The 144,179-nt window shown below is 45.1% G+C and overlaps 1 protein-coding gene across 1 annotated transcript; it reads left to right on the forward strand.

Moving 5' to 3' along the window:
- The first annotated feature begins 8,230 nt into the window (after positions 1–8,230).
- Positions 8,231–69,988, forward strand: PRXL2B (peroxiredoxin like 2B). Its single transcript, XM_086921552.1, has 7 exons — positions 8,231–8,448; positions 16,383–16,587; positions 19,671–19,722; positions 23,794–23,857; positions 43,913–43,988; positions 68,401–68,522; positions 69,609–69,988. The coding sequence occupies exons 1-7, from the start codon at positions 8,386–8,388 to the stop codon at positions 69,633–69,635; spliced, it is 609 nt and encodes a 202-aa protein (XP_086777678.1). The 5' UTR covers positions 8,231–8,385; the 3' UTR covers positions 69,636–69,988.
- Positions 69,989–144,179: the final 74,191 nt, after the last annotated feature.

Here is a 144,179-nt window from a genome sequence, read left to right on the forward strand (position 1 = left end):
GACAATGCCATCTATTTATGATTTAAAGAAAAAAAAGAAATGTCATGAGCAATGCCAATAGCTCCACCTTTAATGATGCCGAGACCATTGCATTGTAAATGCTTGTTTTTCTTATGGCGGGTGGATGTGAGCAACAGGGACAACAGGAGGGTGGGAGGCAACAAGGTGGTATAAAAAGTGCTATGACGCGACCAGTGCTGACTGCATCAAATCAACTTTTTTTCTTATGTCGGGGGAAGTTTGGAGGGAAGAAGCAACTGCATTGTGGTGGTGGGAGGGAAGAATTAACACGGACGAGCAGTGGATGGACAGTGGAAGGAATGAGCCTAATCAAAGTAAATAAATCATTATTTGGTACATGCACCAATCAAAAGAACAGGAAGTGACATCGGCAAACACTGGCCAATTAGAAGGCAGCAAATAGGAGTGACAATGAAGCCAACGAACGGTAAGCAATGGGCGGGCTCCAATCCCCTTACAGTGAACACTACCTCTAGCAGCAAGTGCATAATCTCTCGACAGATGAAACCTAAAGGTATCCTTTTCATGCAGCCTGTATCACTTGAAAGGAATTTTGGAAGAGTGAAATAAAATTTTATGTCAAGAACGGAGGCTCCTATTATGCCTTCTTTTCTTGCTTTATTCTCAAAAGCAGCAAGATAAGTAAACAACTACAATACCCAGAAGGCACAGCAGAAAAACTACTGGCCAATGGGATTGGGAAAAACAAACAATAGACCAATCACAACAAGGATAGTATATATGACCAGTTCTGACCGCGAGTAGTCCTCTTTTCTTGCTGCTACGCAGTCAGATAAGTCATATTTACTAATTTCTCTTACTGTTACGATTTACTTGTGCATCTTATTGTATATTTTATGCTATATTTTCTGTGTCAGGCTCTTTTGGTGATACTCGAGCGCTTATCGCGCTATTTCCCTTTCGTTGCGGTTCCCGCTTTCGGGTCCGTTTTACCCCCTCGCGCGCTGCAGCATTTGGTCTCTACCGCTGCGCTCGCTTCCCGCTTCATTCCTCCTCACCGGGCTTCACTCGGGGGGGGGTTCTGTGAGGCTCCTGCTTCTCGGCTGGTCTCCTCTCCTCGACGGACACGGTACCCACCCCCAGGGGAGTGTCTTCCTCTCATTCCTGCCTGGTATACGCCCCCTTTTCCCAGTTCTTCTCATTAACCCTTTCCTCACTGCCTATTCACGTTATAATGGATGTTCCAAGCTCCCAGGAGTTGGATAATGATGAAAGCGAGGCTTTCAAGACTGACCTCAGTCAGTTCATCAATAATTCTGTGGAGACAGCTGTTGAGGCTTCCATGAATCGTGTTTCTAAACACATGGAAAATTCCCTCATGAGCCTCATGACCAAAGCTTTGGCCCATTCTGCAGGGGAAAGCAGAAAGCGTAAACTGGTTCCTTCCATTTCACTTTCTAAAAATGTGTCACCCTTGAGTCGCGAGTCCTCCTCGCATATGACTGCGGACGTGTTTCCTCCCAGGGCTCCTACCAAGGAGGGGTTTAAGGTTACTATGGCAAAAAGTCAAACGAAGGTTAAAAATGTGGAGGTTCCTAAGAAGCTGGTCATTGACACTATTCCTGACACAGATGATGATGATGATATGGGTGAGACTGATGATTTGCCAGACCTTTTTCAGCTTGATCCTCCTTCCCCCAAGAAAGCTAGATTCGATGCTTTTGCGTCACAGCCCGTGCTTGACACGGAGGGCAACCCTATGTTTGACCCCTCGTCCATCAGACATCCTAATTCTACGGAATGGTTCCCCACCCCTCATGTGGGAGAAAATATATCTTCAAAGCTCCGTCTTCCCTTGGACAAATCTGTCAGAGCAAAACTCAAGTCCAAATGTCCCAAACCTTCCTTACCTTGTCATATTACTGTTACTCCTTCCATAGATCAGCCTCTCCTTACTTTCTTTTCGAAATTCGTCAAAGACCCTCGCAAGGGCGTTGACAAAGCTTGGTCCACCTGTCAGGACAAGCTATTAGACGTTGTTGGTCCCTTGGCCCGGGTTCTGGAAATGACGGAGACGGCTAGCCTGGAGGGTTCTGACCTCAACCCTGAGGAAATTTCCCTGTGGCTCCAACGATCCTTTTGCCTATTAGGCAATGCCAATGCCGCAATCATTCATGAACGCCGCAAGGGCCTGTTGATCAAATTAGATCCGAAGTTGGCGAACCTGGCTTCCCAGGATCCTGGTCCGAAGGCTGAAGGACTTCTCTTTGGTGATTCCCTTGTCAAGGATCTCAGCCGCTATGTTTCTACTTTTGCTTCCCTGGACAAAGCCCAATTCTCCATCAAAAAAGTGTTTGCCCCCGGGTTTTTGGCAGGGCCGGCAGAGGCAGGAACCGCTCTTCCGGCCGCGGTTACCAAAACCAAGGTTCCAGAGGCGCAGCCAATTCTGGCTATCAGAAGTACAAGCCACAGTTTTACCCCCAACGAGGTTGTGGTTTCCGTGGCCGAGGACAGAAAGGCTTCCGTAACAGCAACAGCAACGCCAACAATCAAGGTAAGCCCCTCACCTCCGATTGGAGGTCGACTAGCTCTCTTTCTTCACAGGTGGCGCACTCTCACAGCAGACCCTTGGGTCCTCAATTCTGTCCAAGGCTATCTCATAGAATTCTACGCTCAACCTTCCCAGACTATTTTTCCTCCTCCATTGTTTTTTTCCGCAGACGTAGCTCTGCTCGTTTCACTAGAAATTCAGAATCTCCTTCTCAAACAAGCTATTCAAATTGCTCCCTTCGACCCCTCGGGCTTCCTAAGCTCTCTCTTTTTGGTTCGGAAAAAGAACAAAAAGGTCCGTCCTGTCATCAATCTCAAGTGGTTCAATAAGTTTGTGGTTTATCGTCACTTCAAGATGGAGACCATCATCCATCTCAGAGACACCTTACGTTTATCCGATTGGATGGGCCGACTAGACCTTCAAGATGCCGATCTCTCGATTCCCATTCACGAATCTCACACAAAATATCTACAGTTTCAGTGGCTCGGTGTCACCTACCGGTTTTGTTTGCTTCCTTTTGGACTTTCTTCCGCTCCTTCGTGCTTCACCAAGGTGATGAAACCTGTGGTGTCTTACCTTCGCTCCCTAGGTATTCGTCTCATCATTTATCGGGACAGTATCTTGATCATGCACACCGACAAACAGACTCTTCTTTCCAATCTCAATGTCACTCAGTCTCTTCTCCTCGAGCTGGGCTTTCTTATCAATTCCGAAAAATCCATGTTAGTCCCTTCTCAAAGTGTAGAGTTCCTAGGCTTCCGAGTGGACTCTTCCACCGCATCTCTTTATCTTCCGAAAACCAAAGTTTCAGCCATTCGGTCAGAGGTATGTCAAGTTCTCCGTCTCTCCGAGGTGTCTCTTCGTTCTCTTGCAAGAATCGCGGGCCTGATGTCGGCCTCTATCCAAGCCATCTTCCCCGGGCCTCTTCATTGTCGAGCCCTGAAACGTTTGAAGATAAGACATCTCTGCCAAGGTCTGGCGTATTCTGATCTCATCCAGTTAGACCAAGAGTCCCATCTCGAACTACAATGGTGGATCAACCATTTAGATGCGTGGAACGGAAGAACGATCTTCGCTACGGCCCCAGATCTTGTCTTAGAATCAGATGCCAGTCTGTCGGGTTGGGCGCCCGATGTGGTTCAATCTCGACTGGAGGTACATGGACTCCAGAGGAGTCGTCATTGAACATCAATTGTTTAGAGATGCTGGCAGGCTCCTTTGCAATTCGCAGTCTGGCAAAGAACAAGGCAAGCTGTTCCATTCTTCTTCAGATGGACAATGTTTCTGCGGTCCGCTACATAAACCATCTCGGTGGCACAAAGTCCAAACCTCTCGCAGAACTAGCAAAGAGCCTTTGGGAATTCTGTCTCCAACACAAACTGTCCCTTCGAGCCGAGTACCTGCCAGGCAGTCTCAACGCCATTGCAGATTGGCACTCTCGTTATCTCCGAAATTCAAGCAACTGGAAGCTGCTTCCCTCCTTCTTTCTTTCTCTCTCCCAGAAATGGGGCCCCTTCTCTATTGATCTCTTTGCTTCCCATCTCAATTCCCAACTTCCCGCTTTCTTCAGCTGGTGACCGCATCCTCTCGCACTGGCGACGGATGCCTTCCTTCAGGACTGGTCCCTTCATCTCAACTATGCTTTCCCTCCGTTCCTGATGATCAACAGAGTACTTGCCCAGGTTCGACACCAGTCGACCTCCTTGGTTCTTCTAGCTCATTTCTGGCAATCTCAAATCTGGTTCACTTCGCTCCTGGAGCTAGCTGTGGATTTTCCGGTGCTTCTTCCCTTCAGCGAAGATCTCCTCCTAGACCCTCAGGGTCTTCCCCATGTCATGATCCTAGACCGATCTCTAGTTCTTTCAGCATGGAAAATTTCCGGTCTTCCACTTCTGACGTCATCATTTCACAGGAGGCTTCACTCTTTATCAGCCAAGCTTGGGCCCCTGGCACTTCCAGAGCCTACAAGTCAGCTTGGACTTTATGGTCAAGCTGGTGTCTGGAACGGTCTGTTGATCCCTTTTCAGTCCCTCTAAGTTTTGCGGTTAACTTCCTAGCTTCATAGGCCAGTGCTGGTAAATCTTATCGCACTGTCAACCTTTACAGATCAGCTATTTCTCTGAACCATTGTCCCATTGACAACAAGCCGGTAGGTTCTCACCCTCCGGTGTGTCGCCTTCTTCGAGGAGTTCGATTCTCAAAACCTCCGTTTTAAGTATTCCTTTTTATGGGATGTTAATTTGGTTTTCAAATTGTTTGTTTCATGGCCTGACAATGATGCTCTCTCCCTCAAAATGCTTTCAGCTAAACTTACCATGTTATTATGCTTAATATCAATCAAACGTGTTTCTGATGTCAAAGCTTTAGATTTGTCTTCCAGACAATTTTCGCCTTCTGGTGTTTTGTTTCAGGTTCACAGGCGTACCAAAACTAATTTGCAATCTGTGTTTTATCCCTATTTCCCTTCCCAGCCTCAGCTCTGTGTTGGTCAATGCCTAAAAAGTTACGAACAGAAAACTGCTGATCTCAGGACTTCCTCTCATTCGCAATTGCTCATTTCTTTTCGCAAACCCCATCATCCTGTGTCCTCAGCCACGCTGGCCCGTTGGGTGCATTGGATCATGTCCCTCGCGGACATTGACATTACCGCCTTTGGTGCTCACTCCGCTAGGGGTGCCATGGCCTCTAAAGCCTTTTGGGCAGGCTCTCGTTTGGAGGATATCCTGAAATCAGCAGATTGGTCTAATGATACTGTTTTCAAGACATTTTATTGTAAACCTGTTGTTACTGCTTCTTCGTTAGTAATCAATATGCTTTGAACAAGCATAATAGGAGCCTCCGTTCTTGACATAAAATGTAAATTTTCCTAGTATTTATGACGGAAAGTCTTAATTTTATTAAAGACACGGAGGCGAGTATTATCCCACCTCTGCATTACTAATTAATGTCTGTCTTCCCACCCTTAGGAACTCCGGCTTTACCACCAGCCTCCACTTAAGACTGCGACTGCTCCTGTGGATTGCCTTTCATCTTCTGGATCCTCATCACATTTCCGCTGGACTTTCCTCCATCACTATCCTGCAGTTCTGGGTTTCCTTCAGGATTTATTTGCTTGGATTATGATTTTTGCATTTTGTTGGCTATATTTCCACTGTTTATGCATTCTCACTGACTTTCTCACTCAAGAAAAGAGGGCTACTCGCGGTCAGAACAGGCCATATATACTATCCTTGTTGTGATTGGTCTATTGTTTGTTTTTCCGAATCCCATTGGCCAGTAGTTTTTCTGCTGTGCCTTCTGGGTATTGTAGTTGTTTACTTATCTTGCTGCTATTGATAATAAAGCAAGAAGAAAAGAAGGCATAATACTCGCCTCTGTGTCTTTAATAAAATTAAGACTTTCCGTCATAAATACTAGGAAAATCTACATTAATTGGTATTTTTTGGGGGATATGTGACCAAGATCTCAGCCGAGATCGAACCGCGTCTTCAGTTGCTTGCCAAATAAACCCGCAATATTTATTTGCAAATTAACTTGGTGTGGCTCGTCTTTTCCTGTAAGATTGGCAGGAATCCCCGCTGGATATATATATATCCAGCACCACCAGTGAGAGCGCCACGTTTCCCCGCCATGGACTGACAAGGAATACTCGGTCAAACGAAACTTTGGGGATAGTGGCCGCCGCCAGGCACCGGAGCCTGGTATGGGTCCATATGCAGGGAATTGTACTGTCCAACTGCAAGGAGCTACGCGACTGAGAACCAAATCTCTCAGCAAGACAGTGATTGATGTGGCAAAAAAATTATCATCAGGCCGTTGGGAGCACTGAAAACGTGGACTACGAGGACCATCATGCCGCACCAAATTCACAACTTGGTTGTCCACTAGAGGGCCGGACAGACTTGTTAAAAAACAGACCGCCAGTGGCCCACGAACAGTGCTCACTCATCGGGGACTACAAATCTGAAGAAGTTTGCAGAGACAAACGAAACGCGTCAGGTGCGCCCCACACTTCTTGAAATAAATGCCTGAAAGCTTTAAAGCTTTGTATAGCGTGTGCGACTTCACCTCCTTTCAAAAGAAGAAAGCCCTTATATATATATATATATATATATATATATATATATAAGGTTCGGGCGAAAGGAGGGTGCTGTTTCAGTCATTAAGAGGGGAAATAGCTCAGCTACTCTTAACAGCACACGTTGAGGTTTGTCTCAAAAAAATTCTGATAGTCTCCTAAGTGTATTTTACCTAAAATACGACTGAGTTCTTTTCTAGGCTAGAAGAGAGGCACTGGGAGCGACATGGAGCTGCATGACGATTGACGCCAAATGCATGGCCTTGCGAAAAGTGCCGCCTGCTTACAGATTCCACGCAAATTGTTGTGATTCACAAGCAGTGCTTTAAATGGACCAGATCTCACCCGTACTGAGTACCGGCACTTCCGAATTTTCTGGCCGTCAGTACCGGCACTTTTCTTAGTTGAGAGAAGAGTACCGGTCCACTCATTGAGAGCACAGCAGGCTCAGGTTCAGTGACTCCTCCAGCTCAGGGCAGACGCCGCTTTGCTTACAAGGAGCTTGCAAGTCACAGAGCGCATGAAAGGCCGTTTGCAGTCGCTGCTGGAGATTCCAGCAGTGCTGACTTGAATGGACCAAGACTGCAGGGGTCTGAGAAGGCTTGCCCTGTGTCATGCTGTGATCAACAGGACAGTGTCTAAACAGACCCTGCACTGTTGATCAGGTGCGCAACGGCTATCAGCTTAAAGTGTTCCTCCATCAGGCATGTGAAATGGGCTAGGGCTGCCAGTCATTAACCGCATCCGCGCTCAGAGAATTCTGCTCGCATGCTCAGATTTTCAAAATCCCATGCTTCATGACGAGCTGGGCTCGGCATCAGCGTGCGAGGAGGCTACGCCATGACGAGCCCAGCTCGTCATGAGCGTGGAAGGGGTTAATCCTGTCCGATTTAGGGAAGTGCACGAGCAGCAGCGCCACACAATCTTCTACCTTCCCAAAGATGTTTTTTTCACCTTTTAGTTCAGCACAAAGGCTGCTTTCCTTTGTGTGCCCCTCTGTTGAAGCAGGAAACGAAGATGTAAAGTGGATAAATTATGTTTATTCAAGTAGTATCATCATAAGGGCCCAAACGCAGCTGGAAATAGTAACGTGTGAAGAACAGCTCTCAAACAATCAAATCCTCAGAACATTCTATAACGTTATTTATATAAGATAAATGAACGTCCCAACAGATGCCATAATCAACACTAGTCTACCAATGAAATAAAGATGTGTTTTTTTCAACATAAACGCATTCCTTATACGTTTTGATATGTGCTGTAACTGGTATAGAGGTCATTATATATCATCATATCTTGCCCTTGGCCCTGCCCCTAGCCCCGCCCCTTTCCCACACCTCTAACTAATTTTAATGAGTACCTGCACTTATTTTTTCCCATTTAAAGCACTGTTCACAAGGGTAATCAGACAAATCACGAATATGTCAGCGACGTCTACAGTGTCTTTGGGGCCTGTTTTGTATTAAAGATTGAAGAGGGCGTTCTGGTGCGTTGCTCCAAAGCGACCCCCACCCCTTTCAAGGCACTCTGCCTCTTCCTGGATATTTATGCAACAGCAGCGTGTTTCACTTACACAACAGGTCAACGCCCATTATGGAACCATTCGTGACAAAAGTCCCGAGTATACCAGTACTGCAGCCCAATTGGTCAAAGAAACATACATAGTTATGAGAAAGGTGGAGCTTGCACTATTATCTTCCGCATCCTTGGCGTTGCTGTGAACAGTACGGTTTAAAGAAAAAGACCTAACCGGACACGCAGCAGAGAACAGAAAATGAGCGCAGTGGATCTGGCACGAGTGGGGGCAAACCTAGTGAAAAACGCGGTCACTGCAGAGGTGAGGCTATCCGGGTAATTGTGAGAATGCACGGTGGCTATCGAAACAACATCACAGGAACCCGGTGTTTCTGTTTTGGGAGCTAGTACGCGCACGGCACGAATACATCGAAGGTGCGGCTTGTTGGCTAATGGCTTATCATTGTAGGGAATCCGCCAATTAGAGACGGAGTAAGATGCTGTTATTAGACTTCTATTGGACGGCGACGGATTTAGCTACACCCAAGATGGCCACCGCCACTTGGAGTTGTATAATGCTGCCTCCAGAAAAAAAACTTTACTCCCAGGTCAAAGGCGAATAACCACAGTTCATATGCGGAGTAGGACGGGTTCCCCCATCTTCTCAGATATATGTTTAGTTTTGAGCAAGGCATACGGTCTGTGCAAGAGTATTAACTTCTGTGAAAGCAGCAATTTGCAGTAATTGTTTTGACAGGTCACATGCCTTAAACGTGCGGAGAGTTTTAGCAAAGAAATTGTGTATGTACAAAGGTGGCGGTCAGAATGAACCAAGGTCAAACAATCAGCAAAGCAATGCTTGTTGCGCAGCTGATAGCGGTTCACTGTACTGCGCCAAACGTTTACAATGTGTGTAAGCTGAAAACATGATTTTTTTTTTCTTACTGTGTCTTTTTATATAACGTTTCATTTATATAACTTTCCATATATTAAGTTAAACGTTAAACTTTCTACCGTTATATTTGCCCTCATGTTCCTCTGTTATGGTGTGCACCATACTATACAATCCCACTCGAAACACTTCCACAGACTTCATGGTATCCATCAGGGCTTTAAGTGGGCCGGGTCTCGCTGGTGCTGAGCATCGGTAGTTTTTTACAGGGTCCTCTAAACGGGTCTCTGTTGTGTGCCCTGGCACTAGCGGGACTGCACTGACAGCAGGCACATCGATGTGCACTGCTCACTTCTCACTAGTCGAGAAGTTACGCAATGACGTCATGTCAGATGAGTTGTATGGGAATTGAAATCCTTAAAAGAGAGTAATTTTCTTTCTGGATTTCCTTTCTCTTTTTGAAACGCAGGAGCAGCAACGTCGTCGTGGTGTCATAGGGCTATAAGTGGAATCTTTTTCAATATTATTTACAACAAGCAATAGTTACTGCTTATTTATATTATACAATCACCAACCATTGACAAAGCCAATAGTCCTGACTTGTTGTAGGTATATTACTTGTTGTATTATATAGCTAGAAGCAATGACAGAAACCGCAAAATACAAGTCGGACGGCACACTATTGTAAGCACAGATATTTACCATACGTGTTTTTAAGCCATGCCCTTAATTATATTGACCACGCCCCTTTTAGAGACCCTTTGCACCCCCCCCCCCAATTTTATCATTCCACTTAAAGTCCTGTTATGCACCACTAAGTAGTGAGACATAAACAGAGCTCTCCCTGTGTACCGCCATCTTAACTTCAGTATGCACTTGTGTCAATATTGAGATCCATTTTCCTCTCAAATCCCCCCCCCCCCCCCCCCCCCCGCGACCTCTTGCGTGCCTCAGTCTCAGAGGCGTTTTAAGGCATGGGCAAAGTGGGCTCTGGCCCAGGGCCCCAGACTTTCTGAGGGGCCCTGATATAACCAGCTGTGTTCTGCAGAGAGTCTTGCCCTGGTGATACTGAATAAATATAACACAGATTATTTTAAAAAACGATTTACTTTTAATTATTATAATGTGGGTTATATACGAGAGTCTATTACAGACATTTTGTAGAGAAAGGCTGTGTTTTGTGTCCTGCAACATCCATGAAAAGTTTCCTTTAGATCAAAACAGGACCTCAGATATGAGAAATGGGAGTGTGTCACAGAGATTATTTTCAGTAATATCAGTGAGCTGCTGCTGGGTTACAATATTGAAAGCATACTGTCATTATCCCTGAATATTAGATGGAAACACATTTCATATTTGGACTAGTGTGTCTGTGCACTGTCAATGACCTGGCCAAAGGGTGCACGAAAGAGCTAAAATTGGATCATAAATTCAAAGCAGTTCCAAGCAGGGGCCCCCAAAATGTGTTTAGCCCAGGGCCCACAAAACCCTTAAGATGTCCCTGCTCAGTCTAACTGTTGATACACCCACTGTATATTATCTGTATCTGCTCTGACTTGTGCACTTAAGTCCGTTCTAAGTTGTCATACATAGCTCCTATAATCAGGGGTGGCTCCTTCAATAGGGTAGAGGAGCGTCACCCACTGCTTTCTCGCAGTGCTAGAAGTAGAAACATAAAATGGTAATAACGTTCCATTATTGCCATTTAAGTTTGGTTGTGGGTGAGCGGGGCTGCTCTGCAGCAGGGCAGGGGAGGAGTGGTGTGCCTGCCCACACGAGAGCGCGCAAAGACTGTTTGGTCGGCCCACTGGGGCAGCCCAAATCAGTCATGTACACTCTGCCCTTCTCCATGCAGCCTACATGACCTCCCCATAAGCCATTGGCTGGGCGGCGGCCCGACCAATCACAACGCTGACTGCCTTCACTCCACCTCTCCCTCGCTCAAAGTACTAAAACAGCCACCAAACCCTTGCAATGCATCGCTATCCAGAGCTGTAGTGTCCAATTGTTTTTCAGATAGGTCATCAAAAGCTTTCTCATAATGCATCACTTTCTTGCCTGGTCATCTACCCCTACTTCACTACTGAAACACCTACAGACAGTGCTTAATATGTATAAGAATAAGTGCCGGTGTCCAAAGCTTTGCTCAGAAGCTTGCAGCGGGTACAATTAAATGTCAGCGCACCCAATATCAAGGCTGTGTAGTTCTAGATCCAACTCATTCTGCTTTAATCCATTATTAGACACTCTCTGCCCATCTCACTCTTGCAGGTTCCTGCTTTCTCCCTTTATGAAAGGGTTTCCTTCTTTCTGCTATCTCTATTTTTTCCCTTTCTTGCTCTTTGTAAATTTCTGATGCTGAAATATAAGTGCTGGTCCAGAAAAATTAGTGCTGGTAGCCCCCACCGGCTCAAATTAAGAACTACCTACTGAACTTTAACAGTCATAATGGTCTGACTTGTACCACTGTATCAGTCCAAAGTTGTTTACCCTGTCTATGTGCCCCTCTCTCTTCACTTGCATTATGCAAAAGATCAAATTAAACTCTACCAATGAATCCAGACCTAGATTATTAAATGATGTATCTGCATTAAGGCACTCCTAAAACTATTCAAATGCACCTTTGTCTAAATAAGGGATCTCCAACTTTTTCTGTAATGAGAGCTACTTCTGATCAGTGAAAATCGTTGTGAGCTACTGATGCCTAAACAAGTTGTGCATTGTTACCAGACACCCCCACACCCAGATTCATTTACTTTAAGCCTAATGTCCTTAGAGCCAGATACTATGGTTTGAACAAAATACTTTGACTAGGTTCACTATGTCAGGGCTGCCATTTGTGTCAGTGAGAGTGTGGTCTTTGGAGGTCTATAAACATGTGTAAGTCTGAATGGGATATACTTGCACGGTTGACTGAGAGCCTGCATTGTATGTATTTGCAACACAGGACATACCTTTCACCATATGTGGTACAGTTATATGTATGGTACAAACATGCAATCATTATATTTAAATGGGAAAAATACAAAGTGCAAAAAAATGTTATGCAAAAATGTACGTAATATGGAACATTTTTCTGCATTTTTGTCACAAACGACTTGCTAACTAGATTAAAAAAAATTAAAATAAGTTCTATTTTACCCTGCGATTAGAGATGGATTTGGGTATAGGGACGATGGTGAATTTTTCCTTGGGTTGCTACTTTGTGAGCATAAATGGCAACAACAGGAACAATGCTTCCGCGTGTTGTGGGAACACCCTGTAGTAAAATGTAGCATTTGATCCAATTTTTGTCTAATGTAGGAGGAATTCTACATGTCCAACCTCCAAACCGAGTGTCAACCTTGAGTGCTTAACCCGTTCCGTGCTCCCGTCGGCCATTCCCTCCCTGGTGCTGCCAACGGCCAACGGCCGTCGCAGCCCCACCCACTCTTTAGAACGCCCGCACCTCGGCGGAATTGCCGCCGCGGTTAAGGCGTTAATGTAGTGGATGGGTATTATAGAATTTTCCAGGACTGCTTTTGTTTTCCTCGCTGGTTGTACTAGTATTGGAAATCTTAACAATCATTTGCAATGCAATAGCTCTCGTATTGCGAGAGTTTGAGCTATTGGCATTGTAAATGATGATGCCTTTTATTTATATGTTTACGAAACCGGCATGCGGTGCTAAAACACCGCTTGCAGGTCTTGTAAACACATAAATAAAAGGCATTGTTGACATTTACAATGCCAATAGCTCAAATGCGAGACCGCAATAGCTTCAGAAGTAAAAAAAAAAAGAGTAAAACCTGCACTTCTTCTTTTTTTTTTTTTTTTTTTTTTTATTTGTTTACTTTTAAAGCAATCGCGGCACCCACGCTTTACTATGAGATGTTCAAAGCTAAACAACAGTTTGGCAAACAAAAGAGAAAAGCACAGGCGACATAATTCTTGCTAAGGCATGCCGCGCTGGATAAATGAAAAAAAAAAATCATATTAAGAAAATAGTGCTCGCAGGCTGTAATTAAAGCCTACAAAGTAACCACACATTTAACAGGGGGTGTCCTCATGAGAGGTTGCAAAAAGAGAAAAGGTGGTTCTAAGGAGGGACTACTAAACTTACTCACCAATGAAAAGCCACCATTTGCAAAGGACAGGGACAGGAGCCAATTAAAAAGGTGGGTGGGGCTTTATGCCCTTATGTAGAATACAGTGTTTCAAAGAGACTGCGCAAGCACGGCCTAGGCGAGACCGGCACATTCTTAATGTATTCATTAATAGGGCCTACCATGGAAGCCTACAGCATGGATGTCTTAACTGGCCATTGCGACGTCTGTTGATGGCAAAACTCTCAACGGACCGTTTATAGTGAATTAAATTCATGGCCGCCATTCCCTCGATTCAGTTCCTGTGATCCTAAAAAGAATCCCATGGCCGTGATAGTCAGCTAAACCACGCCCTAGCATCACCCTCAATTTTCCTTATGTCTCTTCTTTGGCATATTCTCACCTTAGCTGTCATGCCAGTCTATGGTTTAGAAAACATCCTTATAAAAATACGAACATAGATAGATACATACATAAATGGATTTTTGGCCAGGCCTCTTAAGCCATTTACCTGTTTTAGTGTCATTCACATTTTGCCTCTGCCCACTGCAGCATCAAGCCTGTGGCAGTGGGTCAGCCCACTTCATCCATTGGTTTCTTGCACTGTGAGCAATATAACATTTTCTTAATCACATGTACACAGCTGCCTGAAATGGAGTGCACTATTGCCTTATTTTTCTTAGCTGACCTACACCTGCCATCATTGTATGGCTATATTATTATTTTATACTTATTTCTTTTGCATATGCATGCGATAAAAAAATTAGAAATCATGAAATACTCCTCCAGACCAGAGCTATTGGCTTTGCTGATGTTTGTTTCCACAATCACCAGGAGATGGGTAATATTTATTTAAAAAAATAATGCCCATATCAATTTGTAGGGATGCACACACCATCATGCATGCCTAAAATATACCAACATATATGTACATTTATTTATTTATTTATTTATTTATTTATTTATTTTACTTTTCTTGCTTAGCTGCTTTGCCAAAAAGCCCTAATGGCACAACCTAGTGGCTTTGCCAAATCTTGTTTCCTTTCCTGCTTGTATCCCAGTGCCCAAAGCATTACTGAAGCTGCTCCTACATAAAATACTTACCCTACTAGATTAGGGAGGGCTGCTTTTATCTGTAAATCCCACCTTGCTCTGGTGGGCTGTTTAACAGGATACACAAACTACCCATACTGTATGTTATATTGTAAAAAGTGCAATAAATGCAGTGGCAAAAACGAATACCTCTGCCACAATAGAGTTTCACGTTTGTACTACTGTGCAATATTTGAGCCAGGGCAAAAACTGGATGACACCGAGAAGTTAGCCTCATTAGGAAGAGTGTGTTTTAAGGGCATGAACTTGTCTTGCACAATCTGTCTGTGCCTTTGTGCACCACATGCCAGACTGACCTCTGCAAATCACTACTTATCAGCTTGTCCAAAAACCTCCACCAATCAGCGGCATGCTCAGAGCTTCAGTTAGCAAAAGGTCAGACTCGACATACTCATGGCAAGAATTAGTGTGCCAAGTGTGACTGTGCAAACTCAACTTTGGCTTCCAGTAGAATCTGGTATTATAGGGCTGTAGCAGATTATATTGTAATTGTGTGTGTGTGTATGTATGTTTGTGTGTATGTGTATATATATATATGTGTGTGTGTGTATGTGTGTATATATATGTATATTAATTGAGTACTTTACATTATATATATCAAACTTTTGCAAATTTACTTTTACTTCAGTACTTTACTGAATACAATGAGGTGAATAGACTCAAGGTGTAAAAAATGGCGACCACAATATGCCGTGATTTCTCACTCAGAATTGGTAGTCTAGTTGTTTTTAAAGGATATTTAAACTAACAAGGGTACCTAACACAGAGCACAACATAAATTGTCTAGACACAAGGGACTCTATGGTCCAGTTGAAGACTAAGTATAGTCGAAACGCGTAGGCCATCCTGTTGCTGAATGCACGTGGTGTTTGTGAAATAAAAAAACTTGAAACTTAACTCAGCTGCTGTGGTGCCGTGACTTCTGTGGTGACTACGTGAGCCCAGGGGATCCGAGGTGATATATATAAAACCACATTCCTCCACTACAAAGAAATCAGAGGCCAGAGGGGAATCCTTGGAAGACAACATGTTTAATTCAGCACAGCAAACAGTGGCAATGTGCCTTCCTCAGCGCCCTGCACTGAATGGAGTCCTTCATCCTGATGCACAAGTCCTGCTACTCTTTTGATCATTTCCTGCAAGCTCCTCCCCCTAGCTGATTCGGCTCACCTGTTGGTTGTTGCGGTCAATGAGCAAACTCCAACTCCCAGAATGCAATATGTTGATGCATCTGGGTCGGTGGTGTAGGGGGACGTGTATCAAATGGTACGAGCCTGTCAGTCTTATTCAGGTAATGGTGAAGGAATCCCCAATGTAGTGCCAAAGTCCACAAAAGCTTCCTTGGGTACCTTCGGACTGCTGCTGCCCATCAAACCAGGAAAGCAAATAAGCACGGTCAGCCATACAGCAACATAACACCCTGTTGGAGGTAAAATACCTCGCTCCGCTTGTGCCATCCTGGAAATAGTGGCGGACACCGGACTTCTCGATACCACGAGCCTCCAAGTCGCTGCAGAATAGCGCAGTGCCAGTTGTGATCCGGGTCACTTGATGCAGCAGGGCCATCTGTACTGTGCTCCTGGCCTGGCAGAAAATATAAAACCACATCCCTCCACTATGAAGAAATCAGAGGCCAGAGGGGAATCCTTGGAAGACAACTTGTTTAATCATAAATATATATATATCGGCAAGTAGCACGCTACTTCAGAACCCAAAAAAGTATTAGTGGTGAATTAGTATAGGGACATATGAAATTAATTTGAGAGGTGGACATGTGAGTCTGTTAGTTGGATTGAAAAGAATAGTGGAGGGATAGAAGAGGTAAGGGTACATTTTTCCAAATTTCCACCCATGATAAAACATTTGATTTATCAGTCTAGTCTTTTGCCCTGTAATGTATCTTTGAGATAAGGGGATATTTTTATGGGAGAGTTGTCAAACTGCTGTGAGGTGCATGATATTAATTGCACCTATGGTCCCATAAGGGGTATGAAATGTGCTGTATGAGTACCAGTATAATGTAATTAATCAAGTGGGGGCTGACTGCTGTTGCATGTATTCTAATAGCGCTGCCATGGGAGGTGAGGTATGTAGTGCTCTGTAATATACAAGACGTTGCTATGCCACCTCTTCGCCGATGGTATAATTTCTCTATTCATGTTCCAGGTGGTGGAGTTGAAGAGTCTGTGGCAGGACCAACCGAGTGTGCTGTTTTTTCTGCGGCGGTTTGGCTGTCAGATTTGCCGCTGGACGGCGAGTGAGATCAGTAAACTGAAGGAAAGCTTTGACAGTCACAATGTCCGCCTGATCGGTATTGGGCCAGAAGAGGTTGGGCTGAAAGAGTTCCAGGATGGAAATTATTTCAAAGGAGGTAAAGCTCCTGGAATATATTTGTACAATCACAGACGATGCCACCTGCTTTTGTTGTAGTTGACATCCCACATGGTGTACCTCTTCACTTTATCAACCTCCTTCTCTCCCCAGCCATTTTCTTTGATTCATACCTCTGAAGCTGCTACGATGTTCCTTTGAAACCAGATCGTCCTTTCACCTCTTACAGATAGATTCATCATCGGCATGTTTTGCGAGCCTGTAATAGCGATTATTAAGGAATCGCTATTACAGACTCGCAAAACGGGATTCATGTAGAAATCGCAATATTTAATGCGATTTCTACAGCTTCCTTATTTGCGATTAGCTAATTGCTAATCGCAAATAAGGAATAACTCCACATTCATTCCTATGGGCCTAAAGGCCCATAGGAATGAATGGGAAGACATATCAATGTGCGAATCGCTATTAGCGATTCGCATGTTGAGTTTGCGATTTCAAGGGTGCAGGGGTGTCCCAAGGACACCCTGTTGCACCCCTGAAATGATATTAAATGCTGGTGTTACGCACACACATGTCCCAAGGACGTGTGTGTGTGTGTAACACACAACTTAGAAAAATGCACTTAAGTGCATTTTTCTAAGTTTCCGCTATTTACCACGAGGTTTGACTTTGCGGTAAATAGCGGCCCAAAATTGCGAATTCGCCATTTTTAAATGTTTCATGAATTGCATTTAAGGAATCTCAAATAGAGATTCCTTAAATGCAATTCCTCGCAAATTTGCGAATTCTATAATAGCGAATTTTGCTTTTGGGATGATGAATCCCAAATGCAAAAATTGCGCTCGCAAAGGGTCAGATTCTCAGAATCTGGCCCTTTGCGAGCCGAATTTCCGTTGATGAATCTGGCCGATAGTATTTTATTACGCGCACATAACCATTTCAGCATGTTAACAAAATTTCGATGAATAGCGCCCCTCACCCTCTGCAGGACCCAACATCTTTCCAATGGACTGGTCCCAGAGGCCGTCCATTGAATGATGTCACAGAGCATCTCAAAGCTTAAGTAGAAGTCATCAAACAAAGCAATATTCTAGAACTCCAATTTTTGATTTTTAACGATGCAGGATTGGTTAAAGAGAACTACTTTTTCCCTCTGCACTGGGTGGCATATTTAAATTGCTTCTCTGTTTTGATTATTCCATTAATCATAGTTTTTAGGTTAATCAAAGCAAATAAATGGGTCTTTCTTGTTGAAGCCATTCATATCTTTTGACTTAGCGTCTTTCTAGAGTGAAAGCATTGATAAAGGGCAGGAAGGGATTTTGGGGTTTGTACGTAAACGGAAGCAAAGCTCTTGCTGTTTGTAGACAGATGAAAAATCATAATAACAGACTGTTGACCATTTTTTATATTATATTGTAATGTATTTAACTTCAAAGTTCCTATTCTGTACATTTTGATACTGTTATGACGTGCTGATCTTTTTAGCTGTCTTTAAGCACACACAGTGCTTAATTTGAGCTGGTGGGTTCCGGTGCTTGGCACCAGCAATTAATTGGTTTCCTGTGCTCGGCACCAGCACTTAATTGTCTTTACCACACTTATGACATTCTGCCACCACATAGTGGCGCTGCTCATCTAATTTAGAGATGAGCAGAACAACAGTTGTTTATGAATACAATATACATTGAAAAAATACTAATACCTGCCTCCCCAGCCATTACTTTACATTTGGGGACCTGGAATTATCGGAACTGTCACACTTGCAGGCAAGAGAGAGGGTTAGTAGTTGTTTTGGGATTGTCATTGGCAGCGATGACGAGGCAATGGGTGGTACAGCTGCAGTGGCCTTCTGGTCAGGGCCCAGTCACTTATTATTTTACAAATTAAGTACTGAGCACACACGCATTATTCAGATTTTTTTTTTTCATTCTACTAACAGTTAAACAAATAATATTGGTGCTTTGCAAGCTGATGGGGCTTTCATTGGACCTCAATTGTCCCTTGCCTGACCACCTGCCCTTCTCATGTTCAAGAAATTTGAGCAACTGCATCACCCACCAGGTTGTTTGAATTTGATTTGTGAAGTTTGAGAAGCATTGCAGCTACTTTCCTTGTTGGGATAATTGGAGCCGCAGCGTGTGATCTGTGACTAATACTGCTCCCTACACCGTCTTATGCATGTTTTTGCTGTGCATCCTGGGTTTTATAAGCCCTGGACATGACTTCAGTCTTGGCTACTGGTGTGATCATCTTGCAAAACGGGCATCTTCCAAGTTTAATCAGTAAAGATGTACTTGATCACCACTTGGTGATGGTGGTTGTCTATTCTCTGCACCAGGACCTGCCATGCTCACAGTTCTCTGGAGTGCTCTGCCCAAGCTATCCGCTTCCCCGTGCAACTGCATAATGTCGTTTGCTGCTGGTCTTAACATTCAAAGGAGAGAAAGATTCAACTTTACACATTATCTTCTCACAGCCCTTCTGCAGTCTGACAATTACACATGTACTAAGAAAGTACAGTGATGCACAGAGAAATTTTTTATTAAAAAAACAACCTTTTGGCTTTAAATCCCACGATGCAATGACTTAATTTAAGTGTAACACAGCCTTAACATCTTGGCTGCGGCGCGGATTCCGATGCGGTGCTGGACATTCCACTTGCGGTGTGGCTCGGACGGCCCCCAGCCGTCGTACGCACTTGCCCACTGTGACTCATGACGGTCGGGGGCTGGCATGAGCACAGAAGGGGTTAAACAGTGCTATACAATGCTTGAAGGGGCTAATGAGCAATTTAATTCTTTATACTTTTAACAAAGCATAGAAAATTACATTTTCGAAAAAAAATAGTTGTGTATTTGGGGGGGAAAACATCTTCAGGAAAATGTTGCAGTGTTTCATATTGTGGTTGAGGTGGTGGACACAGACCCGCTGTAGGACTGATCATGTTCATGTAATGGATGATCCAAACCCCGTTGTGAAGCGTGGCTCCCAGGCATGCACCCACGCTGAATTACCTATGATTATAAAAGTATCCAAAGTCTGACAACCGCATGTAACAGATGTGCAGCTCTTGGAATGACTTTGGCATTGACCACGCCCTGTTCTGGTTTATTTCAGATATCTACATTGATGAGAAAAAGCAGTGCTACAAAGACCTGGGCTTCAAAAGGTCAGTCATTTACAGAGTGTGACAACCAGTTCCTTTGAAAAGCTGCAGCATTGACCGGTTTTAGGGCAGCAATACATGTTTAGAGTGTCCCATAAAAGCCATTGAAGCGCAATATGTAACCAGCAAGGTTGCAAAATGTTGCACCAATAAATCGACTGTGCTAATCACAGGCGCCAACGTTTCTGGGTGGAGGAGGGTCAAAGTGCTACTGCTTATGCAATTCTTACACAGAAGGCAACAACAAACCATGTTATGCAGCTGCAGAGAGCATGGAGCATGCAGTCATGTGTGTGGAGCTTGTGACTCACTCTCACAGGATGTCAGCAGATCTCAGAACTCTGACAATTCTAATTATGAAAAGTATTTGATTTGCTTCCGTTCCAGAGCCTCGGGTTGGCCAACTGTCGTTTTGAAATAACATTTATCTTACGCTCGATTTTATCTCTCTCCCTCTCCGTGTTCACACTTGGAATCTGTTGTCCTTGTTGCAAGTTCTGGGGCTTGTTGGCTAAACCTGGCATAGGTTCTTCTGAAACAGGGATTGCAAAGTTGCCGAATCTTCCATTTTGTTTAGAGTAAATTTCGGATTTTTTTTTGGGGGGGGGGGGGGGTGTTCGGGGGGAGGGGTGGAGTTCGTGAGGAATGCTAGCTGCGCCTCAAAGGCAACAAAGGTTGAACACTTCCAAACAGATTTTTGTTGTGTGGATTTTAAAGTGCGTGGGAAGTTTCTCATGAGTAAATATCATTTATTTCCCACTTAGAAAAAACACCTACTTCCATTTCTCACAAGATGATGTGCGTGTTTCTGGGGTGAGAAACGACTTTAAAAATGTTAGTAAATATTCCCTGACTTACATATTTGTGGCCGTTTTAGAAAAATCCCCTACCCTGCAACACTCCAGTAGCGGCCCCCATCTCTGTATTTACGATGGTGGAACAGTCACCATACTTTGTGTTTTCTATCAGTTTTAGTTCAGTTTTCGATTAAGTAATTCTTTCACAATCCTGATTCTCTGAATACATTTTCCATGTGCACCTCGAATTTACTTGGATAAGGAAATAGCAAACTAGGCCCAAAGCTAGCGCTATCTATCGTTGGGGCTAAAAAAGGCCCTCGTATGTTTTGAGTTCTGATCTATAAGATGCTGTAGTTGTGCTGTTTGACTTGTGTGATTGTAAAGTAGGTAAACTGTGGGATTCAGCTTCAGTTGTAGTGTAACCTGACAGCAAAAGGTTTGCTATTGGCAGGGCAGATAATGAATGTACAGGGTCAACATATTCTTTAAAGCATCAAGAACTGGGTATATTATACAAACTAAATGTTTTTATTACATGCAACAATTTAGCCTCCAAAATATAGTTTTTTTTTAAGTGGTGTATAAATCTCTGTGAGTGTATACAAGTCTTTATATATGCAATGAAAAATTGATGAACAGGATCTAAGAAGAGTATACATGGGCATAACATCCATTCGATGCATTATTTGGTAGCTGTGATCATTCGTACCGTTTTATGGGGCTGGTATCCCTTAAAGTGGTCATAAGCTGTTGTGGATGGCACGCACCGGTTAATTTCTGGGGACCGGCAGTTTTTTACTCATCAGACTTTGAACCAAAGCAAGAGGGAGGAAGTGCAGAAAGTGGAAAGAAGGAGGAAGTGAAATATGGTAAAATAGTGACAATGAAATTATGGAATGAAAACAGGAAAAAGTGAAATAAAGGGGCAGGGAGTGTCTGGTGGTGGATCAAAGAGAAATAAGGTGGAATCAACATTACGCAGCCTTGGTATTCAGCATACTGACATTTGACAGTACTGGCCATGGGCTTCTGGGCAACCTGTGGGTCCTGGCACTTAATCTTTACAAACTAAGCACTGGTTATAACCCCTGCATGTTGGGTTGAATGACCCTTGGGCTATGATGGGAGTCCTGCACGCATGCACTATAGGAGGCATTTTTCTTCTGTTATTCATTACAGACACACCTCCACATTTCAACGTACCTGGCAGACTTATTGATGAGCTCTTTCTTATGATTAATCTGAATACCTCTCGAATCATTAACCGCAATTGGCAGCTGTATAGTGCTCACTGCAACAGTACATTTTTAGACCTCCACCTGGCAGACTAATTGTGAAGATTTATCAAAAACGCACCCTAGTCAGAGAAACTCTGGCGGTAAACCAAAGATCTGTTGAAAATACATTTAACCAGCCCTTCAGTAAGTGGACCGAGGGTCAAGGGTTAGTTTTAAGAGCTTTTTTTGAGGGGAGGGTACAAGAAGGATCGGCCAGAGCGGCTGACTCCGGAGTGCGGGGCTCACGGTTCGATCCCGACAGCAGCTCAACTCAGCAGCCTGTGACTCTGGGCAATAGCTCACTTAAATCTCCCGACGGGCCAAAGCCCCTTGAGACCCCTAGGGGTGATAGGTTTGCGCTTTACATATACCGGATACATGCATGCCTTTGGGGGTGTAAGCGTGCCACTACTAAAACAGTACAGTTAAAAGAATGTAATATTAAAACTCGTTTACAAGCATATTTAGTAACATAGGCACAAAGGATTCGGAGAAACCAAAAAAGTGAAAGTGAATAATCTAGCCCATGGAGTAAGACGATATCACACCTGCTAGGTTAAGACAAATATGTCCAACATAAAACCAGAGTCTCTAGCATAAAAAACACTATCAATTTACTTAGTAGTTTCGAATAACCAGAATACAATCACTCAGAACTAAAAGTAGTTTTTTATTAAAAGCGTCCATTAGAAGGCAGCAGCACACCAAGACTATTCTTAATGATCTCGCCATGCCCTGAAGATACACACGGGCCGGCGCACCTGGGATGAAGTCAGTTGCATTATTATATGTACTGTGACTCGTTGGTGTGACAATGGAGGCTATTCACAACAGGGCACCAGGATAAAGGCATAATAGCCATGAAACCGAAGCCTCCAGGGTTCAACTGCAGGTTCACAGTCCTGGTCAATCTCACAGCTACCAAATCACCTAATGACCTACAAGCATGCCAGTCACCCACTGCTGGCAAGCGGGGCGAATCGGAAAGGCGGACCCGTCTTCCTAGGGTTAATGTAGGAAGCAGACTGATGCAACTCTGGTGGAATATGTTCATCTACACCCCTGCACAAAAGCTATTGGTTTCTTAAGGTCTCAGGACTGCTGCTAAACTCCGTGCCACCCAACAAGTGACTACATAGAAATGTATCCCCAATATGCACCCGAGCATGAAACACACACATCCAACACTGTCCCAAAAGAAATGTACCCTGACCAATAAACGCTGCTTTCTTACCGCTCAAATCTCATGTCTATATCCTTTAAACCATGGAGGAGGAAGGCCACCTTTTATGCTTCGTTGTGTACATTGCAGGAATTCTCTGGAGTGCGGTGGGCCAAAAAATGGGGAAACTTCTGGCGTTGGAGTCAGCAAGGCTTGCTTTCTCCCAGCACAGACATACGTGATTAACCATTTAATGGCTAAAACCAAAGACATAAACTCCAAATTGTATGTCAAGAGAATTCATTTGCATATGTTAAAATCGTTTGACCATAGCAAGTATTGTCTAAGCAGCTCAACTAACTGCTTGTATGTTTTATGGAATAAATACATTTTCTAACTTCTTAACATGATTTAGAAATACAATATACAATTTTTGTAGTTTCGGTGCAAATTACATATGCCTAGCAATATTTATAAAAATCACTGTCACTGATTCGAAGTTATAAATGTAATTCAAAGAGGTTACATTACATATTCAGTCCTATAAGCAGTGTGACCTGCAGGTGCGGTAGAACTCTCTGAGGTTGGTTCATGGACCCCATGTGTAACCTTAAAGTTTCCACAAGGGCCATGATAAGGTAAATTGACTGTCAATAGAACATTAATCCATGCCAGAATTCATCTCATGCTTTTACTAATTTTCATATGAAGCAATTACACGTTTGGAAATGATTAGGACGGTAAATGGCTTGTCATCAGAGAACAACGTTGAATCTTATATGATGTCTACTCGATTGTCAGAAGATTCCCTAAGTATATGTTTCTTGTTTTTTAGATACAATGCCCTGAATGTTGTTCCTGCCGCGCTGGGGAAGAAAGTTCGGGAAGTAGTTACCAAGGTATGTGACGGACACAACACTAAACCTTTGGAACGTGATTGGTCACGTTTCATTAGAAAATATTGTGTGTATTTGACTCCAGTGTTTTCCTAAGGAGAGCGCGGCCGCAGTGCAAGATGGTGAACTTTTGAAGAGCTGGGGTATAACACCCCTAGTCAGCTTTGTGAGTCCAACTTCCTCTAGAGGCGTTCGGGGAAGTTCTTCCAGATCAATTTTAAAAAGCATGACAAATGATAAGGAATGATTTTAATCGAATGCGTCTAAAAGCCATAAGTCTGAAGCACTTTCAGAAACCCTTCCGTGCTTTCCTGGAGTGCTAGGCAAGCCTGACACTTCTAACGGCGTTTGGTGTATGTGCTCCCCAAGAAACCTTTGGAGAAATGTGCACATCCGTGTATTTTGCATTCTGAAATCTGAGCCTGTACTTTCAGAAGGCCGATAATTTTCTCCAAATTTTCATAGCATCTATTTTCCCTTTGCATTGATTTCCTTGTCATTTTTTATCTTTAACCTTCAAGTAGATTCTTAGTCCCATGTTATGAATGATCAACTATTTGGACCGAACATGGGGTTAAAATTTGACCACACACGTCTTCCATTCTCAGGCCACAGAGAGCTTCCCCAACAACACATATGTACAGCTCTTCTGCTGCTTCTTCTCTTCATTATCCTTCCTCTTTCTTTCTTCTTCTTCCAGTGCCTCCTGTGTGCCATGCGCTAACATTTCTATAGTTTTGTCCCAGGGTTCATGTGGAGTCTGCAATCTTCAGATGTTGTTGGAACTCAAGTCATTGAAAAGGTTCTTCCCAAGCAAGAGGTTCATTTTGGGCAAGTCTGACAGATGTGAGGACTACTGCTCCAAATCTGTCACTGGTTCAACCTTAGGTACGAAACTTTAAAACTTAGTAGGCCTCCACTGTTGAGTTTCCATGTTCACAATAAAATGAAATGTGTGCCAGAAAAGAAAATCCATTGGCCAAATACCTGCCACTCAAACATTGGGGCTCTCATCCCAATGAAGTTAGTTATTTCTTCAAAGAGCTGGTGATGAATTCATCAGTGACTGGGGTCTGATCACCAGTATTCAATCAACACATGGAGCCCTTCAGTCATTTGGGAAACCAACTGTTTTGTTTATCTTTTCAATGGAAAGCGGTAGTAGTGGGCCTGTTTCCATTATGGTATCTAAATTGATTTCCTAGTGGCATCTACAGGTACCCAGCTTGGGCTCTACCTATCGCACAAGCTTTTGCTTTGACAGGGACACCAACAGGCCCAGGGTTAGCTACTGTCGTGAATTACTGTAACAGTTCCTATTGGGAATAAGGCCTTAGGCTAACACTTCACCCCTAATATCAGGGGATACACATGGGCTTGAAAGATGTTTAAATGATTCTGGACAAGGATGGCTGTCTATCGACAGTGTGGAGAAGTGTGGCTCAAGTGGTTGGAGCGGCAGACCCCGATGCAGAGGTCTGGCCCGGACCAGGGTTCAATTCCCCGCCTCGGCGGGTCTTGGGCTCAAATTTCCCCGGACCTGACAATTCTCGCCTCGGTGCCTATTCCAATCATGGATGCCCACTCTGCAACTCTGGGCAATAGCTTGCTTAATCTCCACGACGGCCCCTCGGAGCGGGATGCTTGGCTTTCACCTTGGGGATGCCCAGTAATGGGTTATCTAACAGGGGAATACCAGGACGGGTTCCCTAAGCAAGCGCCTAGAAACCGGTCGGTGATACAGCGCTATATAAATGAACTACATTTACATTTACATTTAACTGATGTGAAGGCGGTCTGCATTCTGGCCCTTCTGGTAATAAAAAGCGAAATACAGGGACTCTACAGTGGGGTTGGGACTTGTTTTACTCTATGTGCAGACTTTGAAGCCAAGAGTCACAGGTCAGACCAGTGTGGACGGGCCCTAGGACATTTGTGGATTGTACTCAAATTCTATCTGCACCTCTTCCAGTTGTCTAGGGAATCGGCAAACACACGTAATGCAGGTCATGGGCAGGTTTCAGTCAGGCATGGGAAAGCCTGCACTGGAGATAGAAGCTGAGACCCCCCCCACTACCGATCACCCCCAAGCATCAAACAAAAGAGGTTTTGGGGACGGAGCACCTGGAAAGGACTACATGGAAGCTGATATGATGTACATGGACTTAGCCAGCCTTCACACATCAAAGCTACCATCTTGTACGGTATGTACACTGGGACCATACAGATCTCCTAATTTACCAAGTCCTTCGTAGATCACATACACACACTTCATGCATCTCCCACATATAACGAAGGTAAAGGATTCTTGATATCTGAATAGCACAAACACTTTTAACCACAACTTAATAGGCGACCTCCACACAGGGAGGGATGTAAAAATCCTATGTGGGACCTTGGAATACGGAATTGCTGACCCCATTGCAAGTCAGGTCATAGCTTAGGTTGAGGGGAAAGCCGTCACCCTTGTTTAGAAAAGGGAATCATTTTACTTGCTCCAAAAACAGAAAGGTAAAAAGCACCAGGAGCAGACTTCACAATTGTGGAATTCACAGGTGGAAAATCCCAAGGTTATGTGGCAAAAAGGTTTGGGGCAAGATCACTCGACTTCTCTTAGCCATGCAGATAATTTTGCCACAACACTGACTGACCGTTTGAACAGCAACATATAACCAGTCATCACTGGGCAGAGCAGATTAGTGGTCTGCTGTATTGCAGGGCGCTTGCTGTCTGTTACATAGTGGTTTAAGCAGTGGCCTTGCTCGCTTTGGTGTTGTGAAAGTCCACTACAGTGTTCCAGAGCTGAGGGTTGTGGTTAATTGCCTGCCTCAGTTACTGTGTTTGCCCACCTTTTAATCTTGTTACTCTTCTAATCCATTTCTCAATTTTTGGGATCCCTCCACATCTTTTATTTCCTATCACTCTCCCTGTCCATCTTCAATTCTTCCTTTCATTCACATGTCTTTCTTTCTGCCTGTGACCCTACTCTTTTCCTTTATTTTTTGCTGTTTTATTACCTGAAATCCCGTCACGATCACTGTCCCTCTTGATTTAATCGTACTATATCATTTGAAGTTATTTGTCTAGCAAAAGTTTTTTGTGCACTTTCACAGCTCATTTTCCTTTCACCAGAAGTAAATTTGGTTATAAATGTCATTGTTTCCAACCTGAAAACCAGAGATCCTGAAATTTGTTTCTGGGACCGGTTGACACGTAATTTACCATGGTAAATTACACTCCTTGTCCACTTAGCAAGCAATTACCAATAATGGGCCCTATTCACAAAAGTAATATTTTTAAACATATGTTTACAACTAAGTGTACCATACTTAAGCCCATATGCATGTGTGGAGATCTCTGCTATGAGTTCAGAGCGCTCCACAACCTTAAATCCCACTCAAGAGATGGGACGTGGAACTTCAAAAGCTTGGTGAACGTGTGATGATGTGACTAGGTTCTATGAGGAATGTTCCAGCATAGAACCAAGTCAGGGAAATGTTCCTTGGGGGAATCTTGTGAATGTTCTAAGCGAGGCAGTTATTCCTGTTAGATGCTGGACGAGGTTGTTTAATAAAGACCTCTTGCTTCAACTTGATTATTACTCGTTTCATCTTGATTACACTGGCGACGATCGGTGGTGTGGTGAACCGAAGTTTGAAAAGGTCTACAACCTCAACAACAAGGATATTTCGGAGTATAAGGAAGATTTAAGAATGGTACCTCACAGAGAAAATCAGCTTGGAGTGTAGCTGACACGCCGAAGAGCGGGAAGCGGAGATTGACGCTTAAGGTCTGAGGGCCAGATCGCTGAGGAAGAGGTACGGCGCTTCGAGGAGGTGCAGCGTTTCGTGCAGATCGATCAGCGAATGTGTCTCAAGGTGGAATGCATAAAAGCCGGTCTGCATTCCACCAGATCTCCTCATCGCTCCTTCTAAACACCCCGGACCCAAACCTAGCCGCCGCCAACTTCACCCTATGGCTATCCAACACCGCCGACACCTTAGCACCACTGAAAAAACGTCAAAGCAAACCTGGCAACAAGAAGGCCTCATGGTTCAACGATGATCTTAAGAAGTCCAAGAAACTCTGCCGCACCCTTGAAAAAGCTTGGAAAAAAGACCCAACCACCAGCACCAAGGACGCCTTCAAAAACGCCACCCGCACTCACCACCAACTAATCCGAAAGGCCAAGAAAACAGCATTTAAGGATCGACTTGACAACAACGCCCACAACAGCAAGGAACTTTTCAACATCGTCAAGGAGTTTTCCAATCCCTCGGCCAACTCCAACGACATCACCCCCTCTCAAGCCCTCTGTGACTCCCTAGCCTCATTCTTCCACAACAAGATTGCAGACATCCACAACAGCTTAAACAACCAACCCGGAGCCCAACCCACCCAACCACATGCTGAACACTCTTCCCCCGCGAACACCCTTAACGACTGGAACCCAATCTCCACCGAGGACACCATCCGCCTGATGAACTCCATCCACTCAGGATCCCCCACAGACCCATGTCCTCACCACATCTTCAACAAAGCAGACTCTGTCATAGCACCGCACCTCCGAGACGTTATCAACTGCTCCTTCAACTCCGCCACCTTTCCGGAAAACTGGAAACACGCTGAACTCACCGCCCTTCTGAAAAAACCCACAGCGGACCCCACCAAACTCAAAAATTACCGCCCCATCTCGCTCCTTCCATTCCCGGCCAAAGTCATCGAGAAAGCTGTCAACAACCAGCTCGCCGCCTTCCTCGAAGCCAACAAATCCCTCGACTCCTCACAGTCTGGCTTCCGAGCTAAACACAGCACTGAGACCGCCCTCATCGCAGCAACAGACGATATTCGAACTCTACTGGACAATGGAGACACAGTCGCCCTCCTCCTCCTCGACCTCTCTGCAGCCTTCGACACAGTTTGCCACAGTACCCTTTTACAACGCCTCAATAACATCGGAATACAAGGAAAAGCACTTGAATGGATCACCTCGTTCCTCACCGGAAGAACCCAGAGAGTCTGCCTTCCACCATTTAAGTCCGAGGCCACCGAAGTCATCTGTGGCGTACCACAAGGATCCTCTCTCAGCCCCACCCTCTTCAACGTATACATGAGCCCCCTCGCGACCATCGCCCGCCAACACAACCTCAACATCATCTCTTACGCAGATGACACTCAACTGATCCTCTCTCTCACCAAGGACCCCAGCACCGCCAAAACTAACCTACACGAAGGAATGAAAGAAGTTGCTGAATGGATGAAACACAGCCGTCTGAAACTGAACTCAGATAAAACAGAAGTCCTCATCCTAGGCACATCCCCCTCCGCATGGGACGACTCTTGGTGGCCGGAAGCCCTTGGAAAAGCACCCATCCCGACAGACCATGCACGGAACCTAGGCGTTATCCTGGATTCTTCACTTTCAATGAACAGACAAGTCAGCACCGTATCCTCATCCTGCTTCAACATTCTTCGCATGCTCAAAAAAACATTTCGCTGGATCCCCACCGAAACCAGGAAAACAGTCACCCATGCTCTGGCCACGAGCCGACTGGACTACGGAAACACCCTCTACGCAGGCACTACCGCCAAACTCCAAAAGAAACTCCAACGAATCCAAAACTCCTCAGCCAGAATCATATTAGACATCCCACGCAACGAACACATCTCTGGTCACCTGAAAGACCTCCACTGGCTACCCGTCAATAAGAGAATCACTTTCCGACTGCTAACCCACGCACACAAATCACTCTACGACATCGGTCCAGAATGCCTCAACTCAAGACTGTCCTTCTACACCCCCTCCCGCCAACTACGCTCTTCCAGCCAAGCCCTCGCCACTGTACCTCGCATCAACAAGACCACCATGGGAGGCAGATCCTTCTCTTACCTGGCTGCTAAAACATGGAACTCACTCCCCACTCACCTTCGCCTTACCCAGAACCACCTAGCTTTCAGAAAGCAACTTAAAACGTGGATATTTGACAAGTAATCCTCCTCCCCCTCCTTAGCGCCTTGAGACCCTCTGGGTATGTAGTGCGCTATATACATTCTCTGACTTGACTTGACTTGACTGTCGTGAGTTTAAGAAAACAAGCTGAACTCACCATAGATAATTATCTTTATGCTGGAAAGTGTGCCCAATTGCCAAAAGAAAAGAACCAAATGTGTGTGTGACGCAACGTGGCGGCCATCTTAAGTATGAAAAACGGAACGACGGAAAATTGAATATTATCGTAAAGGAAGGTTGGATTTAAACATAACGTCACATGAGGGCAATTTATAATACCAGCACGCATATTAAGACTGGTAAAGTGAAGGAAAGAAGAAAGACTAATTAGTGGAAAGCGTCGATAGTATAATTAAGACACTGCTGTTTGGAGTCAAAAGAAAAAAGGTGAAGCTGTTTAAAGAAGAAAAGAACGCTGTACAACATGGACATGGAAAGAAGAGGATATTTTTAGTGAAGTATTTTGTAATTACAAACAGGTGAAAATTTGTGGAAATTGAAAAGGAATTTGTGCTTAGGGTGACAAGTACACAAAATTTGACTTTGTTGAGTGTAATAAGTTAAACACAACACACTAATGTAAAGTGATGTCACTGTGATTCATGAAATGTGTTGTTATTAGCGACACTCTGTGTGATGTAGTAAAGTTTGGTGAACAATATTAGTTAAGATAGAATAGTACTAATATAACATCAAACTGTAGTGAAGATAAGTAGAAAGGGTCTGTGAATATGCAGAATGTTACATTGCCACCGTTTTTTCTTTCTGATCTAGGTGATCCACCGATTAGGTGGAAGAAAATGTTTGAAAATTACGCAAGAGTTTGTGGCAGGAATCTAAGTGCGGAAAGGAAGCATGCTCTCTTGATGCATTGCATAGGAGGGGAAGGGCAGGAAGTGTTAGAAAATGTACCTACATTAAGTCAGGCTGATCAAAGGGGACTTAATGAGTATGGAATTTGTATAAAACAGTTACTTACATTTTTTGCCAAAAGTAAGCACTATAATGGAGAGATAATATTTTGGACTGAGAGAGCAAGGAAAGGAAGAAACGGTTGAACAGTGTGTAACTGTCTTAAGAAAATTAGCTTCTAGCTGTAAGTTTGGTGAGTTAACAGAAGAGAGGATACGAGATCAATTTGTGTTGAGATGTACCAATGACAAAATAAGATAAGAACTTTGGATGACGGATGATTATTGCTAAGCGGGTAGAACACATGGTTAAGTGTGTGGGAGAGTTGAGCAAAGCTGGGAAAAATATGAGCAGTAACGAAAAGATAGAAGTACAAGTTCAAGAAGTGAAGAATCTTGCGGAGAAAAAGAATAAAGATTCTGTAGATACGAAAGGTAGCGTTAGTGATAGTCAAGCAGGGAAAACAGTGTTAGAAAAGAAAAGTGGGAGTACTTTTCAGGGCAATTGCTACAGATGTGGAAGATTGGGACATGTGGCTAATGATAAAAATTGTCCAATTTTGAAAGTTGTCTGCAATGTGTGTGGGAAGTAAGGTCATTTGGGCAAGAATTGTCGACTAAGATTTAGAAGAGACAATAGAGTTGAAACTAAAGAAGTTACATTTGAAATTAATGATGGCATCATAGAAAATCCATCTGACTGGGTTAGTGTAGGTGGAGTTAAGATTAAGATGAAGTTTGATTCTTGCTCACACTTAACATTTGTTTCAAAAGAGGATTATTTAAAATATTTTAAAGGAAAATTTGAATTAAAGAAATCAGATGTGAAACCAACAGGGTATGGAAAAAACCCAATAAAAATGTTAGGTTACTTCACAGTTAATATTGAATACAATGAGAGATATGTTGTAGGGAAAATTTATGTTGCAGAAAAAGGTGATAGCTTAATAAGCTGGTCACATCAAGCTAATTTGGGTGTGGTGCTCAATCTGAATGCAAATCCATCAATTCAAGTGCAAGCTGTGGAAGATGATAATGAAGAAGTGGTGAGAAACTTTAAAGAATTGTTCAGTGAAAATCTTGGATGTTTGAGAGGTTACAAACACAAAATCAAGTTGAAAACTGGTGCGATCCCTGTTGCTGCAAAGGTTAGGCATGTGCCTATTTGCATGCAAGATGCTGTAAAGAATGAAATTGATAGATTACTAAAAACTGGGGTGATTGAAGCAGTAGAAGCGACTGAATGGTTGGCCCCCATTGTTGTTGCGAGAAAACCCAATAATGAGATTCGTCTCTGTGTGGACCTTCGAGCTTTGAATAAGGAGGTAATTGTAGATACATTTCCTCTTCCAAACATTGAAGAGTTAGTTGCAACATTAGACGGTGCGTGTTACTTTACGACGTTAGATATGGCTTCGGCATATCATCAGGTTCAATTGTCATTAGAATCACAAGAGTTGACCGCTTTCATAACTCCTTTCGGTTCATACAAATTTAAACGAATGCCGTTTGGCCTAATTTCTGCAGCCTCGGTGTTTCAGCGTATTATGAATGACTTGTTTAAGGATGTAAATGGAGTGAAATGTTATCAGGATGATGTGCTAATTTGTGGGAATACAACGGAAGAACATGATTGTAGATTGAAGTGTGTACTAAGGAAAATGTTAAAGGCAGGACTATCTCCTAGACGGGACAAATGTAAGTTTGGAGTGACAGAACTGGGTTATTTGGGTCATCATATTTCTGGTTTTGGTGTGAGGCCCAAAGAAGATTTGGTAAAAACTATTGAAGAACTAAAGGAACCTTGTTCAAAGGAGAAATGGGCATGGCAGAATTTTACAATAAATTCATTAAGAACTTTGCAGACAAAACTGAGAAATTAAGAAGCATGATGTGTAGGAAATGTGAGTTTCTCTGGACTGATGAGTGCAATAAAGAATTCGTGCAAATTAAAAAAGAACTCGAACTTGCACCGAATCTGCAAACATTTAGACCTGGTGAACCAACTTTCACAGTAACAGATGCGAGTTGTAAAGGGCTTGGAGCTTTGTTGTTTCAAGTTAGAGATGGTGGTGAAAATCTCATTGCTTGTGCATCTAGGTGTTTGAAAGGTGCTGAACTAAATTACTCCGTAATAGAGAAAGAAGCTCTTGCCATTTTCTGGGCTATTAATAAGTTTAGAAAATTTGTTTGGGGTTGTCCATTTGTAGTGATGTCGGACCACAAACCTTTAAGAGAGATATTGGAAAAGAAAGGTCTTGACGCTGTTTCTGCTAGAATTAGGAGATGGGTAGTCATAAATAATGTTTCTAAGAATACTAATGGGAAATTAGCAAAACCTTGGTCGATAATTTCTCATGAACTGGCAGTGTTGAATGGGATTTTAGTAAGAGGAACTAGATTAATTCCTCCAGTGAGTTTGAGAAACAATATTCTCAAAATGGCTCATGTTGGTCATATGGGCATTTCAAAAACAACGGAGCAAATTGGGCAAGATTTTTGGTGGCCTGGTCTAGATTTGATGGTGGAGAGAGCTGTTCGTGACTGTGTGGCGTGCCAAATAAGTGACAAAGTACTCAAACCGAGGTGTTCACCAATGGATTGCAGAAAATTACCGTTGTGTCCTTGGGATGAAGTTGCAATAGATATTGTTGGTCCATTACATGGTGAGCGGAATACTCCTTATCTGTTGGTGTTGATGGACCTATATTCTCGGTGGGTAGAAGTTAGTGCTGTGAGAGAGGTTACCTCTCGTTGTGTGATATCATTTCTTGATTCATTATTTAAAAGAGAAAGTTTTCCAAAGTCATTACTTTCGGACAATGGGCCTCAATTTTGTTCGGTTGAGTTTGAAAATTATTTGTCAACTTGTGGCATTGTTCAAAAAAAGATATTGTTGTATCATCCTGAATCTAATGGTTCCTTGGAAAGGTTAAACAAAACATTAAAAGAGGGAATTCAGTTAGCTAGAGCTAATTCTTTAGATTGGAGGGTGGAATTGCAGAATAGAATGTCTGCTTATCGCTTCACACCTCATTTCACAACTGGGAGAACACCTTTTGAATTGTTTAGGGGAAGATCTTCCAACACCAATTTGTGTCCAGGTTGGATGTTTCAAGGTAAAGGTTTTAAAGATAACAGTATTGGACAATGGAGAAATAAAGAATTGCATTTGCAGAGAAAAAGGAAAATTTACTATGATGAGAAGAAAAATGTTTTGGTTCCTAATTTTAAAATTGGTGACATGGTAAAAGTTAGGGTTCCAGTTGGTTGTAAGAGGTGATGTAAGTTTACAGATGTGAAGAAAATTGTAAAAATGTTCAAAAATGCTGTGAAAACAGATGATGGACGTATTTGGAATCTAAATCGCGTTGCACATTTGCCTGTTCAAATTTCAGGTGATGTTTTGTTGCCATCTGTTTCTTCTGGGAAAAGTAGTTCAAATTCTGATACAAGAGTTAATGTCTCCTGCAGGTCTTGCAGGTTTACTAAAGCTCCTGCTTATCTAAATGATTATGTGTAACAACATTTACTATGGAAGACCTGTTTCAATGTTTAATTCTAATTGAAAGGGAGATGTGGGATGTTAGTTAAGAAAAGCATCCTACAACTTGGCGTCTTGTTTCCACTTTGTTATTGTCATTTCATCTTGTAATTTTTACAGTGTGATCTTGTGAAATGTAAAGGGGAAGGAGTGTGATGATGTGACTAGGTTCTATGAGGAATGTTCCAGCATAGAACCAAGTCAGGGGAATGTTCCTTGGGGGAATCTCGTGAATGTTCTAAGCGAGGCAGTTATTCCTGTTAGATGCTGGATGAGGTTGTTTAATAAAGACCTCTTGCTTCAACTTGATTATTACTCGTTTCATCTTTATTACAGAACGCCCACAAACATGGCTGTTTTTTTCAGCATTCACAAACTCCTCCTCGCCTTCCCCTTTCCACTCCAGAAAGTGTCAGAGATTTACTCCAAGCCAGGGCGGTTGTAATCCCCTTTCCAGACTTGGGGCCTGATTACGATGTCAGTCAGAAAGCCTCCGAGCTGTATTCGGTCCATCTGAATCAGATTCGGAAGCCTTGTTTCCAACTGATTCAGAAACCGTTCCGACCGATTACGATGCTCAGAAAGCATTCGGACTTTCCGACTCTGTTCCAAATCTGAACCGGAAGGCATTCGGAAAGACTGAGTTGTTTGGAGCCCAATTGTATGTGTCTACGAGCAACATTTCGAGTTTTCGACGTATTACGATGTCTGAACCTTTCCGAATCTTATGTTCTGACACAGATTGGCTGTCGGAATCCGACTTTGAGACCCCTTAGCAGGTCCCCTTCACCCAGAGCCTTCCGAATGGGGCCCGTACGGTTATCCAAGGGACCACTCCTTTCCTACCATGCACAGCGTGGCAGGCATCAAGGGGTGCCCACCACAGGGTGCACAGTTTTCCCAGACAACCTTTTCTTGAATGGGAGCCTATGTATTCGGCCAGAACACAGGCTCCCATTGAAGTCAATGGGAGCCAACTGAATGCTATCCCGAACCATCTTAATCGGTCAGTCGAACTCCCCGAATCCGATTCGGTCGTAAACCATTCCAAGACCGATTCGGTCCAAATGCTTTCCGACCAACATCGTAATCAGGCCCTTAGAAGGGGAATGGACCCGCCTAGATTTAGTGGTATATGGGAAAGTGATCTCTCAAACCGTGAACATATTTTCTCCATGGAGGAAAAGAAACCCCCACAAAAAGTATGTTTACAACTGGGGTTCTTTTCTCCCTGTAAGGAGATCTGTGTTTCGGAGAACTCAGCACCCTGGTGATAGGATACTGCTGGGAAGGTCACATGACCTTCCCAGAAATTTGCATGAAAACCTGCGCCTGGCACACAGTTCAATTCATATACCTGAGATCAATTGCAAATTCCAGATATTCGTAAATCTGCACTTGCACACAGGTGTAAACCTGTGGTTACACAATTATGTCTTTCTTGGTAAAATGGTTCCGAATTGTTCATACGATTCTAGTGAGTCACCCCTAAAAGCTACCATCGGATGGGAGTCTTTCTACAAATATGCTTTTTTGTATTATTTGTTAAACTTCGAAGGCACAGTGACAGCAGAGGATCGAGAAGTGACAAGGAGGCTCCAGTGGGGATTCTGAAGTGCAGCAGAGGGTCGTGGAACTAACCCTAACGGCGCAGCGGGACTGCGAGTCCCAGGTACCTTAGCGGCTGCTGAGACGCCGCACCTGAGACTCTTCCCGGCTGGCCGTGCCTCTCCCCGCCCTTGAAAACCGCGCCTCACGGCCCCCGCTCCGCGGGTGACGCTCGAAGGCACAGTGACAGCAGAGGATCGAGAAGTGACAAGGAGGCTCCAGTGGGGATTCTGAAGTGCAGCAGAGGGTCGTGGAACTAACCCTAACGGCGCAGCGGGACTGCGAGTCCCAGGTACCTCAGCGGCTGCTGAGACGCCGCACCTGAGACTCTTCCCGGCTGGCCACGCCTCCCAGCCCCGTACAACCACATCTCCACCCACTCACACGCGCATCGCGGGACGCGCGCGGGCGTCCGCCGGGCAAAGACCGGGCAAAGAGCGGGCCGTTCTAGGCCGTTAGAGGCCGGTAGAGACCGGACCGGGCCCCTCCTCTAACGTCGTCCCCGCCCCAAGGCTACTATACTTACTTCATCAGCCTGTGGTTATTAACTGTTTTATTCCTCATGGCAACCCGAGTATCAAGGAGCAAGGCTGCCCAACAGTGCTCTGGCACACTGGAAAAATTCTTCCCTAAGGCTAGCGCGGCGGCCAACAAAGGTCGCACAGTTCCAGATACTCTCCTTGAGGTGAACGCAGAAAACGTGTCAGTGCTAGCGGACCCCTCTGACTCTTCCTCCATTGATGGTAGTACTCAAATAACCCTTGATGCCACCCATCTTTCCATTATGGATAGCATTGACCAGACAATTGAGTCCGTCCTTCAACAACTTAGGACCCCGTCTAATCTACCCAGGGAGAGTGAACCACTGCGTCCCTCGGGCGTGGTGGAGACCACTCCGTATATGAATTGTGCGGAGTTGTCTAAGGCGCATGATGAAGGGCAAGTTGTAGTGTCAACTGGCCATGTAAGCAGCAGAGCGGACCATCCCCTGAAAAGGAAAAGGTCAAGGAAGCTTAGAGGGGTAAAAAGGGCCAAAGTGGATAAAACCAATCCAACATTAGATGTTAGTTCAGACATTTCGGCATCTCCTGTGATCACCTCCCCGGGAATTGGGTCCGATCAATCAGACTCGCCAATAGACACAGTGGTAACTGGTTGTCCTGGGCCGTTCATATTTGGTGGAAATCCTCCTAATGTGCCAGAGGCTCTGATTGTCTCATTTAGGGACATTCTTAAAAGCCTCCTGGAGCCCCTCTCTGCAAAACTGGACTCCATAGCGGCTAGACTTACGGCCATAGAAATCGCATATAACAGTAATAGTCCTAGTAGGGGGTTGGGCCCAAGTGCACAGATGGCTCCCCGGGAATCTACAGGGAATAGACCACCTACTGCTGGAACAAGCACACAGGTACCGGCTGGGGCACAACACACTGCCCCTGGCAGTCGTCCTCCTTCATTGCCCCCCTCACAATCGTCTAGGCCCCCTGTCCCTGTACCCAGAAGATCTAAGCAACTGACACTACCCCAGCCAACGATTGAGGGGCGAGCTAACAATGACCATATTGGTCGCCCTACTAGCCCTAACACCAGGCGCAGGGCGGTCAATCTCCCTCCTGAGGCTGTGCCCTACACAGTGATTATGGTGGGAGTTCCTGAGCTCACTGGAGACACCAGAGAGCCACAGGACTCACTCCGTAACAAAGTAATTAGTTGGCTCAATATCAACAGGCCCCTCCCCCCTAACATCAAAGGTGATGTGTTGATGGTTAGAAGGATTCCCTGGATCGGAGTCACCCCTAAAAACAGGGTAGGGGACTGCATTATAATCAGTTTTAAAAGCCCACTGGTTGCCCCTTATATCTGTAACTGGCTGACAAGGCCTAATAAGTCCAACATAGAACTAGTTTCCCTCTCATATTTCTATCCAAATGCTTCCAATCTAGCTTTGGGGAGGGAACAAAGTTGGACCAGAGTGGGCTTCGCTTTAGATGGCTCACGGTACAGACCCAAGTACAATACACTCCCTGCTCATGACAACTTTGTCCATCAGAATAGATTTTCTTGCCTGGACCAGGTTGATTGACCAAAAAGGGGAGAGTCTGCACAAATGCTAGTAAACGTAGCCCATGGGTCTATTCTCAGGGGGGAAGGCACACCCACTCCCGTAATTGAAAAAAGGTCCCCGGCCCCTGTAAATGAGGGGGGGACCGCCCTGGGAAGCACCCTACATCTAGATGAGGACCCATCAAGCACACCAACTGCTCTTACAATGCAATTGGTGGAGCTTGCTGAATTGCCAACCTCGCCACCCAATACTACTGGTTTGGGCGACCTGGGTAATTCTGCACATGTCATCCAGCCTACATCTAGTGAAGCAGGCCCACAATCCCAAGATCCAGGTTTATCTATTCTTTCTTGGAATGTAGCTGGCATCTCAAGTAAGGTGGGCACCCCGGAGTGGGAAACCCTGGTTAGCAAAGGTGATATCCTCCTCTTCCAGGAAACATGGGCAAGGGTACCACAGCTTAGGAGGGGATATGATATCTTTGAAATCCTTGCAAAGACGAATGGGAGGGGGAGACCCTCGGGCGGTCTAGCTATCTGGGTGGCGACCCACATTGGGTGCCAAGTGGAAAGGATGGACACACTCTCACAGGATATTCAGTGTGTCCTCCTCAGATGGCCTGGTAAAAGCACATGGGCTATTGTCAACGTCTACTCACGTCCAGTTGCAATGGGCAAGGAATCCCCAACCCTAGTTGAACTTTCATCCTTTCTAGGTCAATTGCCAGGTGACCTGAAAATAGTGATGGGAGGGGATTTCAACTGCCATTTTGAACCCCTGGAAGGCCTGATGGAGGGCGCTTTTACTGCCGAGGATGACCATTGGGGAGTTCCACCCTCATCCTCACCTCATCCCAAAGCTTGGTCCCCGCTGGTAGTACAACTGACTTCCCTCACCCTGAACTTTGCACTGAGGGCGTGTAACGGACGCACCCCTTCTGACACTCCTTCGGTGTGTACTTTTAACAGAAAGGGCCAGGAGTCAAGGTTGGACTATATATTTATAGATATTTCCCTGTGGCCCAAAGTTCAAGACTTTCGAGTGATCCAGAGGACAGACAGTGACCACAATTCCCTTCTGCTGGAGATTCATCACCCTGCCCCAGCTGTAGAGCGGCCATTCATCGACTCTGGAGCCGATCAGGGAGACTTATTACTCACTACAAGCAGGCGCAGGGTGAAATGGGGGAAGCTAGTCGACAAAGAAGAAGCTATTAATAACCTCTATGGCATAGCACTTCCCAGGTTCGAGGAGGTGGACGCTCTCATTAACTAACCAAGACCTTCTGATTACAATGAGAGATTATATGGCATTCACCAGGCTTTAGTGAAGGACCTCGCAGACGTCTTCAATCCGGCGCTGCCAAACAGAAGGAAAAAGACTCGCGCCCGACATGGTACACCTCTACCTGCAGGAAAACCAAGTCTGAGCTACTTGCCGCAATTAAAGAGGGCAGCGATAAGGGGAAGGTTGCAGCCCTCAGGAAGGGATACAAGCTAGCATTGGCCAACGCAAGGGCAGAGTGGGACTGGAACCACTGGCACGAACTGACTGAAGCCCTAGAAGCCAAAGACTCCAGAAAATTTTGGGCACTGGTGAACAACGGGACAGGGGTACTGTTATCTGCAGTGGAACCCAACATTGCCCCTTCTGTTCGGGAGACCCATTTTGGGACATTATATGAAGAATCTACCCTTTGGCCTGAAGGGAAGGTGCTGGAGTTTCCCTGCCCCCCGGATGTGTCCCTGGAATTTTCCTTGGGGGAGGTGAAGTTAGCTTTGGAACGCTTAGCGCTTGGGAAGGCACCAGGGCTGGATAAGCTGCCTGGCGATTTGTTCAGACACCATCCTGACATCTGGGGCCCGTACCTTCTTGTTCTTTTTAATGCTATTTTGGGAGGTATGGCGGTCCCCTCCTCTTGGCTAGGGGCTGAAATAGTGCCGATTTACAAGAAGGGGTCCCCTCTGAGCCCGGCAAACTATAGGCCTATTAGCCTGATTGATGTCCCCCAAAAAGTTTTTGCGCGCCTCATTCTGAACCATCTGTTGGACTGGGTGGAGGAAAAAGACATCATGAGTCCCCTGCAGGCTGGCTTCAGGAAGAACACGTCGACCATGGACCAGATCTTCCGCCTCGTTCTCCTTTACTGGAAGACGGTAAGGATCGAGGGGGGGGAGATTGTACATGGTCTTCGTGGATCTGAGGTCAGCTTTTGACCTAGTCCCGCGCAGGAAACTGTGGGAGGTGTTGGAAAAGCTAGGAATCCCCCCCAGTTACTTAACATCCTAGCCAGGCTGCATGAAAACAACTATGCACAAGTCAGGTGTGGGAGGGATGGCAAACTTTCATCCAGGTTTCCAGTCCGCCGAGGTGTGAGGCAGGGCTGTGTCCTGGCTCCGACCCTGTTTTGTTTATTCATCAATAACGTCATCTCACACCTGGAAAGCGTTAAGGATAACGATGCCCCCTCTTTGGCAGGTAGGAGGGTACCGGCAATTATGTTTGCCGACGATACCCTCCTCCTTTCAAAATCCCCTATGGGGATTCAGAGGATCCTGGATGGATTTGGTCTTTTCTGTCACCAGCATGGGCTGGAAGTGAACACAGAGAAGACCAAGTTTATGATCTTCAACCCCCCATCCAAAACCAGGCCCAATCCTACCTTGGGGACCGCCACCCTTGAGAGGGTGTCTACCTTCGTTTATCTGGGGGTAACATTGCAGGAAAATCTGTCATGGGACCGCCAGATAGTACGATCTAGGGCCAAATTGTCCCAACTGTCGGGTGCAATCCTGAAAGTGGCTAATTCCTCTTCCTTCAAGCCTATAAGCCCGGCCCTCGAAACTTACAAGACCCAGGCCAAGGCTGCTGCCATGTATGGCAGCGAACTATGGGGGCATAAAGCGGTGAAGGACTTATCAATGGTTGAAAACAGTTTTCTACGGCGCCTTCTAGCCCTTCCAAGCTCCACGCCACTCCAGCCTCTGAGAATGGACATGGGTCTCCCCCCGATTGCTGAGGAGCTTGTGTCAAAACCAGTGAAGTTCTGGCACAGGCTCTGGTCTACGGACGAACTCCATCATTATAGGGAGGATCTTACCCACGTCATGAGTCTTAACTGCAGTGGCAAAATCCCCTGGCTCAACTTTGTGGAAAATGAACTGTCTGCCATCAATCTCCGTGACCTGTGGGAGGATCCTGTGCGTGGTTGCCCATCAATCTCGCGCAAAGCCCTGGCACAAATCTATAAAGCCAGGTCCCTTGCTCACCTGATGGAAGCTCAAAATAGCGGCACCTTAACTTTGCGTTTTTTAGAATCCAAAAATTCATATGTTTTCGAACCTTTTATGGATTTTATCTTTCCCATCCTGGCAAGGAAACTGTACGTTCAATGGAGGCTTGGCACGCTCCCTATTAATTCATACACGTGTAAGTGGACAAATGGGGGCAATAAATTATGTCCCTGCTGTAACAACCATGTGGAAGATGACCCCCACATCTTGTTTGTGTGCCCTGCATACCAAAGGCCCAGAAAATACTGGATAGCGCCGCTATGTAAGAACTTGGGGTTTAGAGAGTATGCACAGGCATACAGGATTTTGAAAACCAGCACCCTGGGTCACATTGTGTTCGCTGTTTCAAAATTTCTTATGGCCATATGGTTGATCAGAAAGAAAAGATTCACTGAAGCCCCCTGAACTTTGTTTTATGAAATTCTGAATTACCCCTCGCTGGGAGAGAGGATTTTATTTAAATGTTTTTATTAATAATGTATTTTAATGTCTGTATGTTGCACTGCATCTTTTATGGTCTATATGACCGAAATAAAGAATTTTTGGAATTGGAAGTTAAACTTCTTGGATATTCATGTTCACACAGCTCCCAATTCATAAACTGCAGTTTAGAGGCCCCACCACCCTGAATGAGGGCCTCTCCAGGCCACAGGACTTCATGGCCTTTTGTGAATCGAGCCCTTATATATACCATTTGAAAGAGCAAAGTTGGTTAAACGTTTATTTTTTCCTTAATGAACATTTCCACTGTGTTTTGCAATGTGAATGACATCTACAGTGTCAGAGGGCTCCACGATAATCTGTTTTTCGCCTGGCCTGTCAAATGTGCAGAATGAGGAGGGCACCAAAAAGTCAGAGACGACAATGTTCCCAGAGTCTGTTCCTGCTTGTTCCTGTTTTTGACATTCTATCATCATCGCCCACCTTTCTCCATACATCACTCTAACCAGTCCTACTTGTAGTTAACGAGTACCTCTATCAAAAGATGCTCGCTAGACAGACTTCCATTTTACATTCTGGAAGAGCCTCAAAACAAAAAACTTCCCACAGCAACACCGTAACCATTACATCGAACACACAAAGTCTCTCCCTGTGTTTAGAGACGATTTGGTGTCTGGAGTGCTCATTACAAATGCTCGATCAACACTTAAGGCCATGAAAAAAAAGTATTAGGTGGCACATCAATCTATGGTGTAATTGCAGAATTTCACCTTAGTTTTTATGACCTTCCCACTGTATATGTCTTTCTATTTATATATATTTTTAATCTAGCTACAGGTTTGCTGTTTGCCAGAACTCATCCCAGCAACACTGCAACATATGCAGAAGAGCTACTTTGGGTTGCTCCTTCAGCAGTATCCGTGTTTGGTTAGCATCCATAACCCTGTCACATTAAGGATGATTTACACAATGATTGTGATTTTGAACCTAAATATGGTTTTGCTTGTAAATGTGATACCGGTATGCTGTTACCTAGCACCAGGTATGAGTTTGCTTCTAAGTGACTTTACGCCTTCGTTTGATTTGTGCTTCCAGTGGTTTTCTGTACTCCTGCTGATGTTGCACAAAGGTTGGTTTTCCACCTAAGTTTGGTGTTCGCCAAATAGGATGTCATAGTGATCCACACCTGTTACCTTACACAACTGTTTTGCAACATTTTCTCACTTTATTGATTAATTTTGAATCTAAATGTACCACACTCCTCACTGTGACTTTGCACCTGTGTTTGTGCACCTAGACGTGTACCTGTACTCCAGATGTTCCACCTAATGTGGTTATGTTTGTTGTTGAAACTATACTCAATGTTGTAACTAAATGTGATTTCGTTCACTTTAATATGTTTTTGTTCCTAAACGTAATTTGTGCTCAAAAGATTTGTACACTCTCCTGCTGATGCTGTTCCAAATTAGATTTTGTCCCCTCGGTGTGATTTTGCATGTAAATTGGATTTATTCTCCTAAACGTAATTTACCCTCATGCTGATGCTGCACCATGGGTGACTTTGCAGAGTGATCTGCTCCCAATCAAGAGTGATGATATACTTGTGCACAACCTGTGCACCGAATATGAAAATACTGTTGTTTTTTCCCCCCTAAACTTGAGCTGGTAAATGTAAAATAGGTCACAGATATAGGCGGCCTAGAAAGGGACAGATTGAACAGAGACACAGCACAAATAGTCTACACACATTTATTTATGCATGCTTATGTTTGAACGAATTAGCATGTTAAAGTCCGACCTATTGGCTTTGCCAATGCCTGTTGAGGTTTTGATGTCTGTACAAGTGGGAACCCAGCTCCCAATAGATTTCTAGCAAATGCTGAACAATGGCAAATGTTGAGGGCAGATTGAATTGGGAAAATATGGTTTTTATTTACAATTCTATAAAATGTACTTAGTATCTCGTTCAGTATTTGTCATTGTTTTGAATTCTTCCTGAGTTTGTGTAAAAATGTACTTGAAAAGATTATGGTAAAAACAAACTTCTACGCTAACAACACTATGAATGTGTTCCTTAGAACTAGGTTCTGATACTGTGCTCTTCACTTGCATAGCCTGTAACTATGTACCATAATTTGGCAGTATTCTAGATTTGATTAATTATATAATTGTTTTGGTGCATACAGGCAAACGCAGATGGCATCCAAGGAAATTTTCTGGGGGACCTCCTGCAGAGTGGTGGGATGCTAATAGTCAGTAAAGGTAATTATTTTTATTTGAAACACAATGCATTAATCTGAAAGTAACTGATGAAACCAGGAGAATTGGATTACGGAATCCTCTATTTTTAAAAATCGGGGACAACGTACACAGAATTGGTTCCCATTGTTAATACTTATTATTATTCCTAACTCAAAGTACAACACCTATTTAGGCATGTGTATTTTGGCTCTTTCCTAAGGCTCAATAGGCATCTAAAACTACAACACCTGTTATTTGCGATATTTACTAAGACTAGAAAACCTATTCTTTTCATAGCTGTAAGCTCCAAAAGCAGTCGTGCCTCCAGATCTCTTTGATCCTCTGAGAGGGATTGCTTCTCCAGCTTAAAAAATTCCTGTCATTTTATGGCTGAATCGACTTCTGGTATAAGAGACGTTTTCTCTTTCAGGCATCAAAGTTGTTGTTTCAAGAATGCCCTATTTTATTGTTATGTACTAGCTTGGGTAAGATGCGGTCATTGGTTCAGAGAAGTGACACGGTGGACAAAGATGAGACAGAGACCCTCGAACACTTTGAGACTCTCTCAGAGGAGGATTTCAACAAATTAGTATTGAGTGTGTCGTCGGGATCCCCGCGGGATCCTTTATCTCACCAAGTATGGAAAGAACTGCAGGGAGAGCTCTTCCCATGAACTCCGTAGGATTTGTTGCCAATCCCTGAATAGTGGGGTAGAACCGTCTCTTTGGAAACAGGCCATAGTTATGCCACTTCTGAAGAAACCTACCTTAGACCCCGGGTCCCCCCGTGACTACAGGCCTACATCTCTTCTACCTTACACAGTTAAAATTATCAAATGATTTGTCAGCAAAACACTCTCTCTCTCTTTCTAGAAACTAACCTCAAATTGGAAGATGAGCAATGTGGCTTTTAACCAGGGCATGGAACCAAAACCGCCCTACTAACAGTCCTGGACGAACTTAGAATGCAAGCTGACAAAGGTCAATCAGTTATGCTGATCCTATTGGACATGTCTGCCGCATTCGATAGGTCAACCACAGCCCTCTTATGAACAGGCTGGCCGCAAATGGAGTGGGAGGTACGGTAGCAAAGTGGCTCCAGTCCTATTTAACTTTAGCCTTACCCCCCCTTCCAATCTGAATTTAGAAACATTAAACACAGTGTCCCTCAGGGCTCAGCAATCAGTCCCATACTTTTTAATATCTATATGAGCCCGCTGATTTCAGTCATTAAGTCATACAAAGTCAACGTAGTAAATTATGAGGAAGATACACAACTTATTCTATCGCTAGAAAGGGATCAATCATTGTCACTCAATAGCATTCACAAGTGTATGCAAAAAACTGCAGGATGGCTAAAAAAAACTCCCTGCAGTTTAACGGTGACAAAACCGAGATCCTATGATGCATGGCAACGAAAATCCACACTCTTTCCTGGTGGATTTTTGGGACTATCCAATCAGACAAGCCCCTAATACCAACAGAGACAGTCTGCAATCTGGGTGTAGTCTTTGATAGCAAACTACGCCTTGAAGCCCAAGTGAACAAAACTAAGCCAACCTGCTATTCTCTCATTTGAGCATTACAAAAGGTTCTTCATATGCTCTCTGTATCAGCTAGAGCCCTAGTGGTAAGAAGTGTTCATTCTAAGCTGATTAGACTACTGTAATGCTCTACTATTAGGGGATCCCAACTTCTTAATTGAGACATCAAAGAGTCCAAACAATTGCTGCCAAGCTGGCCTTCAATAGACCGCACAGGTTATCCGCTTCCAGGTCATTTAGGGAGCTTCATTAGCTCCCTTTGATGCGGAGGATACTATTCAAATCATTCTGTTTCGTGTTTAAAGCACTACATGGGGCCAGGCCTGTCCCGCTACAAAACAAATTTGAATGGCACGCACCGACGAGAAACCTACGATCTTCATTGGCCAACTTGGTAAGCAGATCTAGGACTAAAACAATGAGATTTGGAAGATTGGCTTTTAGTATTAAAGCGGCCCGGCGCTGGTATGAGCATCTGTTAACTCTGAGACAGAATGAAGATCCATTACAGTTCAGAAAGAGACTTAAGACTTGGCTTTTTTCTTAAGGAGTAAAACAGGTCACCTGTACTAACTCAGCAAGTGCTACTTGCTTAGGATTATGTGTTGTAGCAGTAACCAGGTAATACAGCACCAGGATACTCGTGGGGTGACCGTGCGCTATATGAGTAGTGTTAACATAACATAATATTATGTTGTAATTATGTAACAAACTAGATGAAGGGCAGTAGAAAGCTATACATGGATTAGAGTGGTAGCTGGTTTCCTTGCTTTATCATTTTTGTTCTTCTTCGTCTCCAGTCTGATGGGGTTGCGGCTGCTGGTTTGCCAATAGCTTCCAGAGATGGTGAGCATGCTTTAGGCACTGGATGTCTGTGGTAGAGGAGAACTTCAAATGTAGTTATGTGCCATTGGCTTCTTGGTTGATGTTGAAGTTGTCTGTGTGTAGAATCCTCAGAGCCTCCATCTACCACTTGAAGATAATAGACAAAACTGAACCCTTGAACTCTGCAAGTGCTCAGGATCTTTCAGGACCTGGAGGTCTCCATGTAAAGAAACTGCTGTTTGTTAGATAAGTAGGTGGAAAACCAACACATTACATTTCCCATGAATCCCATTTGAGACTTCATGGCGTGGATGAGGGCTTGGTGGTTGACACTTGTTGGACCCGGCCCTTTAGGCAGGTTCACCCCGAGACTTTTTGCTTTTTCCTAGCCTGTTTCCGGAACCTGGTGGTGGTGATTTTAGGCCTCTGCGCACTTTTTCACTGTGGTACAGTGTAAAGTGCTTGAGCTCTCTGTGTATGTGTGGTGAGTGACCTGCCCTCCCATAGGAATGAATGGGAAATATGTATGCCCATGGTAGTTCCTGATGTGTGGGGAGTGCAGGGGCGAGTTTGGTATGAGAGAACTCGTGAGACTGAATGCTGGGAAATGGTATATGCGGCAAGATTGTGTCTAGTCTAGAAGTGCCACTTTTAGAAGTTGGTATATTTGTGTAATTTGTGTCTGGCGTGTGATTGGCTGGTGAGCCTGGTCCAGGAGTGTCTGGGCCTGCTTGTGGATTAACTGTCTGGTTTGAGGATGACAGGGGCTGGGGAGCCCCAGGAGGTTATCTGAGTCAGCCCGTGGATGAAAGGCTGCATCTGCTGCCAGGGAAGTGGGAGGAAATGGCACCTGGGAGAGACTAGGGCTGTGCCTGCCTGACCACAATGCTGGCTCCACCTCCCGCTGGGCGACTGTCACCTCTGTCCCTGACACTGAAGAGAGTTCCCTATAACCAGTTCTAGCTGGTTCTCACACTGCCTGCACAAAGACTTCAAAGACTTTTTTCTGTATAAGAAGGGGCTGTGTTCCCTTCCAATTTGTTCTTGTTTCTGGACTTGAATCTGCCAGGGGCATGCTGCTGCTTGGGCTCAGGGGAATCCTTGAGCCCTGCCCAGCCCCTAGACACATGATGGACTTTCCTGGACTCCTGGGGGACCCCTCTGCCTTGCTTGGGCGGATGGGGGGGACTTGGCTTTGCCCCCTGGGAATTTCTGGGACCTTTGCAGCATGGAAAAGCTGCATTTTCCTACAGAGAGCGCTTGATTGGTATTTCTAGCGCCTGGAAGCGCTGTGCTTCCCCCTGAGCGCCTGGGAGCGCTCTGCCGGTTTTCTAGCGCTTTGGAGCGCTTTACTTTGCCCAAGCGCTTAGTTGCGCTTTTATTTTCATATTTAATTGAAGCCGGTGCCCACCCGGCATTGCCCCGTGTTGAAATTCACCCCCGCTGCCTGGGACGCAGCATCGAAGGGGCCACGCTGGAATTGGGCCGCTGATGGGGGCTCGTCCCAGTGAGCCGCGCTGCCATTGGCTGGCCGGCCCTGGATGCCTTGATGACGTCTCCCCGGGCCGCGCCGTGATTGGCTGCCGGGCCGAGGAGAAAAGAGAAGATGAGCGAGGCGGCCATTGCGGGGCTCCCGGGAGCCGAGGAGAGCCCTGCTGGTGGCATGGAGGATGTTGCCGGTCTCCCGTGATTGAGAGGGAGACCGGGGAAGAAGGAAGCCGCCTGCTGTGTCCGCCCCGGGGCTCCTGAGTGAAGGGAGAGCCCCGGGGAGGGAGAGAAGTCCGGCTGCCCGAGCCGCGAGGCGTCCGTACTGCGAAGATAGCCCCGCAGCAGGACCGCAAGCAGCGGGTGAGTCTGGGCTGGGCCGGGCAAAGTGGGGCATGTCTGTTCTGCTCCACGAGGAAGCTAGGGGACTATCGTGGTGCCGGTTGCGAGGCACAGAGACAGGGCGGCCCCGGTTGGCAGCGGGTCGCCCCAACGGTAATTAGAGCCCCGAGGCTCCCGGTCCACGTGGTTGTTGACTAGCCCAGCGAGGCTCAAGGGCCATTTTTTGTGTTTAGAGCCACGGAGGCTCTAGGGGGCATACATGATTTACGAGCCCAGCGAGGCTCGAGGGCCATATTAGTTAGAGGGGGCGTCGGGGCACATTGCCGGTGCCCGCCCCCTCCTGCCTGCGAGTGTTAGGTTTAGAGTCCAGTGAGGCTCTAGGGGGCACCATCGTTTTCAGAGCCTGAGGGCTCCATGGGCCTATAATTGTTTAAGAGCTGTGTGGCTCCAAGTGCGCAGTTCAGAGCCTGTGTGGCTCCAGCAGTGGACAGTGTACAAAATATGGCATAATATCAACAAAGTAGGGGGAGAAATTGTACGAAGGAAACACAAATAATTGTAAAAAACTATGTTTTCATTTAATAGGTATATAAATGTTCATATTAAAAACAGTTAATAAAAAGCATGAATTTAAATCAATTATACAACAAGCATTGGAAATGCAATAGGTCTCGCACCATTAGAGTTAGTGCTTTTAGAATTGTTTATGGGTTTTTTTGTAAATGTTTAGCATTTTTGTTTCCTGTAGCCAATGCTAAAGTATTACAAATAAAAAAAGCCATAAACATTTCTAAAAGCTCTAACTGAAATGGTCTGAGAACTATTGCACTGTGTGAGGGTGAGGGTGAGTGAGGGGTTGAGGGTGAGTGAGAGTGAGGGTGAGTGAGGGTGAGTGAGGGTGAGTGAGGGTGAGTGAGGGGTTGAGGGTGAGGGTGAGTGAGGGTGAGTGAGGTGTTGAGGGTGAGTGAGGGTGAGGGGTTTTGGGTGAGTGAGGCTGAGGGGGAGTAGTTGAGGCTGAGTGAGGGTGAGTGAGAGTGAGGGTGAGTGAGGGGTTGAGGGTGAGGGGTTGAGGGTGAGTGAGTGAGGGTGAGGGTGAGTGAGGGTGAGGGTGGGTGAGGGGTTGAGGGTGAGTGAGGATGAGTGAGAGTGAGGGTGAGTGAGGGGTTGAGGGTGAGGGGTTGAGGGTGAGTGAGGGTTTGAGGGTGAGGGGTTGAGGGTGAGTGAGGGTGAGTGAGGGTGAGTGAGGGTGAGTGAGGGGTTGAGGGTGAGTGAGGGTGAGGGTGAGTGAGGGGTTGAGGGTAAGTGATGGTCAGGGTGAGTGAGGGTGAGGGTGGGTGAGGGGTTGAGGGTGAGTGAGGGTGAGGGGTTGAGGGTGAGGGGTTGAGGGTGAGGGGTGGAGGGTGAGTGAGGTTGAGGGTGAGTGAGGGTGAGGGGTTGAGGGTGGGTGCTCTTGCGCAAACACCGAATTACACAGCAGCAGCGCCACAGATCTGAATGTATGTAAAACAACACCCTTCTATTATTTATTGTTATGTATGTAACTGGGCTGCACAAAGAGAACACATCCGTCTGACTGTGATTGGTAACGGTGGCTAAAAATGAGCCTGGGCTAGCGAGAACAAATTCGAAAACATACCCAGCTGTAAGCCATTAGAGTCTACAACAATTGCTTTCTCTCAGACAACGATCATCATTTCTCATTAGCGTACCGCACCTAAAGCAACAAAGAGACATGATTTGGGAACATGCTAGAAGAAACGCGTCATGGTTAGGTCCAAGCTACGTTACACAATGAAAACGAACGTTAAATTAAGAGACTGGAATACCATAATATCCTGTCATATTTTCCCGTCAATTCAATCACAAATGTGCAACTGTATCTTGGTATTAATGTTAATGACAACAGCAGATGGTAATTGGTCCCAGCCCCGGGCATTGCCGCATTTGGACAACAAACCTTAAGAACCGAGTGGTGAGGCGAGGGGGGTAGGCGCTCTCACGGTGAACTCAACCGTGCGCGACATGCTGCGTGCCTGACAGAGGCTCCCGCGCGCTGTCTCTTTTCTGAGCCTCCAGGCAAGGAGGCGGGTCAAAGTTCAGGACAAAGAGAAAACACAACGGAAATAAATAAGGCACTGGAAAGCATTCGCCAGGACATCGCTTTTTTCAACAGCACGGTGCATGCTTTTACACTAGTCTACAGATTGGGCTGCATTCGATGGCTTTAGTAACACTGCAACCAAGTAAGGCAAAATAACGAGTCATGTTTGAAGTAGCCCATAGGAAGAGCGAGTCCAAGGGCTTTAGCAGGGGATGTGAACACATCAGAGCGTTTAATTGTAAGAATGCTCAGACTCGTTAATGGTTTACATTTTATAGGTAAAATAAAACAAATGCAGATTATGGTGCGACCACGATGCATGATTGGTTTGGGGTTAGGCTCCTTTAACTGGAGGAGGGAGGAGAAATGCGTCTCGGCCGGAGCAGGGGGCGGAGCAGGGAGAGCGGGCTTCACACGGCCGACCGGTCGTGAAACTGAAAGCATGGCCGGCCGACCGTGAAAGCCTTTGATGCCGCAGGGGGTGGAGCGGCACCAGCTGGGAGAGTAGGCAAGGCAGGCGGCTGGGGGCATGTGCACGCGCATTTAAGCTCAATGCGCATGCGCATTGAGCTTAAATTTCTCGTGCACTGCAAGGAATCGCCACGATTCCTTGCAAGTTGGGGATAAAGAGTGGATAAGCCACCATAGACTCGCAAGCTCGATGCGCATGCGCATCGACAGGCGAGACCTAAAAAACAAGATGTACAGTTTTCATACACTACATAAAAAATACATGTAAAAAGGTTATATGACAGTGGCAATCATTATTGTTCGACGCGCGTTTCGGCGTTATGGGGAACGCCTTCATCAGGAGCCACATTGTAATATCCTATTCCTGACTTACGAACAATATTGATTGCCACTGTCATATAACCTTTTTACATGTATTTTTTATGTAGTGTATGAAAACTGTACATCTTGTTTTTTGTATAATTGATTTAAATTCATGCTTTTTATTAACTGTTTTTAATATGAACATTTATATACCTATTAAATGAAAACATAGTTTTTTACAATTATTTGTTTGTGTTTCCTTCGTACAATTTCTCCCTCCTACTTTGTTAATATTATGCCATATTTTGTACACTGTATATTTCCCTGTATTACGAATTGATTTTCCTATCAGGGGGTCCTTGTTATTTACATTATATGGCTCCAGCAGTGGTGCAGTTTGCGCCTAAGGGTCAGTGAGGGCCCGGGCGCAGTTTTGATGGTCCCCAGCTGCGCAGCAATTAGTGGGCAGCTGCACCGTTTAGGTCTTGGGATGTTCACAGGGGCCCAGCAAGTAGTGGGCTACTGCTAGGTTTAGGCTTGTGCTTGAACTGGCGCTGCATGGCAGCGCGCCCTGACATTTGGACACAGGGGGTCTTAGCCCCAACAAGGCCAGTTGGCCTAGGGACTGCCACAGGTGGTGGCTTATGTAAGTTCTGCGCAATCGTATGTTTATTACACCTCTGAATGTTTTTATGCATCATGTGTCTTTCTTTCCCTGCGCTGCACCTCTGAATGTTTTAGGCGTCATGTGTCTCCTAGCGCTGCACCTCTGAATGTGTTTGTGATGCATCATGTGCCTTGTCTTACACCTCTGAATGTTTTTAGGCATCATGTGTTTTCCTTTATTACTCCTCTGAATGTGTTTCATGCATCATGGGTAATGTGTTCTTGTTTATACCCCTAAAAGTATTTTATTCTTAGGTGGTTGTTCTTTTAGTAAAGGTGGTCCTAGTGAGGCCCTGGTACCTGTTCACAGTAGTTACTGGATGTGATCTATAATTGTTATTTTGTGCTATACTTATTCTAATTTCTACTAAGTGCTGATTCTGACAGTGGCCCATGTGGCCCTGTCCTGTACATAATCCCTTGTGAATATTGCCCTTGCCAGTTGGCACAATGTACATGTGTGACTTCTATCTGAGGTGTTTTTACAATACAAAAGTTATTTTATAATAACCTTGTGTGGAGTTCCTTTTGTGGTGTGCCTGGGATGTTGTTGCTGTTGTGTGCTGGCGCAAATGCTTTACACATTGCCTCCGAGTTTAGCCTTACGGCTCGTGCCAAGCTACCAGGGGGTGATCAGGGGTTATCTTGGCGTGTGACTCCCTTGCCCTGACTAGAATGGTGGTTTCTGCCTGGCTTTGGCGTCAGCCTTAGCCTACCAGAAATAGCCAGTTCTAACAACACTGTTGAGGTAAGCTGAGATGTCCAGTTAAATCAGAAGGCAGGGGGCATCTTTTTATATGTGGTCACAAGAGCATTGTTTAGATTTGTAAGATGGCTGTCTCATTGCTGTAGCTTGATTTTATATAGCAACATTCCTTGTCATTTGGTGGCCAATTCAGTTGCTATGGAGAACACTTACATCCTTGGATCTATTTCCTGACTGACTGCTCCCTCCAACAACAATTGCTGCTATCAGATTTATGCAATTGTTGACAGAATGATGAAAACCAAGAATTTATTCATTTATCAGATCTGAATTATTTAGTTGTTTCCACATTTGCCACTACATATCGTTCCTTTCAGTCACATTTGTGGATCTCTGTGGGTCTCCCTGTACTACTTCCATATGTGTTGTTCTTGTATGGATCATAGGTATCTAATTTAGGCACATTGACATAATCTATGGTTATTCTGAATATTTGTTGTGCTTCCGACCCTCCTGGACTTAAGGTGAATACCTTTGCTCTATAAATATGCACATTGATCACACGTAGAGTGGAAGCTAGATTTGATACCATTTTCCAACACCTCTGAACCTCAGGCTTCCTTGATTTTATTTTTACAACAATTCTTTCAATAAAAGAAACCTGAATGGCAGCAATACCATATAAAAGTATGTATTGGAAGGTGAAGCTTATACATTTTTCTGCGCTTCTTTTATATTGGCATTTTCTTCCCAAAATCTTTAGCAGCACAAATGCAAATGATTGCTTCCCTTAATCGGAATTTACAAACAGAATAAGATTTTCCGTATTTTTGATTCCATGCCCTATTCCACATAGACAAAGGCTTGTTGTAAGGATGGTGTATTCAACTGTGTTACTAGCACTCGTATTCTCTTCTGCATCTGCACTCTGCTCTCACTAGAGTGTTTAACTTCAAGTTTGCAATTGTAAGGTATACTATTTGGAGCAACCATTGTCCCAAATTGAAGTCCAGTGAATGCTGTCATTCAGAAACAATCACAAAATATAATTTTAGGATTTATTTGAAATTAAAGCGGGGGCTGCTTCAGAATTGTGGAAACAAAATAGTAAATAAATTGTAAATTGATACTTGTATACCGCACTACTCACCCGCAAGGGTCTCAAGGCGCTTGTACGAATACCGCTGTGGAACCCATCGTGGCTTTCCCTGTGAAGCGTCCACTCCTGGGCACCCCCAAAGTGGAGGCCAGGCATCCTTAGCGTTGTGGGGGCCATTGTGGAGATTAAGCAAGCTATTGCCCAGAGTTGCAGAGTGGGACTCCATGATTGGAATAGGCACCGAGGCGAGAATTATCAGGTCCGTGGAATTTTTGAGCCCAAGACACACCGAGGCGGAGAATTGAACCCTGGTCCCAGGCTAGACCTCTGCATCAGGGTCTGCCGCTCTAATCATTGAGCCACACTTCTCCACAAAAGAGCCATCTATGAACGAGAAAACAAGTAAACAAAAGAGGAAAAGGTAGTCCTTCTAGGAATGTCTATTTGTTTTTTCTTACAGGTACCCAAACATACGTCCCACCTATGGTACAAGATGTAGTGCCATGGAATGCCTCTGGAAGGGTTATGGCAAAACCTAATGCACGAAAGCCAGTCCCAAGAAAGATTTGGCAGGCTGATTGTCCAATGTTTTAGTTTTCCCTCTAGTGCCGGATAATGTTTTATACTTAGGTCCTTGAATGCATTCAGAACCTTGCTCCAAAAAGACATATGTACTGTTGAATAGGAAGTGAAAGAATAGGGGTCTCTGCTGGCTTCAGCCATAGGTTCTATATTACAGATGTTTGCATTTCCTCTCTAGATTTCCAAATGCAGAAGCAGATCTTACACATCGCTGATCTTCAGTGTGCATTCAGTAATGCTCATTTGTCTGCCAATTCATAACTTCTGTGCCAGACCATAACCTGGGTGTCCACATTAGTCCATGAGGGTTAGGACAAAGGCAGACTTTCAGGCTATTCATCAGTGGTTGTCTTGAAAGTTTTAGATCTAGTCCTCATATAGCCGTGCTTGACAGCCCTTCCCTAAAACCACCTTGCCATGTGCCTCAGCGCAAACGTGATCTCACTTTTTTAGCAGTATGAGGGGAAAACTTGATGTGTCAAAGGGTTTGCCCCTATCTGTGCCTATAGAGTAATGCTTTGATGTAGAAGATCATGGCTCTCTTCGTTGTAGGTCAAGCCTACTAGACCTCGCCCATGCTGTCTGTTAGGCATATTGCGGCTTACCAAGAACATAGAGGGATTTGGAGCCGCCCTTTGCTTACCCCTGGTTGGCTTTCCTTATCATTCTTTTTTGCCTTCTTCTTATTCGTGTCCCAGTTAGTCAATCTTGTTTTTGTTTCGACAAAAGAAACATTGCCTCGTTATTATTGCTTTGATTAGCAGGCAACTCTGCTTTCTTTCTTTGATTTTCAAGCACTACTTGTTTCTTTTGAGTTGAGCACGCTTGAGAGTCCATGTGTTTTTGAGCCGTCTCCCTCATCTACTTCTCTTTGCATTGCTCTGTCACCCCCCCACCCCTCACTATTCTGCTCACCAGCGTTCTTCTCCTAATTGCTTCCCCGACTCTCTCACCCCTTGTGTTGTTTAACTTGTCCCTTCTGCCCTCTCTGCTTTGTGTCCATTCAGCCACCCTCCTCTCTGTTGCTTTACAGTTTGTCCCCAACCTTTCCCATGTTGCTTCCGCATTTCCCCATGTTTCTTCAAGTACCCCATTTCTTCCGTTTGCCCCGCCCCTAACTCCCTGTCCTTCAATTTCTCCCCTAGCTCTTGGCTAACTTTAAATCAGTTTGGAAACAAAAAATCTCAGTTGAACATTCTAGTTCCTGCTAGCCTCGATCCATTGCTAAATTGAAAACATTTATTTTTATTTTTATTGAATTTGCATTGACCTATTTATGGAATGCAGCCTGCATTACAAACGTTTCCCATTTGGGAATGCAAGCACATGGATAGTGGTCTCCTGTTCCTTGTAGGTCTCCCCAATTAGGAGCCAATCATAAGGAGTCCTAAATAACAACCAGACAATTAGTATTCATTTGGCAGGTCGTTCTGTAATCCCGTGTGACAGTACACGAGAGACATTGCAAATTCAAACATAAATCTCAAAAAGATGTGCACAATTTATGACCACTTTTTGTGACTTGTCTTCTAATACATCTCTCCCAGAATTCCTTCATTTTTAGGGCTCGCCTGCTGATGCGCTTCTGCGCATCGCTGGCGAAGCTCTATTACGGCTTATCCAGTGTTGATCCACCACTGGCGATTCCAGTGGCGATTTCTTCAAGTGCATGTGCTTTTTAGGTCATTGCGCAAGCGCAAGCCCTAAAAAGCGCGTGCACAATGCCACCAGCCGCCTGCCTGCCTGCCTCGCATTACCAGATCAAAGGCAGCCCAGCCCCCTCCCACAAGCTTCTCAGCGTGTGCTCTGCCTCAGGCCGGCATTTCTCCTCCCCTCGGGCAAACAGATAGCCACAATAACACCCTCCCTGCTCCGCTTTTTTTCTCAATTTCTCCCCGTCTACACTTCCCATTAGGAGCCCTTCCTCCCCCCAGATAAGCTATCTCCATAAGAGATAAGCAGCTCTTCCACCATCTCAAACCCGTATTAGTGCTCCTCACTATGCATGTTTTTACTTAAAAAATCAGCACAATGCAGCAGTGTGACATCAAGCCAGGTTCATCGACATCACTGCAAAAGTAAAGTTTTTATTCCCCATTTCCTCTTCAAGAAAGTGACTGCGCATCAGCCTCTACGGATCAGAAAGCGGAGCCCCCCCACTGACTGGGCTGCGAGTCAAATTGCCATGTTTCACAAATTATGGTTTTCGTGGTCTTATTCTGGAGTAGCCCTGTTGGCAAGAGAGGAAAGAGCAAGGCTCTGACAGTCAGTCCTCCTCTGCTTCATAGTATGCCGCGCCACTATAGTAAGTTGAACAAGGGATATTATTTGACAGAAAGAGGCAACCTGCATCTATTCACGGAAATACATTGAGCAGTCTACATTTTTATTTTTTAAAGCTACATACAATGCACCATAACTATTCTAGGTCTACAAATGGAAATACATAACAAGCAATATTTTTATTTATTTTTTAAGAGGTGCATACTTAAAAAAATGATTACAAAAATTAAACATCAACTAGTAATTAAAAAACCTAGCAATTAAGATATGCCACGTCAAATAATAACTTTTGTCGCCAATTAATTATCAGTGTCTGGAATGGATATGGTCACACCCTCACTCACCCTCAACCCCTCACCCTCACTCACCCTCAACCCCTCACCCACACCCTCACTCACCCTCAACACCTCACCCTCAACCCCTCCCTCACGCTCACCCACCTTCACCCTCACTCACCCTCAACCCCTCACCCTCACTCACCCTCAACCCCTCACCCTCAACCCCTCACCCTCACTCACCCTCAACCCCTCACCCTCACTCACCCTCAACACCTCACTCACCCTCACGCTCACCCTCACGCTCACCCACCCTCACCCTCAACACCTCACCCTCAATCACCCTCAACCCCTCACCCTCACTCACCCTCACCCTCAACCCCTCACCCTCAACCCCTCACTCACCCTCACTCTCACTCATCCTCTATCACCCTCAACCCCTCACTCACCCTCAACCTCTCACCCTCACTCACCCTCAACCCCTCACCCTCACTCACCCTCAACCCCTCACCCTCACTCACCCTCAGCCCCTCACCCTCAACCCCTCACCCTCACCCTCACCCTCACTCACCCTCAACCCCTCACCCTCACTCACCCTCACCCACCCTCACTCACCCTCAACACCTCACCCTCACCCTCACTCACCCTCACTCACCCTCAGTCACCCTCAACCACTCACCCTCACATTCACTCACCCTCACTCACCCTCACTCACCCTCAACCCCTCACCCTCAACCCCTCACCCTCACTCACCCTCACTCACCCTCACTCACCCTCACTCACCCTCACTCACCCTCAACCCCTCACCCTCACTCACCCTCAACCCCTCACCCTCAACACCTCACCCTCACTCACCCTCAAACTCAACATACATACATACATACCCTCACTCACCCTCACTCACCCTCAACCACTCACCCTCACTCACCCTCACTCACCCTCAACCCCTCACCCTCACTCACCCTCACTCACCCTCAACACCTCACCCTCACTCACCCTCACCCTCACTCACCCGCACTCACCCTCACCCTCACTCACCCTCACTCACCCTCACCCTCACTCACCCTCACTCACCCTCACTCACCCTCAACCACTCACCCTCACTCACCCTCACCCTCACTCACCCTCACCCTCAACCCCTCACCCTCACTCACCCTCAACCCCTCACCCTCACCCTCACTCACCCTCAACCCCTCACTCACCCTCACTCTCACTCATCCTCACTCAACCTCAACCCCTCACCCTCACTCACCCTCACCCACCCTCAACCCCTCACCCTAACTCACCCTCACCCTCACTCACCCTCAACCCCTCACCCTCACTCACCCTCACTCACCCTCACTCACCCTCAACCCCTCACCCTCACTCACCCTCACCCACCCTCACTCACCCTCACTCACCCTCACCCTCACTCACCCTCACCCTCACTCACCCTCACTCACCCTCAACCTCACTCACCCTCACCCACCCTCAACCCCTCATCCTCACTCACCCTCACCCTCACTCACCCTCAACCCCTCACCCTCACCCTCACTCACCCTCACCCAACCTCAACCCCTCACCCTCAATACCTCACCCTCACTCACCCTCACCCTCACCCAACCCCTCACCCTCAATACCTCACCCTCACTCACCCTCACTCACCCTCAACCCCTCACCCTCACTCACCCTCAACCCCTCACCCACACCATCACTCACCCTCACTCGCCCTCACACGCCCTCACTCACCCTCACTCACCCTCACTCACCCTCACTCACCCTCACTCACCCTCACTCACCCTCACTCACCCTCACTCACCCTCAACCTCAACCTCACTCACCCTCACCCAGCCTCAACCCCTCATCCTCACTCACCCTCACTCACCCTCAACCCCTCACCCTCACTCACCCTCAACCCCTCACCCTCACCCTCACTCACCCTCACCCTCACTCACCCTCAACCCCTCACCCTCAATCCCTCACCCTCAATCCCTCACCCTCAGTCACCCTCACCCTCACCCTCACTCACCCTCAACCCCTCACCCTCACTCACCCTCAACCCCCTCACCCTCAACCCCTCACCCACACCCTCACTCACCCTCACTCACCCTCACTCACCCTCACTCGCCCTCACTCGCCCTCACTCGCCCTCACTCACCCTCACTCACCCTCACTCACCCTCACCCTCACTCACCCTCAACACCTCACCCTCACTCACCCTCAATGCCTCACCCTCACTCACCCTCAACACCTCACCCTCACTCACCCTCAACCCCTAACTCACCCTCACTCTAACTCACCCTCACTCACCCTCAACACCTCCCTCACCCTCACTCACCCTCACCCACCCTCAACCCCTCACCCTAACTCACCCTCACCCTCACTCACCCTCAACCCCTCACCCTCACTCACCCTCAACCCCTCACCCTCACTCACCCTCAACCCCTCATCCTCACCCTCACTCACTCTCACTCACCCTCAACCCCTCATCCTCACCCTCACAAGGCGAGAGTATTGGCACTTATCCGCTCTTTATCCACACTGCAAGGAATCGTGGCGATTCCTTGCAGTGCACGAGAAATTTAAGCTCAATGCGCATGCGCATTGAGCTTAAATGCGCGTGCACATGCCCCCAGCCGCCTACTCTCTCTCACAGCCTCCCCCAGCTCCGCCCCCTCACTACTTGATTGCACGGCCGCTAGGCCGTGCCTCCCCTACTCTCCTCCCCCCTCCTCCTCTCCTCCCCTGCCTGCCTGCCGCATTTCTCCTCCCCCCTCCCCTCTCTTCCCTCCGTCTCGTTTGTTTAATTTAACCCGCTCCGCCCCCTCCCCTTCCCGCCGCCTCTCCCTACCCGTCTTTTTGTTTCTTTTCTTGTTGTTGTTGTTGTTGTAAATCTAACCCAGTAATAACAGTGGGATGGAAATTGATTTTGGCTGTTCTTGGACGACTCCTAAACCTCCCTAGGTCATCACGGGCAGCTTGAGTGCATTATGATTTGCACGATTTCAAGGCAGGGCTGCCATTTGAAACGTAAGTGCCCTGTATTTTAAATTGATTTCGCTGAGGTTTAAACCCTCTTTTCGGACTACTCAGTCTTGTTTTTCACTTGAATATAAGGCGTGTGTGTGTGGAAACTTTGTCCTCCTGCTTCGATGTATATCTCCAAAAATACGTGGTTACTTGCATCGTTTGGTTCATTCTAGGTATGTTCTTAACTGGGATCTCTTGTGACAGTCCACGCGTTTTAAGTGGCAACCCCCATGCCAGATAGCCCCCTCCCTCTCCGTGACTGTGTTTTTATATTTTGTCATTTGGAAACTACTGCTACTCTTCCTTGATTAGATACGTATTTTCTGTCCAAGCCTTTTGGATAAAATGCTTGTATAGCCGCATTTCCAGCTTCTAACCTAATCGTTCATCAATTCCCTCAAACGTTTTGCGTTGTATATTTTCACACCTTTACCTACACGAATGTATGCTCTTAACATTCGTTGAGGATTATCGTTTTACTACATTTTGATTGAGTTCCCAAGCCCATTGCATTTTAGATTATATTTGGGATAGTTGCTAAACGTGTTTTTTGGATGCTTTGGTATGTCCACTTTTTAGAAATGGAATGAGAATGTAATTAGCAAGAAAGTGGACTGGGTGAATGGGTTACATGGGACTAAGTCACTTGAGTTTTACACCCCATCGGATCAAGATGTCACCTAAAGATTTGCATTTGCAAGGTTTGATTGGGCCAAACAATATTGCTGTATTCCTGCTGGAGTATATAGCATTATTTTGTTTCAGCCCTGTTGCAGAATATTGCACTTCTCTATTTTATTAATACCCCCTGTGTTTTGTGGCACAAACATTGAAATTGTGCTGCACACATTTGCATTTTTTTGCAGCAATATTTTGGAATTTTATTTTACTGATGTCCCTTAGTTTACCACAGTTTAAAGCCCCCGAAAAGTTATTCTCCTGTCATTAACTTACCCTGCCATAACCCTCCTATATCACCACCATCCCACTTGTCACCATCCTCAGCAAGCACCTCCTGTGATAGTGTCTTCCTCTGCCACCACAGTCATGTCATCACCTTTCCTTGCCATTCCCGTTATGTCACCACTCCTCCTCCCATGACCTGTCACTTAGCTTGCTCTGCCATCACCCTCCATGCTTCTCTGCCTTTACATCTCGCTAGTAATCATCTCGCTCTGTCCTAACCTCCCTCTATATCGCCTTCACCGTCCCGTTATCACACTTTTATGCCATTGCCAAGCTTTTCAGCCATAGTAATACAACATTGATTGGAACGCACAGTAAACACTTAATATTTTAGCTAATTTTGTGGTAACTCATCTTATACTGCATTCACCTGCCTTTTGTACAGCGTGCGATAACATTTTCTATTTTTATTGTGGCAGCCTATTTTATACAGTCTGTAATACACTGTTTAAACTCCTGGTATGTGTTCATAGTACTTTGTCAGACGGGGCCCTCATATAACCATAGATACACAATGCTATTCCCAGGTGCACCAACCAGGATTCAGATCTGCGACCCTCCGGCTACACTGACAGAAACCTGAACTGATTGCAATAACCAGCTGGGTTTTCCTAGCAGATCAATGCATTTCTCAAAGATGAGTCTAACTTGCATTTGTCATTTTAAAGTGTGTGCATCACGTGCTATATACAATTACCTCTAGGTGGAAGGCCAACAAAATAGTTCCCAAATATTTTGTTTGTGTCTGACCCGCCCCCTTTGTGTTCAGTATCAGTATCATAGTCCCATACATTTTTTAAAACTCTTTAACCACTGCTTATAAGTTAATAATCAAATTATACACTTTTGTTTTGTGTGTGCACCATATCACAGTAAGTTAAAATAAATATGCTGCACAGATAAGAGGCGGGTGCAGTGCTTGTGCTCTGCCCAATGATCATTTTAGGAGGGAAGAGGTGTGGAGGAAGTCCACGTCTTGCTTGTCCGACCTGCACGCATACCTGCAGTGAGAACTGAGCCTGTCCTATGCAGGTAAACAGTCTGTAAAATATGAAAAGGCGTGGACATAGCGGCAGCTATGACACTTAGACGCGCTGACCTGCTCCTGCAGAGAACAAAATTGTACTGATTTATTAATTTCGCTACTTTCAAAACAAAACCCATAAATCAAAAAAATGTCCCTTACAATACCAATAACTCAAAATTTCCTAATGCCAGACCTATTGCATTGCTGTGCGTCTCTCCTCTGCTGCACTCTCCTGCTCTCTAGAGATGTGGCCTAACCACCAGAACTGCAATCTAAGTAACGTAAATACAAAACATGTTGCATTCCAAATGCTATACGTGTCACATTCGCAAAAGTTAAAACTATTGACGTTGTAAATAACAAAGCTATCAATTTAACTATTTTAAAAACCAACAAATAAATAAAAGATTTGTCATTTACAAAACCAATAGCTCCAACTTTTCTAATGCTCACCCTCACTCACCCTCACTCACCCTCAACACCTCACCCTCAACCTCACTCACCCTCAACCCCTCACCCTCAACAACTCACTCACCCTCACTCACGCTCACCCACCCTCACCCTCACTCACCCTCAACACCTCACCCTCACTCACTCTCAACCCTTCACCCTCACTCACCCTCAACACCTCACCCTCAACCTCAACCCCTCACCCACCCTCACCCTCACTCACCCTCACTCTCACTCACCCTCAACACCTCCCTCACCCTCACTCACCCTCAACACCTCACCCTCAACCTCAACCCCTCACCCACCCTCACCCTCACTCACCCTCACTCTCACTCACCCTCAACCCCTCACCCTCACTCACCCTCAACCCCTCACCCTCACTCACCCTCACCCACCCTCACCCTCACTCACCCTCAACCCCTCACCCTCACACAGTGCAATAGGTCTCAGACCATTTCAGTTAGAGCTTTAAGAAATGTTTATGGCTTTTTTTATTTGTAATTCTTTAGCATTGGCTACAGGAAACAAAAATGCTAAACATTTACAAAAAAACCCATAAACAATTCTAAAAGCACTAACTCTAATGGTGCGAGACCTATTGCATTTCCAATTTCCACTCACCCTCACCCTCACTCACCCTCAACCTCACTCACCCTCACCCACCCTCAACCCCTCATCCTCACTCACCCTCACCCTCACTCACCCTCAACCCCTCACCCTCACTCACCCTCACCCAACCTCAACCCCTCACCCTCAATACCTCACCCTCACTCACCCTCACCCTCACCCAACCCCTCACCCTCAATACCTCACCCTCACTCACCCTCACTCACCCTCAACCCCTCACCCTCACTCACCCTCAACCCCTCACCCACACCATCACTCACCCTCACTCGCCCTCACACGCCCTCACTCACCCTCACTCACCCTCACTCACCCTCAACCTCACTCACCCTCACCCAGCCTCAACCCCTCATCCTCACTCACCCTCACTCACCCTCAACCCCTCACCCTCACTCACCCTCAACCCCTCACCCTCACCCTCACTCACCCTCACCCTCACTCACCCTCAACCCCTCACCCTCAATCCCTCACCCTCAATCCCTCACCCTCAGTCACCCTCACCCTCACCCTCACTCACCCTCAACCCCTCACCCTCACTCACCCTCAACCCCCTCACCCTCAACCCCTCACCCACACCGTCACTCACCCTCACTCACCCTCACTCACCCTCACTCACCCTCACTCACCCTCACTCACCCTCACTCACCCTCACTCGCCCTCACTCGCCCTCACTCGCCCTCACTCGCCCTCACTCGCCCTCACTCACCCTCACTCACCCTCACCCTCACTCACCCTCAACACCTCACCCTCACTCACCCTCAATGCCTCACCCTCACTCACCCTCAACACCTCACCCTCAACCCCTAACTCACCCTCACTCTAACTCACCCTCACTCACCCTCAACACCTCCCTCACCCTCACTCACCCTCACCCACCCTCAACCCCTCACCCTAACTCACCCTCACCCTCACTCACCCTCAACCCCTCACCCTAACTCACCCTCAACCCCTCACCCTCACTCACCCTCAACCCCTCATCCTCACCCTCACTCACCCTCACTCACCCTCAACCCCTCATCCTCACCCTCACTCACCCTCACTCACCCTCACTCACCCTCACTCACCCTCACCCTCACCCTCACCCTCACTCACCCTCACCCTCACTCACCCTCACCCTCACTCACCCTCAACCTCACTCACCCTCACCCACCCTCAACCCCTCATCCTCACTCACTCTCACTCACCCTCACTCACCCTCAACCCCTCACCCTCACTCACCCTCAACCCCTCACCCTCACTCACCCTCAACCCCTCATCCTCACCCTCACTCACCCTCACTCACCCTCACTCACATTCACCCTCACCCTCACTCACCCTCACTCACCCTCACTCACCCTCACTCACCCTCACCCTCACTCACCCTCACCCTCACTCACCCTCACCCTCACTCACCCTCACTCACATTCACCCTCACTCACCCTCACTCACCCTCACTCACCCTCACTCACCCTCACTCTCACTCACCCTCACCCTCACCCTCCCTCACCCTCACCCACCCTCACTCACCCTCACCCACCCTCAACCCCTCATCCTCACTCACCCTCATCCTCACTCACCCTCACCCTCAACCCCTCACCCTCACTCACCCTCAACACCTCACCCTCACTCACCCTCACCCTCACTCACCCTCAACCCCTCACCCTCAATCCCTCACCCTCACTCATCCTCACTCACAACCCCTCACCCTCACTCACCCTCAACCCCTCACCCTCACCATCACTCACCCTCACTCACCCTCACTCACCCTCACTCACCCTCACTCACCCTCTCTCACCCTCAACACCTCACCCTCACTCACCCTCAACCCCTCACCCTCACTCACCCTCACCCTCTCTCACCCTCAACACCTCACCCTCACTCACCCTCACTCACTCTCAACCCCTCACCCACCCTCACCCTCACTCACCCTCAACACCTCACCCTCACTCACCCTCAACCTCTCACCCTCCCTCACCCTCAACCCCTCACCCTCCCTCACCCTCAACCCCTCACTCACCCTCACTCTCACTCACCCTCACTCACCCTCAACCCCTCAGCCTCACCCTCACCCTCACCCTCACTCACCCTCAACACCTCACCCTCACTCACCCTCACTCACTCTCAACCCCTCACCCACCCTCACCCTCACTCACCCTCAACACCTCACCCTCACCCTCACTCACCCTCAACCCCTCACCCTCCCTCACCCTCAACCCCTCACCCTCCCTCACCCTCAACCCCTCACCCTCAACCCCTCCCCCTCGACCCCTCCCCCTCAACCCCTCACCCTCACTCAGCCTCACTCACCCTCAACACCTCACCCTCACTCACCCTCAACACCTCACCCTCACTCACCCTCAACACCTCACCCTCAACCCCTCACCCTCACCCACCCTCACAACACATATTGTGTTACAATAGGTGTCACATTTGCAAAAGATAAAACTATTGGCATTGTAAATAACAAAGCTATTAATTCGCTATTTTCAAAACAAGCACATAAATAAAAAATGTGTCCTTTACAATACCAATAGCTCAAACTTTCCTAATGCAAGACCTATTGCATTGCTGTGCTTCTCTCCCCTGCTGCACTCTCCTGCTCTCTAGAGATGTGGCCTAACGACAAGAGCTGCCATCTAAGTCACGTAAATACAAAATATGTTGCATTCCAAATGCTATAGGTGTCACATTCGCAAAAGTTATAACTATTGGCATTGTAAATGACAAAGCCATCAATTTAGCAATTTTAAAAACCAACAAATAAATAACATATGTCATTTACAATACCAATAACTCCAACTTTTCTAATGCGAGACCTATTGCATTTCCAATGCTTGTTTTCTAAAGTGGTATTTCAGATTCACACACACAGGATGCTTTTAAATATATTAAAGTAACATCCACGCCAATGGCTAATTCATTTAATTAAATTCCTCTGATAAATAAAATAAAAATGCCACTTCATCTGTCTCTGAAGAATTTATTTTAAAATGTAATTTCTAAAATTATTCTTAGAAAAGTTTCTCCTTCCCTTATTAACACTCTTCATCAGTATGCTATTGCGAGAGATGATTTTCAAGGTAATGCCTTGTGTTGTGGTTATAAAATGGTGTTTCTGTGTAAGGTGTTGCTACCAGTACCTATTTTCCTGGGAAACTCCTTTCAGCAGTCCCAGTTTTTGAGTGGTTCATTAACCTCTGATAGGCCACTTCCTGCCTTTGTAGAATAACTTTTGCTTTTCAGGGATGCAATGTAGCTGGCTTTGCTTTCTTCTCCCTTCACATATTAAAACCTGTTGAGTGTTTATTGGTGCGTGGTTGTGGAGATCTGTTAATTTGTGCTTCTGGAAAGAGTAAACTATACTTTGCTAACGTTTTTAGAACATAAACCTAAATTGTAACCTTGAATAAGTTTGCAGTCAGCCTTTTGTTTCCTACTGTAAAGTTTTCTGATGCAATGGGGGCTGTCTTTTTTCCAAAACACATGAATGTGTTTCAAATCTGCATGGGGTTGGACCTTTAGCTGAGATCAAAACACAAGTACAGAAAGGAAACTAATTTGGTGTTCAGAAGGGGGATGTGTGTGCTGCTTCCACATTACCCCATGTTTTATCAGACACTCCATTTCTTTCGTCCTCTCCTCCCTCTTCCATTGCCCCCAGCTCCCTTGAATCACTAAAAAAAATCTTTCCTTTTTAGTTACCTATCCAACTTGAATCGGTACCAAAAGCAGCGGCGTAATTTCATAGGTGTATATGTGTGGTGCGCCCACATAAAAGTCGCACAGTCAAAGGCTTATTTTAAAAAACTTTAGACACCTTGCACTGCATCATGGATGGTGTGTAGCATAGCTAAAAAATAATGACAAAGCCAATTGATCACCATGTTGTGACCTATTGACTTTAGCTGTGCTTGCTAGCTTCTACCTATGTCTCGTGTTGACTACTTTCTTTGGTGCCAAAATCTGAGCATCACATCTCATGTAATTTTGGTTGAAAAGAAATGGAGGCATGATGTGATCCAGCTGAGCTTCCACAAAACCTTAAAGCTCTCTGTGGCACTTCTTGTGGTTGCTTGAGCTGCTTATTGTTGAAATCCACGAACACAAGGTAATACATCCAATGGGTAAAGGTTTCAGAGACAAGACAGATTGATGTGACTATAGCAAAAACTCTCTATCTTTCAAATCTGCATGAGGCTGGACCTTTAGTGAAGGTCAAAAGTACTGAAAGAACAACAATTTGGTGTTCAGAAGGAGATGTGTGTATCTCTTGCAGTGGACAGCGGAGTTCGAGCATTTTGTCTAACGCCCGGTGGAGCTGCTCTGTTCAGTTAATTGAGGAGATCGACCTTGGTTCATCCCCTGACCGTCACCTGCTAAGCCGGACACTGGACACAGTTTTCTCCCCTTCTCCCTGTCTCGCCCTCCCCCCTCTGCTTATTGCTGCTGTTCTGCCTTTTCCCTGTCTCCTTTCTTTCCATCTTTCATTCCCATGCCTGTTGAAGCTTCCTAGATAGGCTATAGGGGAGAGTTGCTTTGGATTTCCTCCCTGGCCGTCACCTACCCTTCCGGTCTTTGGGCCGACTTTCCCTTTTATCTCTTATTCCATCTTCCCCCTCGTCCTCTCCCTTCTCACTCCCCCTTCTCACTCCCCCTCTCCTCCTTCCCTCTCTACTTGTCTCGCCCGGAGTACACATGATATCTACCCTGACAGCGGAGTCCGAGCTTATTGACCGATGCCCGGTGGAGCTGCTATGTTCAGCTAATGAGGAGATCGGCCTTGGTTCATACCCTGACCGTCACCTGCCCAGCTGGGCCTTGGGCACAGTTTCTCCCCTTCTCCCTATCTCGCCCAACTGCCCCCCCCCCATCGTATTTCTGGCACTCTGCTTTCTCCTCGTCGCTTTTCTTTCCAGCTGTCGGACCGATGCCCGTTAGAACTTCCTAGTGCGCTATAGAGGAGCAGTCTTTGGGCTAACTTTCCCTTTATCTCTTTTCCATCTTCCCCCTCGTCCTCTCCCTTCTCACTTCACCTCTCCCCTTTCCCTCTCTATTTGTCTTTCCGGACATTGGATACAGTTCTTCCTCGTCTCTCTGCTATGGCTCCTTCCTCCCCTCCTTTCCTATATATTGTCTCAACCTCATTGTTTGTTTAATGTACCTTACTACTTTGTAATGCAACATTCCTCTGTTATAGTGCTCTGATACCGATGAGTCTAGCCAGCGCATTTTAATCCTTTTGATGTACCTTCTAATTCAACGTTCCCCTGGTTATGCGCTCTGATAACTCTGGGTCTACATAGCGCTATATAACCTTCAAAAATAAAATAAAAAATATGTTTTCCTGAACACTGAGACCTGTGCAACATGGCTGATGACCGGTGGAGCTGCTTGACAACTAATGAGGAGATTGGCCCTGGTTTCCCCCTTGACCGTCACCTACCCAGCTGGACATTGGGCATTGTTCCGCCTCGTCTCCCCGCTATTACTCCTTCCTAACCGCCCTCCTACGAAATATTGAATCATTGTTCATGTGTATTGTACCTTACTATGCTCTTGTATCTGATGTAACTTGTAATGCAACAATCCTAAATGTAAAGCGCTCTGATACCCTCTTGGGTCAAGTTCGCGCTATATAAAACTTTATAAATAAATAAATACCTAAAACCTGTACCTTATTGTATTCTCGTTCTGTAGGTGGAGAAAAAGTGCTTCTGCATTTCATACAGGATTCTCCTGGAGACCACATTCCACTGGAAACCATCATCCAAACACTTGGGATCAAAGCAGACGGTGTGCAGGAAAGTCAAAGACCCCAGGTATGGGCTTGAATGCCCTTTCTGTGTTTACCAAAGTAGATCAGTAGTTATGGCTTTCAGATCAGCACCATGACCATTGCAGGGTTTGCACCAGATATTCGATGATTGGTGGCCTCAAGAGCTGGATTTTGATTGGCTGATGTTAAATGTCATAGCGATTGGTTATGACTGATATATGTCAGCCTGAAGATATAGACCTATATTGATTTTAGTTTTTCTTGTGCTCCAGGCAATAGATTTAGGAAACTAATCGAAGTACTGGTGATTAGTCTAGTCTAGGTTTTTTCTTTATAGATCCACAGGTGGGTGCTGAACCGCTTCATGTAGGGGAGCGGAGCCCATTGCAGGTTCATGGCTGATCTAAAGACACAAGGAGATGATGGACGGAGCGCTGAAACTTTTCAATCACTCACCCCCAGTCACTGATCTGCGTTGAATCCATCATCATTCTTTAGCTCAATCCGCCACCTCATTTCAGACCCATCTATCTGCAAATCAGTCTTGAGCCTGAGCCTCATGGAACAGTCCAGCCTGAACTGCCAAGCCAGGCATCCTGGGATCGGTTTCTGGGTAACACCCTTCATCAGTCAGACTCGCTTGAATCCAGTGGCAAAGTGAGCAAGGGGCCCATGTCTGGGCATACCCTGCCAATTTAGGGCGAACAAAGGAAACACAAGGAGATGATGGACGTAGTGCTGAAACTAAATCTAAAGAATGCCTTCGCATTACCGACGGCATGGTGGCAGACAAATTGATTAACCATGTTAGGAGGAACATACTGCTGCAATTTTATTGACCTTATTCAAGTCCTCCAAGACTCACACCATCAGCTATAACATTAGCAAGTGTAACCCTTGCAACAAGTGCCCTTCCCCATAATCTGGACTAGTGTATGAAAATATGAATCCAGATAGTAAGAGTTACTTGGATGCAAACTCGGCGCTGGGTTGATATCTTACCAAACTGGATGCCTGCTATGTTTGGCTGTGAAGTTTTCTCCTTGTATCTTTGCATAATTTAATCAGAAGCCTGAATGTTGAATAGCAAAACACATTTAAAATGATTACCTTTTTCTGTTTTTCACAGTGCACCAATGATGTTTGCACGAGATAGCCAGAAAAACTCATGAAGGAAACGGAAAGAGTGCCTATGTGCAGTTTGAAGGAAACCTAGTCATGCGAGGAGCACTGTAGCTGTGTTTGCTCTGTGTCCTGGTAGCATCATTACTTGGACAGCTGTGCAGACGAAATCACAGGTGTCATGAAGTTGGGTGAATTATCTGCATATATGCAATAGCAAGACTGTTTGTGAAGAAACCAGATGTGTGGTATACCAGAATTATTGAACATTGACATTTACTGTGTTCATAGCCTGGCACGTACTCCTTTTACAGTCTTCGGAACAGCAGTCAAATCATTTAATGTCTTGCATTTATTTAAATAAATTCCTACTTATTGCAAATGCCATGCAGTTTCGACTGATTTGTTTATGCCAACAGAATGAAATGTTGCACAAAACTACAAGCCGCAATTGAAAGCCATGACTTTAGACACACAATCTAGGGTACTGTCGTTGTGCATGTAAACTCCCTGCACACATTCAACACAAGTGGGATGGCTTATGAATTCTGCAGTACATCATTGAAGTGTAACTTACAGCTTTCAGTGATTTTTGGATTGAAAATGTGGCAAAAGGAGGGAGTTGCAAATAAAAATAATAATAATTCCTGGTGATTTGGGATTTGCAGCACAACTTTGACCTAGTTCAATATCTGGGTAATAAGCAACAGAACATAACTAAGTCTGACCTACTCCTTAAAAATTGGCATAGAGCTGCGTTTTTATATGCTTTAACACAGCCCCAAGCTGCCGCTTGTAGAATGGTCAGCTGCTTCTCTCTCATAATTGCTAATTTTATTTGAATTCCAGTGCTGTTTCATTTACTTTGTGTTGCTGCCAAACTGATGAGAGGGGCTGGTGAAGTATTTAAGTCTAATATGAAGCAATACTGACCTATGTTTCTATATTTCTTGTTTGCTACCTTTTTCTTTCAAGGAAACCGTGATGAATTGGTGTAAGAGATTCCTCCCACTTCTCTGCAGCCTCCATTAATGTACCCAGCGTCAGACCTATCGCTCCTGCTAACAAATAGCAATTAATCTCATCACTTCCTATTTGATAGACATACCAGAGTTTTTTTTTTATATATAGTTTTGCTATTCTTGAACCAGGGACAGTGGGTGCTGGTCGTTCTAATGCATTGGAACACTCCACACTACCTTTATTTCCCTTTCCCTTCTCCTTTCCTGTTCCTTTCCCTTCCCCTTCGCCATCCCTTGCCCTTACCTGCCCTGCAGGAATCTTTGCGGCCGGCTTCTGGAAACCACAGCTAAATATTAGTACACCAAACCTGGTCTGAAAGTATAACTGTACCCAAGAAATGACCTTTGCTTGGCTTGGTGTAAATCCATTAAGTAGTTTTCAACATTACAAAAGTGTCATGTGAAAGTTAAAGCCATTGGATCAATAGTCTGTAGCTGGTGTGCAAACCCAGTTCATGAACAATCCACTGAAAAACATAAAGGAATCTGCTGAATGCGGGTGCTTTTTCTCATTTTATCCATTTTAGACCTAGATAGATTGATCGACAGATTGTCAATAAAAAAAGCATAGTTATGGGAGTGTAGTGTAGTTCCTATTTCCCTAATAGGCTCTGCGCATTGGAATAATATACACTATAGTTTTGGCATAGGACTGAGGTCAGTATGCCCCTATCGAGTATATTAAACTTAATTACTTTCTTGTGCCAGCTAACTCAGAGTCCAGTAGAAACTCCTTGAATAAACAAGAAGGGAGTAGTTTTGGCAACCACATAAACATGACAATCTTGTTTCCCTTTAGAATCGGAACACTCTCAGAAACAATAGATAACAGTTTCACTCAGCTAATCGTGCATGTTTCGTTTCTACAGAGTTACACAGAAAGAGTAGACAGGCGTTTCAATAAAAGGGATTTATTGAACAGTCTTATTTCTTGTGTGTTACAGACAGAATGCAAGATATAAAATGTACAGCGTGAGCAGTAGACAGAAATAATACTGCAATAGCATGATCTTTTAGCTATGATACATATTCATATACATAAATAACACAGGCTAAAATGCGAGTACTCAAAATGCGTTCTCGAACTAGTTCTACCCCAGTGTACCTAACCTAAGTGCAGTGCAAGGGAAGAAGTAGGTGCTTTTTTTTCGATAGTATGGAAAGCTATATTTAGTTATGCCACGTTTCTATGCCAAGAGTCCCTCTAAGTTCTAGTCGGCTCCATACCTTAGAATCAGAGAGAGTGGAATCTCTTTCTGAGTCTCAAACTCCAACTCCCCGCGAAGGGAGTCAGAACACTGGAAGCTGGATTCTCTGTGAGCAGGGATGACAGCGTCTGTCAGTGCGTCGGGCCGGGACACAGTCTCCTCTAAGTCGAGGTCTCCTCCTTATTTGCCGTGGCGAGTGCCGCCAAATCGAGCCCTCGTACTTTACCATGGCAAGGGAAGGAATATTTATACCTGGAAGGTGCTTAGGAATGTTAATATTGACATAAAGTCGGGCAGAGGAAGATGTCATGAATGAACCCTTAGGGTATACCGGTTCATGCATAATAAATGAGTTCTTGGAGAAATCAATAATCCTGGGCTAGGGAAACTCCCAACAGCTTAAGGGTCTGGTTTCTAAAAACTCGTTGTGACGTTGGGGTGGATGGATGTTGGTGCCCATGCCTGTATTTGGATAGCATGGCTAATGCCTAAATAAGGACTGAGATCTTGTGCCTATATAAGGGCAATGCGAATTGTGTCTGTATAAGGACATGTATAGGGAAAATCTATATACTGACACCTAAAACGAAACACGACAGGAGGATTAGTAATATCCTAACAGAAAAAGCCTTGGAAATTAATTGAAAAAAAGATAGTTAAAGGACAGTGATGGTTCAGGTTCCAAAGCCCTGAAATTCACAATTTATGGTTCCCATTGCAAATAATAACTTGTGCCTGCCATGCACTACAGAGGACATCACACATGACATTACTGATCAAATCACTGAAGACATCACATAAGAATGACCTCCACAGTTATGTTATGTTTAGGTCTCTTATATAGCGCACGGCTACCCCGAGGGGTGTCCCGGCGCTTTGGCAAAGAGAACTACAGCGGAGAACACAACACAGTGAATCGCAGAGGGCAGAGGCAGAAATCATACTGTAAAGAGCCAAGTTTTCAGCTCCTTTCTAAACGAGAGGAGACTGTTCGACTTTCTTAAGGAAACCGGTAGCTCGTTCCAGCAACGCGGTACCAAGTAACGGAAGGAGCGCCCTCCAATCCGGGCAAGTTTAATAGAGGGAACAACGGCTTTGGCCAACGAGCCTACCCGCAGAGTCCTCCTCGGTACATAGAAAGCCAGGCGCTTCCCCAAATACTTGGGTCCAATCGCATTAAGGGCCTTGAAAGCCAAGGTATGAACCTTAAAGGTGATTCTTTGAGCAATGGGCAACCAGTGCAGTGGCATCACTGAGTACATCACTATTGTTTTCATAACTTTCTATATGTTTATAAAATAATTATTTGCATTCTCTATTTCTTTCCTGTCTTATTTGATATTTCCTGGTTTACTTTGTTGCTTTTTCAAGTATGAAATATTAAGAGTTTAAATACTTTAGGAGCTCTGTGTTGGTTTTATATTTCAATAATGTTCAGTTTTAAGGGTTGCTTTGATACTTGTCATTTCCTAATGTGTTTTTATACAAGTAAGATGTTGAGCTGAGGTTTTGCATCTTCTCAATTTACAAACATTGACATTAGCTTTTTTGCCAAAACAAATTTGGATTTTCATTTTTATGCTCCAGGTTTATTTTTTACCCCAGCACTTACGTATATGATTGTTTTTCTGCTTTGTGTTCCTAATTTTGAATTGGCTGTGTCAAAGTGTGGGCTTCTTGAAAAGTCACTTAATGAAGTTAGGTATTTTTTTTACCAATTGTTTTTATTTGTCATATTTTGATATTGCTAGTCACATTAATTTTTTTCAATTTGTAAATATATTTTTAAAGTTTGCCTTTACGTTTCTTTTTTTTGTGTCCTTGTGTTTTTACAAGTTTTTGTTTTCAATGGCTTTTTCATCAGTCTGTGATATTTTAATATGATTTGTTAGTTTGTACTGAATCTCATTTTTTGTGCGGTTTTAAGGTCTCGGCCTGCGATGGCTACGCATGCGCAGTCTAGCTGGCGAGATTTTATGATTTTAGGTGATTTCACCTAGCAGGCTTTAAGCGCCACCCCTCTTTTCCATTGGCTGGCGTCACCGTTTAGGGTAAACGATGGCCAGCCATTGGAAAAGAGCGTACTGTGATGTACACTTTTCTGTTTGTAGTCTGTCCCACTTGGACGTACTTCCCCGACTTACTGCTGGCGTAAAAGGTTTCTTATCTTCTTTATGGGGCGAAACAGATGGCCCCATAAAGAAGATAAGAAACCTTTTACGTCAGCAGGAAGTCCGGCCGAGCCCGTCCAAGTGGGGTGGCAGAAAAGTGTACATCGCCGCGAGTGCTTGTTTAGGCATTAAACAGAGATAGGGGTTCAAACTGGTTCTCCAGTTCCAAAGTCGTCAGTTCTGGTAAAGCCAAGCCGAAAGCGACCTGTGCGAAGGGGAGCTGTCCAGTCAAGGTTCCCCTCGGGCGTCACGCAGAATGCGATGTACGCCTGGGTGAGCAAACAACAAAGCAAAGTGTGAGAAATGAAACTCTGGCACAAGCACATAAGCAATATATAATGCCAATAAGGGCTAATGCTGCAGCCTGTGTGACATTCACATGATGGCCTGAGCCCCGGGAACGTAGAAAGCGTCCAGACCGGACTCCAAAGGTGCCCCGAAAATGGATCTAACTATAGCACCCTCCGATCTCTCTTGGTCCGCTTCAGGCTGCATCATTCGGATCCAGGAGGTAACATCCTAATCGGGACAACCTGCCCGTGACTGTGGTGGCGCTCAACTAACGGACCTCACGTGTACCTGAACCAAGAAACTCGGCTAGCAGGCGCTACAAATAACTCGCCACTCGCCGACTGTCTGATTAGGCTGTCTGATTAGGAACTGCTGCAGAGACATGAGCGCACGCTAACATAGCGTCCAATCAGCAGTTTCAAATCCCGTGCGGCGTATTGCGATTGGCTGAGGTGGTTGAAATGATCAAATCCTAGGTTACTTCTCATATTGGTAGTACTGCCCACTCCAAGAAGGTCTAGCAGAATATGTTCAGATGTGGGATTGGCTGTTATTCGACCCAGAAGTGGTAAAGTTATTGAACGAATGATATCCATTGAAAGATCAGCCGGGTTTACCGGTTATAGACTGCGTTACAGATGATCTTTGTAAGTAGGCATATTAATTTTTACATTGTGATTTGTGCCCATGCTAAGTGACAGTTAAGTTTTCATTCTGTTATCACCCAGTTAGACGAGTTTGAAGCCTAGACCCCAGCACTAATTTTGCATACAAACGCACTACAATTTAGCCTAAGGAGTGTAACCGTCTACCTATAGATTCTTTGGAGAGGGTGCTGCTGATTGTGTAGTTGTATTTTAAAGATTGTTAGTAGTAGTAGCAGCAGCGTATTTCAATACGTTCAGTATAATTGACTTGCTCAATTAAGAAACCACAGTATTTCTCCAAGCAGTAAATAAAGCATTTCTTTGGGGAAACTGGTAAATAGTGTCAGTCACTAAAGATTATGTTCAGAACTAGTATAACGTTTAACAGCGCACTGCATAGATTCACAAGAAACCATTGGTGTTTTGTGTGTTTAGCTTTAAAAGTGGAGGCGAGCAGGGCAGTCCAATTATTATCACAAGCCTTATGGGACTTAGTACAAAAGGACCCTACGTACCACCGTAGATACGGTTTCATTGCAAATTAGCAACACTGAAAATGGATTGAAACGTGCTTCCGGGTAATAGTATGTCAATACGTAATTCAGCTGACTCGGTCCCGCTAGACAGTTTCACCCTTTTTCTGTGTTTTTTTTGTTCTTTAACAAAATTGCTTACCCGAGTGGGAGAGACTCGTATGTGACTACTGTTTCAGGACTTCCTGTGAGCTTGCATTGTAACCACAAGGAGGTGTCAAGTTTGTGGCCTGAGTTGTATCATTGTGTCATTGACTGAGGTCGTCCACCTACTTCTCAGCATTGAAACTCTGTTTTCTCCTCGCATTGTTGGAAAAAAACAAGAAAAGAAGCATCTGGGATAAGGTACCACTGGCACACCCTTTAAAACACCTAATTACAACTCCTGACGCCCAATCTTTTACCATGGCTGCACTACAGTGTTTACAGCTCAATTTAATTGGTTCTTAACTTGCAGATGTACTTTTTAGTTTCAGGATATGCTGCCTTTCACATGTGGTGGACGTTTAAGCCGCCCAAAACCTGCATCATATTTAATTTCTGGATTATTATTTCAGGAACCTTTATTGGCCTGTGTAAGAGCCAGCTCGGTGAGGGCACAACACATATAGGGATATCTGAGCCCCAACCTTGGTGGTTGGGGGGTCACCTGCCTGGGGTGTCAAGGCAACGCCCAACTGTTACTCTCTGCGCACTGTGCTATGTACAAACCCTTCGCACTTGCTTATGAAGGTAGCAAGCGCGCAACGATCGCTGGGCTAAGAGGGCTTTAAACACCCATCACTCACACCCAGGTGCCAAAGGTATGACCTATTCCGTAAGTACCTGCATCATCATTTACTGTCATTGTGATTACATTTGCTTCAAGGATCCTGTGTGGAAAAAAGACTGTGAGAAAAGTGGTCTTTAAACTCTTCCTAGTTTTGATTAACTTTACCGGTCTAATGTATTTACATATGCACCATCTGTCACAAAATTTTCCAAATATTCTTGGTGAACCTGCAGACCCCAATAAATGGGTATATAACTATATACATTCTACCAAGGTTTAACAAAAATAAATGTCCTCATGGTTCTTTAGTAGTTTTCAATCATTTCTTGATGAAATTACAATTGTGATATCCCAGATATTTTAAATACCTATTAAGTATAAAAACAAATACAATGTAAACCAATAACATTAACCTAGGTGAGGTCCACTTATGTGGTATGTATTTACTAGGGTTGGGGAGCCTGCAAGCTGTGACATTTCGCTAATGAATATGTACTTTTCATGCCTGTTCACATAGTATCCGATACTCAGGGTTGGATTGGGATTAAAAAATCGGCCCGGGCACGATAAAAAACCAGCATTAAAAATGCAATAGGTCTCACCTTTTATTACGTTAAAGCCATTTGCTTTGCTATACAATACCATTAGCAAAGCAAATGGCTTTAACTTAATCAAAGGTGAGACCTATTGCATTTTCAATGCTTGTTTCTGTTGGTTATTGTGTGTATGTGTATAGTTTGTATGGATGTGTTTATGTAGTGTTAATAGCACGAGTCGTGCTTTTTTAGAATCTTTTTCCTGTGCCTGTCTGTATGTAATTTTTTTACAAAACATTTAATTTGAGTTGACAGCGGCTGCCTCTGAAGTAAATTGTAGTTGACTGTTAGTAGTTAATTTAAATCGGGTTGTAGAGGAACCCTGTAACTGAAATATGATGTAATAAATTACAAGTATGTTACAAATAGAAAAAAAGGTAAAAGCATTTCCTCTCTAATAGAAATCTGCTCAGACAACAGAGATTAACATAATCCCTAGACATACTGACGTGAGTGGCTACTGTGTGTAATTTTTCATGTCAAATATAGGCCTGATAGCATGTAATGCTTGGTAACATAATAGTACTTGGCTTTTTATTTAGGTACAGTGTTTGTGTGGTGCACATGGCAAATTTTACTTTTTTTACATCACTAAATGTGTGCTCTTTGATAGGTATATTTGTACATAATTTAGGGTAACTGGACGAAGAAGGATACATTTTTCTCCCTGGTGTGCCCATTGTTTGTAAACATGGCAGCTGAAAAATATAAATATTAGGGAGATTTCCTTTTGTGGTCTGCCCAGTAGGAAGAAAGAAGTAAAGTAACAGTAGGTTGCAGTTGCAGTTTTTGAAAATCTAGCATTGTTCAAAATAAGGAGCTGAGCATGAACCGACTCCTTGCTCCTTTGGACACCATGCTTAAACAAGCATTTGCAATGCACTTGGTCTCACATTTGCAAGAGTTTGAGCTATTGGCATTGTAAATGACAATGCCCTTTATTTATGTGTTTTGCAAACCTGCAAGTGCTGCGTAAACATGCGCTTTGAACTTATAGTCGTTGCTTACGAAAGCAAGGAAGGCAGTAACTGTGCATCTTTTTTTCTGCCAGCCATGCTTCTCTTAAGCAAGGACTCTTATTACAAAATACATGTTTTCGCACCACTTCCATGTTTTCAAAACACATAAATAAAAGGCATTGTCATTTGTAATGCCAATAGTACAAACTCTTTTAAATGCTACACCTATTGCTTAGCAAATACTGGTTGCGCTGCTCGTGTAGTAAGACTTATTGTGGCCGGGTAGCTCGTGAAGTGGTACAGGAGAGGTGCACGAACCTACCAAACCCATTGCAGACAATGGCTTTGACCGAGCGCTTTAGGAGACACGGGCTGTGAACGCGCCCGTCTCCTCTCGCGCTCCACCACGGTTTCACTTTTGCGAGCGAGGGCCCGAGCCGCAGACCACGCCGGTATTGCAGAGGTTGGCTCACTGGTTTGCTACTTAGCTCGTTTCCACTCCCAGGTCCTCCATCTTGAGTGAAGTTTCCACACGGTCCTGCTCCAAGCTGCCGTCCGGGAAGACCATGGTGTTACTGGGTGAGTCATGAGCCGGCACTACGGTCCCGCTCCAAGCTGCCGTCGGGGAAGACCGTGGTGTTACTGGGTGAGTCATGAGCCGGCACTGTCTGTGCTCTATTTTATTAAGGGGTTTCTTTGTCACGTGTGAGTAATGATCCCACATGCCACTCGGGCGGGGTTCTCATCCTTTCACCTCACACTTGCAGGTTTGGGTGGAGGAGGTGTAAATACCACTGCGTGTCTGTTCTCTAGCTCCCACCACACCCTTTATTATCCCAGTGCTCTGACGCCATTGTGGCACCAATATAGTTACACTCACGCCGGTGTAACAATCATTGCTAGTGCCTAAGAAGTACTCCTTGCAACATATTATGTGTTGTATTTACACGGACTGATCATGCTTCTTGCACGTTGCATTTCTACCTACTTACCTTGTGTGGCTTCCAAGAAAGTCTTTTCACCAGAAGCCACCCTACGCCCTAGGATGCAATGCACTCTTGAATGGGAGCTGTGTCATAGTTTGAAATAACCAGTTATACCAAGGAGTGCAATGGGGACTTGGAGTTGGCTGGGATTTCTTTGTATTATTGTGGGAACCATGCCCCCTACAAGCTTCATGCATAGTACTGTGTAATGAACTATCAAAACTCGTTCTGCCTGCCTCAGCGTTATATTAAAAATGGCTTGATCTCCCTTTTGAATATCCACCTGGGACGGGAAATAAATAACATGTTTCGAAGCTAAAATTGGCATCTCAGTGATCTTTTATTTATCTTCATTACAGAAGGGGTTTGTGCCTGTGAGCCTTTGCCTTCACTTTGGTAAACCTCATTTGAGCCGCCTATGTTCAACTATTAATAAACCTAATGCTAAGAATGTGGCCTAACGGATAGGGCTGTCGGAGCTGAGGAACCGGGTTTGAGTCTCGGCTGGGGCGCTCAACATTCTGTGATTCTGGGCAAATCACTTAATCTCTCTGTGCTTAAATAAAAAGAATGTGCCCGTCTGTAACGTAGCTGGTGCTCATGTAAAGTGCTCTGATACCTCCGGGTATAGTAGACGCTCTATTTTTCATTTTTTTAAATGCTAACAATAACATCTGGTGTCAGCATGCAGGCCGTACCTACTCTTGCCCCTTTTTCAGAAACCGTGAAATGCTAATGCACATGCGCACTACGTTGAACACATTTTTAACTATATACACTTTCAAATTTGAAAATAAGCTAACAAAGCATACATTTAAAAGACAAGATTCCCTGTAGTTCTATTTTAAATTCAAATTGCAACTGCTATCTTGCAAGACCTTTAGTTAGCTTTCATGGACCTTAGGAGCCGCCTACTACTTACTTTTGGTTGGCTTCATTCTCACGGCCATTTGCTTACTTATTCATCAGCTTCAATAGGCTTCCTTGGTTGTGCATTTGTCCCTCCTCTGGTGCACGGACATTACTTGTTAGTCCTCTTTCCTTCTTTTTGCCTTGCTGTCCCCTCCCTTCTTCTCACACTACCACCTCATATTTCTCTATTTTCTCTCCTCCTCTCAACATTCTGCCTTCCACTCACTTCTGTTGTTCTCTGTCCCTCTTACTAACGTCTCTTTAGACCTGTTTACATGCTCCCCTCTCTTCTTCGTTTGCGTGTCATTGCATTTTCTTCATTATCCCTTCGTCTCATTCTGTCACTTCTCTGCTCTTCTGTTCCTCCTCCTCTTGTCGCCCTAGATCTTTTTTCTGTGCCCCTGCTTCTCACGTCTCTTCTCTCCCACACTTTCGGTTCAGTTTAATAATGCTTTATTGTCGCTGCTGATGGGGTTTCAAGTGTAACCAAAACTTTACTGCTCGCGGTCTAATTAACACTGTGCAAGGCCCACTTTTGTTGTGCTTTCTATGCTTCCCTGTCTGCCCCTTACAATCTCCAGCCAGTACTTTCTGACCTACCACTTAGTCATTAATCGGTGTTAAGATTTTTTCTCACTGTTGACAGCTATTCTTTTAGGGTGTTGATCTTGATAACAGCCTGTTCTGGCCATAGTGTTATTCAGACTACTGACCTGCACGTCCCACTAACACCTCATATTTCTCTTTTTTCTCTCCTCCTCTCAACATTCTGCCTTCCACTCACTTCTGTTGTTCTCTGTCTCTTACTAATGTCCCTTTAGACCAGTTTACATGCTCCCTTCTCTCGTTCGTTCGCTGCGTCATTACATTTTCTTCTTTATCCCTTCATCTCATTCTATCTATCGCCCTCACTCTGTCTGTCTATCTAACGCACTCACTCTATCTATCGCCATTACTCTTATCTATCGATCGCCCTCACTCTATCTATCTGTCTATCTATCGCCCTTCCTCTATTTATCACCCTCCCAATATCTATCTATCGCCCTCCCTCTATCTATCTATCGCCCTCCCTCTATCTATCGCCCTCCCCCTCTATCTATCGCCCTCCCTCTATCTATCACCCTCCCTCCCTCTATCTATCTCCCTCCCTCTATCTATCGCCCTCCCTCTATCTATTGATCGCCCTCCCTCTATCGCACTCACTCTGTCTATCTATCGTACTCTCTCTATCTATCTATCGCACTCACTCTATCTATCCATCGCACTCACTCTATCTATCTATTGCATCACCACAGCATCACTCAGCACCACCACAGCATCACTCAGGGGCACCACAACATCACTATGCGCTACCACAGCATCAATGAACGCCACAGCATCACTCGTCGCCACCAAAACATCACTCAGCGTCACTACAGCATCAATCTGTGCAACCATTCAACAACAACTGGTTCAAATATGTTCTCTCAATGTTTCAAGCTTTATTACAAATGTAACAAAAAGATGTTAATATTTCACTTCTGTTCTTGGATTTTCATCACAATAAAATACAATTAACATAATCTTCACAAAAGTTATTTACAAAAGTTTAAGCTATTGCCATTATAAATTACAATAACTTTTATTTAAGTATTCAGTATTAAAAAAAATTAAAAGCCATTGTTATTTGTAATATCAATACATCTAAGTCACGTAAATACAACACATATTGCATTACAAATGCTATAGGTGTCACATTCACGAAAGTTATAACTATTGGCATTGTAAATGACAAAGCTATTAATTTAGCTATTTTCAAAACCAACACATAAATAAAAAAATTGTCATTTACAATACCAATAGCTCAAACTTTCCTAACGCGAGACCTAGACCTATTGCATTGCAAATGCTTGTTTTTTTCTGCCTCCGAGTTGGGGTTTACCTCATTCAGTTATGACTGGGCCTAGGACAAGGGATGTGGAGGTAACATAAAATATATACATATCTCCCATTCTTTTTGTCTGTGCACGCACATGCAAACAAGCTGCCCACTTTTTCCAAGACCCAGCATGGTTTGTTTGAAAAAAAAAAATCACAATGGCAGAAAGGCATTTTAAAAAGAATTTTGCATTGGTTGGGTTTTCTGACCTGTCTTCTTGCAGGCAACGTATTCTACATTTAAACGTGTTTTTTGTTTTTAATAGAGTACGTTGCTTCCTAATTGAGACATCTCAAAACTGTTTTTTATTCAGTGAAGTTGTTTAATGCGAGGGAGGGCTCTATTGAACACACAAAGCCTGTACAAAGCATGTGATTGCAAAGTATGTAAAATGTTGAAAATGACGCCAGTCCTATTTTTCTGCTGGAAGTTTAGTTCCCTCTAGTAGATAATGTGAGAAGAGCATGTGTTCTCATTTTCTGTTCGGAGACTTGAAGAAACAGAACCATTGAGTCCCTTTTCATGAACCTTTTTACCTAACATAAGAAGCATTTGCAATGCAATAGGTCTCGCTTTTGCGAGAGTTTAAGCTATTGGCATTGTAAATGACAATACCTTTTATGTATCTCTCTTGGTAATTAACACATACATAAAAGGCATTGTCATTTACAATGCCAATAGCTCCAACTCTTGTAAATGCAAGACCTATATCATTTCAAAGAAGCAGCCGCCATTGTCCCAGGCTGCTTGGAAAGTGAAAGCGGGCATGATGCACTGAATGTTGCAGGAAAGCATGTTGTGCCTGCAGTAGGAGAAAGTCCTTAGTGAAAATAGCGCTTACAGGCCAAAAAGACATACCATGTAACAACAGAAGTAAAGGGGCAGGTCCTCATGGGAGGTTACAAATGAAGACAAAGCGGTACTAAGAAGGCACTAACAAGCCTATTAACTAATCAGAGGCCAGAATTTATAAAGGACAATGACACAATAGAATGACAAATATGGGCGGCGATTGGGCGGGGTTTTGAGTCTATACTTGAATACATCATGCCTCACAGAGCAGCGCATGCGTTGCCCAGGCTAGACCCAAAACAAATTAGAGAAGAGACTCACAAGAGCGAACAAGTTGAGCTATGTATGGTTTAACTTTCCAAACCACAAAGAAGGGAAAAGGACTTGCATATAAAATGACAAGACTTTAATATATTGAGACTGTATACTTTTTCACGAAATTGCATTTATATAATTTACAATTTTTGCTTTCAACTATACTAGAAGATGTCACTCTATACTCTATTCATCACTTTGCTCCTTACTTTTATTTATGGGTTTGCTGGTACACATACACACATGTGCATAGAAAAAAACAGAATTTTTCACTTAACATACCAGTTAAATAATGATTTCAAGAGTATTCAATAAAAGACCAAAAAAAAACAAAATCTGTCTAATCAAATTGGAATTGAATAAATGTGTTTCGAACTATGTTCCATGACAGTCCACATAGCTATTTGTTTTGCTGATCGGATGAGTAAAAATCATAAGCGCAGCAGACAGAAATTCATAAATAGCCATGAAATGCTTTAATAGTTTTATAGGTGTTTTAAAGCTGTTTACTGGGAGAAGGGAATATCACTGCCTTTCCCCTTTTTATGCCACCTCAGTGGTTTTGTTGCTTTGTTCTGCGGATGATTTACAGCCATGAAAATCTCAATCTTTCCAGATAAGTTTAACTGGGTGAAATTTGATTTTAGGAGATAGGGCAAAGGACCCTGCAACTGTCTCAGTCGCCAGGCCGGGTCTGCAAGGCATCAGGAGCCTCCAGAGAGAGCTGGGTTTAGTGGACGAGTGTAAAGAACTCTGCTGGGTCCTCCGAACTAGTGTGGAGGAAGGGTGAAGGAGGAGGGGGCTGAGAGAAGATGGAGCAGAGAGGGTTGGCGGTGGCATTCATATTCAACCATGGCTATCTCCGAAAAAATCGCACATCCAAAATAAGAGGTCGATTATGATGGCGGACGGACCTGCGTCCTTCCGCCAACCCCGAGGTTGAGGGACATTCTGCAGGGGCAGCGGCATTCCCTCCATACCAATAAGGATGTGACCGCCACCCTGGCGGTCACATCCCGTATCTTTAACATTGCGGCGGGTGCTGCTTGAAGCAGCACCCGCCGTAAGGTTAAAAATGCATGCTTTGTATTAGCATGCACAAAGCAGCAGGCACTGCGCGGTGCCTGCCGCTTTGTGCATGCAAATGCAGGGGGGTACCATAGGTACCCCCCATGTGCACCACCTCCCTCCCCCCCCCCCCACCTTCACCCTGGGGGCCCGCAAGGGGGCCCAAGAAGCAAAGGTCCACATGCTTTTCCACGGCGGAAAGCCGCAGCGGAAAAGCATGTTTACACACACACATCCTAATTTGGCTGACTGTGTCTTGCAGACACCTCCACCAAATTGCAGTCAACATCCTGCGGATCAGCGGCGGACGGACTTGCCGTCTGCCCCTGTTCCCACCGCCATCATAATCTGGCGGTGGGTGTTTTCTCTGACCATGGCAGTGAATCCGCAGCCTCCGGGCCGGTGGCGGCTTCCACCGGCCTGGAGGATGCGGATTCACTGCAATCGTAATCGACCCCTAAGTGTGTTGTGCCAGTGTTTATCACCTCCATGTACCAGCTGCAGTAGAAATGTGTCTCAGAATTGTTGTTGGAGATTCCGCATTGCACCCCGCAATATCTAAATGAATCTGATTTACAGAGCAAGAATGCTCTGCAAATTAAAATGCCAAACAAAAGCAGAAAACCAATAAAATAAAGTCTCCTAAAAACACATAAACATGACAAAGCATAATGATATAGTAGTTAGTCCCTGCTGTGTTGGAGGAATGAAAGAGAAAAGGAGGGACAAAGCGGCAGGACTGACCACTAGCAGGCAAAGATTTCTAAAGCACACTGAAACAAATACATCAAAAGCAGGGGGTTGGCTTTAAGCCCACTAGAGGAGTATACTGAAGTATGCAAGAGGTCGTACGCTTGCGCTCAGCCGAAAAGAAATTAAAAGTGTTGATCCATGGACAGGTTTATACACATGGACCATTTACTGGAGGGAATGCTGAAGCACAGAGTTATGACTCCAGATCTGATGACACAATAAGGTATACGCACGAATGCACGAATGCTGGCTGGGATCCCCAAGTTCGCACCAGTTACAAACATCATTAGGGATCTCCATTGGCTCCCGATACGCAGCCGTATCAAATTCAAATCGCTGTGTATTGTTTACAAGTCACTCAATAATCAAGGTCCCCACTTTCTCAAACAGAATCTTCTCCATCATGTCCCAACCCGATCTCTTCGTTCCTCTATTCAGAACTTCTTGGCTGTGCCTTGCACTAGAACAGTCACCTGGGGCGACAGGCGTTTCCTGGTTGCCGCCCCTAGACTCTGGAACACCCTTCCTGCACATATCCGAGCAAGTCCCTCCCTGTTCACATTCCGCAAACAGCTAAAGACGTGGTTATTTGACCAATAGCCTTGTATATCTTCTTTACCCCAGTTGCTGATCCATCCCTTAACTAGCCCCAAGACGCCCACGGGTATTCGCCGCGCTCTACAAATGTCAATAAATAAATAAATAAATATACAGGAAGGCGTTGCATGACTTAGCACATTGCAGAGAACATACTTAACCCTACTCCTAGACAACTGGTTAACATTTATGTAGAAGCCAGTGGATTAGGGATGTGTGATGAAATAGGCTTGGAGCATATGTACCGTTTGTTAGAATCTTTATAATTATTGATGAGCTGTTTATAGTACTTAGTCATTTTAAACTTCATGATTAGTAGCACATATTAAATACTAAATACCCAAAGTAAAATATCAATCACTGTGAGCTTGTGGATTACGGGGCAGTGCTCTGTTTGTTACCTATGAATGAGAGGTTCTTCGACAGGGTTGTCTTACTCCTAACACTCCTCCTCTTTTGAGCTTAACTCAGTGGGGGTGGTGTGAGAGATACCGGTTGGTTCATATTTTCTATCACGTCAGGCGTTTAAGGGTTAGTCCGCAGTAGAATGGCCAGTAGGCATTTATTAAAGTCCTCTATACTCCTTTTACAGTCAATAAACTCTGGCAGGGAGGAGAGTGGTTTTCTAGGACAGGTTGCTGCAAAATTTGAAGCTAGACTACTGATCATTATGATGGTGGGACATCTAGGTTATCAGCCACTTCCAGGTTAATTGAGGTAGAGTTGTATTAAATACCCGTGCTTTAGTACCCATTTGCCAGCAAAGTTACGCAGTTGCCGTGGCTACCTGCTACAATAGTTTATTGACCCTCATTATCGTCCTGCACATTTGGTGTGTTTGTCCAACTTGGTTCCGTCAGGTTCCCTGCTGCATTTTCTCTTATTGTTGGAGTTTGTCTTGTTTATCTGGCATCAATCAGCTGCTGGTATATGGTCTCTGATATCTGGGCCTTTTGAGGAGCACCACCATTATCTGGGACAACATCGGCTCTCACGACTCCTACACCCGCTCAGGATTCAGTATGTGTTTTTACTTGGGAGTCTTGAGCACGTGCAGTATTATTAAATGCCTTTGTTACAACCTTTTGTTTTAATTTCCGTTTCTTACACTCAAACAGATCATCTCCATGTTGATACTAGAATGAATGTTGTGTCTACCTACCAGTATCCTATACGTGCAAAAGAGGCTTACCATACTTAAGCGGTGACCCAGAATCCAAGACTAATTTGAGCAACTCTGACTTACAACAGTCACAAGCGCTGATGTCTCTCACTGCTTTCGCTGTATTATCTTTCATCACTGGCAATTAGACACATCTGGAGGATAGCTGGAACTCTCTGTGAATCCAAGTCTGCTGTAGAAGCTTGACAGTTTGCAGGGCTGCATTTAGACAGGGCCGGCTTTAACACTGGTGGCACCTTGTGCGAAAATGTTTGTTGGCGCCCCTCCAATGACCAACTCTGCTACGGATTCCCTCACTAGCACCCTTTAACAGTGCCCCTCATGTCTCCATTTCCATTGTCTCTTAGATTCATTTATTTTTATGGTTTAAATCTTTTATTGAGATTTCAAGGAAGAAAAAATACAGGACTCTAGAACGAATATTCAAGCAATGAAAGGCAAGCTCCAGTGCGACACAGGCATACATTACTAATGCAGAACGGAGCCAATCAATGATGTGGATCCCTTGTGAGTCCGAAAAACACAACCACCCCACCCTCCCCCCTCCCTCTCCCCCTTGTTCACTAAACAAAAAGGTAACCGCCGTGTGGCGAAAAGGAAAAGCAAGTGAGGTAGTCCTCAGAGCTTGGGTTTCAGTTTGCGCAAATATCTAGGGCAGCTCAATTCACGAAATTCTTTAGTAAGTAATGTCAAGAAGGGGCACCACAGCCTGCGCCAGCGACAGCTTCTCCATGCCAAGCACCATCCATAGCCTATGTAACCATCCTGTATGCGGGGGGGGGGCTTGCAGATTCATTTATTTTTAAAGCACCACTCATACCAGTGTGAGGTGTCAGAGCACTTTACTTCACACACACAGTGACAATAGTGTGTAAATCAGTTTATAGGAAATGTTATATCAGACAGTACTACAAGGTGTAGTGTAGGAGTGATATGTCATCGATACTGGTAGGCAATATAGTTTACGAGTCCTTATTCTGGAAAGGCACAAATTCAGAATTTAAAACATAACCTCATTGTTAGGGGTTCTCCTTACCAATAAGCATTGTTGTCTACCCAAATGAACCCTTTTGGCAACGTTAGGATAATGAAAGACTGGACAAAAAAAACATATAGTTCTACAATATACTTTGCAGTTTGTATGCAGTTCTTTGATGACAGTTAATAGCTCAATGTTCTATATTAGGATTTTGACATAAAAACGACAAGAAACAAAAGGAGCTCTCTTACAGAATAAGTAACCCACAGACCTTTTTAAAATATATGCACTTTGTGATCTGCATGGTACACGTTCTTAGCAGCGTGCATTTTAACCCTCTACGCTACCTTCGGATGAGTCGAGACTTCCACTAGACAAACCAAAGGTCTCTTTTAAGGAAGATAATTAATCACTGGACTTATCAGGACATTTTAATTAATACCTGAAAATTGCTGGAGCCCCGAAACGCGTCAGCAGGTGCTTTTAAAATGATGATATCCAAAAATTACGCACCCCCCCCCAAGTGAGCGCCCAGTTTGGTAACACCGATTGCACCGCCCTAGAGCCGGCCCTGCATTTAGACCTGGATTTGGCGAAGAGCCCCTTTCAGGAAATAGCCCAGCCTGTCAGGATAATTCAGGTTGTTAGTATTGTTGCAGTTGGTTGTTCTTCGTACACCTGTAGAGATACGGGTGTAAACCAGTTACCAACAGATGACTTTCTTTCCAGTTGGTATGATACATGCACTTAAATAACTTTGGATATTCGCTCACCATTCTGCATTGAGGTCTCGGAGGAGCTCAAGAATCCATTCACATTTGGATGTTGTACTTTATGGAAGCAACAGACTGCAATAGGGAAAAAATTGGACTATTTCAAGTAACAAAGGCTCATGATTATAGTAAATGTTTGTAACATAATTGGTGATAGTGTTAATTTTAAACACACCTTCTGAGAACTCCTATGGAGAAGTATTTTCAGCACAACACCTTGCGCTTTGGGGCTGCTCCAGTGAGCATAGAGGTGTTGCAGGATAACTCAAGGATCATACAACATTATTGGGTTCCTTTTCATCCTTTGGTATAAAGCCTCCTAGAACACTTGGGAAAGTGGGAGCTATTAGGTAAGGTGCATACACTTAATCATTATACAGAGTATTTCACGGATCAGCCAATCAGGCACTAGGTTTTTCTGTATGTGTTTTATCGACAGATGACGACCAAGCTTTGAAAGAGTCACTGTAGACCTGGATTAAGACAGTTACGCAGGAAAAGTCCTGAGCATCATATTTGTGTGTGTTTTTTTCTTCACTTCCTCTTTTCCCTGGGTGCTGTCATCATCTGAAGGGTGTATTTCTGATTCTCCGGTGGCTGCAGAGCTCTAGGTGGCATAGGGAATCAACTTCTGGGATATTCGTCTCGCTCCTACAAGACTGCACAGCCAGCAAGGATATTGGTTGTGCTCAGACTTTACAGAATCCTACTTTTCTGCATAATTCCAGGACTCTCAGAGTGACTCCAAGGGTAAATTGGCTGATATCTTGATTTGAGGGTCAGGAACAGAAAAAGCTCCAACCATCTTGAACCCACAAGTATACCAAGCTGTGTCATCCCTGTCCCCCCTAGTCCTGGACCCTTGGAAGTGGTGCTAAAGGTGCCCAGATCGCCTCAGACTTAAACATCTTTCAGCAACCGACCTGCTTGCCGATCCACCCAGGGTGCATCACCGGTTGACCTGACTTTGTGGAAGCTCCAGCTATGATCTTCTCTGCAGCAACAAATTCTGTTGCAGAAGAGGGGTATCTGGCCTCGTGGAGCCCTTGTTGGCTACAGCCTGCAGCTTTGTCCCGCTGGAGATTTCTGACTTCCAAAAAAAGAGGCTAAATCCTAATGGAGAAATCTTCACCAGGACCTTGTCCAGTGGCGCCCTGTCGAGGATTACTCCTACTCGGAGACATTTGCCTGTCTTGCTCCGCAGAACTTTTCCTTCTCAGATATCTTTTTAGTCTGAAGGTAAGTGGAGACTGGACCCAATCCACTTTGTGTGTCTGAACTGCGCTCCACTGCTATCAGCCTTAACTTTCTGCTTTGCCCCAGTCTTGCACAACTAGATGTCTGCGGTTGGCAGATTGATCTTTTTTTCATATCGAACTTTACAAATTCATAACTCTGGTTCAACTGATTGGACTTTTATCATTTTAGAGTTGAATAATTTATTAAAATGTTCTTTTTCGTCCTGCATTTTCAATTTGTTGTTTTTTAGAGTACTGTAGAAATATTTTACACATAACACCTGTGTTAAGCCTGACTGCTTTTGTGCCAAGCTACTATAGTGTTGAGCACGAGCTAATTTGGTGACTTTGTGATTCACCCAGATAAGGGTTGAGGCTGTTGCTTGAGAAGGCCCACACCCCCACCCTATAACCAACAACCCAATATCTCACAGAAGGTAAGAATAATTCACTAGGCAAATGAACAAGAAAGGCCATTTGTGCTCCAAAGAAAACCTTCAAAAAATCACCCTTCCTTCAACGCATGGATATGAATATTCATTTTACTTTATGGACATATGCCTCTGCCACAGAGGCAGTATTAACACACAGAAATCTCAACTCGGAGACTTTACATTCTGTGTCTCTATAGTACAGAAAATAACTAAACAACTTATGACAGGAAGATCTTAGCCTTAAAAGAAGCCTTTGCACATTGAAAGCATTATTTACAAGGAAGCAATCACAAGGTTAGGATATAGATGCACCTCAAGAACTTTATCAATCGCATGACAATGCTCTTCATACTAGGTGACTGCTCTTCTTCTGCTTTCATAATAAAATTACTTTTTGTCTTGGTCATAGATTTGGTAGACGGATACACTGTATAGACAACCAGGAGAAGAATACAGAGACACCACCATCTAGCAATATAGGCCACCAATGTAGGACAAAAAACACTATTTTTGTCAAAGGTGCTTACAGCTCCATCAGTAGCCCTGACTAGTTGCATCAAGTGCCCATTTAACACCTAAGAGAGACCTGTTGTATAGAGGAGAAGCTTGGTGTCTCCCTAGTAAAGAATTCTAAAAACAAGCACTGAAATGGTGTCCTGATTTACCCATGGCAGGGCATCCTGGTCAATGAAAAACCCTTGAGTTAACCAGTAGACCATTTTGTGACCAGAAAGGAGAGACACATTGAAGACTTTTGTACAGCAGAATAACATTTGTTCCCAGGCTAGGCCATATCGCAAAAAAAATGGCAGGATTATTCCCGACCCTCACTACACCATCACAACCTAGTACTGTTTTGTCATTATAATTCTTTGTAGACTTATCACCTTCCCAAGATCTCACTACCATCTATTGATTTTCATAGTTCTCAAAATCATTTTATGGGGCGCAAACAGCTTCCGCTCGCAAATAAACTGGCTCAAATTTTTTGGGACTGTAACTTTAGACTTCAAGGATTCCCAGAAGCCATTTCTTGTGGGGGGGAAGGGGCGTCTCAATCTACAGTTCACTTCTGGGTAGAATTAACGATATAATTAGGAGCTAACAACTAACAATTACCTCTAACAGAGCGATATACCAGCAGAATTGTTTAATCGGTCAATTGAACAGTACTCCTGGTGCTTTCTTGTGCACCTTCAGTCCAACTCGGTTAATTGGTTCAGTTCGTAGAAATTGTATTTAATAACTCTTTGTACACCTCTTGAGCTCTCGGTCTCTTTCACTACACCTATGATTTGCATTCCCCAGCATTTTCGGTCAGGATACAGTCAATGTTCCTGTACAGTTGATAGTGCGTCCACCTCTATTACTGTCCAACACATTTCTTGTGTTTTCTGTTCTTAGTTCCCTCGTGTTCCCTGCCCTGATTTCCCTGTTTCTTGGAGTCTGTCATTGGTTATCCGAAATTGAAAACTGCTCTAATGTGCTCACGGATGCCTTGGTATCCTTGGGAGCATTTCCAGTATCTAAATCAATGTCTGATCTCATCTCTGCAACATCCACTCTGGATTATGGTCAACATGTGTGCCTGGGAGCCTGGAGTGCACACTCTATTACTGCATGCCTCACTTATAACCATTTGTTTTACCTTCATTTTCTTAGACTCAAACATATTCTCAGCAAAGTGTTTCCACAGCAAGTTGTGTGCCCAACTAGGAGTATTCATCTAGGAGTATTCAATATGTGCAACAAAGACTTACCATAGCAGTGCACTGACCCAGAATCTAGGTCAAGACTTACCATCTTTAACCCGCAGCCGGTGCCTCTCTCTCTCCCTTCTCTGTTTTCCCCTTCTTTCTTGTGTTCGGTTTCTCTTGACCAGCCACCTCTCCGAGGGAGTTGACGATAGCTGGGACTGTCGTCAAATTCATTCCTTACTTTGAAGATTGCCAATTTCTCCAAAAAGGTTGCATTCTCATTTGGGGAATTAGGGGGTCTAGGAGGTGTGACACCAACAAACTGGGGCTTATTGCAGCTAGATATGATTTCTATTGGATTCTATTGGATTCTCACATTTCATCAACTAGTTGTAAACATACTGCAAATCCAAATCATTATATGTATGCAAACACATTAATTAAAACTTTATATATATCTTCAGTATAAGAACAGTTAAGTAAAATGGTGAGTCATAAATAAAAAGTATGGGAACTGAAGGCTCCTCATCATTTTGTGCTCAAGGTTACAATGTCTATTTCAGGCATTTGTTGTACAATCATTGAAAAGACTCACTCAGAAAAGCAATAAAAGCAAAGGACCTTTGTGTATGGATAGGCCTGTTTAAAAGTCAACTTTCATTGGTGGACTTCTAACATAAGCTGACAGGCTAAATTGAGGAATTCCACTCAAAGGACAATTCTGCTGAGGCTATAACATTTGCAGTTCAGATACACAAAGTAGCAGCAATAATTTAGTCACAGACTAAATTCAGAAGAAGGTGACCATTGTTTGGGTGTCCGCTCTTCCTGCTACTGCCGCTACTGTGCAGGACTCTCAGAAGGCATTTTTTTCCCCTAGATTCAGGCAGCCTGTCTGACACTGATGACCAAGATCGGGGCCTCAAGATCGAGGGATCTCCCCAGCACTAGTGGGAGTGGCAGGCTACAGGCTGGTATTGGTCCTATAACAAGGAACCAGCTGAAGAATCTGGTCAAGTCTGCCTTTGACCAAGGTGTCCTAGACCTTGCTTTCCCACTAGCTGAGGAAGACCTGCTCTGGGACCTATATGGGATTTAATTAATGCCCACTAAGCCTGTTCCATCGGCTTCTGTCCACTCTATTACCTCCTTGACCACAAATATGACCGTTTCTGTGGTGTTGGTTTCGGTTGGCTTCGGTTGGCTCCAGAAGTAGGCCTCATCAGCTCCAGATGCCCCTACCTTGGTGGCTAGTCAAAGTGTTCTTCTGAACAAAGGGAGGAATACAGGAAAGACTCTTTCGAATTTAAAATAGCCTATCTGAAAACTCAGGTACCTAGCCCAGTCTTGGCCCTTAGCGCAGTGGAGGCAACTGGACAGGAATTTGAGAAAGCTGTGAAAGAATAAGGACATAATTCAAACCTGTCTGCCCTTCAAATAGCTGTTGGTGAAACCCAATCATCTATTCTCCAGCAAGAATCTCAGTTTGCCAGGCTTTAACTAAGATTGATTATCTTGCGAATGGATCATGCAAAATACAATATCAGAGTTTCGGCCATTCCTCAGTGGTCAGAAGGGGATGATCCTAGAGGTTACATTGGTGGTAAGTTTAGAGAATGTTTTACTGCACTAAGCGACTGAGACATGCACAGTATGATACAAAGAGCACATCGTTTTTTATTACGGTTGCTTAGCAAGGTTGCTCCCCACCCTTCGACATCCTTGCGCAATCCTTATTTATGTCAGCAATTTTATACTAAACAGAAGATCTACTGAGAAGCCCACCCTAATTAACCAAATATTATCTGTGGGGTTGAATTCTTTGTTTGTTGTGATTTCTGTCATCAAACTGTGGTTCAGCAGTGGCAGCTTTGGGAACAAATCTCAGCTCTTCAAAAGATTGGGGCGAAAATCTCCCTCTAGTGATCTAGGTCACTGGTTGGCCTCTGTGGGTGATGGCCCTTTTGTTAGTATTCTTCCTAACAACGGTTCAAAGTGTATCAACAGTTAGAAACATATTTTAACAATAAATAATCAAGTGCACATCGAAAAAGAAAGAAAATACAAAATTGGGCCCATATAGGAAACTTTTTTAGAAAAACGTACAAAATTGAATCCATATAAAATATATCACAAGGCTCAGACATAAAAGCTAGTATATATAACAATTGGTGAACATACACGACCAGACAAGTGGCATACAAACAGAGGTTACATAAAGGAAGGAGTTCCAGAGTAAAACTAGAACCACAACAAACAAAACTATGTGTCCTCCATAAATTGCGGCCACAGTAGCGTCTACGGCGTTTCGACCTTTGTCATTAATACATGGTCATCTTCAGGACAAATAGTTGGCTGAGCTTTCCATCAAACAATTTCTAATCAGACGAATAAGAACAAGCACAGCAATGATCAGTGCTTGAATGAATACAATTTTATTTGTATGGGGTTGGGGTGCAAATTACAACTCTGCTCCATTCATTTCATGTCTTCCATAGCTGCTGAGAATGAATCGAGCCGAACTAACCCCGAGACGAAAGTTCCCTTTCCTTAGAACTTCTTTCAGGGCGCCCGAACGAATGCAAATTAAGTTCGGGCAACAACTCGATTGCCCCTTTTTTAGGGCATAGATTTGTGAGGCTGGGTGGTCTTCTTAGTTGTGGTGTGAGGGGTGGGTGAGAAAGACTAACTGATGTTAGCGTTGTTGGCTGGTTTTGTCTTTTGGGGTAAGGGGGAGAAAGGTCTAGAGGTAAAAAAAAAATGAGAAAGGGATGGAAAGAAAATTGGATCAATTGACTTTAGGGGACAGTTTTAGGTTAACCGTGTCTTTAGAGTAAGCGTCTTGCCTGGTGCAGTACCAGAATATAGAGTGAAAAATATAAAGTTGCACAAATATCGAGTCATTAATATCGTGGTTCAGAAACATCGACAGCAAGAATATCGTGGTCAAGAATATCGACCTAAGGTAAGTAATATCCATTTAAAAAATATTTAGGTGTTTAATATAGTTTGCAAAAATACAATTGTTAAAAATATTGTTTTTTTATTAATGTTATGTATTTTAGTACATATTTTATATGTATGTGTTGTGTGTTTTTTTGTATAAGAATAGTTTGTATTTTCAATATATGTGTTCAATTTTGAATAGTTATCAATTTTTTATTTATTTGAATTTTGCGTTTTTAGTTCCGTTGCAGGTTGTCAGTTCATAGGGGAATAGGGTGGAAAGTAATTTCATTATGTTACATTTATTGATTAATTTGTATTTATTGATATTTGTTTAGTTGAAATGTTATAGTGTTAAATGTGTAAAGTAATGTATTTTTAATTAATAATTGGCTGTTCATTTTAATTAATGAATTGGTAATTAATTATGGTAATTGTTTAATTAATTTTAGGTATGTGTTGTGGTGTTTATAGCTGTAACGGCGGGAAGTAATTTATTTTTTAATTTTTGAATTAATAGTTGGTTGGTAATTTTAATTAATTGGTCATTAATTGTGTAATTAATTGTAGGTGTGTGTTGTGTTTATAGTTGTAAAGGCAGTGGGAAGTAATTTATTTTTAATTGATGAATTAATTGGATGTTAATTAATTTTAATTAATTGATAATTAATTATCTTAATTGTGTAATTCATTTTAAGTGTGTGTTGTGGTGTTTATAGGAGTAGATGTTAGTAAGTAATGTTTGTTTAAATAATTAATGTTACTCATTTGATATATATTTTGGGTAATTGGTTATTTTTAATGTGTTCTTTTTACTTTTAAAGGGGTAAAGGGTGGGTATTAAATATTTTAATTACTTTATTATTATTTGTTAATAGTAATAATTTTTAATTTAAAAATATGTTTTAATTGTGTTTTATTATTTTATAGTTTAACTCAGGTGTGTGTTGTGGATATTATAGTGTTAAAGTGTGTGTGGTCAACTACTGTTTATTAGTTATTTTTTATTAATATTTTTTAATTTATTATTAATTCTGGTAATTATGAAAGTAAATGTAATTAAAAATGTTGAAGTGTTTTGTTGTTGGGGTAGTGTTATAGGGTAGGTAGTAAAATAAATACGTTTATGTATTAATTCGCTTATTTGCTTGCAAACATTTTCTAGTTTAAAATAATGATTTTTTATACATTTCTTTATTACTTTATTTTAGATATTATTTGTAGGTTTTTATTATATTTAATTAAAATTATAATTTGTTTTTTTATATATATATAAAATATATATATATATATATATATATTTTTTTTTTTAACTGTTTGAATGTGAATAGTAATTTTTGCTTCTCCGCTATCCAAAGCTTTCTCTAATGTTGCACTCACTGGAGGGGGAACAATATTTTTTACCTCTTCGCTATCTAGCTTTTTTCCTACTATTGCACTTACTGGAGTGGGAATAGTAGTTTTTACCTCTCCTCTATCCAGCACTTTCCCTACTGATGCACTCACCAGAGTGGGAATAGTAATTTCTACCCCTCCACTATCCAACACTTTCCCTACTGTTGCACTCACTGGAGTTGGAATAGTCATTTTTACCCAGGGCCTGAACCAAAACCGGACCTACCAAAGTGCTTGTCCGGCCCCCTGGGGGTTGGGGGTGTGGCCGAGCAGTTTTCCAGGGACGGTTTCGGACGATTTTGTGACGGGGGACAATATTGCAGCTATGCTTCAAAAACGGCTCTGTAACAAAAACAGCGCCAAAGGGGCCCAATACTGGCCCCCACCCTGGTGGCACACCAGGGAAATGCCCGGTGCCCACTACTACCTCCGGCTCTCCACTATCCTACACTTTCTTTCCCATTACACTCACAGAAGTAACAATAGTGAATTTTACCACTCCACTATCCAACACTTTCCCTACTGTTGCATTCACCGTTGTGGGAAACATTTTTTTTTACTCCTTCCCTATCCAGCACTTATCCTACTGTTGCATTCAGTGGAGTGGGTTTAGTAATTTTTGCCCCTCCGCTATCCAACACTTTCTCTACTGTTGCTCTCACTGGAGTTGGAATAAGAAATGTTACCCCTCGGCTATCCAGCACTTTCCCTACCGTTGCACTCACTGGAGTAGGAATAGTAATTTTTCCCCTCCGCTATCTAACACTTTCACTACTGTGCACTCTTTGGAGTGGGAATAGTCATTTTTACCCCTCCGCTATCCAACATTTTTCCTATAGTTGCACTTACTGGAGCTGGAATATTAAATTTAATTCCTCTGCTATCCAACACTTCCCCTTCTTTGGCACTCACTGAAGTGGTAATGGTTATTTTTACCCCTTTGCTATCCAACACGTTCCACTACTGTTTTATACAACTATAATTAAGTTTATTTATGTTTTATTAAAATGTATATTAAATTAATTTTTTTTTGGTTAAAATTATATTTGATATTTAATATATATTATTTTATTTTATATGTATATAAAAGTCGATATTTTATACATCTATATTTTTACATCAATTTTTTTTGTCAATATTTTTGTACTTACCTGTTTAAATATAGGAGTCGATATTTTTGTTGTCTATATTTTTTACTCTATTTTTTTACATCAATATTGTTTACATCGATACTATGTCAGTGAACCGTCTTGGCTTTGACACATTAGGGTAGTGTCTAATAATGATAGTTGTCTTGGTTAACACTTGCATATTCTTTCCTGGAATAATAAGTGTGACAAAGTGCCCCATAAGTGTAAGATAGACTAGAAATGGTTTGTCTCCAGTCCTTGGAGCAAGCATCATTGTTAAAGGAGTTGGGTTATAGAGTCATATGTACTTCCTGCTCTACTTCAGCACAGAGAGGGGTTGCACTGCTGGTGTGGGATAACAAATGGATTGTTGTGAGACAGAAGGGTGATACCGGCGGACAATGGTTTAGTGCGACTGTTCGTAAAGAAGGCATGGGATTCACTATATGCATTGTTTACGGTCCTTTTGAGGATGACACAGCAATTTTTGACTGCCTATTGGCTGACCTTCATTGTTGGCCATCACCTCTGGTCATTTGTGGGGACTTTAATGTTGCATTGTGTCCTCAGATAGATTCCACATATCAGGGGCAGGAAACTCTAACTTGGCCAATAGGGTGAAGTAACGACTCAGAGGGGCTTTAAAATACCGTATGGCTTCCTATACACTTGTTGACATTTGGCGACACTGAAGAGCTAGTAAATCTGATATACTTTTTAGTCAGCCCCCCCGTCCCTCTCATGTATCGATATGTTCTTGGTTATTCATTTTTTTGTGTCGCTTTTGAAGATTCAGGCTTATCCAAGAATAATATCTGACCACAAATCATTATACCTATTTATTCAAATGGGAGGGCTTCTCCAGTATCTGGGGCTGCACGCCTGGACGTTTGAGTGAAGACTGCTTGTTGAAGACTACTATATTCACTCAATTAACTTGTTCTTCAGAGTGTACTTGGAGACTATTGTTGGCTTGGCCTCTATTGTTGTCATTTGGGATGCAGATAAGGCCTTTTGCTGTGGTCACAAGCTGAAATTTGCTACTATCAATGGAAGACACCTACTTGGGAGTATACTCAAGTGCTGTAATTGTTAGCTTTAAAGAGTTTAGCTTGGGGCACAATATCATTTCCCAGGGTGGACAATGCACTTCATTTATTTGAGAGAAGATCGCTCCCCTGCAAATGTCCCTCAGGAAACATATATGGAACCAGGTGGTCAAAAAATGTTGCAGCTGTTAAGCTTTGAAAACAAACATTGAAGAGATTAGCTGGTTACTCTCCGCTGGGCCAAGGACTAAATTAGCATTAAACCCATGAAGTGAATTAAGAATGAAAAGGACGACTTTGTGGTGGATCCAGCAGGTATTAGAGAGCAGTTCTGACTATAATATCAAAACCTCTCTCTCTAAGATTATTTAGGCTTTAGGCTTCCATTTTCATTGCGAATTGAATGAGGATCTTTAGGCGAGACTGAAAGAGCCCATAACATTGTCTAAGTTAGAAATAGCTATTAGGTCATTCGTTAAGGTAAGGCTTCAGGTCTGGACCAAATTCCTATAAAGTTTTATGCAGTGTTTTCACATATGTTGGCATTGGTTCACCAGGATCTCTTTAACTCTTTCGACACATTGTGACAGGTCCTGGGGAAAACAGTATTGCCATTTTTCTTACAAAAGGGAAAGACCATGCTCAATGTGGCTCATATCACCCGCTTCTTTTTAAATAATACTGACTCTAAAATCTATACTTGTCCTGGCTATTAGGGTATCTGAGGTGAATTCGGGCTGAGTAGATTTAAATCGGCATGGATTCATTCCTGGATGTGATACAACATCGCATGTCAGCCCTGCTATTACAGCTCTTGAGTTGCATCCTTGGACGGGACTTCTGTTGGGATGATCCTGCTAGACGCAGAGAAGGCCTTCGACTTGGTTTTCTGGTCATTCCTCTGAGCGTCCATGGAGGTCTCTGGACTTCGCTTTTGATTTATATCCTGGGTACGTCAACTTTGTTGACTTGTAGATAAAGATCTGCTGCTCTGGCTTACTTTCTGGCCCTATCAAATTCTTCTGTGGTACTCGGCAGGGTTGTACTCTGTCACCTCAGTTGTTTGCACTATATATCGCACAATATATTCATGCTCTTAAATGGTCTGAAGATATTAATTTGCTGTTCCTACATCGATTTGAAATGAAGGTTTTAGCATATGTAGACAACGTGGCAGTTCTAACTCCTACCCCGGTCTCGGCCCTTAGCACAGAGAAGGCAACTGTTCAGGAAATTGATGCACTCTTGGGATTCAAATTCAACGTTGATTAAATGCAGGTTTTGCTTAATATTAACCCCCTGCTCATGATAAGAGGTGGGTACGTTGGTTTACCTATTTTAGAACTGACCTTATGAATGGAGGATATTATTGAATTTAATTATGGGAAAATCTATCAACATTCAATTGATGTCTTTAACAAGTGGAACCATCTACATCTTCAATCAATCAATCAATCAATCAATCAATCAAAGCATTTATATAGCGCGCTACTCACAGGGAGGGTCTCAAGGCACTTGGGGTGGGGAGGTCCGCTATTGCTCGAACAGCCAGGTCTTGAGCTGCTTCCTAAAGGCAAGGTGGTCTTAGTTTGATAGGGCTGTGTCATCTTATTAAAATGATTATACCTCTAGAGATTTGTTTCTCTTTAGATGTATACTCCGCTATCTCTCAAAGGCTTTCTTTAATAAGATTGAGGCCTGTTGGCAGAAGTTCATCTGGAGTTCTAAGAAACCCAGTTGTAGTATACAGGTATTTAAGACATCCCGAGAATAAGGCGGGGTCTCCCCCCGGCAACTGCAGCGGTTTTATTTGTCTGCCTTTTTGTCACACCGCCGGCTGGTTTTGGGCAGGGGAACATGTGTCTTTGGGTCACAAGTTCCTAGATTATCTACCCTTGGGAGAATTTTTCACCCCCTTTATTGGCATGGTCAATACAGTGTACTTTCAGAAGACTCAGTTTAAGACATTGAGGATGTTTCATATAATTTGAGGGTATCTTATACTAGTATTTCCAGATACCACTCTTTTCAATTGATTTACTTATCTGTAATATAACCCTAACCTACCTCTCTGTATCCATCATAGCTTCCGGGAGAGCTGGGAGGCAGCTAAACTCTACAATCTGGGAGAAATGTTTGAAGGTGATGTACTTCTTCCCTTTGCGACTGCAGCAACAATTTTCGCTTCCCCATATTGTCTTTTTCAGGTCCTTACATTTTTTAACTAGTATTAGAAAAGATGAGATCGGATGCTCGCAAATGATTCTTTTAGGTTTTCTAATGAGAGGTCCTGAGAAGGGGAATATCAGCATGACATATAAGTTAATTCCTTCAGCTGAGATGGAGCGACAAGTTGATCTCTTCCAGCTATGGGCAGGTAAATGGAGGAGTCATCTCGGTACAGAAGTAACAGTGAATGATATGAGGCGTAACAACTCTTTTACAGAGAGTGTCCTCAATTTGTCTCGCATAAAAGCCCATCACATCAAATCTAATAATTACTTTTATTATACGCCCGCTGTTTATTTTTCATGGAGCTTAGAAGAGATGGAAAGTGCTTTAGGTGTGGGACTAATGGGTCAAATGCAGTTCATATATTTGCTTGTGTCCAGTGTTATGTAATTATTGGGCCTTTGTTTTTGGGAATCTTAACAGCATTTCTTATGTTGATATTGTGTGGGATTCTAAATTAATTATATTGGGTAATTCAAATATTGTGAGGTTATCTTTTCTCTCTACTATTCCATACTTGTTCTGGCGAGAAATTGGTTATTAAACAAGGCTCCAAGTCCATGGGTCGGGTGGCATGTATTTTTGAATACATGTTCTCTGGAAAGTATCTGTTAGATAATGATGTTTGTTGAAGGAGACTGAAAAGAATTTGGGATCCAATCAGGCTTTAGATGGGCCAGACTCCAACTGACCAAGACATCACGCCTGTCCATTGATGAATTATTTTATGTCGTAACCCCTTTAAGCGCACATACTGTCCTGTGCGGGAGTTTTTATTAGTGGGTGGGATTTGGACGACCGGGGGCGGTCCTCCGCACACGCACACAGTGACGGGTGACGGCCATCATGAGCATGCGAGGGGGTAAAGAATTTATTTTTGCATGACACTTCCTCTATTATTATTATTGTTTTGTCATATTTCTATTTTTATCCCAGATTCTGCTGATACTACTCTCTCAATTATTCCTATTCTTCTCTTGTGTTCAGAAAATGTTCTCCTGCATTTGGCCGCTCCCATGAAAAGCCTAATGCAGTGATCACTACAGATGGTACAAGAACTGTCTTTGATAACACCGCTATTACCTAGATCCAAGAAAAGAAACCAGGTGTCATTGGAGTTGGTCAAGCCATAACTTGTGACTTATTTTTCACAGTCACTCAGAAATGACTCCGCAGAATATGCAAACTGAAGCACTGGCAGAAAACCCCCATTAATGTGCAACCATTTCAAGGATCAACTAACAAGAGGTAAACCTTGGTGGCTAAAAATGAAAGGGTAGGTTCCCTAATCAGCTCCATGATTGGAGATTGAGAAGCAGCCGTTGACTGTGTTTGATCTACTACCTGAGGTTGTGGATGTCATTCCTGCCACCAGACCTCCTTCTGCAAAGTCCATATACATCTGGGACAAATTTGTGGCCTGGTGTGGAGTCCACAAAACGGACCTCTTATAAGTCAAACTCTCAGGTGTTCTATTGTTTGTTTTGTCTTTCACCCAATAAGGTCTGGCAGTGGACCTCGTTGAAGGTTATCTTTTAGCCCTTTTTCCTTTCTGCATTTTCCGGGCCAACCATCCTTGTTTAGCTCACCTGTTGTAATGTGGTTTATTAAAGGTTTCTCCCACAAACATTTTCTGACGCCACAGTGGGTTCTTGATTTTGGTCCTAATGTTCCTCATGTGAACCCCTTCAAGCAGATGCACAGCTGCTCATTGCATCTTCTGACACTCAAAACTGTTCACCTCCTTTTTCCTACACAAACTAGTGTTGAGGACTAGGATAGCTTTTTTGGCAAACGTCTTCACTCATTTTCACATTGGGCAATCCGCCACCCTCTCAACTGTCTTTACTCAGCCTTAGCCATTGAAAGAGGAGGAGAGACTCCATCAACAGGTCTTATGCTTTTACATCAATTTCTTCCAAAAGACGATGGGGTTGAGGATCATCTTTTTGTGGGGTACTGTGGGTAAAGAAAGGTAGGCATGCCTAGAAACAGGCGCAATTAAGGTAGGACGTGCTATTAAAAAATCCTTGACAAAGATCCCCAACAAGGTGTGCAATTTTAAAGATGGGCAGCACAAACAGTCAACCTTCGCAGCTAGATGTGGTACAATAGGAAAGTTTCACAAAAAATGCTAGTTGGGAACTCTATGGTAAAGGTCTGGGCAGGTTCTACAACACAGTGGCATTTTTTTGACAGGAGTAGTTCATGAATCATACCCTTGGAACTACTCAAACCCCAGTTGTTGTGTAATGAGCAAGATGGAAACTATGGAGCCAAAAGACATGGGGCCAGATTACGACCCTTCCAATTTGTGAGTCGCAAATTGTGTCGTTTTGCGACCCGAAATTTGCGAATCGCAGAACGGAATTTACAACCGTGTCTCAGACACTGTTTGCTATTCCTACTCGCAAATTGCCTGCTTCATTAATATTCATGAGGCAGGTGAAATTTGCAACCCCATTGAGAATGGATAGTGCTCCCAGGGATGGTGGCCTGCAGGGGTCGGCAGACCACCATGCCTATGACTGCTTTTTAAAATAAAACAGTTTAACAAAAAAATGCATCTCGTTTTCCTTACACGAAAATGGGATGCATTTAAAAAAGAAAAATTAAACTTTCCGTTTCATTTTTTAAGAGTAGACAGTGGTTTGTGGGACCACTGCCTGCTCTTAAAAAATTATTTAACTGCTAGTCACAAAAGGGAAGGGGGCCTTCCTGTTTCCGAGTGGCTTACCACCTTTTTGAAATGGGTGGTAAACTGCTAGTGTTTTGCGACCGCAATTGCAGTCCCAAACCATTTGTACATTGAAGGATGACTCGCTATTACCTAGGTACACCCTTGGCACGCCGCTTCCTAATAGCGAGTCGCAAATCCTATTTTACAAGTCAGTAATAGGTTACCAACTCACAAAATAGGGTTTGTACATAGGGCAGACCTATTTTGGGGTCGCAAATGGGCCCATTTCCCCTTTGTGACCGCACAAGACGGTCGTACATCTGGCTCATGGTTTATAAAAATCCCTACCTCCCCGCAACAAATTGGGTGCTCCTGGGTATTAATTTATGAACACATTTCATTCATCCTTTTTTACAGAGATAGAAATACCTTAAGTCAAACTAAACCGTAGAAATAAGTATGTGATAAGAAAACAGGCCGTTAACCCAACAAACAATTAATTTTAGTATTAAATTTGTTTTATTGACAAAATACTGAGCATGAGAAAAACCACAATCAAATTCGCCTACAACCCAGCGGGCCACCGTAGAGGAATCAGTTGCACAGCAAAGCAAAAATCCCAAGGGGGTGTCAGAAATTAAACACAGCAAGCCGCCTACAACCCTTATAGGGCCGGCCGCGTCTTTAAGCACTGGAACAATGCGGTAAGAGGGCTGCACTCTAACAGTCTAATAAAAAGGGCCATCATAGGCCTCCAATCCTAGTCTATCCCATGAGGCAACCCCCTCAAATCTGCACGTGAAAGGACACCAGCATTGAATTCCTTCCACCGGCCTTGGGCACACATGCATACTTATCAATTATTACAAACAAGAAAAGAAGCCCCGAAAGGAAGAACCCACCCCCCAAACAAGCCCAACCCATTACCCCCTACCCTCCCCCAACTCCCCCTTCCCCATGGTCCATATCCACCGTACACTGTTAACCTACCAACCACACCTACTCCATCCCAACCTTCCCTGTCCATGCCCCCCTACCCTGTATCCGTAAGGCACAGCAGTCGGAGATACCTGGGGCAGGTAACCTCCAGAAACTCAGAGGCCAACAGAGACAGGAATGGTTGCCATAACTCAGCGTATTTGGCGCCCTCCCCTGCTCTTGACAACAAGAGATTTTCCATGCCAAGCACCATCCAGAGGCGGTGAAGCCACCCGTGGTATGTGGGGACTTGGGCCATTGTGCCAATATATTCTGCATCGCTGAACCCAAGGCAATGGCTATCAATTGGCCTCTAAGGTAACGCAGCGGGTAAGTCAAAGGGTTGGGGAGTCCCAGAAGAACGTACGCAGGGAAATGGGGAATCTCTGTGTCAAAGTGGGAAACTATGTCGTCCAGAATCTGTTTCCAATACCCCGTGAGCAATGTGCAGTCCCAGAGCAAGTGCACCAATGTGCCCACCTGTACGCAGCTGCGCCAACACATGGCGTCCTTGGCAGGATCCATCTTGTGGCGGTGCTCAGGGGTATAGTACCAATAGGACGCCACCTTGGTGAGGGTGTCAGTGAGCCCCATGTGATATGCTGAATGCCGCGCTCTATAATATATCCCCTACCATTCTTTTTAAGTAAGTGTCCTCCCCAATTCGCGCTCCCATCGCATCCTGCCAGCGTTGTAGGTATAAGTGTATTTGCTCTGGAGCATCTTGTAAAGATCCGAAATCAGATGCTTGTCTGTCTGGCGCGTAATCAACCAACATTCCTAGGGCGTTAGGTGTCTGTTCACTGAAGAGCGCACATGGTCACTGAGAGCCCAGTGCCGCACCTGCAGGTAACGGAGCCTCTCCGATTCTGGCAACCCGAACTCCAGGCGGAACTGCACAAATGGAAGAACCCCCTCTGGGTTGTGCATGTGATAGAGGGACCGGCAGCCAGAGGGCTTCCACCTAGCAAAGGCCACCTCGTCCAACTCCAGCTGAAAGTCCGGGTTCCCCACAATGGGCGTTAGGGGGGACGGGAGAGTCGTGAGTTCATGGCTCACGTTCGTACAATCCCAGATCTCTAGCCGGACTCTCGTAACGTCGGAGGCGTACAGGTTAGGAGGTCTGTGTCGTCTATGCAGTAAAGGGATCTCCTGTAGGGTTCTACCAGCAATGGCTTGATCTTGGAATAACCAGTGCTTCCCCGTCTCCCACCTGCTCCGGTATAGAGCTTGAGGTCCACGTTAAGCAGGGAGATAGGTCTGTATGCCCCACATTTTGTACGGTCCTTACCCGGCTTGGGTATCACAGTGATGGAGGCCTCCAATAGGTCCCCAGGGATTGCATCCTGCTCCGAGAAAGAAGTAAATAGGCGTGCAAGCATCGGGGCGACTTGGGCACAAAAGATCTTGTAAAAACTCGCCGGGAAGCCGTCCGGGCCAGGGGCCTTCGCTACTTCTGAGACGGGAAATGGCCAAAATGACCTCTTCCGGTCGTATATCTCTCTCCAGATACTCCACCTGATCCTGCAAGAGGGCCGGGAGGGGGAGAGAGTCCAGAAAATCAGTTTCCTCCCCGTCAGCCGGGGGATCAGCCGAATAAAGGTCCGCATAGAAGGAGCTATAGAAGCTGGCGATGTCATGATCCTCCGTGACCCGTGTGCCATCCCCCCTAATTATCTCCCGCACCGTTCGTTGCTGCATCACCTCCCGCAGCTTGTGCTCCAGCAGTCGCCCACATCTGTCTCCCCCAGAGTAATACGCATGGTGCAGCCGCAGGGCAGCGAATTCCACCCGATCTAAGTCTAACGCCGCCAGCTGCTGCCACGCCGCCTTCAGCTGTCTCCATATTCTCAGGGCACCCGTTCTCCTGTGTATCTGTTCCAGCTCCGTGGTCTGTTGAGTGAGTTTGTCCCTCTTAGCCTGACGCTCTACATTCTCCGTTGCCGAAATGGCAATAAACTCCCCCCTGAGAACTGCCTTAAGCGCAGCCCACTGCGTGGCAAGTGAGGTATCAGCATTGTTGTTATATAAAAGGTAGTCTGCAATCGCGCGCTGAATCCTAGCAACCACCTCCTCCCTGTGCAGCAATGTTTCCCGCAGTCGCCAAACCCTGCGTGATCGCTGTGCTGCCGGCTTGGAGAGGACCAATGTCACTGGGGCGGGATCAGAAAGTGAAGCAGTTCCTAAGTCCACCTTTGTAACAAGCGCCTGAGTAGGCATGGATGCAAGCAGGTAATCTAAACGCGCATAGGACTTATGTGCATTGGAGTAATATGTATAATCTCTCTCACCTGGGTGAAATCTGCGCCAAAGGTCTTGGAAGCCCAGCTCCGCCAAACGTTCCAAGCCCTCCGACGAAAGAGCCCCCACCTGGGAAGTGAGCTGACATGACCTGTCTGGAGCATTATCGAAAACAATGTTTAAGTCACCCCCTAGTACAATATAGTGGTCGGCTGCGGTTGTGATCTCTGTGAGCGCCCTATGGAAGAACTTTTCTTGGCCCTCGTTGGGGCCATATACAGTGCCTATTGTGAGTGTGGGGTCCCCTATCGAGAATCTATAAGCTAACAGTCTCCCCTTAATCTCCGCAGTTTTGTGTAACACCCTACCCCTAAACCTCTGGGCCACCAAGATCGCAACACCGGCCGTCTCAGTGGGGCTCGAGGAGAAGAATTGAGAGGGGAACCTACGAGATCGAAGGCGATGACAATCTTTGGGGAGGAGGTGTGTCTCCTGTAGGAGGCAAATGTCGGCCTGGGATTGCTCCAAACATAGCAGGACTGCCCTACGCTTGACTGGGTTGTTCAGCCCTCGAACATTAAGTGTAAGTATTGTAAGATCCCTGACAGGTATTTAACCAGTGGAACACCAAACCAGCCTTATCAAAGCCATAGAAACATACGGTGTCGCAGCATGTAAACACATCTCCAAACAAGGGCCCCGGGAGTAGAGACTAAACACAGACCCAAACCCTCGGTGGACCATGAACCATTCCCCCCTTTTCCTGCCCAACCCCCAGAACCCCACAAACAACAAAAGCACAATGAGTCCATCATCTCCAGATGATAGGGAAAATGTAGAACGGGGTAGTACACCAAACCTTTCATTGGCCTCCCTACCGCCAATGGCCAGGCAGTCAAAACAGGGAATCATGGCTCGACAATGAGCTTGACAAGTCAATCATTGGGGGCCGAGCTGCCATCTGCCGCCACCGCCTCCACCGCAGACCTTCGACCTTTTGTTATTTCCGTCGCTGGAGGTTTCTTCACCCTCCGTCGCCTCCTCTGTTGTCGCCATCTTGGCTTGGAGTCGTCCATCTCCGGCACAGTCCCCTGTCCTTCATCCTCCTCGGCGGGCAGTTCGATACCCAGCAAGCGGCAGGCCTCCGAGACAGAGCGGAGCTGGTATTGCTTGTTATCCAGAAGACCAAGCGAAATGGGTGACCCTAATTGTAGGGTATCTTCTGAAACAGCAATGGTGAGTGACCTTGGAATGAGAGTGGATGCATCTGTTGCGCTTTCTGCAATATTTCCTCCTTCGTTCGATAATCTTGGACGCAGACCAGGATGTCCGGCGGCGGAGCTGGCGATGCCCTCGGAGGACCCGCACGATGCGCCCTGTCAAGGCATAGTTCATATTCCAGTGGACGCCCCAAGACGTGATTGAAGAGTTCCTTTTTTTTTTTTTATATTTTATTCTTTCCACACTTCCATAACAAGATTAACATTTGAAAATATACATTTTTCATCACCATGAATACATAGTTTTCATTACAATTCATATTATAACAAACTAAGTCTTCTTTTAGAATTCTTCAAAATAGAAAAAAAAGTGTATATTAAAAATTGTAAATTAACAAAGCAAACACTCTTACACCATAATTAGTCACAATATGCTTTTCAATTGTTCATATAGCCCATAAATTGCTCCCAAATCATTAGTCCCATTTTCCGCTTCCTTGCTCCTTTTAACGAATATAGACTAAATTCCAAGCTTGATATTCTAAATAACTTAGCCCTCCATACCTCAAATCTCGGAGGCTCTTGAGACAACCATTCCCCTGCTATACTTAAACGAGCTATGGTCATTGCAACAAATAAAAAGTATCTAAATTTATACAAACTACCCTGCTTTGAAACCTCATGACCCATCCCTAACATCATTAACGCGGGGGTTATCTTAACAGGTATCTCTATTATTTGAGATAGGAATCTCTCTATAGCTTGTATAAAAGGAAGTAGTTTAACACACGTATAAAAAATATGGTCTATATCCGCATCTGATGCAGCACATCGAAAGCATTTCCCATCGTATCTGGTGCCCCACTTTTTCATTCTCGCAGGCGTATAGTACAACCTAAACACAGTTTTAAAGAATTGTCCTTGTAGATTTGCAGACATTAAAGTTTCCTTAGCTCTAACAATAGCATCTTCTATTGATATATCTATTTCATTCTCCCCCAGAGTTTCAGTCCAATAAATCATATGTTTTCCCAAATCGTCATCCTTTCTTGAATTTAGAATTTTATATAATCCCCCTATCCTACTATGACTCTTTACAACCTCCATCAAAGGGTTAGATATCAATTTTAGGTTTTTTTAAGTAAGAAATCCCTAATTTGAATATATTTAAAAAACTGTGTTTGTGGTATACCACAATCTTGTGATATCGAAACAAATTGTTTAGGAGCACCAGATTGGTCGTAGAGATCTCCTAGAGTGTTAATCCCTTTACTTTGCCAAAACCTCATGACACTATCTCTACATATAGCTGGAAGCAATTTGGTTGCATTTAATGGGGTATAATAGGTTATGGATCCTAAGTTAATTAATTTGCGTACTTTTTTCCAACTTTTAATAACTGCTTCTATCGTCTTGAACTCAGTTCTTTTGTAATAGCTCCATTCTATTTCCCTGAACAAGCTCCGGTTTGCAGCCATTCCCAAAGTTAAATGATATATAGATATATTGAAACTCGATGTAGTTGAATTAATTTCAACTTCACCTCCTATCAGTAAAAGTACATCTTTTGCAGAAAACAAACATAATAATATAATAAAAAATCGGGGACCGAAAGTCCCCCTCTATCTTTTGGTAGTGTCATGAGCCGCATGGCTCTCCGTGATTTGCCCGGAGTCCAAATAAATCTAGCACACAGTGCCTGCAGCTGTTGAATTTTAGCCGGTTGAATTTCCAATGGTAAGGATCTGAATAAATATAAAACCCTTGGTAATATAATCATTTTTATTATGTTGGTTCGACCAATTAAAGTGAAATGTAACCGCCCCCACTTTTCTAAAGACTCCACTATATTTCTATAGAGCGGGGCCCAATTAGCGGTTACCACTTCTGACATAGCTGCTCTTATCTTGACCCCCAGGTAGGTTGCTTCTACTACTACTCTAGGGTCGTTAACTTGGACCGAAAGTGAACACACCAGCTGCGTTTTTGCAGTATTCAACTTATAGCCTGATAGTTGACCAAATATCTTGGTTAATCGCTCAATTTCTACCAGTGCTGAAGCCGAGTCATCTGAAGTCACTGCTATGTCGTCCGCAAAGGCAAAAACAATATGGGGAATATTACGTACAAAAAAGGGTTTAATAGCTTCACTGTTAATAAGCAAATCGATTAAAGGATTTATGTATAAAGCAAAAAGAAGCGGAGAACAGGGGCAACCCTGCCTTGTCCCCCTAGTTATCTGCACTAAATTAGAGATCGCTCCCATAGATGCTATCTTAGCCGTTGGTGCCACATATAAACTTTGTAGTGCTATCATAAATTTTCTAGGGAATCCCATAGTCTCCATTACCTTCCATAAATAGTTCCATTCCACGCGATCGAACGCTTTTTCAGCATTGAGTAATATTTGCCCTAAACTGCGTTTTTCTACTTCTGCTATATCCAGCAACGTAATGACTTTATTGATATGTGCCACTGTTACTCTCCCTGGAATAAAGCTGTGTTGGGTCTCGGACACTAATGCTGAAGAGTTCCTGCGCAAACTGAAACAGGTCCTTGTTGGTCTCCGACAGTGCAATGTTCCGAATGCGGATATTATGCCTCCTAGAGCGGTTCTCCAGATCCTCCATGTGCATTTGGAGATCTACTTGCTGATCATGGAGGCGTACAATCTCTTGTTGTAGAGTGGCAAGTTTAGTGTCCCTATTGTCACTCTTGTTCTCCAAGTCTGCCACCCGCTCACTGATCCCATCCACGTCCCTTCTCACCTCCCTGATCTCGCCAGCAAACTCTGTTTTCAAGGAGTGGATGTCTTCCCTTAGTGTCGTGAAGAGGGATTCTAGGAACGCTTTCGTGATAGGCTCCGAGCAAGCCTCTGCCTCCGGACCCATCTGTCCCACAGCCGACGCTGTTGCGCCTTTTTGCTGGGTCGTTTGTGCTTTCGCGAAGAGCTCCTTCACCGTTTTCTCCTTGCAGCCTCTGGAAGTAGACATTGCCCTTCGCTCGCCCCGGTGCCCACCGCCGGCACTCCTTCGCCACCTGCTACTCTGTGCCCTCGGGTATGGCCAGGCGTGCGCCGCAATGGGTTAGCTCTCCGCGCCACCTACTCCACCAGCCTGTCTTATGCGGAATGTCCCCAGCAGTGCCTTTCCCGCTCCGGGCCGCGTCTCGAGCAACCCCGCATCCAGTAATGCAGCTCCACCTCAGCACCAGGCCTCCTCCAGGCGGCAGCCAGCTGCAAACCCAGAACGCGCCGCTCCTCCCATATATCCTTCCTGCAGGCAGCCAGGCCTCACCGCGGCAGCGCGCTCCCCAGGTCCACAGGCATACCTTCCAACAAGGCCACAACTCGTCGCAGGACTGTCCACAGTGACCAACCTCTGTTCCCCTGCCGCTGCTGGTCAAAGCCACCACCTCGTCCGGTTGTCCAAGGCGGCCCAGCACTCCTCTGTGTGTGACTCGCCCTCTGTGATAGCGCGGGAGAGCCCAACTCCACCCATCAGGACCTCAACCGCACCTGTGTTTCATGGGGAGCGTTAGCAGCTCGCGGCCTTCTTCAAAATGGCGCTGCGGCCTTCCCCTGGTGTGGCCTTGTCGCAGTGCTCGGGCAGCCACCACCCGCTCGCCGTCCGTGCCCCAACACGGGGAGCTCCACCTCACCTGAGGGACGCCCTGCCACTTGCACGCCCAGTAGCAAACCGTGCGGTCGCTATACCTCGCCGGGGTGGCAAGGGAGGGCCTCTTTGCTCCAGTCGGGCCCTCGACCGTGTGTGTAGTGCTGTTGCTCCTCATCGCGCCTCCCAAGGTAGTGCCGCACCGGCCTCCTTTCCCACTCCGCCGCAGCTCGGATCTGGCCACCGCTCGCCTGTATCTTCACCGACTCCGACGCTCTCTCAGCCCACGGCGGCCCGGACCCACCCGCCGTCACCTCCAGGCCCTCCGTAGCTCGCTGCCCGGCGTTCGTTCTGCCAGGCCGCACCGGGCCTCCAGCCGCTGTCCCACTATAGGTGTGGCAGGGTATACTCAGACATGAGTCCCTTTCTCACTGCTCCATCAGGATTCAAGCAAGCCGGGCCGAAGACGGCTGAAATGCCAGAAACCGGTCCCCGGTAGCTTGTCTCCTTTCTGGTGAAGAATTGGCTTGGTAGTTTAGTCTGCCCTGTTCCCATGATGCACTGGGCCAGGGACAGACTGATTTGCATATAGCCAGGTTCTGAGCTGGGATGGGGCAGTGAGATAAATAACGGTGATGGATCAAGCCCTGATCTTTGGACTGGGTAAGAGTGGTCTGCTCAATTCAGACACTCTGTTCATCACCACCCCCTTTTCTGAATCGATTTTGGCCACTATAGGTGTGGCAGGGTATACTCAGACATGAGTCCCTTTCTCACTGCTCCATCAGGATTCAAGCAAGCCGGGCCGAAGACGGCTGAAATGCCAGAAACCGGTCCCCGGTAGCTTGTCTCCTTTCTGGTGAAGAATTGGCTTGGTAGTTTAGTCTGCCCTGTTCCCATGATGCACTGGGCCAGGGACAGACTGATTTGCATATAGCCAGGTTCTGAGCTGGGATGGGGCAGTGAGATAAATAACGGTGATGGATCAAGCCCTGATCTTTGGACTGGGTAAGAGTGGTCTGCTCAATTCAGACACTCTGTTCATCACCACCCCCTTTTCTGAATCGATTTTGGCCACTATAGGTGTGGCAGGGTATACTCAGACATGAGTCCCTTTCTCACTGCTCCATCAGGATTCAAGCAAGCCGGGCCGAAGACGGCTGAAATGCCAGAAACCGGTCCCCGGTAGCTTGTCTCCTTTCTGGTGAAGAATTGGCTTGGTAGTTTAGTCTGCCCTGTTCCCATGATGCACTGGGCCAGGGACAGACTGATTTGCATATAGCCAGGTTCTGAGCTGGGATGGGGCAGTGAGATAAATAACGGTGATGGATCAAGCCCTGATCTTTGGACTGGGTAAGAGTGGTCTGCTCAATTCAGACACTCTGTTCATCACCACCCCCTTTTCTGAATCGATTTTGGCCACTATAGGTGTGGCAGGGTATACTCAGACATGAGTCCCTTTCTCACTGCTCCATCAGGATTCAAGCAAGCCGGGCCGAAGACGGCTGAAATGCCAGAAACCGGTCCCCGGTAGCTTGTCTCCTTTCTGGTGAAGAATTGGCTTGGTAGTTTAGTCTGCCCTGTTCCCATGATGCACTGGGCCAGGGACAGACTGATTTGCATATAGCCAGGGTCTGAGCTGGGATGGGGCAGTGAGATAAATAACGGTGATGGATCAAGCCCTGATCTTTGGACTGGGTAAGAGTGGTCTGCTCAATTCAGACACTCTGTTCATCACCACCCCCTTTTCTGAATCGGTCCCATGGGGGAGGGGCGCGTCTCCGGCCACAAGCTCTTCCCTGCCCGGCCCTCGCGCTCCAAGCCTCCCGACCGGCCCCTCAGGCCAGGTCAGCTGTCTCCACAGTCCGGTCCGTCCTTCAGCCCGAATCAGCAGGCCAGGAAACAGCCAGAACCGGTGCTATAAGTCGGCCGTCGGCAGGAGCAGAGAATCCACACGTCTGCTCACGACGCCATCTTGGCCACGCCCCCAACAATTTATTTTATTAATGGGTAGAGAACACCCAGTCTCATAGCCTACTCACTAATATGTGATGTAGTGAGAAAGTCATGACCATTGAAACAAAGAGCCCTGCACTGTGCCTTTAAATGCAATTATGTGATAGAGGTCAGTGAGCCACTAAAAGCTCAAGCTCAATCCCAGATGCTTGGTTCTGGCTCAGCCCGAGGTTCTCTTTGATCCTCTAGACCCAAACAAGCTGAGCCTTAATGTGGCTCTTGTTTACCACACATGCTCTAACCTCATGTGGCAAAAATTAAAGACAAAGCATTAAATGTTCATGTAAAAAGAAACCGGGGTGGAGATACCCATCAAGCGGCTGAATTGTGCAATGTAAAAAGAGAACACCTGGAATCAATCACGATTTCTCTGCTTGACCAAATTGTGTGATTCTAGGCAGTTGTTTTATTTCACCTTCGATACTTTTTTACATTATAACATATGGGAGTACTTGAAATACATGAGTTCTTGATGTGTGCTGCCCAACAACTGCTTCTGTTTGATTTATTAGACTATAATGGCGTGTATATAGCCTGGGCCACACAGAGAGTGCACACGACAACTAACTTGCCTCTTTTTCACTAATGGCATTGTCGTCAGAGATGGACGGTGGAATGAAAATCTCTAATTTCATTTTTGAAAGCTATCAGTTCTAATAATTGCCATTCATTACAGTGATGTAATCTGATGTACTGAGGTAAACTTACTTCGCAAAAACTGCAAAAAAGCCGAACGGCTTTGGAGAAAAGATTGGCAGCAGGCCAGCAAGGAAGCATACCATAACACAGTCAGACTCTATAAAGAGGCCATCAGGCAAGCCAAAGCTTCCCACTACGACGCGCGGATAAAAGAATCCTCCAATTCTGCCAGGGAATCCTTCTTAATTGTAAAGGAGCTGCTCAAAGTACCTAACACCCCTACCTCCATCACCCCCCCGGTCGACCGAAGTAATGAACTAGCCTCCTATTTCAATGACAAAATCTCCCGCATCCTGGCTTCCTTCCCACTGCCCGGCCCCCCTAGCCACTTGGCCAGCCTTGCATCCCCCTGCCACACCGAAAGCAACTTATGCCCCATACTTGCGACATTCCGGCCAGTAACCTGCACAGAGGTAGAACGAACCCTGACTAAAATGAAAAGCGGATCTCCTCTGGACCCGGCACCCATCAGATTCCTCAAAACCGTGGCCCCTGTCATCGTTCCCACGGTCACAGAGCTTATCAACAGCTCGCTTGCCCAGGGATCTGTCCCTGACAGCTGGAAAAGTGCGGTGGTGAAGGCACTTTTAAAAAAACCCCAGCTTGATCCAGCGGACATGTCAAACTATCGGCCAATATCACTACTCCCCGGAATCAGCAAGGTAGCCGAGAAATTGGTCAACGAACAATTATCTCAGTTCTTTGAGACTAACAACGTACTACGGCAATCCCAGACTGGATTCCGCCCGGGTCATTGCACAGACACCGCCCTTCTTGCCGTTATCGAGGAGGCAAGGCGCATCCTGGATTCAGGAGGGTCAGTGGCAGTGATCCTCCTGGATCTCAGCGCAGCCTTCGACACAGTCAACCACCGTGTCCTTCTCCATCGACTCGCGGCAGCAGGGCTCACCGGGACAGCACTCAGCTGGATCGAATCCTTCCTCACTGGGCGCACGTTCCAGGTATGGGACGACAATCACCACTCGTCCACCCTCCCCCTCACAAGCGGGGTCCCTCAGGGTTCTTCCCTGAGCCCGACGCTTTTTAATGCATATATGGCCCCCTTTGAGGACGTGGTGACACCATTTGACATAAAAATGGTAAGCTACGCTGATGACAGTCAACTGGTCGTCTCCTTATCCCAACTAGTCGACCACCCAGAGAACCTGACCAACTGCCTCACAGAAATCCACAGCTGGATGAGTGACTCATCATTAAAATTAAATGGGTCAAAGACGGAAGTGATGCTCATGGGGAAACAATGGACGACCATCCCTCCAGCACTCTGGCCCGACGTGTTCGGAGAAATCCCCCACCCGAAGCGTGAAATCAAGACCCTCGGCGTATGGCTCGAACCAGAGCTTTCTATGAAGACGCAAGCAGCCAAAACCGCGGGCACCTGTTTCGGGCTCATGCGCACGACCCGCAAGATTCTCCCCTTACTGCCACCTGCTTCCAGGAAATTGCTTATCCAGGGACTAGTACTGTCTCGCCTGGACTATAGTAACATGGTCTACCTGGGAGCCCCCGAGGCCACCCTGACGAAACTGCAGCGGACACAGAACGCTGCAGCACGTCTGCTCACCAACCTTCCCCCTAGAGTGTCCGCCAGACCTGCCCTCAAGGCTCTGCACTGGCTCCCTGTGCGCCAAAGGGTGCATTTCAAAGCCATGTGCACGACACACAAGCTGATCAACGGATCTGGTCCCGCGATCCTCAGCAGCATGATCACTCCCTACAAAGCACCCAGATCCCTACGATCCGAGAATGAGCACCTGGCCAACATCCCCAGATTCAAGAAGACACGCACAGGAGGACGACGCTTCTCTGTTCAAGCAGCCACTGGATGGAACGCCCTTCCTCGTTCACTCAGACTTGAACCCAACTACCTGGTATTTCGCAAAAAGTTGAAAACACACCTATTCCCTAATTAAACGTCTCTCCTCCCTTCCTCTCCCTCAACTGGATTACAACTCCTACAGCGCGGGGATGCCCTTGGGTCACCAGGCGCTTTACAAATCGTTATTAAATTAAAATTAAATTAAACACTTCCACATGTTTGAAAAATAGACTTTATTTTCAGTTTGAAGAGTTTTTATCATTTTAACATGTTTGTTGCATGATGTCTTTAAACCTGAAATTGCTAAATTGTTCCTAAAGACAAGTGGTGTTGTACCTCTTTGTGTTTCTTTTCCTTTACTTCAGAAAAGGAGTTAATACATGCTTGCCCATTTGTTTAACATCTTTTTGAATGCCAGAACTTGGTCAAATAAACTGCAGATCAGTGGTGTAAAGGTCATACGGCCACATACCGCCCCCACCCCGTAAAATGAATATCCCTGAAGTAATACAATCTCATACTTTTACAAAAAAGATTAGGAAAAGTGGGGCAGATGTATGAAACTTCTTTGTGATCGCTAAGCCTGCAATTTGGGGTCATCGGAAGTAGTACATACAACTGCCTGCCCTATTTAGATTGCATGGTCATATGTTTTTTTCCTTTATGTCAGAGCCAGGAAAAACTTTGCAGTGAGTGACATAAAAAAATGATTACCCCACACCCTGTAAGAAAACTTCCAGGGTCGGGGTCATTATTTTTTTTGTTTTTTAGAAAGATACTTCTAGTTTTGGTATTTGTTTCAGAAAAACAAAAACTGTTATAAGTTAGATGAATCAGTGTTAAAACTGATGGGCACTTGCCTTTTGGTACATTGAAAGGAACCAACGTGGCAGGCATTTTTTCAATGTACAGAAATGGAGCCAGGGCTGCAGTAATTTCTAAGTTTTTTGGACGGTAGTCTGTAAGGGTAGCTGAGGTAATGCCCTCTGCTACCCTGACTGATGGGGTTCTGTCCATCAAATCCTAAATAAGGTCCCAAGTCCTAAAATGGTGTGGTAACAGATTTGCAAAGGGAAAGTTGCCTATGAGGGGCAGCTTATTCTTTGTGATTGCTTTGGCGGGAGCAGACAGTGGTCAAAGCGTGAGCTGCATTCTCCACTGAGTGCTGTTACCTGAGCGGCAATTTATATTTTAGAAAGTATCTACTGTTTTGTTGCAAACATTAGCCACACCTTTTAGCAACCTCTATGAAAGGAAATTTTGTGACCCCGTTGATTAGTACATCAGTCACAATGCAAATTGGGGGTCATGTCGGAAACCAGTTGGTGTGCCAAAAAAAAAACGGACTTGTTTGCGTCTTGATCATATTTCAACAAACCAAAAGAATCAAGGCTTTGCTATTGCTTTAGGTGCTGTTTTCCGACGGGAAAAAGCGTGGGACCCATATAATGTTCCACTGATGTACCTGATGCCTTACTATTAAGGCCCACCACCTCCGCCCCAAGTGAAGTAGTGTGGCTCACTGGTTAGAGGCGGCAGACCCGAGAGCAGAGAGCGGCCCGGGACCAGGGTTCGATTCCCGGCGTGGCAGGTTTCTGGACCAGGGTCAGCGGACTCGATAATTCTCTCGCCTCGGTGCCCACTCTGATCAGCGATCACCCTCGGCAACTCTGAGCATTAGCTTGCCTCATCTTCACTAACGGCCCCACCAGACCACCGGGGATGCCTGGTCTCCCCCTGGAGATACCCATTAAGGGACCATCTCTCAGGGAAGCCAGGAAGGGTTTCGCAGCGGTCCAAGCGCCTTGGGACCCTACGGGTAAGTAGTGCGCTATATAAATGCCAATACATTTACATTTACATTTACAAATGCTGCCACTGCCTTTTCGCACAATGGGATCCGGGAGTGGGCACCTATCAATTCAAAGACAGCCTTTTTTAGGGAAAGGTCAAGGCTGCACCAGAGGCAAAATGAAGAGAAAAGGCCAGGTACAATGGGCCCCACCACCACAGGAAACAGTGGTGATGATGACCAGGAGCAATGCAAGGGAAACACAACCAGGCCTGAGCAACCGCCCAGTCTAGTCATCTGCCTAACTGGAGAAAGTCTCACACACCCACAGATGCAGGTTCTAGAGAAAGGACTGGGTTTTGTACCTAAAGCAACATTGAATACATTCAAATTAAACTGCAAAATCAATGAGTTCCTGAGAAGGATTTGCAGAAAAACCTTTTGAATCAGACCCACATGGCAATACAGGTGTTAGGATTAAATCCACCTTCACACCACCCTCTGCGGCAATTCCGGTGGAAATTTTGGCTTTTGAAAAGACCTTCCTGAAGGACATTGGTGAAATTGACCCCGGCCTGATCATAACATTTCACAACACAACAAAAGAAGGAAAGGCAGCTATCAAGAAACTAGCAACAACAAAGACCTGGTGATTAAACCTGCAGACAAATGGGGCGATAGTCATCCATTCGACTGAGGCGTATAGCCAAGAATGCTTACAACTCCTTAATAGTGAGTAAAACTATGAACAACTGCCCACCGATCCAACTGATTTCCTAAAAACAAAATTCAGCTGCATAGTTAAGCAGGTCTTGACAAATGATTGGATATCACAGAAGGAGGGAGAATCCTTACTTTTACACAGTTCCGAAATTCATAAGAACCGGCAACATCCTCCAGGCTGCCCAATAGTGTAAGGGATAGGCTCTATTTTGGAACCTTTGTCCAAATTTGCTGATGCTTTCCTTAGACCCATAATATAGCCTTATAGCCCACCGTAGAGGGCTATACCGGCTATTAAAGGCCCTCTCCAGCGTTAAAGGCCCGAGCCGAAGGCGAGGGCCTTTAACAAGGGAGAGGGACTTTAATAGCCGGTATAGCCCAGCTACGAAGTGCTATAAGGCTATTAGAACATTCTGCCACTTGAGGGCAGAATGTTCTAACAAAAAAAACAAAGCCTTATGGGAGCGTGAGGGGATTGGAATCCCCTCAGGCTCCCTAAAGCCTTTGTTCACAGCCAGAGCTGTGAACAAAGAAACATTGGAATGTTGGAGCTCCAGGCTTATACCAGCCATTATAAGCCTGGAGCACTCCATTGTTTTCAATGGAGCTCCTAACATTCCAATGTTCTAATTCAGAAAATAAGTGCGTATCTTAAGGATGCTAAAGATGTACTACGCCTCCTGAAAATATCACTTTCAATCTTGATACCCACCACCTACTAAGTCTCGATATAGAATGTCTTTAAACAAGCCTCCCACACAGAGAAACCTTGAACATCATTGAGGAGGTCCTCGTTATTTGGGAAAGGGGATGAGCACACAGCAAATCAATTCATGGTGTGGCTCAATGTACAAGATGAATTTCTAAAATTCTCGCATACAATCAGTGATAAAACATTGGTTTTCCTAGTCCTGAATATAATAACAGAGCAAGGCACATTGAAGACAACCAAAAATGAAAAACCAACGGCAAACCATTGTTTGCTTCTCTATGATAGCTTTCATCCATGTCATTTTAATGAAAATCTCCATGTTGATCAATTTTCACCACTAAGAAGAAGCGGTTCAACTGGGAGAGATTACAAGGAGAAAGGAGACAGTTTAGCAAGGGAGTTGGAAGCCAGGAGATACCCACACAAAATTGTACAGAGACCCATGAAACAGGCACGCAACAATAACACAAAAACAATCTTGCATGCAAATCAATCACCCTTGCACCATGGTGCAAGGGTGCCTTCAATGGTGCTAGGCTGCCACAACAGCACCAGGGCAGGGGGAAAGAACAGGAATGCACCTTATGCTATAGATGCAGCTCATTCCTGTCCTTTCCTGCTTTGCCCTGTGCCAAAATCTCATAAATCAGCCCCTGGGTTCTTGTTTTGCTGTGGTATTTTTTTTTTACTGCATTTTTCATTTTGCAACAATAAAAACATATTGTGAACGATACATTATATAGGGTCATACCTTCTTTTTTGTTGTTGATACTTGATACAGGTGGCAGCATTGGAGATAGGCAATCACAATAGGGATACATAATTATCCTTGTATAGAACACAGTGAGGAAGAGGCATGGGATAAACCAAATACATATTGGCTGTACACTTATAGCATTAATTCTCCCAGCCTCCATTATCAATTGGGCCTTCCTCATCCGACCCGCTTTCCCTGCTCTGTTTTGCTGTGAAGTTAAGTAATTCTGAATGGTATTTGATCTTTGCCGTTACCTTTGAGCATACGCCAGTTGCTATTGTCTTATTAAACCGCTCATTGCGTCAGGAACCCCTTTCTTCATCTTTGTTTTTAAAAATCTATACTGTTTTCAAGTTTAATTAATAAATGCTGTTTATACAAGGCGGAATCTGACAATGGCCTCCATTTATATGCATGGAAAATTAAAGGAATACACATTCAGAGATATGCTGTTAAGCTCTTATGGAGGAGACAGTCATAAACCTTGTTTGTTCTTTAAGCCAATTTCTACATTGAGCATCTGTCATTCATTTGCAAAAAGGGTAGTGTTAATGCAGATAGAATGTTGTACTAGATTGTAGAGCAGAGGCGATAAGTCCAGTACCCTTGACTTCATTTTGCACGCTTTTGAGTCTGGCTTGACCGTGCAGTTGTCTGCAATACCTATTGTCAGCAATTGTTTAAAATATATATAGAGTAGGCTTTGGCTCCACTCAGAGTATTATTCTTTCAGATCATGCTGTTAAGTTTTTGTTGTATCATCTCGCCTTGCGGGAATTACTGCCATTTGAATGCATGAGGGACTATTTTACTCCCGAGTTCCTTTCCCTGTTTGCTGCCTGTAGTGCTGTCCCACTTATTCAAAACAGAAAGCATTGCTTTTTTTGCTACATTTTCCCACCAATGTCGTATTTAGGGCAGACCTTAACGTGATAACACTGGTCTATACCACATTTAAATAGAATTTGTGAATGCATAAAACCATATTTAGTTCATAAACCAATAATAAAGAAGAAAATTGAAAATTATAAGGCAACACTGCCACCTAAAGTCAGATTAAGATAACCCCCCGAATAATGACCATGAGGATTTTCTTCGTCATTTACTTTCTAAAAGCAAGAGGGGCAGGTTCTTGCTTTTATTCTCAGATCTGCAGCTCCATCAGCGCGCTTGTGTATGCTATAAGAAAGGCAATGCCCCTTAAGTTGTTTTGCAATTTTAGTAATACGTTCATTATGTTGATTTATGTGCACACATTTGACAAAATAAGCCTCCAAGGACATTCATTTCATAATCGTCAAGTTAACATGCGGTAGCAATAGACCACGAAAATACCGCCAATTCTACCTTCCACGACCACAGGGTCGTATCAGCAAGGTTATCGCCGTTTTGCAGGGAACATCGCAGGAAAACCAGCGGTGTTCCCTGCAAAACGGCGTTTTCCCCGCTATCACTGGAATTGTTATCGCCCTGGAGAAACACTTTGTTAATAGGGCGATAAATTCCAGAGATAGACGGCGATAAATAAAAAAGCGCTAAGCACGCTTTGCGCTATTTATCGCCGTCCCTTCATGATATGCCCCCAAATACTTCATTGCGAAGAACCAATCGGGACATCGTCGTATTACGTGTATAGTCATGCAGGAGAAGAGTGTTCTGCTGGGTGAACTGACCATCATAATAAACAAGCATTTGCAATGCAACAGGTCTCGCAATTGCGAGATTTTGAGCTATTGGCATTGTAAATGGCAATGCCTTTTATTTATGTGTTTAAAAAAACCTGCAATACTAAAAGGCAGTGTCATTCAGAATACCAATAGTTCAAAGTTTCTAAAATGCGAGACCTATTGCATTGCAAATGCTTGTTGAAGTTGGCTTGATTGTTGGGCATTTTATTGGTGCACCACATTCTTTCCAGTCATTTGCAGGTGTGTTTGGAGGACTTGAGCTCCACGGTGAACCAGCTGGCGGGTGTGTGTCTACCCCGTCTGGCAGGTTTGAGGGGGGAGAAGGCCAGTGTATTATTTATATGACCTCCATGTTATCCACAAATTATGTTTGTAGTATGTAACTGCACAAATTATGTTTGTAGTATGTAATTGCAGAAAATTAATCCCCTTCAAAATAAGCTTAGAGTTCAATTTAGGTTCACTGAGTTTCGTTAATAAGCCCCCAGGAGCAGATACGAGCGAGCAGAGGTGCAGAAATCTCCACTTGGAAGTAAACATTCTCACCCACAAAAATGTTCAGAGATTAATTAGGTGGACATTTGATTTCTTTGACGGCACACCTAAAAGCCCAGCGTTTTGGCGCTCATTTAACATGTTTTATTATGACTAGGATTGATTTTTATTTGCACCTGGCTTTGAAAGACCTTTGAGGGTTTTAGAATGTTGTTTCCATACCTACTGCTGAACACCCTGTGCACCTTTAAGAGAATACATTCTGTACATTTTTATAGATTGTGCTCATTAGACCTTCGCTGAAATGCTGACACACCACAGATCACAAAGCATTATAAGCCACCAAACCAAAGGGTGCTTTATTAGCACTGACACACACCTAACACGAGAAAGAGTGTTTTCTGCCTCCCGGGCTGGCAGCAGTGAAACAAAAAAAACAGTCTTGTCAACAAGTCTCAGTCGAATGTGTGATCTCATACATTTCCTCAAGTTTTATCATTATTGGTCGTCACTGAGAATTCGGAGAGTGGTGTTACAAAGCAGCAAGAGACCTGGACCCCCCTCCCCCATGACTTACCTCCTTTTTTTCCCGTATGACTTGTTTTCCTTCATCAGCCTGACCAAGTGTGAGCATGCATGCATAAGCAATGAAGGAAATCACATTGAAATTCTGAACAGACGTACAGCTACCGAGGCAGCCTTGGAATCACAGAATGGTTTCTAAAGAAAAGCACGTATGGTGCGTAAGATAAAGAGAGGAAAGCATGAAAAATATAGAGAGGAACAAAGGAAACGAACGAGGAAAAAAAATCACAAAAGCTTGTAAATTTTCATCAAAGAGGCCGAATTCTCCGAAGGGTGTTAGAAGTTAGAAAAACATTGAAATTCCGAAGCAGTCTCAGCACTAAAGCACGTGAAGGCGATGCGTTACTAAAGAGAACAAGTAATTTGCCCGCAATCACAAGTTACTGGTCTAGGTTGCTGCACGCTTTCATGAAGCAGAGTTGCTGGCGGGGGCGAAAGCAGGAAGTCAGGCATCCTTGCCCGTGACATGGGCGGGGCCTGTGACGCGGCCGGAAGAGGCCGGTGTTGCTCGTTGCGCCGGAGAAAGGGAGCTCAGCGAAGCGACAAAAGAGGCGGTGAGTGGAGGGGGGGATATGTGTGTCTGTGTGTGCGCGTGAGCCCCGTGAGTGGTGGGGGAGGGGGGGTGCGTGCATACATGCGTGTGCTTGTGTGTGTGTGCCTGCCTGCCTGTGTGTGTATGCCTGGGGGGAGGGGGGATGTGTGTGCGCAAGCGTGACTTTGCCTGTCTGTGTACGCGCAAATAATGTACAAAATGTCTGGCCAAAGCTTACTAATTAAATAACAGGAATTAACGCTGTCCCCAAATAAAGACACGCACTCAAAAAATGAAAGCGCTAAAGCTTTTAAACGAAAGCCAGACCACGTAGCGCTAAAGCTTTTAAACGAAAGCCAGACCACGTAGCAAGCTCCCAGCAGCTAGATCCAAAAGCGCGTTCACACGGACGAATCTGAAACAGCGAAGCGCGTGGGCGATCGCTGTCTTCACATTCCTCCAGACACGCCAGCAAAAGATGTCTCGCAGACAGCAGGCTTACGCCTGCTTTTTACGTCTGCGAGACCTAAAAAAAGGGTCAGCCACATAAAAAGTTCTATTCTTCGATGGCGAGAGGGGAAGAGGGGGGACCAACCACTGGTAAAATGGACCAATGTGTGGTGGATGTTAGCTAGCTTAAAGGGAACCCGTTTACACAATGGCAATATATTTTTGCGATGTAACAATGCACTTTGTTGATGTTCTGGCAGTGCGAAAATGGGCTACTTATATCCTGTGTATCATAAAAGTAAGCAATGTCCTTATTCATGACACAAATGGTGCAATTAGCCTTTGAAGGCACACTGTGGCATAGAGGAAAGCATGCTGAAAATATGACAATCTTTTTCTTTAATACATCAATGTGCTTTGCCCGCCTCTTTGTGTTTGTTCTTAGCTAGATCACAAGGCCCTTCACCCTGGTCTGCACTATGGGCTGTTACAGCAGAACTGAAACATCCTTCAAAACTCTGGTAATCCGTGGTCGATGTGGGGAAAAAAAGTAGGGGAACTGTGGGCGTAGAATCAGAGCTCGGGAATAACCAGAGGATTGGGTCATGAAGAACCGGGTTTTAGAACCCAGCGGCGCCAGGGGCACGCCCAAAGTCTTCGGGTTCACCTGTCTTAGAATACAGAGACACAGGATACTTCTCGGTGGCGTCAAAGATCGAATTTATTGGCTGCAACCAGAAACAGAAGTCCACGAAGTACAACACAGCGTATATTCGTAGGAGACTGCTCAAATCTGTAAGGCGAGTCATCCTCTTTTATGCCAAAAATCACATTCCGGACAAACACCCACTATTTACAATTTGTCCAATCATAGGTATTATTACAAAAGGTATCGCATGACGGCAAACCCACTTCTCAGTTGTCCAGCCCACCATTAATTATACAGGAAAGCCCAACATTCCTTCTTACACAAGCAGGACAAACCCATAATAAAAGGACCACAATCCATGTCATAAAGAGGCCATAAAAGAAGAAACAGAAACAAATACAGAGCAGGATAAGGGATGTGTGTGCATACTAAACTTTACAATGTCCTGTGCTTTGATCCTTAATCTTGATCAAGTATCCGGCAAGGAACTGGCTTAGCAAGGTCAGCTTCAGGCAACGAGGTCAGTTCACTCGGTTCATCCAAAAGTCAGCACAAACTCGAGCTTACGTGTACTAAAGACTCGTTTGGCCGCAGTCAACGGCCTATGTGAGGGCAACCATAAAATGGCTGCCATGCACAAAATGGAACCCATGGTTCGGAACGAAATCTCGAAATACATAGTGAATCTGTCGGAAATCACTCGTACTTGCCAAACTCACTAGTTGCGGTCTGCTACTATCAAATTCATAACGAAACCATGACATTTATAAAACGGATTCAAAATTCACGGAACCTCAGTCAGTGGCAGAGTCAGAGGTGGGTCCAGAAGAGGAAAACATCCCAATGTTTAGTATTTTTTTAGGCATTTCACTGACCAGTTGCAGCTAATTACGTTCTTTAGTTCAACCAATGGATACACTTGTTTCTTCAAGGTTTAAAATTAGTAATTGACATTAAAATATATTCAGAAAGTGGGAGACTTTTCCAATCACAGAATGACCCAAATATGATTAAAAGTGGAATCCCAAGCCATTTGTCTCTGAGCCATGCAGTTTCTGTCATCCGCACTCCTCCTCCCTTTTTCCACAAGAGCAGTTCAAACATGAATGGCATAATGTCCTCGTTTGCAAATGCTTTCCACATAATTATGGCTCTGCTATATTTGCCACATTATCTGCTACATAACCTGATGATTTTAACTTAAAAATTGTCTGAAGCTCAAAAGGATTAAAAGTTACTAAAATGTTTATCTTGTGTTGCTGCGAAAAGGAGGGCAATTTTGCAAAGATTGACTGGTTACCTTTCTTTTTTTTGTATTATTTATTCCAAATTGTGCTTTAAATGCACTTTTTAAAAAAAATATCTTTTTTTAAATTAAACTTCGTTTATTGATTAAAATCACAGTAGTGCATCACATGATTGAACAACACATTGCATACTTTCATCAAAATATTCCAATTAAAACATCAAGAATTACTCATTACATATCTTTTACCAGTCTCTCTTGCCTTTGCATTTCCATTTCAGTCGTGGGTGACACACATAGATCTCCCCTGTGTTCGTTCCACCGTGACTATTTCTTATCCCATTTCTTGGGGCATCCCCGAGCTTTATAGACCTCAGTCTCCGCCAGCATACATCTACCCATTTCTTTGGCCCATAGGGTGACACGAGGCGGGTGTATGTCCCTCCTGCCCCTAGCCAATTCTCTCTTAACCAGTGTGTAACCTAGCGTTGTGAATTGCCGTTCGACTTCTGTTAGGTCAGTGGAATCCCAGCAGATGTTAAATAATCTGATCTGTGGTGTCAGTGTTATAGCTTTCCCGAGGGCTGTGAGCATGTGAATCGTGGCTCCCTCCCAAAGGGGGCGTATCTTGGGGTAGGACCACAATGTATGGTAAAATGTGGCCTGCTGTCCACATCCCCTCACACATCTGTCATCAGGTTTGGATCCTATCCTGGCCAAAACTGTCCCTGTAATATATGATCAATGGAGTATTCTAAGGTGAATTAGGCGAAACCTCTGAGTGATGGCTGCGTAACGCGGGGACATCAGAGCCGACTGCCAATCAACGTTATCTATAGGGCCTATATCATCTTGCCACCGCTCAATGAGCTTCGGGAAGGTGTCCAGAAGGTTGTTACTCAGCTCCTCAAGTTAAGGATATTGCGTTCGAATTGAGAGGCACATCAAGCAGGCGATCTTCCAGGGGTGACGACTCCGGTATCTCTTTAAAAGACGGAAAAGCTGCCTGCAGCACGTTTCTGATCTTTAGGCATCTGTACATTTCTCCCTGTGCCATCTGATATTTTGTCTGGAGTTCACTAAAAGTCAGTATTGCCCCCTTTTTAACCAGATCCCCCACTGTTGATAATCCAATGAGGTCCCATTTGTCAAATCCGGGCTGGTAGCCTAGCCTTCCAGTTTTTGGGCAAACCCCAGTGGCGTGGCCAACAAGAGAGTGCCCGCCCATCCCAGCCGAGAGGTAACCAGACTCCAAATTTTTTGTGTATGTTTGGTCGGTCTGAAGAATTTCCCCTTGTTTTTCCGGTCGGTGGTGTACAAAGCCCCCAGATATCCAGAGCGGTCAGTATGGTATCTGTCGAGGGCATATGCTGGGTCGTTTGGGGGATGATATAACCAGTGGTTAACAGTCACCAGTTGTGCGCCCAGTAATACCTCTGCAGGTCCGGGAGGGTGATGCCCCCATCGTACCAAGTTTTTGTCAATTTTTGCCTCGCAATTCTGGGGGCTTTACCATCCCATAGTAGCATGGTTATTTCACTCTAGACAGCCCTAAAGTACGAATATGGGACTTTGTGGGGACAGGAATGTAAAACATATAGAAAGCGAGGAAGGGCCAGCATCTTTAAAAGTGCTGCCCTCCCCACCAAGGGCAGGGTCCTCCAATGCTTCACATCCGCCCGCAGCCTGGCAAGAGGTGGGGCCAAATTCGAATCATAAAAACAGCCTGGGTCTGAAGTAATAAAAATCCTCAAGTATCGAAATCCTTCCATTACAACCGTTATTGTACACCGTGACGGGAAACGCGGCACATCTCCTTTCAGCATAAACAAGACTGATTTGCGCCAATTAATTGCGTATCCCCAATATTTACCAACATTTGTGAATATATCTAATACCACATTGATCGACCTGTAAGGGGATGCCAAGTAAAGCAGGATGTCATCCGCATAGAGCGATATGCGGTCTTCTATGTCGGCTGCCCGCGCATGCCACGAAGCTTCACGTCCCCCCATATCCAGGCCGCAAGCGGCTCTAGTACTAAGGCGAAGATCAGCGGGGAAAGCGGGCACCCCTGTCTCGTGCCCCTACGGAGTTTGAACGTACTGAATGTGAAGCCATTAACCCTCACCTGGCGCAGTACCCCAGTGTAAAGGAGTCTCACCCAGGCCACATACTTGGGGCCCAGCCCGTACCTTAAATAAGTATGGCCTTTCAATGGAGTCAAACGCCATAGAGGCATCGAGGGACAGTATAGCTGCGTCTTCTTCAATGTATTGTCTCCGGGCCATTATGTTGTATACTCGACACAGGTTGAGGGCTGTGCTTCGCCCTGGCATAAAGCCAGATTGGTCTGAATGGACCAGTGAGGTAATAATTGTCACAAACCTATTCGCCAGAACTTTGGCTAGTATCTTCGTCTCCACATTTATCAGCGAAATCGGCCTATAGTAGCCACAGTTGTCCATTGGTTTACCTTGTTTATAAATAATTACAATAGTAGCTAGTCGCTGATCAAGTGGTAGTTGACCCTCTTCTAAGCTTTCTTCATACATGGATTTCAAATGGGGCACAGTCAGAGAGGCCGTATCCTTCAGAAACTCTACCGGGACGCCATTAGGCCCCATCGCTTTTTTCGGATTTTAGTTGTCCCAGGGTCTTTCCTATTTCTTCTGTTGAGAGGTCTGCCTCCATAGTTTTCATATCTGCCTCAGAGAGGCTTGGGACATTGCTGTCTTTAAGGAGCTGCAGGAGTCTTCCGCTGTATAATGGGTAGAGGGGGAATATACCCTCTCAAAGTGATCAGCGAATTGTTCCACTATTTCCTTTCGGTGCACTACTGTGTCTCCCTCCGGAGTCATCAGTTTATGAACCTATCTAGTGCCCTGCTCCCGCCTCTCCAGCCAAGCCAATGTCCTGCCCGTCCTGTCCCCGAGCTCGTAGAGTCTGTGTTGAATTGCGCGTTGCTTGGCTACCATCTGTTCCCTAGTTTTAATCCGAAATTCGTCCTGTTTCAGGAGAAGCCTATGACTGGTGTCAGGCAAGGGATCTAGCAAATGCTCACGCGCCAGTTCAAGGAGGTCAGATTCCACTTTGGCCAGGAGTTCTTGTTTTTAGTAATATAGCCGGTCTTTAACGACTGGGCTAGATCCTAGAGCACCACTTTGAATGCCTCACAGATTGTTCGTGTGGAATCAACAGAACCCACATTCACAGTAAAGAAGTTCTCTGTTTGAGTACGGAGTTCTTCTCTAATGTCTGGGATGTGTAGGAGCCATGGGTTAATCACTATCGTGGCAGGTGGTTGGTGTTCCCATTGCGTATATTCCGTCCAGACCGGAGAGTGATCCGAGATCCCTCTAGGTAGGACTCTATACTGGGCAAAGTTGCCTATTGAGGACCGATGTTTGAAGAAGTAATCAATACGTGACAAACTGTGGTGGGCATTGGAGAAAAAGGTAAACAGTTTGTCGGTGGGATGAAGTACTTGACCTACATCTGCCACACTCCATGCATTTGCAAAACCGGGAAGGAGGTTGCTAGATTTGTCAGTATCATCTAGAGTCATGTTATAGTCTCCTCCCATAATCAGTACGCCCTCCCGGAGTCCAGTCAGCTTGTTACCCCGGTCTTCCAGCGCAGTCCTGCCCAGAGCGGGCGGCAGATAGACAGAGAGTATATTAATGTCCTTCCCAGCCCATTGGGCCTCCACCCTTGCAAACCAGCCTGCAGTGTCCGCCCTTGTCTTGTGTAAAATACGGGGTGTGGTATTTTTCACCAATACAGCTGTACCCCTTGAGCCCGTAGTGTAGTCTGCATGTGCCAAGAGTTTATACCCCCACCTAGTAAGGACCTTGGATTTCTGACCTACCAGATGGGTCTCTTGCAGCAAGACCACATCCGGTGAGTGCCTCTTCAGGTATTGTTGCACTATTCCCCTCTTAATTCTATTGCCCATCCCATTTACGTTCCAGGACATTACCGCCAGAGATCGTTTACTATCCTGCCCCATAACTGCGTGTCACGCCCTGAATACTACCTGAGAAACAGTTATATGTGAGACTCAATGCATTTACCAGCGACTAAGGTTTCCTGTATGATGCCGCTCGATCTCCGGGGTGTGAGCTGAATGGCCATGTAAGGCTTATTTTTTTTAGGAGCATGTATTACGCGACTACAAGATGCTGGCCCGATCGTCGAATTGATTGTACACATATTGATGCTGCAATAAAAATATATCAAAAAAATAAAATAAATAAATAACTGCGTGCCACCCTTCGTTCCTGCCTGCGGATCGTGTCAATGTAGGAGAAAACATAAACCCGCTCATTTAGCAATTGTCGTCCAACAGTCAATGCGTTACAAAGGGGGGGTTTTACCCATGCAGTCGCGGGGACCTGGGCGCTAAATGGTATGTGTAAAGAAGGGTCCCCGCAAGGAGAACGTGTTATGTACAACACACTAACATTAAGTAACACAACCAATAATCAAGGGAAATAAATCAATTTAGTAACAAGTATTGTCCTTTATTTTACAATACCGGATTACAATCAATATAGAAAAATTCATATCTAATCGATAGCCCCAATGGGGGGAGGAAAGGAGGGGAGGAAAGGAAGTGCTCAGGGCAGTGTCAAGTCGGAAAGAAGATACACACAGTCATAAAGAATTACGAATTATTACAGTTTGCAATTCAAAGTCAAAACAAATCTGATACACAAAGCCTAAATTTTTGGCATCCACTAAACAACTGTTATATTGTGGACATTCAACGGACACATACACAATTTCAAAAGATCAGGGGCATGCGCCGGAAGTCTGAGGAGAAAAGGCTGTCGACGTTTCGACCCCTAGCCGTAGGTTACGTTAAATCCTTATACGGGGTCTTCATCAGGACGTGTGCAGGAGAGGGAAGGACTAACAAGGGGCGATTCTGTCTGCAACATTAAAAACAGGAATCAGGATAATATATTTAAGGTCGTCATCTTACTAGACATTATGACCAATATAATCATTGGGTAGAATTTACCATTGGGTCTGGGCCAAGGCCAGGCCTCAGAGACATGGAATGAGAGTAAGACTCAACCTGTGGTCAAGGTCAAATTCATCAATATTCAATAGTACAGAGGAAAGATTAACCAGTATGGTATAGATCAAGATAAAAAAGGATTTGTCTTACAAGGTTAAGTACGAGAACTCAAATCACATAGGCCTCAGTTATCATACTAATTGATAAGATGAGAGGTATCACATTTATCCTCCAACTATCCGTGTTTCACAACCTACTAACAGGCTTCACTCAGTAACTCTTCTATGTTTTCCCTAAGAGGTGTTGTAGCATTAGCCCCGCCTCCTACTTCGCGTAGTGGTGGCCTCGTCGAGCCGATAGAGGAGATTTTCCAATGAAGCTAGCTTAACCCAGTAACTCTTTTATGTCCTTCAAAAGTTGGTAAAGTTTGAGCACCGCCCCCAACTTCGCGTAGTTGCCTCACGGAGTTGACAGAGACGAGCTGCCTAGTTAAGTGTAAGTGGCCTACACCACTCCGGAATGCATGTGTAAATCAGCCTCTGCATCTCCATAAGTGATTTTACGCGTCCCTAACTGAGTCGTTTTATCCATCCAGGATTCTGTCATACTGGCAGTTTTGTAAACAACAGCTCCAGCGCTCGATTCGAGTGCTTGTTTCACTCGTCGCTGATGTTCGTTACACACGAAATGGGCTGATCTATGTGTAATTCTTTGAGAGAGACGAGTCTCCGAACAAATTGTAAGTGGCTCTGAACCCTTTTCCTGTAATGTAAATTCTGCACCTGCATGTTTTAGTGACTCCACGCATTTCTAAACAGCCGTTTCCTTCACCTAGGAGTCGGGGACATTGGCACTCCTTTAAACCACAGTTCCAGCGCGCAACCCGGATGTTTGATTTTATCACTGCTGAAGTTTATTGTACACCGAAATGGTTACTTCACGTATAATCCTTTGACGGAGATGAGCCTCCAAATAAACTGTAAGTGGCTCCGCCCCCCTCCTTTTCCTGATATGTACGTGCAAAACAGCACTTGCAATCTTTAGTAATCTCACGCGTTTTTTTAAAATAGTCGTTTCTTCCATCTAGGATTCGGGGATAGTGGCATTCCCTTAAATTAAAGCTCCAGCGTGTGATCCGAGGTTTTTGATTTAACCGCCGCTGAAGTTTATCATACACAGAAGTGGCTATTTCATGTGTAACTTTCTAGTGCGAGACCATGGAAATTGGTTTCTAAATCACTTTAGAGGTATGCCATTCGACCTTGATGCCCATTAATTAAATGTTGTAATAATTAATTATTTCTGTGGCATGTCACCAATACGTTTTGTTTTAATCTTCCAAATGTACAGTGACCAATAAAGATTTCATCGTTTACGACGCCTTAGGTGCCAAGTTGAACGCCCCCCACCTGTGTATCCAATGTAAGTGATTTATAGACTGCATTGTTGGCTTTTGCGGCAATTGTCGTCTGATCCATTCTCCAAGCTCTCTTCAGAATTTTCAATTAGTATGATAACTGAGGCCTATGTGATTTAAATTCTCGTACTTAACCTTGTAAGACAAATCCTTTTTTATCTTGATCTATACCATACTGGTTAATCTTTCCTCTGTACTATTGAATATTGATGAGTTTGACCTTGACCACAGGTTGAGTCTTACTCTCATTCCATGTCTCTGAGGCCTGGCCTTGGCCCAGACCCCATGGTAAATTCTACCCAATGATTATATTGGTCATAATGTCTAGTAAAATGACAACCTTAAATATATTATCCTGATTCCTGTTTTTAATTTTGCAGACAGAATCGCCCCTTGTTACTCCTTCCCTCTCCTGCACACGTCCTGATGAAGACCCCGTTTAAGGATTTAAAGTAACCTACGGCTAGGGGTCGAAACGTCGACGGCCTTTTCTCCTCAGACCTCCGGTGCATGCCCCTGATCTTTTGAAATTGTGTATGTGTCCGTTGAATGTCCACAATATAACAGTTGTTTAGTGGATGCCAAAAATTTAGGCTTTGTGTATCAGATTTGTTTTGACTTTGAATTGCAAACTGTAATAATTCGTAATTCTTTATGACTGTGTGTATCTTCTTTCCGACTTGACACTGCCCTGAGCACTTCCTTTCCTCCCCTCCTTTCCTCCCCCCATTGGGGCTATCGATTAGATATGAATTTTTCTATATTGATTGTAATCCGGTATTGTAAAATAAAGGACAATACTTGTAACAGTCAATGGAGCCATATTACTTATTGAATGCTTTAAGTCTAATAACACACTATTAAGCTTTCCTTCACATAGTGCACTCCCTTGTACCTTTGAAACAATCATTACATCAATAAACCAAGCAACCTTGAAACAACCCCCCTTTCCCCCTCCTCCTCCCCCCTCCATGCCCCCCTGCTCGTGGATTCAAAACTACCCACCCCCACACTTGGCAGAATGCTTCTCTCCCCCCTAGAATGTTGAAAATACACGGGGTAAAGCAGTCCCCCTTCCCGTTTATTCAAATCATAAGAACTGGAATTATAGCCATCCACTGTGAGCCAATTGTGTCCCTCCCAAATCACATCTAGATAATCAAACAGTACGTGTCTTAGTTTTAGGAACCCCTTGGTTAACCGATCACACAATAATGAGTGTCTCTCCTGCCCAGCCCCCCCACCCCACTAGTTTTGCTTTTGTTTGTGTCCCAATTTGAGCGCTCCAGTCCTATTGCCAATGTTCATCAGTCCTGTTCCTCAAGCCGGCTAGGATCATCAGCTGGGCCTCCCTGGACCGTCTCCACTTGAGCTTTTTTTCGTTGGCCTGGTTTACCCTGCCTACCCCTCCTCTGGCTCCCTACCATGGTCCAGCCATCCATCCATTCCCAGACTGCCTCTGGGGAGTCACAAAATCAGGACTTGCCATCAGATTCGACTCTCAGGTGCACAGGAAACAGCACCGCATATCTGATCTCCCTGTCTCTGAGTTCCTTCTTTACCGCCTGGTAGCTGCGTCTTTGAGCTTGCACCTTGGCCTTGAAATCAGGAAAGAAGGCCACCTCATAATTACCCATTTTTAGAGGGGGGTTGGAACGTGCCGTCTGTAGAATAATGTCTGTGTTGCGGTAGTTGAAAATTCACGCAATAATAGATCTGGGGGGCGCTCCAGGTCTTGGCTTACCTCCCGGTACATTGTGGGCCCTTTCAATTAAATAGTAGCTGGATAGAGTCTTGGGTTTAAGGTGCTTTGTGTTGAGGTCCTCCACATATAGGTACGCCGCAGGCCCCTCCGCCCTCTCCGGAACTCCCAAAAGGTAAATGTTATTGCGGCGGGCACGGCTTTTGTAGTCATCGAGTTGCTGCGACATTTTTTCCTGCTTTTTCTGCAGTTCGAGCATCTGTGTTTGCAGCTCTGAGGTAATCGTCTGTAGGGCAGTGGTGACTATTTTTAGCTCCTTGACCCCCTCATCCATTGTGCAGAAGTCGGCCCGAATGAGTGAGACCTCAACATTAACCGAGTCTACTGACGTTCGCACTCCACTGAAAGCCGCCATAACATCATGAAGGGTGGGCTCCGAGTCCTGCGCCGAGGTCGCTGTGTCGCCTTCCTTCTCTGATCTTGGGGAGCTACCTTTGTCTCCGGCCTTGGACCACGCAAATTTTGCTAGCTTTTTTTGGGGGTTACCCCTGGGACCTTTCCCTCCTGTCGCCATGTCAGCGCGCTGCCAGACAGCACACCCGATGTGGTACGGGGGCGGTCAAGGCAGAGGATCTTTACCTCAGAGTTGTCTCCTCAGTATCTCTCAGTCGCTTGGACCGGCGCGATTTCCTTCACTGGACACAATTGCCAGGAATATGTTCAGTGTGTCGAATTCTTAAGACAACCCCAGCTCCAGGACCTCTTTCCAGACGTCGCCACGGTCACACACGGTAATCGTGCTTTCAGTACCAACACTCCGCCAGCACTCAGGGGGATCACATCAGCTCTTCCACCATCTACCAGACCTCCCCGCCACCTGCGGGTCTCACCATTCACATAGACGCCATCAAGAGGGCCCTCCAATGGCACGCATCTGCACTGCACCGTGGGTAAAGTAATAGCCCTTGCCACGCGCCTCCTATGGCACTCCAAACCAGACTGTTGGTATAGATGTTTCCTAAGGCCCAAGGGGTTATCACCTCTATACAGGACCAAAGGCCTGGCGCTGAGCAGCACTCCAATGTTACCCCTCTGGTGCACTGGAGGAAGACGACAGGGAAGAGGGGGCAGTCACCACACCGCCACCAGCAGTTCTAGCACCTCTCACAAAGAGCGCTCACCAATGTAGAGGCAGTGCAGGTTCCGGCCACTCCTCAGCTCGAGCCCACAGCTAGGGACTGCACAGCAAATAGGCCTCGAGCCGGGACCTCAATTTCTGTAGCGCGGTCTGGGCCTCTTCAATTGGGCGACTCGCAGTGCTGTCCGGAGTACACCCGACCTAGCCATAGCAGGCACATGTAGAGGCGATCCTCCCCCACCGCTTACTTCCACTGTTTCAGTGCCTGTGCTTCAAGTTCTGGTATTCCACGGGCCGCCGAAATCGCGGCCGGGCCCCCCTCCATCTAGGCCCAGAAGCCTGGGCCTCGCGAAGTCCTAAGTGTACCTGGGCCTCAAGCAGGGCACGCCCTCAGTCTGCACCTATCCGTCTCTTATCTTGTGGCCGCTCTGTCAGTCAGCGGGATATGGACATCGCGGCACTGCCGCTTATCAACCATCTGCCTTCGCTGCCTCGTGGGGCCCGTGTTTGCTGCTGCCTACACCAAGGGTCCTTCATCACCGCTTCGCTCGGGGGTCAGAAATGGTGACAGTCTCGGTACCGCCCCGCTGCTTCCTCTGGGATTCTCTGGGGGGGGGGGGTCCGGGGACAGTTCGCTCTCGCACCCGACTCGATTTATGCAGGGATGGCACCAGATAATGGAGGAATTTTGATAGGGAAGGTGGGAGCTACGTTAGGCAGCGGCCATCTCGTACGGCTGCTAGCCTCGCCCCCCACTGGTTACCTTTCTAACTGCTGCATTTGTATGTTACACTGGTACTAATGACGTAAAATCTTTTCAGCGACTGTACGTGTAAAAATATCGAAAAAATAACGAAAATGGACTGCATTTTTTTTTGCTGCATCATTTAGTCAACACTGCGACATAATTTGGTCCTCCATTGCTGCACATTTCCAATGGCCCCAAAGCAGGCAGCACATGTTAAAAGTGCTTGTGTATAAAGAAGAGAGACTGCGAAGTTTGCGAACAATGGGGCCCATTAGGATGGCGGGCCGATTTCCCCCGCCGGGCCAACGGTAGCCACCCTCGGCGGGGCGATCCGCCCGCCATCCTGCCATGAATGTCCCCCGCCACATTAGGATGGCTGGGGGTCCACGGCAGATGGAAAGGCCGTCTGCCGCTTTTCCGCCGGTCGACTCGTCAATCGGGCGGGAAACGTGTTTTATGTGGTGGCAGTGTCTGCAAGACACTGCCATCCATATTATGATCATGGCGGTGAGCAGCCTTTACATGGCAGCGGTGCCGCCATCAAAAGGCATTCAGTTTCTACAGTGTTTGGGGGTGGGGGGTGCACTTGGGGGTTACCTGTGGTACCCCTCTACATTGGCATGGAAAAGGTGGCAACCAATCAAAAGAAGGGGGCCCCCTGACTAAAATGTGGTAGAAAATAACAGGGGGAACAAGCCAGAAAATCTCATCAGAATAATTCTCTACCCATCTGGTTTCAATTAGGCAAATAATCAATGATTTTGTGATGCAAAAGACAGAGCAAAAATAAATAATATGTGTACATATGTAGGTGAACCACAGAGGAAAGCTAAAGATGTATCAAAATAGTTTTAATAAATAGGTATAATAACTAAAGGATCATGTCATAACAAATGAAAACATCATATCAATTGCACATGTAAATGTAAATGTAAATTGATACTTGTATAGCGCACTACTCACCCGCAAGGGTCTCAAGGCGCTTGTACGAATACCGCTGTGGAACCCGTCCTGGCTTTCCCTGTGAGGCGTCCATTCCTGGGCAACCCCAGGGTGAAGGCCAGGCATCCTTAGCGTTGTGGGGGCCGTTGTGGAGATTAGGCAAGCTATTACCCAGAGTTGCAGAGTGGGACTCTATGATTAGAATAGGCACTGAGGCGAGAATTATTAGGTCCGTGGAATTTTGAGCCCAAGACCCGCCGAGGCGGGGAATTGAACCCTGGTCCCAGGCTAGACCTCTGCATCAGGGTCTGCCGCTCTAACCATTGAGCCACATTTCTCCACCTTCACATCCCACCACTCACTTCTCAGGCAAACCATCTCAAATATTCCCATTCTCACACATCAATCAAAATAAGACATTCATACAAGGCGAACATAAGAAAAATCAGGTTGTACAGATGGTCGGGGTATACAGTCATGAAATACAATAACGTGTATCCAATAGCGAATACAATGCAATATGTGCATCAGTCACAAGTAATTCATGAAATGGACATTAAAAGTAAATCCAACGTAGCATAAAAGTACATAGAAAGAATTTAATGGTCTCTTCACCTTCCTCAGGGCATCAGAGTCAAGAACACAGGAGGACAGTGGGATGTGCCTGAAAAGAAACAGAAGAACGTCCCTGGTATGGAGAGAGAGGGTTGGATGGCAGTAAACAGCTATATGGAACAACACAAGCGGCCAGAATCGCCGCAGTGAGGCAGCTCTGAGTACTCAGCACAAGGGTGAGAGGGGACCAGACTCTTGGTCGGTCGGGAAGCGGTAGACCGGAAGGACGGTGCTAATTAGCCAGGTAGATAAAAAAATGAACTATCGAAGCAGGAAATACTAGTGCAGTATACCAAAGGGTAAGATACTGCTCTAGTGCAACAAGAGTGGCCAAGATGAAGCAAAAACTGGCAGACCGGATAAAACCTAGGATGTGGAGGTTCCTAAAGCGGTGCCTGTCACCTTGTGCATGCCAATGCACAACGTGCATTCCCAGCATTGTGGCAGGCAGTGCTGTGAGCACCGCCTGCCACAACACTGGGAATAGGGGATGCCACCGCCACAGTGGCATCATAATTGTAGGTGCAGGACCGCCGCACCCCTGGTGGATGGTCCCGCATACCGTTATGGTGACGGGAAAACTTTGTCCGCCGGCCATCATAACGATGCCCTTGGTTTGGTGAGCATGTATATCCTGCATTGACGATCACTGGTCAGCTGCATGAAATAAGGCCAATGGACGTATCAGTGGGTGAGGCGGACTGCCCTCAAGGGTCCTGTGACCTCAATGAGAGAGTCACTGTTGCTCTAGCGTGTGCTGCTTCATAGACCTGCCTGCAAGACTGGAGGTGAACTTCAGTATGGACTGTGGTGGACAGGCCTTCAAGGTTAACCCACACTTGATACTACTAAGGTTCACCTGCTGGTGCTAAGACGCCAGAGTTTCTAAGGTCTAGCGTGACCTTCTAAGGTCTAGCATAGTAATGGGCTCCCTCAGGAGAGTGGTACAAAAGGGGGTGGTGATGGACGGAGCATCTGAATCAATCAAACACTCACACCCAGTCAAAAGATCTGGGTTTAATCCATCACCGTTCTTTAGCCCACTCTGCCACCCCAGTTCAGACATGGCTATATGAAAATCAGTCTGACCCTGTGCCTCATGGGAACAGTCCAGCCCGAACTGCCAAGCCATGTCTTCCCTGGACCGGAAACAAGCTTCCGAGGACCGGATGCTGGCATTCCAGCCGTCTTCAGCCCGGCTTGCTTGAATCCAACGGCAAAGTGAGCAAGGGACTCACGTCTGAGCATACCCTGCCACACTTATGGCGGCCAAAAGCGGTACAAAAGGGGGTGATGATGGATGGAGCATCTGAATCAATCAAACATTCACACCCAGTCAAAAGATCTGGGTTTAATCCATCACGTTATTTAGCCCACTCTGCCACCCCAGTTCAGACATGGCTATATGCAAATCAGTCTGACCCTGTGCCTCATGGGAACAGTCCAGCCCGAACTGCCAAGCCATGTCTTCCCTGGACAGGAAACAAGCTTCCGAGGACCGGTTTCTGGCATTCCAGCCGTCTTCAGCCCGGCTTGCTTAAATCCAGTGGCAAAGTGAGCAAGGGAGTCACGTATGAGCATACCCTGCCACATTTATGGCGGCCAAAAGCGGTACAAAAGGGGTTGGTGATGGACGGAGCATCTGAATCAATCAAACACTCACACCCAGTCAAAAGATCTGGGTTTAATCCATCACTGTTCTTTAGCCCACTCTGCCACCCCAGTTCAGACATGGCTATATGCAAATCAGTCTGACCCTGTGCCTCATGGGAACAGTCCAGCCCGAACTGCCAAGCGATGTCTTCCCTGGACCGGAAACAAGCTTCCGAGGACCGGTTTCCGGCATTCCAGCCGTCTTCAGCCCGGCTTGCTTGAATCCAGTGGCAAAGTGAGCAAGGGACTCATGTCTGAGCATACCCTGCCTCACTTATGGCGGCCAAAAGCGGTACAAAAGGGGGTAGTGATGGACTGAGCATCTGAATCAATCAAACACTCAAACCCAGTCAAAAGATCCGGGTTTAATCCACCCCCTTTTGTACCGCTTTTGGCCGCTATAAGTGTGGCAGGGTATGCTCAGACGTGAGCTTGCTTGAATCCAGTGGCAAAGTGAGCAAGGGACTCACATCTGAGCATACCCTGCCACACTTATGGCGGCCAAAAGCGGTACAAAAGGGAGTAGTGATGGACTGAGCATCTGAATCAATCAAACACTCAAACCCAGTCAAAAGATCTGGGTTTAATCCACCCCCTTTTGTACCGGTTTTGGCCACTATAAGTGTGCAGGGTATCCTCAGACGTGAGTTCCTTGCTCACTTTGCCACTGGATTCAAGCAAGCCGGGCTGAAGACGGCTGGAATGCCAGAAACCGGTCCCCGGAAGCTTGTTTCCGGTCCAGGGAAGACATGGCTTGGCAGTTCGGGCTGGACTATTTCAATGAGGCACAGGGTCAGACTGATTTGCATATAGCCATGTCTGAACTGGGGTGGCAGAGTGGGCAAAAAAACGGTGATGGATTAAACCCAGATCTTTTGACTGGGTGTGAGTGTTTGATTGATTCAGATGCTCCGTCCATCACGACCACCTTTTGTACCGCTTTTGGCCGCCATAAGTGTGGCAGGGTATGCTCAGACGTGAGTCCCTTGCTCACTTTGGCATTGGATTCAAGCAAGCCGGGCTGAAGACAGCTGGAATGCCAGAAACCGGTCCCCGGAAGCTTGTTTCCGGTCCAGGGAAGACATGGCTTGGCAGTTCGGGCTGGACTGTTCCCATGAGGCACAGGGGCAGACTGATTTGCATATAGCCATGTCTGAACTGGGGTGGCAGAGTGCGCTAAAGAACGGTGATGGATTAAACCCAGATCTTTTGACTGGGTGTGAGTGTTTGATTGATTCAGATGCTCCGTCTATCACCACCCCCTTTTGTACCGCCCTCAGGAGAGTGGTCTGGTGGACTGGTCATGAAGGCTAAAGCTGATTACCCAGTTCCAAATTCAGCAGCTCTGCCCATAATGCCACATCCTTTCCCCCACTGAACACCATACGGCCCCACTGAGAGAAACACACACTGCTAAAACCCAATTGTGCCCCGCTATAAACACCTGGATGCAACTCAATTCAAATTATGCACTAGACAAGTGTAATATGATGCCTGTAAAAAGAAATAACAACATCCTGGAAGATTAAGTAAAGCATGTGAATTGTAAGCTGGAACAACGTGGCTATCTTAACGCTTTTACACTCATTATTCAGAAATGAATGAGTCTTTTTGCCTGAAAAGTTAAGGAAAGGACTTCAGGGCCCGGAATGGACCCCTTTCAATGTCCATTGCCTATACCCTTACAAAATATAAGCAGCATGGTTTAAAAAGGCCACATCCCTGAACACAGAGCCGCATTACACATTTTTCAAACTAAAATAAGGAAAACAGCTGATAAGGATCCCTTTAAACATTTTCCACTCCAAGCATCAATCTGGTATTGAAGTATGTCAAGTAATGGTGCACTTCCCCACTTGGGGAAAACAATGCAGTTCAAAGAAAGGCGAGAAAATGAAAGTAGCCCTTTACTGTCTGGCAAACTCTGTAAAGTGGTGCTAATGTGTATGGGTGTGAATAAAACTAATCTAGCCACTTAGGGCCAGATGTAGGTAGGCATTTACCGGTCGGTAACGGCCGAATTCGGCCGTTACCGACCGGTAAATGCAATTTGAGATGTAGGGCCCTGTATTTTACAGAATCGGTAAATTTACCGATCGGTAAATTTACCGATTCTGTAAAATACCGAATCGGTATTTTTTCCGATTCGGTAAAATTGATATGTAGGTGGGACTCTTCTGAGTCCCACAAGCATTACAGAATCGGTATTTTACCATCAAATACTATTTGATGGTAAAATACCGATTCTGGTGTGCATGCACATGTGTGCATGCACACCTGTGCCATATGACAGGCAGACCTGCCCCTAGGGCTTGTATGCCTGCCACATGGCACCCAATCCTGTTTAGGGGGTGCCAGGGGGTGTCAAAGTGACACCCCCTGCACCCTTGTGAAATTCGGTATTTACCGATTCGGTAAATACCGAATCGGTAAAGCCTATTGATTTCTATGGGCTTTGAAGCCCATAGGAATCAATAGGCTTTACCGATTCGGTATTTACCGAATCGGTAAATACCGAATTTTACCGATTCGGTAAAAGGGAACATCTGGATTCCCTACATACCAACCCCTCACATTTACCGAATCTTAATTACCGAATCGGTAAAATTCGGTAATTTTCGGTAATTAAGATTCGGTAAATGTTACTTACCTACATCTGGCCCTTAGTCACCACTCTGGCCCGCTTTATTTAGATATTTAGTTATTTTTTTACTTTTAAATCTTTTTTTCCTCGTTGTCCTGAGCCTGGACTCTGGAATAGAAAAATGTCTGAAAAAGACGACATTTCAGGCAAAGGTGTTTTTATTTCTTTTTTTGGATCCATTTCACATGGAATGGATGAAGGAAAGGAGAGGAACGAGAGTGTATGAGCCGTTTCTTGAAGTCACGGTTTTCAGCAAGTGAGGTGGAGCAAGACAGAAAGAGAGGGAATTAGAAGAAGAGGAAGAAAGAGAGGGCGAGGGGGGTCAGCTGCCAGTGGCAGTGGCAGAGTGAATCCCGCCTGTCTCCGAACGGCCACGAACAGCGGGCCTTATCTATAGGTCTTGGCTATTTCTGCCGTCCTGGGATGCATTTTTTTTAAAAAAAACATAGGGGAATGGTTTCTATTAAATTTAAAAAGTGAGGACTCGCTGTTGATCCCACCCATTTCGACCACGGCTGGCAATGAGCCATTTGTTCCTCGCTACCCCAGCTCCGGAGGGTGGTTCGTAGGGATTTACAAAAACCCTCAATACAGTAAGTAAATAAGGTAACCTCTGCAGTGCACTTGTATCTTGACCACCGGGATTCACCATTGTCCCACTGCATGGAGATCCACAGAGCTCTTACGGCTCACCTGTACTCCAAGCTTTGGAGCATATGTCTCGCCTGGCCTGGCCTGCAGGACTAATTGGTGTTCTACTGAGTGATCCACAGAGCCCCTTCAATGCACTATTTTGGATGTCCCATGCACCCACCGTACAGTACTGAAGCGAAACACCAAGGAAGATACTGCTAAGGGCTAATCTAGCACACAATACACTGCAGCAGGGGCGGACCAAGCACACATGACAGAGCTATGATAGTTCATTCCTCATAAAATACAAACAGCCAGGGCTAATACAGGACACAGAGCCTGCCCAAAACATGTGGCTCTGAAGTAAACAGAATAAACTAGAAATAATTAAACGCACACAGCCACACTCAAAATCATGTTAGTTGTGGAAAGGTTTTGCATACGGGAAAAGAATGTTTATTTTCAGATACAATTTAGGTAAACAAAATACGACTCCATCTGCAGCTAGGACCCCCAACAAACTCCCCTGAGACATGCAGAGGAAGATGGAAGACTGGACTGCAGGCCCGCAAGCCTCCCCTAGCACCTTGAGACCATCACGGGTGATTGACTCTTCTATACAAGACCCCTGATTGATTGATTGTGTGGCACAGGCCCATGAGTGCAAGTGGAAGAGGGCTAAATAGTGTAGTGGATCTTGACATGTAGGAGCAGACAATGTGCTTAATAAGAACATGGAGGTGCACAGCAAATAGAAGCCAGGCACATGTCAGCATACAGTGGGAAAACGAGTAGATAAGGGCTGCACAATGCCTAGAAGCAATGACAATTTAAGGGTTCTTCAGGCTGCGGACAAGGTGTATCTTGGGACCCCTGCATGGAACAAGTTTGTATTTAGGACTCATTTTCAGCTAATTCAAATCCTAATGATGCTAAATAAGATGGAATTATATATCACATGTGGGCAGCGGAAAGATCAAGCTGCCTGGCATATGCCAGCCAATTAGCACCAACAGAAAGCTGAAACAGGATTTGATGAAGTTGTTTCTTTTGCTTTTAGATATAGTTTCGTTTGGCGTATAGCACCATTTTATGTGAAATTCACGGGTATATTTACTAACTTTTAGTGCTTTGTTTGCATCAAAAAAGTGTCGCAAATCGACGCTAAATCTTTTGTTACTAATTTACTTTCCTGCACTAAACTTGTTTAGCACTGAAAAATCACCCGAAAGCAACGCGCTGCTTAGCATTACTTATTCAAAAAAGGGGGTGGTGATGAACTGAGTGTCTGAATTAAGCAGACCACTCTTACCCAGTCCAAAGATCAGGGCTTGATCCATCACTATTATTTATCTCACTACACCATCCCAGCTCAGAACCTGGCTATATGCAAATCAGTCTGTCCCTGGCCCAGTGCATCATGGGAACAGGGCAGACTAAACTACCAAGCCAATTCTTCACCAGAAAGGAGACAAGCTACCGGGGACCGGTTTCTGGCATTTCAGCCGTCTTCGGCCCGGCTTGCTTGAATCCTGATGGTGCAATGAGCAAGGGACTCATGTCTGAGTATACCCTGCCACACCTATAGTGGCCAAAAACGATTCAAAAAAGGGGGTGGTGATGAACATGCACTGGGACAAGAACAGACTAATTTGCATGTAGCCAGGTTCTGAGCTGGGATGGTGCAGTGAGCTAAAAAACGGTGATGGATCAAGCCCTGATCTTTGAACTGGTGTGCTTAATTCAGACACTCTGTTCATCACCACCCCCTTTTCTGAATCATTTTGTCCACCATAAGCGTGGAAGGGTATACTCAGATGTGAGCCCCTTGCTCATTGCACCATCAGGATTCAAGCAAGCCGGGCCGACGACGGCTGAAATGCCAGAAACCGGTCCCCGGAAGCTTGTTTCCTTCCCAGTATAAGAATTGGCTTGGTAGTTTGGTTTGCCCTGTTCCCATCATGCACTGGGACAGGAACAGACTAATTTGCATGTAGCCAGGTTCTGAGCTGGGATGGTGCAGTGAGCTAAAAAATGGTGATGGATCAAGCCCTGATCTTTGGACTGGGTAAGAGTGGTCTGCTTAATTCAGACACTCTGTTCATCACCACCCCCTTTTCTGAATCATTTTGTCCACCATAAGTGTGGAAGGGTATACTCAGATGTGAGTCCCTTGCTCATTGCACCATCAGGATTCAAGCAAGCCGGGCCGACGACGGCTGAAATGCCAGAAACCGGTCCCCGGAAGCTTGTTTCCTTCCCAGTATAAGAATTGGCTTGGTAGTTTGGTTTGCCCTGTTCCCATCATGCACTGGGACAGGAACAGACTAATTTGCATGTAGCCAGGTTCTGAGCTGGGATGGTGCAGTGAGCTAAAAAACGGTGATGGATCAAGCCCTGATCTTTGGACTGGGTAAGAGTGGTCTGCTTAATTCAGACACTCTGTTCATCACCACCCCCTTTTCTGAATCGCTTAGCATTACTTAGCGCCAAGGGGACGAACATTGGGTGGTGCATGGCCATTCCCATGGACCCACCCAAGGT

This window comes from Lissotriton vulgaris, chromosome 5 (genome assembly GCF_964263255.1).
Source record: "Lissotriton vulgaris chromosome 5, aLisVul1.2, whole genome shotgun sequence".
NCBI classification, from domain to species: Eukaryota; Metazoa; Chordata; class Amphibia; order Caudata; family Salamandridae; genus Lissotriton; species Lissotriton vulgaris.

Excerpts from the sequence above, each read along its gene's own strand:
- PRXL2B (XM_086921552.1), top strand. The coding sequence starts at position 8,386 with ATGAGCGCAGTGGATCTGGCACGAGTGGGGGCAAACCTAGTGAAAAAC. Across the intron at positions 8,449-16,382 it reads AAAACGCGGTCACTGCAGAG|GTGGTGGAGTTGAAGAGTCT; the intron begins GTGAGGCTATCC and ends TTCATGTTCCAG. Across the intron at positions 16,588-19,670 it reads TGGAAATTATTTCAAAGGAG|ATATCTACATTGATGAGAAA; the intron begins GTAAAGCTCCTG and ends GGTTTATTTCAG.